Source organism: Aphis gossypii, chromosome X, assembly GCF_020184175.1.
Source record: "Aphis gossypii isolate Hap1 chromosome X, ASM2018417v2, whole genome shotgun sequence".
Taxonomy (NCBI): Eukaryota; Metazoa; Arthropoda; class Insecta; order Hemiptera; family Aphididae; genus Aphis; species Aphis gossypii.
Genome location: NC_065533.1, coordinates 3,609,047 through 3,745,736, shown reverse-complemented (window position 1 = coordinate 3,745,736; position 136,690 = coordinate 3,609,047). Strand labels below are relative to the sequence as shown.

Genomic DNA, 136,690 nt, shown 5'->3' with positions numbered 1-136,690 from the left:
AATGTAATAATGATTTTTTACTGAAAAGGTACCAACTCGTTAAACAGTTTTTTAAATTTAGTTTTTAATTTTAGCTATATTTTAATCAAAAAACATAGCGTATAGTTCAGATAAATATCTAAATAATAAAAAAAACCATTAAGGTATAATTACTTAAGTAACATGTTGATCTTAAAGTAATATGAAAACTAGTCAATGTTTATGTCTACTATTTTATTAACATCAGTTAATATTTGATCTTGCATTATATATTTTTTACAATATTATCTACTATAGTAATAAAATAAAAACTAAGAATAAATAAAAAAAAATTTAAATAAACCTTAAGTTACGTTTTCCTTTATATATTTCGTGTTACGGTGGATAATGAAGGATTGAGTGGTTCTTAATTATAAGTTAATTATTCTTATAATCTAAATACTCTATTACTACAGATAAAGTTTCTACGCTTATTTCATTTCAAAATTTAAAATTATATAAATAAAGAAATATTATGTTGATACACAAAAAATATTCTTTTAAAATTGATTTATCATTGCAAATGACTTATAAATTATTTTTAAAGATTTAAATCGTAATTTTTAAATGTTTTTGCTGCATTAAAATCTACCTACCTATATATCAAAATATTTATGAATAACAATAATAATAATAATTTTATTTAAAAGAGAATCCATTACATTACAAAGGCGCAGGTATTATTCGAATTTTTAGTTCTTAATTCAATTATTATAAATTAAGTTTAATTTGTATAAGTAATATAAAACATTGCTATTAACGAGTTCTGAGATATGTATTTATTTACACAATGAAATTTAAAAAAATAATAAGTATTTACAATTTTTGTTTTTATGTGATCAAACTTCATAGCATCAATTTTCTAATTTGGCTATATGTCTGACCAAATTATCCCACATCGAGTGCGATTAACCGAAATGTCAATTTCGTTATAACTTATTGTTATAACATAGAAACGGTATAAGACGTACTATATTACGATATGTGACGTTACCATATGTATTATTGAGTGTCTTACTAACTACGAATATCGCGGTTTTAGTGGTAAATCGGTATCGCGTAATCTTACCGTTACGACGAGTCCGCTGCGGATCGAGCACTTGCGTGTGCGACGATCGCACGGAAGACACTCACTCGGGCGGACAGTGAACAACGACAGCGACGCAACCGACGGATAGAAATATTCGTCTTCAGATTATCATTAAAATTCTGCGACGACGGCAAATGACTCGACGACGTCCGCGGGACTTAGGCGACTTTCGGAAGTACCTTCAGCAGTCGCAAATGCAGTGCCGGTGCACGTTGTTCAGCGGGCGCGGTGCACGTGTAGTCGCGGTGTCCGGCCGTTCGACGGCGGCGTTGCGGATCGTCCGCTGGCTCGTCTCTCCGCAGCCGAACCGGCGAACGTGCGGACTCACGTTGTCGCGGCGGATGGTATTAGGATGTGCGACGGTAAAAATATTGTAATTATAACGATTATTATATTATTATATAGCTGGGAAAATACGACCGAAATCGGTGCTGAATGAGACGGACACGACGACGGTATTGTGCGATAATAGACCGTGGACAGACGGACAGACAGTTATTCCAAAGCGTTTATTCTGTGAACAGAATACGTGATTTCTCGTCTGTACAACAATAAATATTATCGACGCAATATGACATTACGTGATTCCGTCCACGTTCGAGCGGGCTCGCGGGAAACGCGTAAAACGAGACGTCGGGCGCAGTGTACCGAGTGCGTTTGGTTACTGGCCTCGATCTTCGCAGACTCCGTATCTGATAGCATATTTTATCCCGTCCCGCTTGCGCGCGCGCGCACTCGCACCGTTCGCACACACTCGACGTTTTGTCAGGCGCGAAAAAATAATATATAATCGCGTTCACGTACGCACACACGCAACACATACACACGATTTTTTAATAATATTACCATGAATGCTATTATTACACTAGCCCGTATTATAGTATTATAATGATATAACGTTGCACAATATTATCATACACACAATATTTGGACGACATGTAGACCGCGAGTCCGATCGCCAGTAGGTGAGGTTGTGTGTGGGAGTACGGTCCAGTAAGTGTACGATGGGAACGGGGACGACGGACGGGCGGCGAACGGTGTTGTTTAAATGCCCACCGAGAGCGGGAAACCAAAATATAATATAATAATTATATTTAAAGACGTGTACGAGTTCGGAACTAAAAGCGATGCGAATGTAATGAATAATACGAAAACAATAAAATAATAAATTATGTAGTTTGAAAATCGAACAGTATACGGAATATTATAAATTACAATACATAATACGTATATTGTGCTGATGTTTGGTTTCTTAATAGCTACGAACATTAAATGCTAGTTGACTGGATTTTAGACGGTTGAATTTTTGTTAAAACAGATCACTACAATTCTCCTATATAATACTCCTCGATAAATATAATAGATTGATTAGTATTATAATTATCATTTGAAACTTTAAGTGCCTACTGTAAATCTTTTTAGACATTGTTGGATATTCATTTTATTTATAAAATATTTATTCGAATATCTAAGTCTAGAGATATTTTCATTTTGTGATTATTATAAACTTTGTAATATAGAATATAATTTAAAATATGTAGGAAAACGGATTAGCTAGAAATAATTAGAACAATACTTTGCGCGTGAAATAATGCAATAACAATTAAAACATCGATGAATATTAGTCGATATTCAATATAGGTACCTATGTTTCCTATGTACCATTATTATAAAAAATAATGACCCAAAAGTTATTTCTTGTATATAATTGTCAAATAAAAACATATAGTGTTTAAATTCTAGTTGTTTAAAAGAAAAATTGTTGAAACTATTTTCAAAGAAATACTGCTGAATATTGTACTTCTGTTGTCATTGATTAAAAAAATTAAGATAACGCTTATAAAATGAATAATAATAAAAATAGATGCAGATGTTGGAATTAGGATGGTGGTGTGGAAATACTCGAATAACGTCAGTTGAAGTATGATGATGACAATTATAAAATGCACTTACATTCTAGTCATTCTATACATCTGTCAAACTCGTGAGATCTGTTAGTCTCCCACAGTTTCACCTACAAAATATATTAACTTCTTATTGCACTATTATAAAATAAGACATAATATTTCTTGAATTTCAATTTTTTTTTTTTTTTTTTGCCAATCTTATAGTCCTAGCAAAACGTCAACTATTAACCATGATCTGATGAGGAGGGCAATGCATTATAAAAGCGATTCTTGGTAAATTTGAACGCACTTTTTAAATTCATATACCGCACGTTAAAACAGAGACTGTAATGGAGAGCATGACGAATAGCGATATTCTGCTGAACCGTACGGATTCCGATAGATTATATACGCGAGATATCAACTTTCAAACCGCCCGCAGTCAACGTTAACAGTCCACCCAGATGTGCCATATTCTATTATGACGAGAGGGTGATGAGTAGATATTCCCTACCCCTATAAGTTGATAACCATGATTTATATACATATATATATAATATATATAATATATATATATTATTATATATACCTATATAATAATACAAAATGTCAAATTAACGTTGAATAAAATAAAAAACGAATATTCCAATAAATAAAAATATAAGAGACAAGTATGTTATTTTGATGGAAAATTTGGAGAGTGGCAAGGGTAGGGCTTCGCACATCAAAAGTTGTATTATAACATTTAATTCATCCCCTCCCTTTTGGTAGAAATCCAGATACGTGCCAGTGGCACGTACAATATGAAATGTCACATTTTTGAGTGGTATAGGTCGTTCGTTTTGCACAGACAGTATCGTCTGTATAATACATACCTGTATTGTGAATTATTATATTCCTATACCGAACTACCAAAGGTATTCGCAAAAAAAGAAAAATACAAAAAAAATACGATCGATCGATGTTTAAAAACTCGTCTTCGAGTGCGTATTACTCCGCAACTTGAAAGTTATTTGGCTCAACTTCAAGTATATTATACAGTTTCTATTCTTCCGGGACACAATAAATGTGTGGACTGCGTGCACATTATACGGAACTCATGAAATAAAATCAGGAACGTATCTGCCTAGTAGATTCGCAGAAAGCAATTTTACTAGTTTGTTATTATTAAAAGGTACTCGTGTAATGTGTATCCATGTACGACACGTATATAGGTACATACCATATGGGACGTCTAGAAAGTTTGAAAACCCTCAATTTGTACAACGGAAATTATTATACAACATCACCGTGACACGATGACGTGTGACTTATTGCGTTAAATACGTGTCAATTATTTAATTGGCGGTGCTTTGTACAAAGTGTATCTGAAATATTTGCCTACGACTTCGCATTGAAATCACATTTAAATACTTCATAATTTGTGTGTTTCGTGTTATTAACTCTGTATCGCCCTTCACCCTGTATTATGTATAATTTTAAAATCGCTTCTTATCAAGGTAACAAATACTAACAATGTAGGCACTTACTATGATTCGCTTCTAAACTGTAGGGGCTCTAAACTATCGACATATAGTTAAAGACAATGTACACAACTTGTATGATACACACAATCCCAAAGTGTATATATATGTTAAGGGTAATATTAACATATATAATCAATGTTAGATAAGTAAGCCCTACGGTGATGATTATCAGTGAAGTACTAAAGTGTACATCAAACTGGTATTGGAGTATGGATTGACCACGTAGGATGGTTTATTTACATATTTCATAAAACTAAACTAAACAATCATAACCGATGATGATTTTATTAGTATATAATTTACTTCAATATAAAAAGTAGGTACAGGGTTTAGAATGTTTAGATAGGTATATTTTACCTGATTAATTACCCTTCTTTAATAGTGTTAAAAGTAAATAACGAATACAGAGAATTTCTGAATTTGCATTTCATGCCGCCGTGTCAGTATAATGTCTTACACCCATTAAACCATCATTTATGCAACTACACAGGGATAGCTACTATTAATATGATTATAAAAATATATATGAATTTAGGTTAAAAATTTAACTATACAGTATACAAGTTATACCGTGTTTCATGTAGGCGGGAGGCCATGTGATCTGTGTTAAATTGAACAAGCTGATAAGTCGATTTTATTTGAAATAAAATTTGGTTAGTACGCTATCACAATATACTCAATAATTAAAAATATTCAACTACCACATCGTGATATAACTTTAATTGGTTAATGATAACTTGAAAAAAAAGTCAAGATTACACCAGAATAATAATGATTAACCGAAAAAAATACATAGAACGCGATAAATTGTGAAATAATACTTACTTTAAAGGTAGGCTTAGGTATAGGTATTTGAATTTTGAGGGAAGGCTTGAGTCTCGTCAAAAATTATTTTTTCATATAAACAAATTTTTAATTTTAAACTTAAGAATGTCTATTATTCATACATAGGTGATATGGTTATAGTTTTTTTTTTCTACAAAATTAATTTTCTCCCCGCTTTCCCAATAAAAGTTACGTAAATGGAACCGATGAAATGGTTTTAATATGAGAAAGGGATTATGGCACTTTCAAAGGGAATTAATACAAAGACGAAATAAGTAAATAAAATACAAAAAAGAATGCACGGATTTCAACTCTCTGTATTTTCCTCTACTTTGTCAACTAAAACTTCCATCGATAAATAAACTTGAATTGCAGGACAAGAGTAAAACAATTAGATATTTTGTTATTTAACTATTTCAAATATCCACAATATACTTAATATTGTTAAAGTCTTACAAATGAATAGAAGTCCACAAAAACAGAATTAATCTAATAATAGTTTTTAAAAACATTAAATTGATTTGTTTTTAGACTCCGGTAGTCTCAGAGGACTGAAAAAGTCGCTTTTTCAACAAAAATGTATTTATTTATTAATAATTAGGTATATATCGTCAATGTTTTGTATCCGTTTGGTTTTTTGGACGGAAGAAGACGAAATAGTATGCAAACAGTTTTGTTTATCTCCTATATTAATTGTCGACACAATTATGAAAACTTTAAAATACCGATAAATTGTTCTATAATATGATAGGTAAAAGTAGCTCCCATCTAGTGTTCGCAGTTGTATCTCATTAACCGTTTCGAATTATTATGATTATTATTTTAATTATATAGCAATGACAAGGTGCAAAATTAAATTGTATATTAAGTAATTAAAGTTAATCTATATTATTGAATACCTACTGAATATACATCATATTACGAAATATAATTAATTAAATATTTCGTCGTGACGAAGACATACACGATAAGCTTTTATTCGCATAATAATATCATTAGAATTTATGTATATTATACTATATTAAATACCAATAATTTAGGTACGATTTCATATAAGCCTCTGACTAGACTTGACTGTTTGAACAATTTTAAACAAAATCTCCACAGAACCTTTGCAACGACGGGTTAGCTTATATTTGTATTTGTTCCGGTATTACAACAATCTGTTGGTGTATTATATAATGCTGTACAAAGACGCTTTGACGTTTAAAAATTGTTCCAAAGTCGGTGTTATTCGTAATCGCCCGATAACAAACGGGCATTTTGTCACACGTGTGTACACTAAAATGCTAGTTTTCAATTTTTTTTTTTTTTATGTAAAGAATAAGTATATCATTAATTTGAATTTATTTGACACTCTCAGAATTTTTGCGGTATAAGTTTATGCGTAAATCTGAAAAAAACATTGGGGCTAAAGAAATGTTAATTTCAATATTTAAAAAAATGTCTTTTGCTGATCATTAGTATACACATTATAATGTATATAAAATGTTGGCGTGTTCTAAAATATGTCATTATGCGGTAATATATTATTTTATCCAAAATCACTCTGCATTTTTTATAATAGGTATATATAATTTATAATATATTTTTTTTAAGTTCATGTACAATCGTATGATTTCTAACATGTTAGGTAAGTTATGGATTTTATGCGACTAAATGTATTAGTTATTAACCGTTTCACACTATATATAATACCTATTCAGTTATCAACAACGATTTTTCTTTAGTCGTTTAAATGTAAGCATTTTAAAATTGTTTTAACTGTTCTTGTCAAAATGGTGCACGCGTGATTGTCGATAAGTTTATAAATAAAAGAATTATCATCGCAAGTAGTATAAATCTCAGCCTTAACTCGATAACGAAATACATATTACATTGGTAGGTACTCAGGTAGAAAACGTGTTTTTCCGTCTTATTACAGCGCCCATATTATATCACTCACGGAAACCAACAAATAGCTTTTCGTTTCACATTAGACAGGTTCTGCTTATCAAGTGTTTCTATACCTACATGATAAATTATTATAGAAATTGGTCGGAACCAAAAGAGTTCTCTGCCTACGACAGGATACGTCGTATTACCCGCCTAAGGCGGGCTTCACGTTGTATGTCACAGAACATATCTTCATCCAATGATCGCAATCAGTATTGATCTACAATAGGTAATTTATTTATTCAGAATTGTGTTTAGCTAATTTTAACTGTCACTGGTGATGGATACTTACAGGAAAAGTTTTAGTGTTATTGTTCTCCAAGTGCAAATTTTGATATACCTGGTAGTTCGTTTAAACATGAAAATAATTATAAATTAGCCATAAAATAATATGTGCATTTTTATAACCATTATATTATTTTAAGTGAATATTTAGTACTCATGATTTCATGATACTTAAATTAATAAATAATATAAAATATGGTTGGATGTAAATTCTTATACAATTTAAAACAATTTACTTTTTGTGTACATACATGTAGATTGTAGGTGTCTATAATTTTTTAATTTTCAAATTTTAAATTTACTGATTTATATACTTTTTGCATATTTATTATTTTTATTGAAGGAAATTCACAACCAAAAATAGTTTGAATAAAAAAATTAATTGTATATTAAGAATAAAAGATGTTTTTTGGAGATACAGTAATAATACATGCATACATAGACTGCACAAAAATCCGTATTCTTCTTGCGAATATTTTGGTAATAATAATAGGATATTAGTCCTACTATCAATTATTGGTATCTATAATAGTGCAATTTATTTGCAAAATGTTAATTATTACATTCTTAATTAAAGAAAATTATAAAATTATATACAAGAATCTAAGTATTCTAAAAAAAATTAATAGTAGTAATAAGAATAACAGTAAAAGCTGGTATTTTAAGTTCACTTATAACAGTATGTTTTTACATAATCGAGGTATAAAACAGTCATCTGTCGTGTATGAAATATCAAAATAGTTCAAAAATAGCAACATCGTTCAAAAATCAAAAAGAGGTCTAGTTTCATTATATAACAAATACAAAAACCGATTAAAATATTTACTTACATGATTATAGTCTATAAAATATTTATACTATTTATGTAACCTATTATGTAAGTTCTTGACGCACGTACAATAGTAATTGTTAATTTTTTTTTTAAGTCATTTGTTTCAGAAATGAGAAGTGTGAAATACGTAGGAATATCTATGTTATTTTATAACATTTAAAATGTATACAAGCATTCAATTTATAATTAATAACTATGCATATAGTTACCAATGATTAATTAATTTAATTTAAAAATAAAAAATAATTGGCAACGTTTATTATTGACATACTGATAGATATTTATTGAAACCTAGACCTTACCCTTATTTTTTATTGTTCTAAAATCAAAACTAGAACCAAAATCTTTTGAAATAACAATTGAGTACTCACTGGGCCAAAATCAGAAACAAAAATTATAATTTCAGCAAAATACAATACCCATTTTTTTTGTCTTAAACACCCAAACGATCTCCTAGAGAATTAGACTTTATAAAATGTACCGTTTTTTACGGCGTAATTACTCATAATAAAATAACAATGAAATAATGTTGTGTCAAAAACCAGCTGAGTACCTACCACTGACAGCCACTATCTACTACATTATAGGCGATAATAAAATAGAAGTTGCTCCGAAAAAGGCAATTATTGTGGTCAGTTCCAAAAATGCGAAAATCTTACAATACGTATATTGTTCGACACAGGATCAGTAAAAAGCGAAAAAAAAAAAGAAAGTGAAAAAAAGGAGATCCGTAACCGTTCACCCCAATATAATATGCAGTATACGCGGAAACAGTATAGTACACGGAAGTATACTAGCACTTGAACTTGGGACTTATTTTCAATAGGTCTTGTGAATCACTGCCGTCTGCAGAAACGTCTTCACCGTTGTCATTCCAGTTAGGCAAATAAAATTAAAAGTTAACCGAGCCCTTTTGTGTTTGGAGACTACATTCCATGTCTATAAAACGTTGTGAAATAATATGCTTCTTTGAATTTAAAGTTGTCAATGCTGTATCTCTCGAAACTTTTTCCTTATTTTTGACGTATTTTACAATAAGCACACCTATTGCTGTGAAATATTCACTATTCACCCTGGAAACATACTGATATCGCACAATACTTGTTTTTCACAACGTATTATAATATTGTCTTGATTTTTTTATACAAATGAGTAGTTACTGCTGTATATTGTATAAAATTAATGTATAGTACAAAATGTAGATATAAAAATATGTATATACAAAAACAAAATGATAAAAATCAAACACAAAATAAAAACGTGTTTACACCGTTTCATATAACAAAAAACAAACTTTAATTTTTCAAAACAACTGTACCTATAACATATTACAGAATTACTCTCTTCATTGTCTCAAACGTAAATGGCTACGTGATCTATTAAAATATAATTCATAATAACTTACTCCCCTAAGTTCATAAATAAGAAAAGATATCGATGGATGTTCCCTTCCCTCGCATTTTCAAGTTTAGCACAAATTGTGAAGTAATTTACTTATTATATTGTTTTGTGGATACACTGTACACAGTACAGTGTACAGGTTGTAAATGTCTATTATAAATCAAAAAAAAAAATGATAGAGCAAATAATAGGTACATATTATCTATTTATCATTTATTTAATATGATAAAATTATAAAAAAAGGTATACCATTATAAATATTTATAAAACATTATTTATGAACCGTGTATAATACTCTTGCCACCTATCTTTACGCGTTGTTTACATAACAATATATTAAAGTAACTATTTTAATTTAATTTGAATAGTATAATATGTGAAACACTAGACATTATGAAACACTGAATTAATGAGAATACATAATAATTCCGTTGAAGATGCAAAATATGTATTACAGTATGTAACATTTTATTTATTTATTAAATGTTTGTAATTTTATGTAATTAAAAACTTAAACCAAACAATTTGTATAAACTGCTAACAATAATTATTCAGTATAATATATACCTACTCCTTCTTTATATCTTAAAATTAATATATCAATATTCAATTATATTATACAGTAGTTATTTAAACTATTATAATTAAAATTCATATACTTTAAAGTTGGTTTAAACCATATTACAGTTCAAACATTATATGCGTTTCGGTAGTATGTTCATTACCTACATATATTAGGTACACTCTACTTTTAATTATTAAATTACTACTTTAAATTATTATTAATATGAATAATATGCAAATATATTTGGTTACCGGTATTTTTCCCAAATGGTAATTTACCCGAAAGTCCGTAAACTCGCAACAATTTTTCCGAACACTTTTTACCCGAATCAATATTAAAGTTGAAAAATTATAATGCGTTTAAGTATAAAAATTAATCAATAAAATTAACAACAACATAATAAATTATGTAGTGTAATAATTAAATATTAAAAAGACATATGTCGTTGTAACGGCTATTAAATGTTTTAAAGACAAGATATCCGTGCTTTTTTGTAAATAGATATACTATCTTTATTTAAAATACGATTATTGATAAATTAGAATGTATAGTAATAGTTGTGTTTTAATTATACATATAACATATTATATATAGAAAATATGCCACTGTAGCTCCCCGTAATAACAACAATTTTAAATTTTTTATTTTGGGAATAATAACTGTCGGGAAAAAAGGTTTCGGTCTTTCAGGCAAAATACCATTCGAAAAAAAGTTCATTAGGGAATTTCGATTCGGAGAAAACGGAGGGTACCAAATATATTATTCACTATAAAAAAGTTAGGTATTCTTTTGATGATGTTTAATTTTACAGAGGTTATATTTTTTCTTGTATGTTTGTACACCCGTATGGGATATAAAAATTATGTATATAATATACTATATCACGGGATATTTCAAATAGGGGTATAACTTTTCTAAGATATTTGTACCTCTATTGGTGATATCCTAGAAATTTGGAATTTAATACCGGGAGTAACAATATCCTAGAAAAATTAAACCTCTAGGGTATATTGTTTCTGGGTATAATTTTCCTGCTACACTGACACTTCGCCATACCATTATGAGTTAGGTATTATTAGTACTTGTAATACGACAATAAATCTGTAAATAATTAATTTTGTTATAAAGTTTACTATTTATACCGATCATGATTCATCTCACATTTTAAAATTTTGACACATATCATTCAACAAAATTTGATTTTAAAATATAAACATTTTTACACTTTTATACAGTGATTATACAAAATTTAATAAAATAGAACTATCAATCTCAAGACATAAAGTTTTTCGTGAAATTAAATATGTTTTCAGATTTCTTATCGCAAAAAAGTTTATGGTTTTAAGCTTTTTAGTGAAACGTATTATTCACCACTACTTCAGATTAGTGACGTGTATGGAAGCACACCACTATCTCTTTACTACAGCCACACTACAGATCTTTGTAACGATCACTTACTACGACACTGCACACGCGTTTACACAATACGCAAGCGTTTTAAAGTATTTTTAATATTAAACTCTTTTAAATCAGTTGATATAGAATCCTTTTATACATCCATCCAACTAATAAATAAGGCTTGATGTATTATACAAATTCAAATCAGTTAGTAAATAAGTGCAGTAACTAAATAACTAAACATAATTTATAATAATATTATATTATACAACAACAAAAAAACTTGTTTATAGTTCATTTTTATAACTACTATTTATCTCGTCTCATTGTATAATTTGAAAAATCTTTTATAACTCCATCCAATCAATTTAGACAAAATATTTATTTTAATTTTTATTACAATCATCACTTTTATTGGGCCCTTTTCGAGTTACTTATTTATATAATTTTCGACGTTTTTATGATACCTACAATGATCTTTTTTTTTTTTTTTTTTAAAAATCGCTTGTATGATGAACCTAATGGTATCGTTCTACAATACGTTGATATTTGCATAAGCTAATAAATATAGCTAGTAATATTAGATATAGGTACCTAGTTTCTATATAAAATAACCATGAATGTAAATAGAAGAAGGATTGATAGGGTTCAGTTTTACCTTAAGTTATTATAGATAATAACATTTAAGTTCTATGAAGTATATAAGTAATAGATTAAGTTAAAAATCTATTTCAGCAAATAATTATTTGCTGGTTATTATGTGTATTTTTATGTAATCAGAATTATGTCAATGGTTTAATACTGGTATTATTAGAATAATTAGGTAACAAATTTTCATTTATAAATCTCATCTCTATTAAATGATACACTCCTCAGTGACAGCTGACAACATTCAAGTATATTTTAAATTAAACCCGTCATATTTTGCGTGAATTGTTTATTACAGTTTTGAATTTTGTCTGTTAATGATGATCATGTTTCACATTTTAAGCATTAAAGATTGTATCTCAACAATGCAATATACTCAACATTTTAATGTTACACACAGAACTATTATATTCATAGTTACATATTATTTTCATTGTGTAATTATGAAATCAGCTTTTAGCATTATAGCTTTGATATAAGTGATATAGGTAACTATTAATCTGATATATTAACCTGTATTTGTTTTGAATTTTATCATAATATGTAGATAAAATTGTATGTTTACTTTACATAGAGGACAACGCATATATTTCGTTTTGATTTTGAAACTTTTTGGACTCAATCACTATGTATTTGATTATTTGAGGAACTTATACAGGTATGTCCATATTTTTAAGTCTTAATACGCACGTTAAATTATTGTTACGTAATCTTGCAGTAGTAAAATGTAGATATTGTATTTGTACTTATACAATATCCTTTGTATACGTAATATTTATTTTAAAACTATAATATGTATACAAATTTAAAAATTACCCATATAGTTTTATAGGTTTTTATTGTTGTAATTATTTAAAAAAATACAAGCATTTAAATTTATTTTCTTCTAAAGTAGGTATATAGGTGCTTAAAAATTTAAAAAAAAAAAATTAAAGTTTGATTAAATTCATAAATAAATAAAAAATAAAATTGAAGTGTGTATTTTGAACTATTTTGTACGTATAATATCATATATAAATTATAGCATTCAGGCTATACATAGATTTTCTAAATCTTAGAAACTTATTTCTATAACTTTAACGAAGAATAAATGTCTATATATGACTATTGACTATCACAAGTCCGTTTTTAATACAAAAACAAGAATAAAACAGATATTTAAAATATATTTATGTACGAAAGACGTAAATTATTAAATAATCAATATTCAATATGTATTATTATTAAATCAGTTCAGAATTCGGATTAAAACAATAAATTCAAACATTAATAATGTCTTGAAAATATTAAAGCTAAAAAAAAAAATAATCAAATATTTCATTTGAGAATCTGGAGGAGCGATAGATGTATTGATTACAATACTTTTTATATTTTTTTTAATATATAATAAAAATGCTTTGATCTTTAACCTTGAGGATTGTTTCTGGTAACAAATTGCCCACTCTTAATTTAAAAATAAGTATCTAACGCTGAATGTATTAACAAATGACATGAGAACATAAATATTAAATTTATAAATAATTTACTGGTATTTTATTAAATATAATAGTATATAAATATTAATAAGATGGTTTAAAAAAATCAAATTAGGAAGGTAAAGATACATAGCATGCTGAGCTTTTATTTAATTTGCATTATACTATTATACAATATAATTTTCAAACAAATTCATATCTAATTTGTATATAAGTAAAATCGCAGTAGATTCTTTTTTTTAAATTTAGAACGCGTATAGTATGCTGTGTGCAAGATTCAAACTACTAAATATTTGTTATTATTTTGTTATTTAGGTAATTATACTTTTTTTAAATAATATTGTGTGGCAAAAAGTAAAGTTTCAATATTATAGATAGAACGCGATCTACCTTCCAGTTTTAGTTGCAGTGTGCAGCTACCGAATATTCACAGTTAGAGCGTGCGACTTACAATACAAAACCATAGATAAATTATTAATGACCTAAATAGTTTTTATTTTAATGAAAATAAGCTATACTCGTAAATATTTTTCTTAGAAAATATAACAATTTAATTAAATATTAAGTCTTAAATGCGCGGTGGAAAAATAAATGTTTTGGTAACTACATTATTTTAAACGAGATTTTAATAGGTACAATTAAATACACATTATTAAAATATATAAGAGATAATTTATTATACATTTTATATGCTTAAAATACAATTATACACATTTTAATTTTTACTTTTTTGACTAAAAAAAAAAAAACATAACACGATTGCGCATTATTGTATTTACTTTTTTATAATTGATAAGACACGATATAATTAATCACAAAAAATAACTTATACTTTGACTTTAATTATTTCATGCTTTTGCATTTATGCAATAATTACTGTAAACACATCATCATCGTCATTGTTTTCGAAATTATTCAATGTTATAATATAGTGTTAAAGATAATTTAAAAACATTTTTAAAATTCCAATATCATATAAACTTATATGCCATAATATTTAGTATACTATTACATAATATTATACCTAGTAGTTAACAATATTATATTATCCAAAATAATTGTATCTTGAAACGTATCCTGTTCGCCGGCAGTTAGCCACTGGCCCATTCACCTCAAATAAACTCATATTTTCTTTTTTTCTTTTAGAGTTTGACTCTTTTAGTTAGATCATCAAGTTTCATATTGCAAATTTCCCATATAGATGAATACTAGACCTTAGTATTATACCCAAAACTCTCCAACATTATCCATTGCCAGACCTATTGATTTTTATTTTTGTTTGAAACATAGATAACCACACGTCTGATCTTTAAAAAATTGTAAAATTAATTCATTAAAATAACACGTTTTAATAAATAATATTATAAATTAAGAGCGTAATTCCATTTACAATTATTTTCATCAAGGTTCCGAAGTCAAATCAAAGGTATTTCACTAGCACTATATATTTTTGGTGGTTCTAGGTTACTTTATACGGTTAGGACGGTTAGGTAAAACTTAAGAATGCAGAACACTTAGAACTATTACATAATATATAAAGTATACAGGCATATAGTATAAACAAGTCTGAAGTTAATACCTACCAATTTTATTAAAAATGTAATTAAGTTTAAATATTATTTAGTAAATCTAAGTATCTTAGACATTCAAAATAGGAAGAAATTGTGGATTATTACCTATCCACAATTATTTATCAATATAATATATACTATAAATTTCCCAAAAAAGTTTTTTATTCAACATCAAATTTGCTACTATGACAATTAACTAATAGTTACCTTCCAAGATTATAAATTGTAAATGATACTTATGTGTACGTCTTCTATTATTTTATGAACAATATTAAAATCATTTTAATAGTTAAATATATTATAAAAAAAAAAAAATTAAAATTAAGAATAAAATATTTCATTTATAAATTAATATCAAAATTAATACTCGAAAAAAATGTTTAATAATTTGTTTTCATTTTGTTTACCTAATTTGTCTTTCTTTACATCGATTCTTGAATTACCTTCAACAAAAAATTGAGGATTGCTCGCAATTTTTTAAGAATTCAATTTTTAATATAATTTGAAGTAGATATTACAATTTTAATAAAATTGATTAAAAAATGGTTTAAATCGTCAATTTTTCATAGTAATTAACATCGATATTATATCAAAAACATTCGTGCTTAATAAGTTATTAGTTATTACTAATAAAATAAATAATAGACTTGCCTACTAATGATCAATAGTCTTATAAAATTATCTTTATAATAACTAATAGTTTTGCTTTATATATTTTATGTCACATGTTTTGTACACAGTAGGTATAACATATATTTTACATTAAGTAAATCTGTAAAACCACCGAAATAATTGTACATTGTAGTCAGTCTACATCTGTTTACTATGACATTTCTAAAACTCAGTTTGTGTTTGCAAACCGTTTAAGCATGATGTGAATTAATTTTATTGTGTGTGCGTCTTTATACAATTTCACAGCAGACAGTACCGTTTCTACCAAAACAATCTATAGGTACTTTTAAACACTCTAATTTAGTAAGCTTATTTAAAATACCATGTATATTACAATATTAAAAAACAATATAAAAATATTCAATATTGTATAGTATAATATTATTGTTGATAAATTACATTTTTATCGCTAATGGTATATAAACTAATGAATTATAAAGTCGGTAATAGTAAATAGTATTTTTAAATAAAAACAGATAATTATGTTTGTAAAAATTAAACTTCATTTATATTTAAATCTACGAATAAAATGTTTTTTCCACCCATTCTTCCAATGTAAATGAAGCCACATTTTCATTACCAGGATCACGTTCTTTGAAGATATCTAAAAATAAAAATTTTACAATTAAACTCTGCGTGAAAAAAGTATACAGTACAAAACAAATAAATTTAAATTAAATTTTTCAACCATAAATTAGGTAAGTAAGCACAATTAAGTATTACATTAAATCCACTTAATTAAGAATATCAACTTTACTAATGTATTAGGCACTATCATAATCTATACGATTGATGATAATAAGAAAATTAAATATTAAAGCAACAAAAAAATTATAGTGTATGGCCTATGCAATTTAACTAGTTATGTAATTAATTTTAGGTTTAAATGTATAATAAAATTTTGTACCTAATAAAATTGAGTTGATTTGAATATTTGAAATAAAATTAGTTAGAAAAATATAAAATAATATCAGTAGAATTTACGTTTAATTTCGTTTAATATTAAGGTCAAAAGTTAGCACTGGTGAAGTTAAACTGTTTTATAAAGCTAAAAAAAAATGTTAACTAAATTATCATTTGGGATAACATTCTATTGCTTAGTCAAGCCTATGAGATAATTATATTAAACACAAACAAAGATGATTTGTTGAGAGCTTCACTCATATTAGCTTTTAGAATGCAATAATTTGATAGCTTCTGGCGTATGACTAATCAACATGTAATATCAATATAATTTGCATCTAAGTAATAAATGCATCATAGTTATTAGTGTAATAGTTACTTACATTAATATTTACTAGGATTAAAATAATTTCATGAATTTATTGTACTTAGACCTAATTACCTATCAAAATTATAGGACATTGGTTTGATCAATTTTGATTAACAAATAAGTTTATAAGTGTAAGTATAAGTGTTGGAATCAAAGAGATTATTAATATTTGTGTTTTAGTAATGATATCAATGAGTACAAGAATAAAGTATTTTAATTTTAAATTTAAATTATTATTGTTCTATACCTAACCATACCCAGTTATTAGAGTATTATCATCTTTCATATTATTTTGAGAGACTTAAAAAATAAATTAATATAAAAAAACAGTATATCCATTGATATTTCTGCGTGTATTTCAAGCTAAAATTTTTGCACAGTAATTTTTTTTCTGTGTGTTTATCTTGCCATTAGAAATTAAAATCACCAAAAAGCACTCATAAATTTTCTTACATTATTACCCTTAAAACTCAAGAGTTCTCTAAGTAACACAAATTTTTGTCATGTTTATTATTATTTGTGAATCTAATTTTAACTAACCTATCGTGGTTTTAAGTCGTATTGCGCACATAATGAAATCGTCGAACATTATATAACCTTTTCTGTTCGCATACCTATGACACATTGTGTTTAGGGTACGTGTTTTAATATGGTAACCAACAGAACTTAATGCTGGTCTTAATTCATATCCTTTGATATAACCTTTGTTCTTTTTATCGTATACTTTAAAAACAACCTAAAACAATTTAGAATATATTTTAGAATAACATGAAGTACAATTTTTTCAAATACATGTTAATCCGCTTACCTTCCACTGTCTAATATACAACCATAATCTTTGAAATTCTTTAAAACCAAGTTTTCCAGATCTATCCCAATCCATCATAGCAATTAAACATCGACACACATCATTTGAAAACCGTATATTCCCGGGTTCTATAAGTATTCAAACATTTGATAACATTTTTAGTATACACAGTAAATACAGTCAAAAAAATGTTAATTATTAAGAGAACTCCTTGACGTAAAATAAATCTATAATAAATATAGAAGATAAAAGTAATCAGACTGAATAGGTAATTATTTGATAAGTTGTCATATTGATTTCAATAATATAACAAAATATCTATAATAATATATTAATATATCATGTATAATTTATAAATTATGATTAAATCAAATAGAGGTACCGAAGTTTTGAAATTCCTCATAAACATATAAATTTAAGTATGTATAATGTTGTTTAAAAATCGTTTCTTTTTTTCATTATTCTGTATTATGTTATTCGAATGAAACAATTTCTTAAATAATTACGTATCTATTGATTTTGTTAGATTAAATTTTAAGAATTCAGAATTTCAAATTCAATCAAATGCCTACTAATAAATTATTAAATACATTGCAATTATAATGGCAGGTATTTATTTTAACTTCCCATTAAAATTATCCAATAATAGCTATTTTAACGAAAATACCTATATCTGATTAAACTACTAATACCATAACAAATCTGAAAACATAATACATTTGTTTAATTACTCTCATGTAGATAAACTTCATAATGAATTTAAATATATTTTAAAATGTTTTATCACATTCATTATACTAGCTCAGTGGTTCCCAAACTTTTTCCCATCTCGGCGTATTATTATTAGTTTTTATAAGTCACGGCACACTTTGGATAAATATTATCTACTTATCGAATAATATCGTTAATAGGTAATAATATAAAAAAAGTTCAAGTTGTCGTGGTACACCTTTCAAATTTCACGGCAAACTAGTGTGCCGCGGCACACCCTTTGGGAAATACTGTAGGTACTAGCTCATAGTTTTATTGGTAATTGGACTAAAGTACTTATATGCTTTTAGTAAAATTATCATTCATTGGCTAAATTTTTGTGATTTCTTTTAAACTTCAATGATATTACAGATCGTTCAAATTATCACCGATTACGCGGGCATTTGCACGACACGCAAGCATTTAAATTATTCTATGTTAAACTCCTTAAAAAATGGTATGTACCAAATTCCCATAAATACCTATGTAGGTACCTAATAATTAGGTTGATTATGATAATAATTCAAAAAACAAAGTAAATAAAGTGGTGCCAGATGATAGTTTGTTAAAAAAGATATCTATATTATACTTAATAGTTACATATTTATCAAATACCTTGTTTCATAGCAAAATCCAATATATCTTTAAGCTCCATCCAATCGACTTCTTTGTCACTACCAGCTACTTTAAGGAAATATTTTTTTAATTTTTTATTCGACTCTTCACTTTTGTTCGTATTAACTGCCAATTCTTTGATCTAAAAAAAAATGAATAACTTATATGTATAAGACAACTTAATTTTAGATTCTGAACGAAGTGATAAATGTATTTTGATTTTACATGATGTGTTTTTATTTATTTGTGTGTGTGTGTGTGTGTGTGTGTGTCTGTGTACAGCATAATTTATTGAAATAATGCTTCAACTTCAAACTTGGGGGGTGGTTTACGATGACAAAGTGAATATCATTATAGAGGTTAAAAGTAAACATTTTCCAGTAGTTTTCAAAAAAATCAAGAAAAACAAAAAAAAAAGTGACGGAAAAACAGGAATTTTTACTCAAAATCATTTTTTGACCAAATCGATTTTTTCGTATGGTTGTAACTCAAAAACTAACCACCATAAATACTTGAAATTTTCACCAAGTATATATATTAATATATTAGTGTTGTCTATATACAGTTAAATTTTCAAAATATTTAGGCTTTTTTGAGTTTATAGGAAAAATTTTATGTGCGTTTGAATTTTAAATTTTTAGGAGATTGATTAACAATAACGATTTATCCTTAAACGATTTTAAATATTTGTTATTATTTAAAAAGTAAAAGTCGTAAATACTTGAAAATTTCACCAGTTATTTAAATTGATATTTTTTTACATGATTTAATTTTAAAAATATTTCGCTTATTTTGATGCTATTTATAGGCATTTGAAATATTCGTTTTTGTTTAGTTTTTTTTTTTATAAATATCTACAACATTTTTTTGGCTAAGTAAAAATACTTGAAAATCGAATACAAAGTTCCTCATAAGCAAGGCCGAGCAATGACGAATTAAAAGTTAAAATTAAGTTAAAATGTTAAATTATTAACTTGTTACTTATTTTTAAAATTAACTTTTAACTTAATAAGTTACTTTTTTTTAGATTAACGTGTTAAATAAAAATTATAAAAATACATAGGTATTAGGCCCAATATTTTTTATTAGCATTTGAAATTCAAATACCGATAAAAATTTGTCAAAATCGTGAATATTTGCAAATTTTTTTTTAGGTATAATTCATCAAATTTTTTGTATAAATAAGTAAAAGTTAAGAAATTAATATTAGATTTTCTAAGTTTGTCTAACAATAGTTATAAAAGAACTCAAATTTTGGGGTATTCAGGGTCATTAAAATATAAACCACCTTTTTCATCACCCATTGGAAAATATATCCTAGACTGACAGATCATATCCGTTCAGAATCGTTTTTCGTATACAATAATACCTATCAGTGGATTCAAATTTAATACATCAATTATAGTAACCTACTATACAGCAGAGCGTTACTCACTTGATCACTCTTTATTTTATTTTACATTTAATCCTATTTTTGTTATTTACCTTATCATTAATTGGACACGTTCCTACTTCATTGTCAAACTCCCTACAAAAATGTAATTTATTATAACACCAAATTATAATTTTGAAAATATATTTGAGTTCTTTAATTACTTACTTCAAATTATTTTTTATTTCAGAAAATACTCTGAGTAAAAACTCTCCTTGTTCATTCTGATTAGACGTACACGGAACAATACAATATTTACCAGGAGGAACCTTAAGTCTCTTACAAACCTCTCTTATGTTATATATAGGAGAATGGAACTTATATAAAGCATCGTTATTGTTAAAAAAATTCATGTCTAATGGTTTCGGTACAGACTTCGATTTGTTGAGCTAAACGATAAAAAAAAATAAGTATGATTAAAAATAATATAACAACCGTATGACGTGTATTATTATAAAAATATTAAAACAATATTAAAACATTTATGTTTTTTTAAATACTTACATCGAACAAAAAAAATCTAATTAATAATGAATTCGACTCCTTTTTACGATTTCGATGCATTTTCTTTTTCATTAAGGATATAATTACAGTGCACATTTTCTCATTATCATTATCGTCAGGTTTATTTAATGTTATATAGTATTGTGGGTTACACGAAAAGGATTCTAAATATTCAACATTAAATAATATTTAATAAACCGTTAAAAATTATAGTAGTTCACAATTATATTATCCAAAATAATGGTACCTTGAAATACATCACATCCACCGGCGGTCGCGCCTCGAACCCATTCACCTTCAAATAAACTCAAATCCCATTTTGTTTTAGAGCCTGTTTCATTTTGTCCAATCAGATCGTCAGGGGCCAAATTACAAATTTCCAATATAGAGAAATATTTAACAACATCTTCGAATGACATCCAAAACTCCCCATCATCATCTATTACCAGACCTAAAGATTGTTTTATTTTTTGAGTCATACATAACCACTCATTAGATCTATAAAATATTTTTAAATTAATTAATTAAGATAACATGCCTCTAATTAATAATATAAAATAAAACGTCTAGCTGTGATTTAATAATAAAAAGCATACTTATCACACCACGATCCATTCCATTCAATATGACCCCAAGGATTTCGAAGTCTAATCAAATATATTGTTGACGAATTACCATTAGTATTTTTCATAAGAAAACAAGTCACCTTGGTAATACTATATGCATGAGGTGCCTTTAATCCTTTTTCTGAGCCATCCTATAACAATAATAAATAAAATATAGATTCAAAATCAAAAAAATATATGTATGTATCTAAAATTAAAATAATAGACATCATTTTATTTTGTATAAAGTTGAATATCTAACCGATTTCAATTTGATTATTGAACAACACATAAGCGCTTGTCGTTGAATAGAATTTTGCATAGTCGTGAATAAATTAGATGGTGCATCATTTAAATCATATATTTCTGATACTCCTCCGGTGAAATCTCCCATAGCCGTCATTGAAAGACCTCCGTCCAACGCTTCATATGACCCATGGAATCTAGTATAATTTTTTTTTTTTTAATATGTCATTAAATTTTGAGTTATGCGATAAATTTATTTATTATACAATAAAATGTGTTTTTTAGTATCTTGAGTGTAGGTACGTTATAAATCAAAAGAAAAAAAAAAAAATTAATCATCAACTTTAAGGATAACATATAGCATTTGATGACAATAAATTGGATTTTATTCATATTTTGGGAAAATCAAAAGTCAAAATACTCAAGTAGATACTTTTCAAACTAATTGAGAAAAACAAAAAAAAATATGTCAATAATGTTAGTCTTAAAGTTTTACCAAATATTAATACTAACATTTATTACTTTATTAGACGAGACATAATTTTAAAAATGTTTTTTTTTTTTTTTGTATTATTTATAAATAGTTTCAATTTTTAACTTTAAAAATAAATTAATTTTATGTTTCACTAAATTTTTATTTATTGTAAAAACCTTAAAAATTTAACGTAATAAGATTTTTAATAAATTGTTCTTATAACAAAAAAAGAAATTTTTAAATACACCATTTTACATTATTATTTAAAATTCAAATTGACATACATTTGCAAAGCATATTGTAATATTAAATTTATAAAATTTAATACAATAATCCCCGTAAGTTTACGGTAAAAATACGTAATTTTGTTCAAATTTCTATAGAAAATTATTGTGTTTGTATAATTTTTTTAATGATTTGTTTAATTTCAGTATGCTTTACTTTTGGGAAATATTATATTAAATTTTTAAATCTTAACCATAAAAATTAAATATTTTATAAACTTCATATTTACTAAAAAATAGTTGTAGCTTGTAACTTTTGTAGTTTTAACAAATTTTTAAAAATTTGAACTTCGAATGGATATAAAAAAAAATTGCTACTTTATATTTTTTAACAATTTTATACAAGTATAAAAAAGCGTGGTCAAGTGAGTATCATTATGCTGTACAATAGGTGCCGTATTTAAGATCACTTTTATAGAAGATTAAATTATGAGAAACTTTGTATTAAATTTTCAAGTATTTTGACTTAGCCAAAAAAATTTTATCGATATTTATAAAAAAAAAAAGAAAACAAAAATATATAAAATGTATATTTTAAATGCCTATAAATAGCCTTAAAATAAGCGAAATATTTTTTAAATAGCTATTTAATGAAAACTTAAGAAAAACTTAGTGATTAATTTTTTAACCTTAGATATACTAAAATTTGTATCATTTTTTAACTACAAAACAACTTGCGAATTTTCGTGACTCTGACATATTTCGTAAAAATTTGAACTATAAATGCTTGTAAAAAAATGTTTACTAACAATTTTTTTTTTTTTTAACTACAATAATAACAACTCATAAGGGACCTTGTATTAAATTTTCAAGTTTTTTTGAGCACCCAAAATTTCGTCAAAAAAACGTTTAATGAAAAAAAAATACTTAGAAAAATCAAAAATTTTAGTGTTTGAAAAATGTTTACTTTTGACCTCTATAATCAAGAATATTCACTTTGCCATTGGAAACCACCCACGAAGTTTGAAATTGAATCATTATTTCGACAAGGTATGATATACATAGACATAAAAACCAAACAAAAAACACATATCATTGTAAAATCAATACATTCATCATTTCGTTCAGAATCTAATATTATATAGAAATTATTCGTTTATATAAACATCTGAAGTTAAAATTTTAACAAAATCGTTTGAATTTCAAATTATTTTGTAGTTAAAAATTCATAACAAAGATTTGAAATTTTAATTCAAGACTTAATATAAATTTTTTACAAGAATTATAAATAAAAGTTGAGTTTTATTCCAAAAATATTATGTTTATTATAATAAACATAACACTTAGAATTTGTATACAAGGTTAGGTCGCTAATGAAATTGCTATATCTATACGTATGATTTTAATGTGATCAGGTAGTTTTAGTTGTTTTAGTTTTAGTTTTAATTGATCTAATTATTACTTAGCATAAGCTTTTTCCAACAGAGCGCTCCAAAACTCATTATTCTTTGCTGACTGAAGAAATATTAACTTTCCTTCACAAGTCGGTAAACGATCGTCGACAACCACCTCAACCCATCTGCCATACTGCCAAAATCTAAAATCACAAACATTTTAAAGTAAAATTTACACATTCATTACTGTACAGTTAAAATAAAAATGTTTACCTAAAGTGAAATATACCGGCGTATTTAATATAGAACCCTTGGTCATAAGGCACTACTCGATTAAATAGTTTTTTGTTTAAAGTTAAATTCGCCATGGCGGCTAATAACCAACAGTCGCCTACATAATAAAAAAATATTTAAATTAGTTATGTGCACGATATTTATAAATATTATTGGTAAACTTTTAATTATACAATACATTGATTCAAAATATTTCGTTCATAAATAAATATCAAAAGCAATACCTACTTATAAACAGTTAAAATAATGAATATTTCCTTTTATTTACCTAATATTCTATATATCATACCTAATAATCCTTGCTTTACATCAAATCTAGAAGCTCCATCCACGAAAAATTGAGGATCATCTACGATTTCCTAATAATTACATTTTTAATATAATTTGATTAAGTAAATGTTACATTTTGTACAAAAACTAGAAAATATTACAAATATTTTCTCACTTTTGGTCTTCGCCACTCAATACGTTTATTTCGACAATTAGTTAAAGATGATAAATCTGGTATATCGAATTCTGGATCTTTGAATAGAATATTTTTTTGTATGCATTTATTTTGGAGAACTTCAAAGTTTTGAACATATTCAGCAGGTCTCTGTCGAATACTGGAACCCCGTTCGTTAATATTTGACATTTTACTAAGGAATTGAATATATTTGATGAATAATTGTACAAAAAATAAATTGATGAACCTACTTAAATTAGATTGTTTCACTAAGACAGAACTCTAACGTACATGTAACATATATAATATATAGATTCATATTATCTAAAGTACATTAAATATATTATTATTGTGTTTCTAAGAATAATTTAATTCTGTTTGTATTTAAAGGTCAATGTTTCATAAAACAATATACTATAGATCAATTATAATATCTAAACTATATAGTCAATGTACCTTACTTACTATACATAAGATAATAATATTGCCAATTCGTTAGAACCGTATATTCCTCAATTATGTTGTACGTTTTACATTGTATGCACACACTGTAGGTACTATTACATTAAAATAGCTTCATGAAATGATTAATCAATTAAAATAATTACCCGGGATTGTGTTTTTAATGGACCTAATAGTTTAACTAGGCTAATTTAAACTTAAAAACAATACAAAAATAAAATACGTGAAACATTTATTATATAAATATTTGTGTGTCTATAAATTTTACAATTATATTACAATTTTAAATCTTCAAATATCATGTAGGACTGTATTTAAATTATATGATTTACTGCCTACCGAGGTATGGTATTTTAATACTTATACGAATTACGAATATATCTATACTAATATTATATTAGTATATAATATACTATACTTATTACTTATAATGTCATATTTAAAATATCAAATTTCTTACGCATTACATGATTCTTGTATATTCACTGAAACCTAGCTTAATAATGTTATGTCATCGGAATTGGGTTTTAAATTTTTCAGAACTATGATAAATACAGAGATAATAGAACCGCTCAAACGTAATAAAACTAAAATACCTACTAATAATAATAATTTTCATTCAAAGTTCATCTAAATTAAAATTAATAGCACAGAATTATTATTTGTCCTTTTAAACACTTCTAATCTCACTATTATAGTCTTTATGTATATTGCACATAAATCAAATGAATATATGAATATGTAGGTACATAATTCTTATTTTGATAATGTTGAATCGTTGAATAAAAAATACATCCATGCTATTTTCTTATGATTCGATAATTTTGAGAATTTTCACTTGCCAACAGTCAAATTTTTCAAATGTATACTCTTATCTTTAATGAAACATAAGTTTTTATTTTGGAATCTTTATCAATTAAGTTGTATAAAAAATTAATAAAAACACTTTTCTAAATTATGACATAACAAATTCTACCACTAATCTTTATTAATATTGATTTATATATTAACCCAATTATGCTTTTTGATATATGCCACTCTCCACTTCCAACAACTGTTATTTTTACTCATCATATTTTAATTTATTTAAAGAGTCTGCATTCATTCTCACTTGAGTTATTACCTTTTTATTTAACAAATCATTATCATCCTATATTTTTTCAGTACAATGGAAATCCTCGTTTATAATCCAATAACTCCAAAAAAGGCAACAAATATTTAATAAATAGTTATCGTCCCATTTATAGATTGTCAATAATACTTAAATTATTCTCAAAACTTATCAATAATACTATCACACCTTAATGCAATAAATTATTATCAAATAACCGATCGAGTTTTAGTCAAAATAGATCAACAATAAAATATATATTTATATATAAACACACAATTCTAAATTTTCATATTAAAAAATCAACCGCAAACTGATGCCATTTATGTAGAACAAGAATCTAATAGGATCCCAATCATCAATTGTTAATTAATAAGCTTAAAATATATGGATTTACAGAACCACTTCTTTCTTAGTATTACTCTATCATTTCTGGTCATACCGAAACTGTAAAATTCAATAATTATCTCTCTAAACAAATCTTTGTTACTATTATAATTTAAACGAGCAAACCCAGTAACAAATATAGACATCATCTATGATTATAATAATATTTTGTTGTTATGCTTACACTTAATCTATAAAATATAATTCATAAAGTAGTATATAAATATAGTGTATAATAATGTAATATAATAATATAAATGGTAATTAAATAGGTTTAAGTAAATATAATATTTGGTGAATGTTTATAATTAAAATAACATAAAGAATTGATTAAAAATATGAAACAATGAAAAATTAACTTAGGTTATGACATTTATATTAAATATAAATAATTATTTAGCCAAAGACCCCCTACTTATATAATAATTAAAATCATAAACTGGAACACAAAAAAAAATAAAAAAGATCAATACTTAAATAGTTTACAAGTTATGACATCAATAATTTTATTTATCTTTTATATTATTTCATATATTTATTTTTTATAAATGATACATCTAATTTTATTTCTCATTCTAAAATTCTAGTATTATGGTGATGCAAAAATATTAGTTGCTTAAATGATACTGCGAAACTACAGTACGTATAGTCAGCGCCGGATTTAGGGTTGTGGGGCCCCAGGGCCCACATAAGATTGAAATATAAAAGTTTTTAGTTGATTTACATACTTTAAAACTTAAACTTTAAAATTATATTAGTGATGGGTTATCATCATCATGCTATAAATTTCTTATCACATCAATTTACCTTATTGAATAGGTATAGTTAATACAGATTTATAAAATGTTAATACAATCAATAAATAAATACTAGTAACGTTAATAGTCATCATTTTTTATTTTTTTATTTAGTACATCAAAACCATTGAATTTGAATAAGTTATTATAATCTAGAAAAAATGTATTATTGTACTAGGGATAAGCTTGATGAAAGTAACATTATCTAATTTATATAAATTATTGATATAGGAAAAAAACACCGAGAGTATCAAACAAAACATTATTTTTAGACACTTTAAACACTGAGTAATATTTTTGCCAGTAAATAAAAACCATACTTCGAACATAGCGTATATAAATGTACAATAATTTATAAAACCCAAACGAAGTAATACTAGTTTCGATATCCAAATAACTGAAATAACCAGTGCTGGGATTTTATAGAACTTAAAATTGCATACATTTGCTCTATAATATTACCTTAAATATTGTTAAATGCCTAAATATGCACTAAAAACATGCAAAATAAGGAAATCTTACAGTAGGAATAGACAAAAAAGTCCCAACAAAATAAGCAGATAATAAAAATTAAAACCAAATGCCTAATTCAAAATCATCGTAATATAATATTATATCTTTAATCTATATAGGTAATATTATTGATGTAATTGTACGGCGTTGTATCAACGTAATCAGCCTATTTACTTAATCTATACATTTACAATTTACTTGATAATTCGATTGAAAAAAAATCTAAAACCACAATTCGGTAAAATATTATTTCATAAAATAAGACAGATTTTGATTCAAAAAACAGGTAAAAAAGCAAAAATTTCAAAAGTTCAAAAAAGCACTACAAATTAAAAAATCACAAAATATACACAAAAAAAAAAACAAAATAAAATTTTTAATTTGAGTTCTCCGTATCATGAAACACATTTCTAGCTTACTCTGCTACTTTTGATTTACGACGCATCACTCAATACTTTAGTTGAATAATTTCGTTTATAATTAAGTATAGTAATGATAAAAAATTACCAATCTCAATCTGGTATTTCGTTTAATCACACACCACTTGTCAAACTTTTTTAAAAAAAAAATATTTTTTTTGAAAATCACTAGAAAAATTTAAAAAAAAAAAGGGTAATTGTTTTGTGGGGGCTCTTATTGATTGAATCTTGTGCCATCCCCCTAATTCGGCCCTGGGTATAGTTAGATTTCAAAAATATTTATGAATGATTCTAACAAAACGCTATGTACAATAATTTTAAAAAATGTTTCTATAGTACTTTTCCTATAAAAAAAATTTCCTATAAAATTTAATTATGCTTTGGGTAATATCAATTTATCGAGAATTTCTACTGTACACGATCTTAGGGTAAAATTTGGCTGCAAACAATCTTTCAATAACCATATACTTTTTATTAGAAATAAAGCATCTGCTAAACTAGGTTTTTTAAAAATGTACCTAGAATCAAAATTGTTGAGATGAATCTGTATTAAAAATATTATATTACCTATGATGCAAATCCGTTCATATTTTAATTATACTCCTAATCTGGCGTTATTATTTAGTAACACAGATCCAAAATTTAAACAAAATTCAAAATAGTTTTATCAGATTTTTATGCTATTAATGTTTTATTCATAGAACACTTGTTTATTCTGATATCCATTTCTTTTAATATGCAGTCGTTTAAAAAACATTCGTACAAATTAAATTGAAATTGTTGTATAAATTACTATAGGTATAATATGATTGATTATCCTGGATTACTGAAAAATATAAATTTTACAATAAATCCATTAAACCACCTATCTTTTTATTTATTTTACACAAAACATTCAGCCATAAACTATATGCAAAACCCTCCAACCAATATTTTAATGTATGTAAGTAATTCTTTAAGAAATACCTATTGATTTTTTTAGTAATTTTAAAATCTTTTTATGGTAAATTTCTTAAAAAAAACATAACAAATAACTAAAATCATAATGAATACCTCGTTTTTATTTTACTTAAGTTTATTTTTATAAATTTAAATATATTATATTATAATATTGATACCTTTTTTGTTCTTTTATTTTTAAAAATATTATCATTTTTATTAATATTATTTATTAGATTGAACCATTCGCCAAGTTACCATCGCCTAGTTTACACTGTAATAAAATTTATTAGGAATTGAAATAATTAATATGGTAGTTAAGTATTAATACAATACTATCAAGTTAAAAGATTAATAGTTAACAAATAATAAATGTAAATCTCCTAGTTTTAAAATTAATATAGAAAAAATATTAACTTTACTCAGTTAAAAAAAAAAATAAATAATTTACTTTTTAATTAATGTGCCGATCATACAAAGAGTATTTTTACCTATATATGTGCATAACTATAGCCTGGATCTAAATGTCTTTAAAACCAAACAAATATACATAAATGATATTCAAAAATGACCTTAAAAAATGCATTTTACCGCAAACAATAACTTTAAAAAATACCTTATAATTTTTTTTATGCAATTTGGTAATTTATGAATAAACTATTATTTTATTAAAAAAAAAAAAAACTTTTCCACGGTCAATAATAAAAATAAGATAAAAATTGAATCGAAATGAAACAAATGATTGACAATTTATATGAATGAAAAACCCCGATAGACCTATTAAACGAGAACAATTTAAACATCAATTTATCTTTAGATATTTTTTTCAATAGGTTAACTTATATATATAATGAATAAATACGTATTAAAACCAACAAAATTAATCATTAATGCTAAAAAAAATGTTCGAAATATACAAAAACTACAAGATAAAAGTTTCAACTCTGAAGCACTCGTTATATGAAGCGAATTATGTACATGAAAAGGATTGTCTACGATCAAATAAAAAAGGCGCACTTTGCATTGAAACCCAGGCCCTATACAGTATATATAACATTATATTACCAATAGGCAATAATCAGAACAGAAATTATAATTGGCTACTATTACTATTTTCGGTAAAAAATAATTTACCAGTAAAAAAAATGTTGATAAAATTTACCTGGTTAATTTACAACACTCGCATCTTTATAATTTACTATTTTAATGCAATTTTAAAAATGTAACTGAATATTAGTGTAAATGTATACTTGATTTTCTTCTTCAATAAAGTAATATGTGATGGGTATTATAAGCATTATACATTCATACATATACATTTTAAAAACACCTAAAAACTAAAACATACAAAATCAAGGTTGCGCATAAAGGTAAAGATTTTTTTTTTAATATTATGTCCATCAAAATTCAATAATTTCATGAATGGATAACTAAAGAGTACCTAAAAAAAATATCTACGTACAACTGTACAAGTCCGTTTTAAGTACAAAAAATAGTATTGAAATTAATATTTAAAATACAAAATTATTCTTGTCAATTTTTTTTTAGAAACTAAAACAGAATTTTACTTTTACTAATATTTAAATATTAAACAATAAATCTCACGGTAATTTACAAAGGAGTCAAAAACATTTTTAATTTTGGGCTATATTTATTTACATAAATTAATTTTGTAAGTTTTAAAAGGTTCAACTATTGTTGTCTAACTGTTGGGTTTTAGGTACATGTAAAACAATGCTTCTTATTTGTATAAAAACAGTATTAAAATATTATATTTTTATGGTATATACATTAATAATAAATTAGTAAAGTACATAATAAACGTAATTATAATATTATTTTTAATAGTCTCAATTGATTTCCTTTTTAATCATAATTCGATTCTGTGAAAATATGTTACATAATGCGTGTCTATTATTTGGCTTATACGTTATAACAAGACAATAAACAGCTATTATACATAGGAGTAAATTCGATAAACATCAATGAAATTATTTATTTCAAACCTTAGACCAAATCTTCGTATATTGTGTATTACTGTAATAGTTAGCATTATATAAATAATTTTCCTAGTTCGCATAAAGTTTAACGTAAGTATATAATACGTATGACGGATAATTTTTTCATACGATATTTTGCCGGTAATTCGTATGACAGCTAATTAAATGAATGTATCGAGTCATTTTGAAAAAAAATTTTAAGCAAACATAACTTACTGTTTATAATTATCCATATTATAGATACTTAAAACTATAATAAATATTAATCTTTTTTTTTAGAAAATCAGTCGACAATATTAGTTTTTTAAATATTTAATCTACTTGAAAAACTATTTTTCATCATTTAAACACGAGACACAAACAATTATAAAAAAATAAGCAAGTGGGTACCATTCTCCTATAGGTACATTGAGTATCGAGTGAGTCACTGTTAAGTTTGAATTCAATGATATATAATTTTATGCAAACAACCATATCTGAGCGGAAACGATCTATCAATCTATATATTACTAAGTTTATTTCATGATATATTTTTTGATATACCTATTAAAATCATTTATTTTACCTTTAGTATTACGGTAGTATGATATATTTTTTTCTGAAAAAATACAATTTTATGATAATCAATCCCTTTTGAGCGTAGATTGTATTAGAGATTTCGTAGAGTGTAGGTACATTTAAAATTTTTAAATTACATTTAATTTAATTTAATAAATTAACGAATATATAATTAAATAAAAAACAAAAAACAATATAAAATATCATCTATACATATTACATAATATTGTAAAGAAATTATTAACAAAGAAAAGAAAGTAGATAATATTAACAATTCAAATGTAAACTAATTCTAATATTAACCAATTATAAACAATTTCTTATAACTACTTTTGATGTAAATTAATTTTTTTAATATACTCATAAGGTATTAAATTAAAATGAGTAAGCCATAAACAATCAACAAATGACTGACCAAAAGATTTTTTACATATTTAATAGCGATATTATAGACTTAATTTTCTTTTTTGTTTTTTTTTTTTTTCATTAACAGGACTACTTGTTTTTTTTATTAAACCTTTAAAAACGAACATAATAACAATTTTTTTGTAAATGATCTAACTGGTAACACACCCAAATCTAAAAAGTTTAGTCTAGTCGACCTTTCTACAGTACTTTTATTATTTAGAATGTAGTTAATTACTATAATAATATAATACAGTATTATGTTATATCAACTTATAACTCAAAATGTAATGATATTTTTCTATGAACATTTATTGAACAATAAAAACAGGTTCATAGTATAAATAGATAATATCTTTAAATACTCGTAAATCAAAAATATCAATGCGTGTAATCAAATCTATAATAAAATAATACACGTAAAAGTTTTAAGTTCTCACAAATTATGTTTATGATTTATAACAAAATAATTAACATTTTTATTGATCGTAAAAATACGTAATTTTGTTCAAATTTTTGTAGAAAATAATTGCGTTTGTATAATTTTTTTATGTTTTTTTTTTTTTTTTAATTTGAGTATGATTTACTTTTAAGGAATATTGTATCATATTTCAAACCTTAAATTATAAAAATTAAATACTTTATACATTTTTACTAAAAAATAGTTGTAGTTTGTAATATTTATGATTTTAACAAATTTTGAAAAATTTGAACTTCAAAATTCAAATAGTTATAAAAAAAATTGTTACTTTATATTTTCGATAATTTTGATCCATCGAATATTTTTTAATGGCATATTATATACATAATATATAAAATCAACTTTCTTATGACTATAAATAGCTCAGAGTTCAAAACACATTTTTTAAATTATACTGGTATATAAAATGATAATAAAAACTTTTTCAAGTATCTATCTAGTTATTTGTTATTAAATTACAAAAAAAAAAAAATTGTTTCAGTAAAAAAAGTTATTAAACGGTTGAACATAATCCAATATCTTTAAAATTGTAACTTCAAACAGTCATAAAAATTGATTAGATTTAATATATATAGTACTATTTATAGTTACTAGTTTAATAGTCACTCATTGTTAATATTTATGAAGTTAATTTTAAATTTATCAACTTATTAAAGTAACAAAGTTTATTATGATGATAGAAAAATCACTTACTCAATGTTGAAAAAAAATTTATCTTTAATAAATTATTATTATAAGTAGGTACCTATGTGCACGAACAACCGGATGTAAATCACACAACAAAAAAAAATATATATAAATATAATTATATATTATAATATATTTATATAATATTTTTAATATATATTAAAAAATATTAAAAATAAACAATCTAAACTCACATTAAAAGACTGAAGCGATAAGAGGGCGTGCGTTTAGTAATGTATACTGCAGCTACGAGACTACACTACACCTCGTTATCGGTTCTTCAGTTGAATACCCGAGTACACGCGACTTGGGAGATCGGAATTTGCTGAGTCTCAGTCTCTGCAGTATATTCTACGAATCTCACCGTGACGTGTAGGCAACCATGAAGTAGTGCTGCCTGCTGACACGATGTACAACTACAAGCGTCATAATATTATAAATCGATTTTAACGACAAATCGAAAAACACTATACGACACAACAATTTGAGTATCTAGTTACAAAAACAAAAAACATCAATTTACTTTGGTTGTATTGCCATATTAATAATAATATTTTCAGTCTTTCAGATTTTCTTAAGTATAATATACCTGTAAGATTATACTATAATATTATTGTTAGTAGGTACAAAATGTAAGAAAAATAATTATTATACTGTACGTAATTATAATTAAATTTTATTGCCACGTCAACAATATGCTCTAAAATATATTCGACTTGGGAGACTTTTTTTCTACATAGTTATTTACTATACTGTTATTGGTGTGAATAATGTACCTATAATTAGTACAAATATGATAAGTTACAAAATACAACACTATAGATTATTTTAACTTTAAATGTTTTATAATCGTCGTTGTCGTGTAGATTGTAGGTACAAAGTTTAAAAAAAATTATTAAGTTACCTACATACCTATTATAAATACATTTAAAATAAAAACATGAAGGTTGTACAAACTTTCTTTAAATATAAGTAAAATAACATCATTACATGCTCGTATTTAGTATTTACTATACATAGTATATTTCTATAATAACGATAACAAAACTCCTCAGGCATCCACAGTGTCATTCCAATCATTTTCTGTGAGTAAACATGGCATCGTAGATCAGCTATAACTATATAAACAATAGCCAATAAGGCATATATATATATATATATATTTAGAATAATTTATTTCTAAAACAACAACAATGAAAATGAAAAATAATATTTAAAAAGGGTGGTTAAGTGGGTAACACTATAATAATATAATGTACAGTAAGTATCGAGTGGACTTCAGATATAGAGTAGATGACTATAATGAGTGTGTTGAATTTGAATGCAATTTGTTTACGAAAAACGATTCTGAAGAAGAAGTTTCCATAATCTTCTAGGATAAGTATATATTTTCCACTGGGTGGTGAAAATTTTGGTTTATGTTTTAATGCCTTAAATACCTCACAATTAAATCATGTACAAAAAATACAAATTTAAACAACTAATGTATGTTTCAAGTTTCTACGACTAGAAATGACTGACTATAACAAAGTTCTAAAATTATTTGATTTTAAATAATCGTTATTTTACACGTGAATATTGGATATCGTAAAAATTTCAACTTTAAAGTTTAGATAAAAAGTATTCAATAGGCCAACTTTCAAGTTCTTTTATAATTATTATGAGCCAAACTTATGGAAAATCTTGTATTAAATGTTTAACTCTTTGCTACTTGCACACAATTTTTTACACATTTTAACTACAAAATAATTTGCGAGTATTTATGATTTTGACGAATTTCGTCAATATTTTAACTTCAATAATATTTAAACAAATCATGTTTCCATTGGAATCTAAGCAAATTATTTTGACGTTTTAAATTGAAACATTATTTTAACAAGTCATGGTGTACCTAAACAGAAAAAAAATACACATGATTATAAAATCAATACATTCATCACTCCGTTTATAATCTAAAAAGTCATATCATATGTGTATTTGAAATAGCTATGTAAATAAGTAAAAATTGTTTACAAATATACATATATATATATATACATATTGTTATACGAGTTTATAAGATTAAATATTATAAAAGATAAGTAACTTAACGAGCAAAGGCCTCAAATATAATAATAGGTTTTCTCAAAAACCTTATCTTTTAATTTTATACAAGTGTCATACCTCTAAAACTATACACTTTTTATAGGAGCAATATAATAATATTATATTTAACCTAGATATTCAAAGCATATTGTTAGTTTTATGTATGTTAATATTGAAAACGGCCCAAAATGTTTAAATATGTTTACCTATTATATTAATCATTATTTTATCCTATACACATCCTAACAATTTATTCTACAAACATCTTTATCTAAAAAAATCTTTAATAACTATATAATATAATATTTGTATATTTTCTCATTTCAAAAAGAATAATTCCAAATGTTGTTATAAGTTCTTAAATAATGAATAAATGAATAAATTTTTTATTATGTTATATCTGATTGTGGCAGGCGCGGATCCAGTAATTTTTTTTTTGAGTGTTAACTGTGGTTTATTTTTAATGATTAATATTGATATTGTTTTATAATACCATGATTCATAATGCGTTCAAATTACTTGTGCTAATATTTTTAAAATAACATTTCAAGATTAAGTATTATTTTGTGTTAGGTACATCCTAAAAAAATATGCTATTTTGTTGGCCACAGTAAGCTGTAGTCCAAATAGCCTAAGCGGTAATACGGCCTTGTTTATTTAATTAATGCTCTAGGCTTAGATTTTGTATGAATATTTAAAATACTCAGATATTAGAACAATTGAAATACAAAAAACTACACCAACAATTATTAAATGTCACATTCCATTTTCGGAGAGTCTCTGCAACGAAAAAACAGCTTGCCGACATCGGCCAACATTGCTCTTATTATTACTTGTGTATATAAAATATACGCGTACCTACCTATAATTGACGAAAACATATAACACAAATAATTCCTCCACAATCAAATATATAGGTACAATATATTGAAATAAATATAAATTAATTAATTAAATAGGTAACTAATTTTTATTTCTTATAATTTACTAATAATTACACCAGGTAAAAGAAGTCAATTTTATACCTACACTCCAAAATTAAGTATTATTATTGTTAACAGTGATAAAAATAGATAATTTCAATAAGTTGATAATTTTTTTTTTTATTATTTATTTAAATATATACCCTTGCTTTTTATATCTTATAATTATTTACGAAAAAATAAAATAAGTACACATAAATCGTAATAAAGTAGTTACTCAAAACAAGAGTCGGGCGTGGAAAGTAAAATATAATATGAGTCTTCAATATTGTTATTTCCGGTTGATAATAATAACAAAAAAATCTATAGAATTTCTTTGTGAAACAATACAGCGCAGACTTAATAATAAAAATATTTTATACACACTCGTCACTTATACACAAACACACAGACCAAGCGCTGTTGATAACGCGCGGCGAGTGTAGTATTAGATATAACTCACACTAATTTCGATTTACACACTAACATACATCCACGTCTCAGCGCACCAATGCGACATGTGAATTTAATTGCCTACATTTCACTCCTTAAGACTCCGCTTCACTTGGTTTTTTCAACTCTTACTAACTAACTAACGTACAACCATAGTCTTATACTCTTATGTACTGTAATAACGCAAAAATAAGAGAAATAAAATATTAAAATAAAAGTATGTAAGAAAATAGTAGGTAAGATATGTAGTTTAGATAAATGAGATGCTAGGCAAACACAAGGGACACAAGCCTTGAATAAATGCCGGATTTATTATAAGTTATTTAAATTTACGTAATTACCTTCCTCCTGATAGTCGGAGGGTTCTCGAGGTCGTAATTAGAGAATGACCAAGTACATCGTAATAGTAAAATATTTACTATCAAATTATAAAGAATTAAATAAATAAGATATAATTCTCGTATATAAAATTATATAAATACATAAATATTGATGCTCGTGCACCTTACCTTATTGGCAGCTGTGTCTGAACGCGCAGATGACGTTATAAGATAAATAAAGGTTTTAAACAACCAGATAAAAAGAAAACAACAGTGTTAAATTTCGATTTAAAAAAAAAAAAGGAAAAAGTCCAGTTGTACGGCACTGCACTTGTGTCTTTAGCTGGTGTTCATGCACTGATCTCTTTGGTGGGTGCTCATACACTGATGAGAGAAGACGACTTGGTCAAGCCGGCCAGAGTCGCAGGCGGCCCGGTCAAAGGTTTCCGCGTTTGAAGAAATTTTCTTTATCCCCGGCGACAGAAACCCTTACTGGACCATCCATTGTCTCCGGCAGCACACGAAAAAGATTACATGTGTTGCGCCACACTGTCACAACTATGTATAATATTCTACGTGACCAAATAATGTAAACCGTTCCTTTCATCAATGATTTAAGATGTTTGGGTTATAACTTATAAGGATTATCTACGTGCGACAACTCTACCATTATTTATTTTATTGAATAAAAATAAGAAATTTACAATCATGATATATGAGCATATCATTACAGTACCGACTACTATAATTGTTTAGTCTTATACATATACTATCACCAACACATATTATACAGTATACACTATGCGTAGGTACGAGTTCCGAACAGGGACAACACGGTGCTCACGGGAGTCCGCTCGTCTTGTTGGCGCGTGTGTCTAACAATTGACTCCTACAGCTTAAGTAATTCAGTAAAATAACTAAATATATTAACAATGTGTAATTTATTAAAGTAATATTATAATAATTTAATATTTAATATACCTAAACAGTGTGAATTAATATCAAGCAGCTATTTTAATTTAATTTTAATAATTGGTTTGATTCTTTTCAACATAGGTATATATATATATAAATTGATAATTCAATAGAGGAAAATGGTAAAGATCTCAACAGACGAGTTCATAAAAAATTGGTGGCAGCGGTAGCCGTTTCATCTTCTTTCGAAGACTTCAAATAGTGAGTGATATATTATATAAAAAAAATCAAAATCATGGAAGGATTTTTATAATTAGGGTGAAGAAACAATACATATAGGTATTATATAAAAAAAACTTAGTGTATAACACAGAGTAATAATACAGCCACTCCCTGGTGTATCATCACGGAATAATTTTTAATTCGGGTTAAAGACATCGTGTTATAACTTATAATTCACACGTTTTATCACTTATATAATATGTTACTAAAAATGATGTTATAACGGAAAATAACGATATTCTCCGGTTATTAACGTTATTTATCTATGAATGTGAGGATTATCATTATTTTCTAGTGAGTAACGTTAATAATCAAGGTTGTCATTTTATAGAATTTATATGCATATTTCTTATGAGATGTTTAAAAAATAACAAAGTAAACTAAGATCGTGTTTCATGATACAGAGGACTCAAATTAAAAATTTTATTTTGTATATTTTTAATTTTTAATGCATTTTTGGACTTATTGAGAGTTTTTTGCATTCTTACCTGTTTTTAAATCAAAATCGGTCTAATTTTATGAAATTATATTTCAGCAAAACGTGTTTTTAGATTTTTGTCTATCGAATTATCAAGTAAATTTAAAATGTAGGTATAGAATTAATAAATAGACCGATTACATTGATCCAACACTGTACAATTACAGTGATAATATATAGATATAATATACTATTACGATAATTTCGTATTCGGTATTTGGTTCTAATTTTTGATTATCTGCAGATTTTGTTGGGTTTTTTTGTCGATTTCCTACAATAAGATTTCCTTTTTTTTTTGCATATTTTATTGTTTTTATTGCATATTAAGTAATTTTTAAAGTAATATTATAGCGCATATTTATGCAATTTTAAGTGCTATAAAATCCCGACCCTGTTAATAATAACCGTATATGAAATGGGAAATATTTTGGTTATAATAACTTATAAAATAGATTTTCAATGAGCAATGTTATGGTGGCTGCTGAGCTAATTACTATAGGTACTATGATCTAGGCAAACTAATAACATTTTATCTTTATCGGACACAGGTTAGACGTACCTACCTATATATTATAATATGATGGTCACCTAACATTGGTAGATGTTACATTTACAAATATCATACCTAACGAAAATTATATATTAATTGATTATACCTTGATAACTGTCGTCGTATATACCAATTTGAAATGGTTGTACAATAATTGCGGGACTGAAAAGTTGTGTAACAGTAATTACTGTTAAACAGTGCAACTTGTAAACATAAATAAATAATAATAATGCATTACCTATTTTTATTTTTCAAATTATAGAATTTGAGTTTCACGTGCATATCTGGTTTTAAACAATAATTAGGTACCTGTGTATTTGATAAATAACGTGCAGATTATCCGATTTAGAACGATAATTATCTGTGTATTTGGTTAATAACGTTAATAACCGGTGAATAATGTTAATTTCCATTTAACATCATTTACACAATAAGTGCATACCTACGTCATTTAATGAGATGATATCGCTTAAGCAACTTACGTAAAATTCGACAAGCAATACAATAACGACATTATAATTAACATTTTGCATAAAACTCTTAGTTCTCACACTACTGAATTCACTACATTATACCTACATAGACTACAGAAAAGAAAAACAAAACCCACAATATTGTAGTCTCTAAACATACCGGTTTCCTATAGCCGCAGAGCCTGATTTACCAAATATATGGCTCAGGACAAAATAAAAATACATTTTTATTTCAACAAAATAATATATTAGTAGGTATATAATATTACATAGTTAGTGATAGTCACCGGTGGGCTCCTTGGCCACGTGGGCCCAGGACAAATGTCTATTTTGTCCGTACGTAAATATGGCCCTGCCTATAGGAACCTATAAGACTATACAAAGGAGACGACAACGAGAAACATTCAATAAAGGACCAATAAAAGAAGTCAAAAAACATGCAATCAACGTTATCAGATAACACGGCGACTCAGTGAGTATTAATATTTCTATAAAATACATACAAACATTAATGATAATAATTTATACAACATAGGCAATGTATTTGGTGCAGAACAAAAAGTTATAAGTACTAGAAACAGTAAAGAAAGAAAAAATATAGATTACCTACAAAATTTACATTATTGGTATAATTATTACGATAGTGTTATTATAATCATCTGTATTAATACACCGTAATATTTTCCTTTTCATAAATTTGAAATGACATATTAACATAATATTAGGGTATCTTATTATCATGAATATTTTAACAATTTTAATACCATAATAAACTTCACTAGTTAAATAATTAAATTATAGGTATTAATACATCACAAATTACCAACTGATTATTGAATGATACCATCATTGACGGGTAATGTAGATTAATAATTAAATATGCATAAATAATGTAGTACATTTAAATACATAGTTTAGGTTAACTATGTTGTAAAATTAATTACCATTTTATTTGTTATAATAAAAAAATACACTTCTGACATCTCATGATTGCAGTTATGTTCAACAGAAATAAGTCTGATTGATTTTAAATAGATTAGGTAGGTAAATAAATGTTTGGATATTTGAATCTTAATTTTTAATAAAATATACACCAAAATTATATTAATGATTAAAATATTTCATAACAATATAGTAATAATAAAATATATATATATATTATAAGCATGCAATAATACAAATCAAATCGTGTTATTACACAATTTAAAGTAATCTATTGCTTCCAACAAAATAAATATTAAGTATATCTGAAAAAATGAATAAAAAAATTTTTATTTTATAAATTTAAAAATGTAAAAAATGTAATGTTAATTTATAAAAAGATTATTTTCTATTAATAAATAACTAGATGTTAAAAAACATTTAGATAAAATAATAATTTAGATCTAAATACTTAAAATAATATATGTTTTTATGAAACAGAAAAACAAGTTTTTTCTATCAGGATATAATTCTTAGAAGTTGAGTTAAACAATTTGAATTTAAAGAATTATTTTTAACTGTTAATTAGGTGGCTTTGACAATAAACAAAAATATTAATTGAATATATTTTCACTCACTGTTAGAAAGCTATTAAAAGTAACTACATAATAAAGACTTACAAAGCTTAATAAGCTAATAAATTTAAATTAATCAATAAATACCTAGACAAAATAATATATTAATGATATTTATAAATCTGAACTGCTTTTATTGAATTTTTTGTTTTTGCAATAAATCTTAGTAAAAATAATTAACATTGTTAAAATATGTTTGTACTTATGATAAATGGAAATACAAGTAATTTCCAGGTTAACCCTGTTAATTAATTTAAATAAACAGGTCGATAATCCTATATCTTAATAAATAAATATCATAGTTTAGGAAGCACCAATAAGAACAGACCTCAGAATATATATTTTAAATAAAGCTGCATATGGGTATATTTTGAATCTGAGGAAATTTCAAAACAGTTTTTTTTAAATAGCTCCTAATTAGTAATGGTTATATATTTATGCATATACTGTAATATATATATTATATATACAATATATATATAAAGTTAACATTTTATGCAAATTGAATAACCCATTTCCAAAATAAGTCCATTTAAAAAAAAAAAATCATAATCATTAAAAAAAATAATAATAATAATACTTTGACACTTAAAATTTACGAATACAATGTCTTTTCCACCCATTCTTCCATTGTAAATGAGGCAATATTTTTGTTATCAGGATCGCGTTCTTTGAACATATCTAAAAAAAAAAAAATCCTCAATTATATTTTTATTTTATCAAAAAGCTATCAAAAAGCAAAATATAAAAATTGTAACTTTAATAATAGAATTTTATAAATTAGTTAAAGATATCTTTTCTGAGATACATAAAATCATCAGCCAGATTAAAATATTATTTATTTGTATAAATTATAACATACATTTTACTACGGAATTACGAATACTAAAAAAAACAGGATACGCCATAAACGCATAAATAATTTTTTTCTTTATAAATTAAAAAATGTACCCAAGTAGTATGCATAATCAATAAAATATTTAAAATAATAAAGAAATATACAATAATGGTCATTATTATCAGTAATTTTTTTTTTTTAAATTTGTTCTTTCTGGGATAATATTGTATAAATATTTTCAAAGTTGCCAAACCTGATTACGGCAAGGTACATTAGAGGCATCTCATTGAACAATTTAATTTAAAATGAATGATTTGTGCAGCTTTATAATATTTAATGAAAAAAATTGAACTTACCTATCATGGTTTTTAGCCTTACAGCACACATAATAAAATCGTCGAACATTATATTTCCATCTTTGGTTGCATACCGATGACACATAATATTAAGGATGTGTGTATTTAGATGGTAACCGACTGAATTCAATGCTTGTCTTAGTTCAAATCCATTTATGTAACCCTTGCTCTCTTTATCGTACATTTTAAAGACAGTCTAAATTGAAACACATAAATTTTAAAATATTTTAATACTCAACTATTTTAGATCAAATTTCTAAAAACTGTACTGTTTAGTTAACAGTTATTACCTTCCACTGCCTGATATCAATCCACAGACTTTTGAACTCTTCAAAACCAAGTTTACCTGATCGATCCCAATCCATCATAGCAATCATGCTACGACATACATCTTTAGAAAATCCAGCTTTTTCCATTTCTGAAAATGTTAACTGTTCAGTACAATGTAATTTTATTTAAATTAGCTAGGAATTACTAACATTATCATGGACTTTATTCAAATCTCTTAGTTTAAAAAAAAATAAAATACTTACTGAATGTAGATGCTAAAGGCGATCCCTGACAGAAAGACTCACAGAATGTCTGAAGTAAGTTGATAAGGATATTATCTCCAGCATTTGTATTACTTGCCACATCTACAAATGGTATCAAATGTGCAACTATGTTAGTTGAGGTTCAAACTCATGCATACAATCAATAACTTTATTATTTAAAAATATAAAATAATACAATTAAATAATTATTTGATATAAATAATAATAATAATAATTTATTTTTTAATATTTTTTGTATATTAATTTTATCTGGATTTAAGATATAAAACTGTTTGTCTGAAACAAAATTATGTCTTAAATTTTTGAAATTTTTACTCATATTTAAAAATATTTATAAATCTGTATACTAAAATACAGAAGATAAAGACAGTTTGCAAAATTCAGTATTTAACAAATTAAATTGTCTTTAAAAATAATTGTTAAATATGATTATGAAAACAATTAATTAGTTAGATAAATTAAATAAACACATGTTTTATAAGGGGGTTCAAATCAGTTAAAAGCTAAACAAAACACGTTGTTGTATTGTTAAGGGTATGATTCAACATTAAAGAAATTAATATTCAGAAATCCAACTCTAAACTTATTATTAAGAGGTCTACCACACAATGATTCATTGTATTTTATTTTCAATGAAAATACACAGCTAACGTCATAATATGTTTCATAAAATTTAAAATTATACAAGATTATAGTACACATTTGTAAGCAAAACTTAGGAATTCAAGATTATTTATTGTATTAAATAACTAAAATTATAAATTTATAGATAAAAAGCTAATGACTCCTGATGTCAAAGCTTAATAAATATTATATCACAGCAAATAAAACCATACATTGAAAATTAAGTATAATATGTAGAAATTTTATGTGTGGCATTTTCTTGTACATGATACATTATTTAATAAGAAAACACACTAATTAAGTAATTAAGTTTAAGACTGCAGTATTAATTTACTCTAGTTCTGTTTTCATGTAATAATAACTAACATATTATAATATATATATATTATGTATATATGCAAATAAAAATGTATTGTAGAAGATACACATTTTATTTTGAATATATACATTTGTTTGTAGATTTTTAGCCTACCATTTCTCATAGCATAATCCAAAATATCTTTAAGTTCCATCCAATCGACTTCTTGGTCAACCCCAGCCAATTTAAGGAAGAATTCTTTAATTTTCTCATTAGCTTTATCAACTTTATCTGGTTCAGGTTCTTGTTCTTTAATCTAAGAAGAATTTCACAGTTGTTTTATAAAAAACCAGTTATTTCTAACACAAACAATAATACATAAAGCATATTAATACTACCTTCACATCGACTTCGCCCATTCCTACTTCATCATCAAGCTCCCTATAAAAATTGTCAATTAGAATAACAACAAATTTGAAAGTTGAATACATTAATCACTTACGCCATGTTATTTTCATGTTCTGAGAATACTCGGAGTAAAAATTCACCTTGTTCATTTGGGTCGAATGTGGAAGGCACAATACAATATGTACCAGGTGGTAAACTAAATCGACTACTAATTTCTCGTAAATTAATAAAAGTGGGACTCCTTGCTGTAGATGCGTTATACTTAAAAAAATTTGTATCAAGTGGTTTTGGCAAAGAATCTGGGTTGATGAGCTAAAACAAATGATATTTTTATTCATGTATTATTTAATAAATAAACTGCATACCTATTGTATTTCTAAAATTATAAACATTTATTTTTAGTTAAATATGTACATCTATTTTTTGATACCTGATAAACAGCAAATCCAATTGTTAAACATTCAGCACCTATCTTTCGCTGGGCACGTCTATTCTTTTGCATTAAAGCAATAATTACAGTACATTTACGCTCTTCGTCTTCATCATCAGGATCTTCTAGTGTGATACGATACTGTGGATTACTTGCAAATGTTTCTAAATACAAAACAAAATATTTAAACTATTGTTATATCACAGTAAATTTCATAATAATTTCAAAAACTATACCTAGAAAATTTCGACATCCGCCAGCAGTAGCACCTCGGACCCATTCACCTTCAAACACACTCATTTCCCATTTCAAGTTTTTGTTTTCACCAAGTTGTTCTTTGGTTAGCAGATCAGGATTTAAATTGCAAATTTCCAATCGAGAGAAATATTTGACAAAATCTTTATATGACATCCAAAATTCACCATCAGCATCAAATACTAAACCTAATGATTGTTTGTCAGACTCAGATATAAACCTCCACTCAGCTGATCTATAAAAGAAATTTAGAATTTTAATTAATAAGTATAATAACACTTTTATGCTTTACCTAGTTATTAATATTATATCACAACTATAACACTTGTAACGTCTATACTTATAATTTATATAATACTCACTTATCACTCCAAGGACCGTTCCATTCTGCTTCATTGCCCCATGGGTTTCGAAGTCTGAGTAAAGGTATTTTACCAGTTGTATTTGGTGTTGTAATATCTACGTATGTTACCCTGGTTATACTGTATGCATGACCTTTAACCAATCCTTGTGGTGTTTCCATCTCAGTAACGCTTGGGTCAGCCTTTTCAAATAACAGATAATTATATTAAAACATATTTTTTGCAAATAATTAAAAAGTAAAATTAAAATTTGTCTTTGGAAAAAAAAATAGGGCTGTTGGAATAGTTATCCAAGTACAATTGTACTAAACTGTTGATATCTCAACTATTTAAACTAATAAAAATGGTTAAGTATTTTGTCTAACTATATATCTATTTATAGTATATCTATGTAGTATGTATTTATATTGTACTATAATAAAGCGGAATAGACACTGGGACTTTTGGAGAGTAAACATAGGCTCTACTAGTTGTATTACCTCTCCATGCCATAGAACCAGTAGTAAGAACAATAACCCTGTATGGAGTAAAATTATATATAATGTACAAAAATTATTTTTTAAACTTATTAAATCCAATAAATTTAATTTTGTTTATTTTACCTCAATAGAGCATCCCATAAGCGATTGTCGTTGAAAAGCTTTCAGCATGATCATGAACAAATTGGGTGGAACTTCATTTAATTCATACATTTCTGATACACCACCAGTGAAATCCTCCATTGCCTCACACGTGCTACCTCCTTTTAATGCTTCGTATGATCCGTGAATTCTAGTAGATAACATATATTTATTATCCATAATATATTGTATAAATAGTATAAACAAAAATAAGATAAAGAGACAACGATTGACAATTTTGATACCTACTCAATATTATGATTCATCAATAAAATATAATATATTATTATAACATTTGACTGACGAAATAAAATTAATCATCATAAAACATCGAAACGACAAATATGAGTGTGATATTTATAAATAGTTTAAATAGTTGTATTAAATTAACAGCAAGTGGTGTATTTAAGAAGAGGGAGTTGTGGATCCCCTTTTGACCTTTTTATAACAATTGTTTATATTATCTGAAAGTATTTATTTATTAGGTATTTCATTTATTTTATTCACAGATGGATAATTTTTATAATTCAGAAAATAAATAGGTAATATAAAATTAACAACAAATATGGAACATTACGATATCAAATAACGATAATAATTTAAAGTTATTATAGTTCTCTTAATTATCAATTGATTATTTAATTTAGACCTGATTAAACAAACATGGGATATTCAAAATGTATAGAATACAGTATTATGAATAATAATTAAGAATACTTTACTTTATTAAAAACGCTATGGTTTAACTAATTAAAATATCTCAAATAGATAAAAATATAATATACAGTTTATACTTTATACAATGCCTTATTAGCATTTCAATATGTTACTAACACATACAAACTAAAGCAAATGAAATCATTTATGAGTTGAGTTTAAAATAAATAGTTAGATTTTATGTTATCTAATATGTTAATGACTGAGTTAATAAATAAACAATATAGTTAAATACTAATTAATAGTACCTATTGAAATACCATATATTATACATATTAATATATGGTATTAATGTATTTTGTAATAACATTGTTACTACATTCACAATTTTAATGCATCACGGGGTGGATGAAAGAGAAGCTCCTATCAAGTCACTATAAGCTCATAGATTAAATAAAGTATAATTAATGCTGGAAATCTATACTGAGCGAAAAAACAATACACTATTATAACAAAGCATACTCCTTTATAGATTCTGAACGGAGTGATGAATGTAGGTATTGATTTTACAATGATGTGTGTTTTTTTTTTTTTTTGTGTCTGTCGACAACATTTGGAGCAGTAAAAATGCTTCGATTTTTGACTTCAGCCCCTCTTTGAAAAGGAAATTAAATCTAGTTGGTACTTTGGAGTGTCAAAAGTTAAAAATTTTCAATATTTTTGAAATGAATCGAGAAAAACCCCAACAAAATGAGGGAAAAACGGGATTTTTTACGCAAAACCAGTTTACGTCCAAATCGAATTTTTTATTTTGCTATAACTCAAAAACTAAACGATGTAAATACTTGAAATTTTCACCAAATGTTTATATTAGAGCTCTCCGTACACAGTTAAATTTTCAAAGAATTTTGAGTTTTTTTTTAACTATTTATAGACAATTGAAATTTTCAATTTTTCTAAGTATTTTTTTTTTAAATAACGATAAAAATTTTTTGGCTGACCAGAAAATCTTGAAAATTTAATACAAAGTTTCTTATAAGTTGTTCTTAAAGTGATAAAAAAAATCCGAAATAGTTAGTCACAATTTTTTTTTATAAGTTCTTAAAGTTCGAATTTATACGAAATATGTCAAAATTGCGAAAATTTGCAAGGAATTTTGTAGTTGGAAAATCGTAAAATGTTTTTATTTTATAACTAAGTTTTGAAAATTTGGTACAAGGTTCTCCATAAATTTTTCTTCAAATATCTGTAAAAAAAACTCTACCAGATTAAGACAAAAAAATTTTATGAGTGTTTGAAATTTAAATTTTTACAAAACCGCGTTAAATAACGATTTATCATCAAACGATTTTAAATATTTGTTATTATTCAAAAAGTATAAGTCGTAGATACTTGAAAATTTTACCAGTTATTTAGATTGGCATTTTCTTTACATGATTTAATTTTCAAAATATTTTGAGTTTTTTTGAGCTATTTATAGATAACTGAAATTTTCAATTTTTCTGAAAAAATTTTTTTGAAGAGTCGATAAAATATTTTTGGCCCTATCAAAATACTTGAAAATTGTATACAAAGTTCCTCATATGTTATTCTTATAGTGATTAAAAAATTATAAGAATACATAGGCACAATTTTTTTTTACTAGCATTTGAACTTCAAATTTTAACAAAAACTCGTCAAAATCATGAATATTTGCAAATTATTTGGTAGTTCAAAATACATAAAATTGTTTATATTTATATCTAACGTTAAATATTCTAGACTGGCAAATCATCTCCGTTCAGAATCGTTTTTCGTATACAATGATACCTATCATTGCATTCAAATTTAACCTACCCGAGGTCCACCCCACCCCCTAATGTACAGCAGAGCGGTACCCACTTGCCGACTTTTTTTTATTTTTCCACGCCACAATATAATATTTTGTATTAATCATTGTACTTTGATAGGTGGAAATGGTCATTATATAAAAACATTACATTAAATTAATATTACTACAGTATACAGTAATCAGGTTGTTACAGGCATATTTTTTTAACTGCTTACTTGGCATAGGCTTTCTCCAATAAAGCACTCCAAAATTCATTTTCAGTTGCTGAATGAAGAAATATTAACTTTCCATGATAAGTTGGTAAACGATCGTCAACCACCACGTCAACCCATCTGCCATACTGCCAAAATCTAAAATAACCAAAGAATATAATACGATCCAAAAATCAAATAAAATGAATAATATTTTTACCTAAAGTGAAATATACCCGCGTATTTATTATCGAATCCTTGATCATTTGGCACTACTTGATAAAAAAGTTTTTCGTTCAAAGTCAAATTGGCTACAGCAGCTAACAACCAACAGTCACCTGTAAAAAAGAACGAGCTTACAGACTTGAATATAATTTAATTAATTTTGACCACAAACTTAAATTTGTGGATCATATTTATTCTGTTAATAACTTAGTGAGAAAATTATTTTATAAATTTAAAATACTACGTAATGTATTAGATCTGAAAACGTTAAGGGTAGTTTTCTTAGCTTTAGCACAGTCAGTTTACTTGTATGGTTCTTTGGTCTGGGGCTGTACATACTCTAGCCATTGTAATGTATTATGTACAACTATAAATTCACTAATAAAAATTATTTTAAATAAACCAAAATTTTTTTCTACTGATGTACTATATACAGATTTTAATGTGCTTAATTTTAGGCTATCATATGAACGTCAAATTTTATTATATATGTATAAAGTTAGGACCTTTATTAAGGAATATCAACCATCGCATGTTTACAACACAAGATTAAAAAATAATAACAACCTTAATGTTCCTGTGAGTAAATCTATTTTTGGCACCCAAAGCCCTATTATTAAAGGTATTTTATTACTACGTAAATATAATATAAATGTTTTTTCTTTTATTAATTTTATTCAATATAAAAAGCATGTAATTAGTGTTATATCTTAGATTATTTTTTGGTTTTATATAATTTTGCATTTTTAAATTTTTAATTTGCTAAGTTTATTGTAATGTTGTTACATTTTGTTATATTATTGTTATAATTTAAATTGAACTTAACTCATCCGCATTCAAGTTTTTACTTATAGGATGAGTTGCAACATTTTGTAATTTATACAGGTATTTTAAAATTATGTTAAAATTTATTGTTGCAATAAACTATTATTATTATTTATTATTATAATTTAGACTTAAAGTAGGTATATACCTACCTAATCTATTATTATACGAGTATAAATTAATTTTGTTTAATTTAATTAAATATCAAAATTAATACCCATAAACTGATTAAATAATTAAGTTTTCATTCTATTTACCCAATTCTCCTTGCTGTACATCGAATCTTGAAGCCCCTTCAATAAATAATTGAGGATTACTAGCGATCTCCTAAGAATCAAATTTTTTATGTTATTTAGTTAAGTACTTAGACTGTTGCCTTTTTTAATACGATTTATTTAAATTCTATGCTCACGCTTGGTCTTCGCCACTCAAACCGTTTATCTGGCGATTTGCTATAAAATAGCGAAGAGTCGACTGTATCAAAATCTGGATCTTCGAAAAGTGCTCCTCGTTGTAAACATTGGTCTCGGAGTACTTCAAAGTCCTGGACATCACCAGCTCTTGGTCGAAAACCAGAACCTCGTTCGCCAATCTTTAACATTTAAAAGACAATAGTCAATAATCAAAGTTATTTATTGATTATTTTAATAGGTACAATTTTGAATTTTGCCAAATTATTTCACCGACCACGATGAATAAATAATAAGTATAACATTTTTACACTTTTATATATTATGTAGCAAACATTAAAAAATCCATTATTGTCTTTTTTTGGTGATTATAATATCATTTTTGTTTTATTAAAGTAAAGGTCAATATTTCCCAATGGAGTTAGGTTATAATAACTGACAAGTTAAATGTTTTGGCTCATTATTTATTGAACTAAGTTTTATAAAAATATATAACATAACACGCATTTCATATCATATCATATAAAATATCAAAGTCCTAAATGCTTTATATTATTTTACCTAATTTTAACACTTAAAAATATTTTCGAACTGTTAAAATGTCACAGTTTTTAGTTTATAATTACTCATTACCGTTTCGACGAACACTATCAAAAAAACATATATATTTTTTTTTAAGCCGTGTACCGACATTTAGCAACTTAGAGGGTTACGTATATAACGTAAACAAAATATGTTAAAATAAACATACATATACGTAATACAATGAACATATTATATTGTGTAAAAATCCTAAAATGCATTTAAAAACTACACAGATCGGAAATCTAGTTGTATTTTTCATAAATTGAGTTCATAAAAATAAAATATTAAATAATAAATAATTTTATATTATAGGTACTCTATGTTATATAACTGTTAAATATTTAATTCAAGCATTATTTTCAAATTACCTATATGATATTTTATCTTTCAATTAAATTTATTAATTTTATGTTTAAAAACTATTAACGATGAATTTTATATTCACAACAAAATATGTTTTTTGTAAATGTAATAGTGAACACCGATTACTATACTACTTTTCACACGATTAACTCTAATTTGCATATCCATTTATCTTTGGTAGCAGTCTTATTTGTGCAATTACACATGTAAGTTACCCATACAATACTCATTATAGTTTAAAAAATAACAAAATATGTATAATAAAAATTATATTCTTAATTATCTATAAAAAAAAACTTCCATTTACACTTTAAATCATCAATGTTAGAATTTCTACTAGATTAACTTTACACACCTAAACAACTACAACTTTGTATAGGTTGATAAATTAAAATACAACAACAGCAAATATTTTGTTTAATTTACGTGCACGTATTGACGCAGTGCAGTGGTTCAGCGAGGCAAACTATAAATTAAGTTCAATGAACACATAGGTACGTCATATAAAAACTTGCGATTACATAATAGAAGTCGTTGCAATGACGCAATATATATATACCTATATATACGATTTTGAAAGAGAAAAAATACGCGTTTCGACGTTTTATTGTTGTAAGTCTTAACCCTTGGATATATATATATACATACATAAGTGACACAACCTATAAGTATCATCACTGTGTGAGACTGTCGAAAACGGATTTTTTTTCAACTGTGGGAAAAAAACATAAATACATCTCAACAACCTGTTGCCGCTTGGTAAGCCAAGGGTTAAGTGGTTCACGACGGTCGTATACTCGTATTATAATATGTATTATGTATACAAAAGTAGGTATCTATTAAACAACGACAAATAAGTATAACAATTGATAAATATAATAAGTAAAACTATGATATCGCGTATTTCATACGCCTAACCAACACAGGAGTGTATATGCTCTATATTATAGTAGTAGCGAAACAAAAACGGGTGTGGTTTGAGCCGAGTGAAAAATTTAGAGAGCTTTGCACAAGTATGTTGTCTCTAAAATCCAAACATCTCGAGTGCCTCTACTTCATATACGGTGTTAGAATAATAACAAAAATTAATTAAAACTGTGCTTACGTAGTAGACCAACGTTTTCCCTTGTCTGTAAGGCATTTGCGGTGATTCACTGGTCGAATTATTATATTATTATTTCAATAACGCGCGTCGGTGTCTACGGCGGTGTTCCTAACCTACTAACAATACTGTTATTGCGCGTTCTTTGATACGTTCCACGGCCAGGGTCTAACTGCCACTGAACCCTAACCGGATAATGAAACGCGTGCTGACGATAATTATTGTTATATTTTACAGCGACGGTTTGGGGCGAAGCGAAAAAGGCGTGTCGTTGTCCTGGTCCGCCGTTGTCTACGCCGCGTGTTTCGCTTTATTGATCGCCCGGCACGGTCAGACGCAGGGATACTCAACATTCGGACGAGTGCGGCCGACTCTTCACGAACCGGCGATGGAAAGCGATTGGAGAAATTCAAAGGGACGTCGGTCACAGATCATTTGCGGATTTGTTACACATATGACATAATATTACATCGGGACAGACTTGTAAACAATAATTGGTTTTGATAAAACAATAAACAAAACTAATTAACGAATAAAATGTTTGTGAATGATAACAACTGAGGATCGGGACTTGCAAACACGTAGCCAGGATTCTATTTTGGAGGAAAGGGAAGGTGAATTTAAAAAAATACAAAACAAATGTTCTAAAAAAAATACAATTAATAATATTAAGTAATATTATAATTAATATAAATATAAGTATTATCACGTTATAGGTAATATCGTATATATGAAAAACCGTTGGTACAATAATTATAATTTTTAATAATCTTTCTTTTTTTGCTATTATTATACTCAAAACATATTTTATTAAAACTGTTATTTCCCAGTGAACAGTTATATAATTGATCATATACGAGTAGCTCTATTAAATGATCATATCAAATTATATTTCAAGTAACTACGTAGTATTTGTATTCTTACTCTTTTTAAAGTCGAAAATGATCGTTCAACTTATGCTGTTAAGAACGGTTTCATCACTCGTCAGACATATATGGTTTATACTTGGTAAAAAATTAGAATCATATACACCATTTCTATAGATAATAAAATATCTTTATTTTGAACAAACCTATTTTCCAATTTTAAAATAAAATTAATTAAAGCATTATAAGAAGCAAAAAAATGCATGTATTTTATATTTTTTTGAAGTAGAGTAATAACTAATATGACTAATATTTATCCCGTTAATTTGAAATACAAGGAATTTTAATTTCCGCTTCAATATGCAATTTATATAGTTAATAACTCTATTGTAAGATTATTGAAAATGATTACTTAGTTTGCTTTTTGTTGCATATATATTTAAAAAATGTTACAATAGCACAGTTTACAGCAGATGAATGATCACGTGATTAGGATTTTGCGAATATGACAATAGAAATTCACTCTTCCATAAACGATATTTACAGACAAGTAATGGAATTCCAAACAACTTTTTTTCTACTACTGCCAAAAGTGAAGAGAACTTCTGAAATTTTACAATCCGTTTATCGAATATATACGAGTACAACAATATAATAAACAAAAGGCCACATAAATCAATTATAAATAAATTACGCCAACCATTCCAATTTAATGAAATTAAAGTTTTTTTTATTCAATTTTCAAACAGAGAAATATAAAACTTTGTTGAAATAAGCAATGCATTTTAAATATTAGATTCATTTAAAAATTTCGTTATTAGTAATAAACAAATTACTCTGAAACTGTTCCAATATCAATAAAACTAGTACTCACGATGTTGGATGCATTAATCGTTGTACTACACGCTGATTGACTGTGTTCTTGACTCTCGTTATTTTGATTTAATGATGTATTAGTAGACGGTGTTTTTGACACTGGTGTAACAAAACTATCAAGCGTACCTTCATTCATACTTGATGATTATTAAAGTAAAATCAAATTGAAACGAAATAAAAATTATTTGTTTTTATAAAATACACCTGTGATTGTCGACTGACGACTAGGTACAGGATTTAATTTGCTTTGCATCTTATATTCTACCCGAAGTACAACGGCACGTGTAAAATAATAAAATATAATATATACGATCTATTTCTATAGATAATCGACTATAATATTATGATTGTTATATTACAATATGCACTATAATGAATATTGTGTATACTTTCTTATCTATATTCGATTTTATTATGAAGGTTTTTTTACATATTTATGTGCGTGTCAATATTTCGCAATACAACATAATATTATTTTGAATTATACATATCATTATTATTATTATTATAAGTTAGACATAAAAAAAAATGTTTATACATCGCAAAAACCATTTCAAAGGTTCGAAACTTAATACATTCTCATGTTTGTATATAACGTTCTATCGATAATATGCTGAATCAGAACAAAATACGTTCCTTAATATTGTGAATTTTAAAATACTAATTTTTTTAGCACATATTTTATTTTTATTTCAATATTATTTTAGTATATTTTACAATTTTTAAAGAATATTTTAAGATTTTTTTACCAAACATCGTATTTACTGTTTAATGGTAATACATTATAATACTATAGGTTGATATTTTATGATAGAAAACAAAATTATACCACAATTTAAGCCCTTTTCACTAAACAATATCATGATGAATAACAAAGGTAGTGAGTACAATAAAAACAAAACATCAAAACATATCTAATATTAAATATTGTTATCTTAATTTTTAAAATATGAAACTTTAAAAATTAAAATGCTTTAAGTAAAAGGTCTACCTGCACTGGTTTGTATTTAGAAACAACTATAAACGGTACAATTAGGTATGCCTAAATATATATGTATAGGTATATATATATTAAGAAAGTTTTACTCTTAACTCTGTGTTGTTAAACCTCTAATTCTAAATTCTAAAATAATATTTTATGCAATTTTACTATAATTTATTACGTTTTTGTTAGTATTGAGTATAAAGTGAGCCACCAAAAATTTAATAACCCCTCCCCACACACACACACACACACACCTATGAGAAAATTCTAAGCAAGCTGCAAAATATGCATCGTATAGTTTTGTACACAAAAATACAATCATATCTAATACAATATTACAATTAAGTACTCAAATGTTTGATGCCAGTGGTTTATACACACTATAATATATTATTATATTATATTATTCATTTATACACCTAATATATTAACATTCAACAGGATACATTTTCTGAAAATTAGAAAAATCTGATTTATACAATATCGTATTAAATATAAGATATTTTAGGCTATTTTCAGTCCTAAATCCATCTATAGTAGGATATCGACCCGCAGATAGACAAGAGGTGGACGGCTAGCTAAATTAAATGTGGTTAAAGGCGACCATATATTATGTATACCTAACGTATTTAAAAGTAGGCAAATAAATGATATGAGACTGAGTAGCAGTATGGTGGTAAACAGTTCCCGCCCGTTTCTTGTTTTTTGAATGGGGGAAAAAAATAAGATACCGATCCAGTTTTCTGATGTAAATATCTCAGACGCTTATTGAAAAAGACTATACAATTATATTTTAAGTACCTATTTTATTCAAAAACGTATTTAATACAAACTTTTAAAAGCTATTACTGCATTTATAATAATTCCAGTACTAAAAAAATTATATTATAAATATTAAATATTGTGCAAAACACTTATACGATGTTAAGCAAAAGTTATTTGAACGAAATATACGGATATCGAATTGATAAAAAAAAAACTAAAAAGAGTTACCATTACCAATATTCACATTACCGTAACATAAAATCTATAGTGTGTAAATTATATCAAATCTGTATATGCTAGAAACTAATTTAATTAAAATAAATTTATAAATTTATAGTTTATAACCTAATAGGTACCAATAAATTATTTATGAATATATTTTTTCTTGATTCGTGATAATAGTATTTATAGCTGTTATTTGTTTATTTCTTTATCGATTGCAACAATTAACACTTGATTGATGTCCTCTACTTGAATAATTAATATTTTTTTTAAACAAAGGCTGCACATTTTTGTTTTCTTACACTAATATATTATTATATAAGGTATTATAATTTATGAATTGGTATTTTTATACGATATTATTAGATAATAATTTTTAATTGTTTTATGACTTTAATGAATAAAATAAATTATGTGTATTTTGTTTTATATATTTAAACCTAGGATAAATTCCAAGAATAATTATACAATTGTAACATTTATTAAAAACAATAGAGGTTAATATCCTAAACCAATGACAATTTTTATTCATGGTCGATAAAAAATGTAATAGATTTTATTCAGTGTTCTTTAATTAAGTAGTTTATATAATGTGTTGCACTATTTAATTAAAAACCACCATTTACGTATTTATATACAGATGAGCGTCTAACTCGCTATACTCATGTATTTCATCGTCTATTATACTATAGTGTATGTATGGGTTGGGTTAGGTTAGGTTAAATGGGTAATTCATCTTCCCGTTTACAACCTAAGCATATACGTAAATATGCATAAATTACAAGCGCTTAAATGAGATTAAATAATTCGAAATATTGTAACAAAATTAACATTATAACTATATTATTTTAGCAGTATTAATTGGAACGTGCTCATTAATAAAATAATATTTTAAGAATAATTATCAGGGAAAAAAGTAAACAATATGGACATACAAGGTGAGGCACACTGTAAATATATTATGATCAATGATTAAAATACCAGTACCCAATTTATTATGTTAATGATAATACGACCTACATTATTATAGGTACCTACAATTGTATACACTGCAGTTCGGTTAATCGCTGAATATAACAATTATGAGTATAATTTAAAGTTTGAAAAAGAATGCATAATTAAATAAATATGTACGCAATTTAAATCATAAATGTACTAAAAAATAAATCATTGAAGATTTTCGTTAAATATAAATACAATTATCAAATTCGAGACTACTGTGTCATTGAAATATTGTGCTCATAAAAAACTATTTTGCTTATAGTAATATATTAAATGGGTAATGCCTAAAAACTATAAAAATAATTTAAAATGTACGTAAAAACTATTTTACGCGAATAGTATACATAAGTACTTGTATTATACCATAAAATAAGCAAGCGACCGGTTGATTCTCTATATATTTTTGATAGTTAAATTAAATTCGTAAAAATGAAGTCTAATGCTGATTGCTAAATTCATTAATAGATGAAGTAATATTGGATAGAATCAATTTTATATTTTAATTTTTGATTATTGGAATAATAGCATATAGATAATAAAGATATAAGGTACATTTTTTAATAAACTGATTACTGATTTGATTAGATTTAATAGTTGGCAGTTTTTCAAAGTATAATATTTGTCATGACATTGAAATCTTAATTGTTTGTACTATACGTCAACATTAATATCGTATTCAGGTTTAATAAATCAAGTTCAATGCCAAAAGATGAGTATATTTTATGTCGTTTGTTTACCAATATTTTAACGGTGTGTGGTCAACGGTAAGCAAATGAGTTAAGTAGGTATTTATAGTTTACTCGTGGATTAATTTGAATTTTGAATACCAGACATTTGGTTAAACGCGTTATATTTAACATAACGTTATGTTTTATTGATCATTTGCTCAAACAGAACCAACATTGTTCTTCAGTCTTGACCACGGTCACACGAATTTTCATAAACCTAACCAGTGGAAATCAAAAATATATAATCTGCATATTTAGTCATATTTACAAGTATGTTTTATACATCTGTTTGACGTTTTACACTTTCTTTCATATTAATTTTATGCAGATATAATGAATAATTATATAAGTTTTATAGCATAATTTTTATTGTCAAAACATTACTAGCAATTAATAATTAATTCAAATGCAGAAGATAATATTATCTTTTACTAACTTTTTACTATTCCATTATTTTTATATGTAACATTTATGTATTCCACATTTAACATTTCCATACTTAGAATGTGCACATACAATCTAAAACATGTTTAGATTGAGTAGGTACAAACAATTTTTTACAAATATATGTAGGACTGTTAATCAACATAAAATACAACATTTCAAATAATTATGTATAAATAGTATCAAATACTAATCTAATATAGCTATCACACAAGATGCATTGTATTGCAATCAAATTTTTTTTATTCATTGTTATAACTATTGTTAAATATTACCACGGAGTACCGCCAATCTCACAGATTTATATTTAAACTAAAACAGTTATTTCATATCTTACGCTGCACATAATATTATTACAGTTATATAAATGATGTAAATAAGGTACCTAAGATAAAAATAATAATTAACTATAAAGTACTTATTAAATATTAAATTTATTTTGAATTTATTCAGCTTGGTTTATGGTCATAATTTTGAACTATTTTTTTCATTTCTATATTGACAAATTAAAAATATCTACTATGGCAACACGTGCAGGATTCGCAACATGTCAACATAATATAATCAGTATTTAACATAATAAATTGGAATAAAAGTTAAGTAAATAGGTACCTATACGATTAACGGCATTATAATTATGTACCTATTACTTTAATACAATAATATATTTAACAAACAATAACATTTAAGTAAGTACTTATAATATTATTTACTAAACTTATTATCTATTTGTATAAAGATTGTTTCTTTAACATTAAGTACACAAAACACTAACTATGTGTTTTGTTTTACTTGTTTCATTTAACTTCTACTACCTTCCACGCTTTAGTATGGCAAAATTACTATTGGTTATATTGTAAAAGAAAAATAGATTATAAATTTGCTTTTTCCATACTATAATATGAACTTAAATATTAAATACTTTCAAATAAAGTTCAAATAAATAAAAATTATTTTCGTAAGTGTTAACTATATCAATTATACGATCCATGGATTTTATGAAGTAATTAATAAACTTAAAATGTATTATGGATACAAATTAAAAATGATATGTGGTTGTCAACACTTGTATCATATAAAATATTTAATATTTAATGGGTATAATAAACAATAATGATCGTAAATGACTATTATTTATGTTTAATTTCTTATTGAATTCCATCGTTAAACAATAATTCGCGTAGTATTTTAAAGTATGATATTTCTGGACACGATTCTTTGATGTTTTACATTGGTCGCTATATATGGTTGTCACCATAATATATACATTTTAACTTAACATGGATACTGCACGAATATAAGATACACCTATTTGCGATACAGTGGTCACGACGACTGAAAAATGGGCAACTGTTCTTTCAAAACGTATCTACGCAGTATCAAATTTCTGTATTATGCAATTGAATTCTCGACAAATATAGACATGTTCCAACTTAAAGATTACATATTACCTACTATACATAATATAGTAAATATTATACATACAAAAAGATACAAATTACCTCTGTATCTAAATAAAATGTTTTGAATCACGATGTTTCATGTTTACAGTTTGTTTGTTTTTTCTTAGCTTACATTTTAATTTATTTGTCATAAATTTGCGTTATTTATATAATAAATAATAAAATATTTTTATATTTAGGTACATTATATCACTAAAATATAATCAATACCTAATAATTACTTTATTATTTCAAAACAATAAGGAAATATTAAAATACTTGAGTTATTTATTCAATTACATAAATATTTTATACCTAATTGATATCAATTTCAATCTAAATATGTAGGTACCGGATATTTCTAACGTATAAGGGTACTTATTTAATCAATCACCGTGGTTTTCATTAATAATTAATAAACAACACTGTACATATTTTGATTACACTTAAAGTAAAACGCATTTATAAATTATTCTGTTTTATATGAATTTATAATTATTATTTATTAAACATGATTTATGAATTAACAGCGAAATTAATGTTGCGAAAAATAGTGCATACAAGTAATTTTATAAAGTACTCAATAAACAAATAATTTATATTTATATTTAAAAATAAAAATTTAAATCAATTTAATTTACACACGTAATTTGATAAAAACAAAGTTAGAAGAATTAAAACATTTTAATGTTTAATATAAGATGTATGGAGAATGAATTGCATTCTGTCTGTAAGCCTTATACATTAATAAAACTATTTTATTTATACGACTTCTTAATTTAACAATTGCATATTTGTAAATATTTCGAAAATATTTATATCTTTAATTTACATGATAAAACAATTTTAATTGATTACTTACATTTTGATTACAAATACAATTATATAAAAATAAATACAAATAAGTAAGACATAAACGTATAAATTTCAATTTTTACTAATAGGTAAGGTAGTTCACTTAAATACCTACTAACAGCTGGTATAAATTAGTAATTACTATAAAATATTCAAATTAATTTCCGATGATTCAGACATCAATTATTATAACTTATTTACTTTATTAAACTGACTCGAACTGAACAATTTTTTATATTTTAAATAACATTTACATCATCAGTAAAATGTGCCATTAATTATTAATCCCTGTTTCCTGTACCTACCACTTTGCAAAAACGTTACGCATATAAAGTAGTATTAATATATTATATAGAAATAGAAATTAAATATTGTAACTTTAGAGAACTGAGCAGTTAGTAGCTAGAGAAATATTGAAATGCATTACTTGTGTTTATATAATATAATTATTTAGGTACCACTAACGCGTAGGTAATGTATACGAAAATACTGAATAGTTAATGTACATATTTAAATAACAATCACCTATAGAAAAAAAAATCGCTGAATAATATTATATTTATCACCTATTTATAATTCATATGTATATATATATCTTATTGTTTTTTCTACATTTATGCATATTTCACTCTTTCCTACCTTTATCATAGTATTATTCATATAGAACAGATTTTATTTATCTACATAAGTTATAGGTACTAGTATCCACTTTTTATTATTCTATATAGGTACATATTATTATCATTTATCCCATATAGAGATAAATAAAATTTGATATTTTTTAGAATAATTAAAAATTGTAATTAACTATTCACAAATAAACTATAAATATTAACTGGTACTAAAAATTAAATGAGATTGCAAACATATCATTATTATACAAACCAAATTATGCATGAAAAACGGAATTAAAATTTTTTTTCATTGATACATTTGCAGTTAATATATTATCAATGAAGTTCAACTTTCGACATTATCTTTTATTATCATATTAATTCAACTCAAATATAAAAAAAATGTACAGAATAAAACATATTTGAAAATTCAAACAATTATTTTTTACTCAATTATCCTGTAAAACTATTGTAATTTTATAAGTCCTTATCTGTTATTACAGAGTATTCATCTCGCTCCGCTAACTTTAATGCATTACACAGTCGTGTTATTATTCTATGGCATGTAACTAATATAAACTATTTGAAAGTAATAATAAATCATCGAATTTAAAAAGTATTAAAGTGACGTTCGTTTTCCCGTAATATGTATTATGTGTATTTTTTCTAACTAAGTATAATATAAAAACCCATAAAAAATATATTAATGTCAAAATATTCTATATTTTTTTTTTTATTATTATGATTATTATTAGTAGAAAGCTAAAATAATATTATATAATATGATTAATCTTGTTTAATTTAACCTCATCACATTTTATCTAATAAATAATTAAATATTAATAGTAGTTTCACTATAATTAAAACTTTTAAATTTAAATGGTCTTAAACAAGTAAAATACTTAAATACTTTCCAGTTAAATTTAGAATTGTTATAATCTTCTAAGAGCAACATAATACACATAATATTTACATATATTTTACAAAAATATAAATTATCAATTATTATATATAAATCTAATCTAAACAATGGTACAAACAAAAACAAAAAAACTATAATAATTTAAAATTTAAATTAAAAAAAATAAACCTTTAGAAAAGGTTTATATTTATTAGGTATTTACATTATCACGTGCCTATAAAAATGTTTTAAAAAATATAGTTTTAGTCGTTTTAAATGTGTTACCTGGAATATTTTAAGTTATTTTCATTATAAATTTTACAACTATTATTCTCTCAAAATTATACGTTAAGGCCAACACTCCTTTTTTTAATATAGATAAATAATTGCGGAATTAGAAATATTTTTCTATGGCTGAAATAGAGAAAAAAAAAATGAGAAAGACTATATAACACAATATGATATACGAGAAAATTAAAACATAATAAACCGTGTGGGTTAAACTTCTTTTAAACTTAACATAGTAAACACATATAAATATATAATATATTATATATTATGCACCGTTTCGAAAACAATATACGATGTTTATGGATCAAAATTCACGAATAATAGAAAACGTTTCTTTCTATTATCTATGTGAAGCCTCATATTATACCGCTACGTGGACTTAATTTTCGACTGAGAAAGAGAAAGCTGACCTGAATACCTTGTGCATATGGTAGGTGGATGGTAACAATTTTAATACAATACACTCAACAAAAATATGTCTCGAAATTTATAAGGTTCAATGGTCATACAACTCGTACATAATAATATGTATTTTGTACATTTTGTTTATTCAGATAACTTTTTCTTATTTCAGTTTATATTAATTATCAATCATCGATATAATAATAAACATATATTATAAAAACAACGGGCATATTAATATTGTTTTTAATATGCACACTGCCACACAATATAAGTTATTTTGCTTTTTGGGATAAGCGCAACATGAACCAGTCGTTCGTCATAATACGAATTACGTGTATAATATAAGATAATTACTCTATTGAATATAATAATCCTTAAAAAAATTAAAAAATTAAACTGGGATGATCTGAATTTAAGAAGTAACTTATAAAAAATTGATTCGAGAATGATCATTTTAAAACATAGACGGAACACGTTTCTAGAAATTATACAACCTTAATAATAATACTCTACATATGAAAAACTAAATAAGCAGTTAAGCAGCTGAGCTCGATGCTCGAAATAATTAAATGTGTTCTGATTTCGAATATTTGAATGGTCGTGTTTTCAAATGTATAATATAGTAAAACATTTTACGCCAAGGTAAACAAAACGAAATAACAAGTCGGTACCCAACACTATCTGTTACCTTGACTAAATTTTTCTGTGTTTTTACTATGCTTATTATAATATTATATTTTTACTATTATTAGAACATAGAAAATTAACATGTTTGACAAGGTTCATTAGTTTCAAAAAATGTCAATTTATTTCGTCATTTTAAGTGACAATGATTAGTCGAAAATAAGATTATATTTATTAGGAGATATTAGTGAATATCGATAGAGTTTAAGAACACATAATTACAATTTTAAATTGACATTAAAACCATAAGCATATAGATTATAAACTCAAACGACAACGCTTTTAGACTTTTAGTGCTTGCTATTTCTAAATAATATTATAATTTAATCAAATAGTAGTAATATATTTTAAATAAATACTTACCTACCTGTAAACGTTTTTCAGTTTTTAACAATTAAATTAATACTTAAAATAATATTTTTAATTTTATTACCTAATTAAATTATATGATATATTGCCATATTGGTAGTAATAAGTTATTACTTATTACATATATGTACCTACCTACTACCTACAATTACTTATTGACTATTACCTCTGCTATAACCTATATCTTACAAAGTCAAATCGTTACTCTGAAATTATCTACACTACAGTAATTGAAAATAACTATTTTCATTCTAGCATCATAATTTTACAGTTAAAAATATTAATTGTATATAATATATGAAAACCCACACACAGTTATATTGATCACATGCTAGAAATACATTTTAGGCGATCAATTCCAAACAAACGTTTTTGAATTTTTAAAATATAGATTACAAAAACAAATTTTTATCCTGTACTTTGCGTTCAACTGAAATTGCGTTAATTTCTATACACTATGTATACAGAGTGGATTTTTAAATCATCTTTCAACCACAACGAAAACTTCCACAAAAACGGGTTTCTGGATGGGAATTAATATACATAATATATTACTTCTAAATCAAATGTTTTTTTACTATACCAATTTGTCAATGTACACAATATTTTTATTTCAATTTTACATAAGTATATTGTTTCTGAAAAACTGAATTCGTTTATTTTCCAATGACAAAATATTGTATTATACAGGCAAATATGGATGTCATATATTACGAAGTTAACACAATATTATTAAAATATTAAGTTATAAACAGAGTCAACATAACGTATTTTCATTAACTTTAGTAGGTAATATAATATAATATATTAAACCAGTTATTCGTGGGAGTAGGTATTATGTGACAATAAGATTTAATACCCAGGTCATTCATTACTAATACAGTATAGTTTGTCAGTTTTGTCTATGTAAAGATTATTCTTATATACTACTATACATTATTATTTATTTTTACATTTACTTATATTTTAGTTACGCGAAGATCAGCAAATTGCTTCTTTAGACTAGGTACAATCGTCTGTTTTAAGTATGTAAATTATGAAATGTATTATAATAATTAATATTATAAAAATGTAATAATCACACACCCGCTCTCCGAACAGTGTGACGCATCTTGTGCGGTGACCTACCCAAGAACCAAGAAAATAGCATACATTATTTTTCTTATTATTATATATTTTTTTTCATCGATGACGTATTCCATCATAAAATAAATACACACTCCAAGACGCATCAATAATATTATAATGTATGAGTGTAATCGTTCAGATTTCATGGCCGTATTAATATACCTACTATACATGCATAACCCGCAGAATCTAAAAACCAATACATAATAACAATAAGTGTTAAAAATTCTAATCACTAAAATTTAAATTTCTTACACGAATAATACGTATGTCGTATAGTCTATAATTTATTTAAGAGGATATCAGTCCATCGTTATTATTGTCGGTACATTATTACGGGCATAATATATAATACACTGCTGCACTAACAATGTTAACACAACGAATCCGCGGCTCATAGCATTTCCTCATTTTATGGCAATGTGTATAATGGACGGTATGGTACAAATTATAAGAAAACAAACACATTATTAAATATAAGATAATGTTATGTACAACAAGTACGTAGGTATGATTTAAAAAAATTTTATTTTAGTTAAAAGAATAAACTTGTATGTCGGCCGACGATTAAGAAGTGTAACCAATTTAAGATTACATTGTTGTAATTTATTTTTTATTGTTTCAATATGTTAAACTATATTTTCTATTTATAGCCTATAGCCCTATAGGAGACTATAATCTGGCGTATAGGTATTAAGTTATACTTGAGAAGTGTAGATGGATACCTAGATAATTTAAAATTTAATCGATTACACAAAAACATTGTCCATAGTAAGCTATTTGTTAGATTCTTTGGAGTTATTGTATTGGTTGTTATAAGCCATGATATAGACTTGTTGATTAAAATTTCAATAATTCTTACAGATGTAACCAACATAATTTCTCTATTTTGAGTATTTTAGATTCTGAACGAATTGATGTATGTATTGACTATATACATACTAAAAAAACTATATCAATACTATTGATATGTCTGCAGTGTACACCATAACTTGTCGAAATAATGCTTCAATTTAAAACTTCAGGGGTAGTTTCCGATGGCAAAATGAATATCCTTGGTGAATTATAGAGGAAAAAAATAACAAGCTTCCAGTAGTTTTCAAAAAATACAGGAAAAACAACAAAAAAGTGACGGGAAAACGGGAATTTTTATGCAAAACTAGTTTTCGACAAAAACGATTTTTTTTATGGTTGTAACTCAAAAACGAATCACTGTAAATATTTGAAATTTTCACCGGATATTTACATTGGTGTTATCGAAAAACAGTTGAATTTTCAAAATATTTTGCTTATTTTAAGGCTATTTATAGATATTTGAAATAATCGTTTTGGTTTAGTTTTTTTTTTATGAATATCAATAAAAAATTTTTGGCTAAGTCAAAGTACTTGAAAATTTAATACAAAATTCCTCATGAGCTAGTCTTATAGTTATAGCGATTCAAAAATTGTAAGAATACTTGGGTACAATTTTTTTTGATTAGTACCTATTTGAAGTTTAAATATTGACAAAATTCGTAACAATCATGAATATTTACAGATTATAGGTAATATTGTAGTTTAACATTTATAAAAAAAATGTTTATAAGTAGGTAAGAGTTGAATATTTAATACAAGGTTTTAAACGAATATTAGTTAAGAGTAATCCTAGTTCTCCGAAAATAAACCTCATTTTATGTAAAGTTTCTTGTACAACCAATTCATTGACACTGTAAATAAATATTTAATTAATTAAATTAATTTCTCTAAATGAACATATAAAGGAATCTTAATCAATAATAAAATAATAAACTTGTATTTGATCAGTGTCAATAAAAACATTTCAATGTCATTGTAAATTAAATATAAATCAAAATATTTATTAAATAATAAGAACAGAGATACTAAGGGAATAAAATCACCGACGTAAACTAGATAACTTTTCTTCTGAATAAACAAAAAAAGCGCTATACACTCAAATAAAACAATTTAAAAATTTAAATACATATTCTTTTACAATAGATTTTTGTACTAAGTATAAGTCTTGTATTTTTTTTTAGAAGATAAATATATGCTTATATTACAAACAACATTTCAATCAATCCATGCATCGCAGAATATACAATACAGTTCATTTATTCAATACTTACACTGCAATTGCTAATGTAATTGAATATAAGATATTTAAATAAATTCTTTAATTAATTAAATTTAAACAGAATATTAATTTATATAAACATTTTTAGTACATACAATGTATTTTAATGATAATTAGGGCGAAAATACATTCACATTTTATACGTTTTAGCACATTCTGTAATTTAAAGTTATAATAAATTTTAGTCGTGATTAAATCAGATTTTATTTTATGGACTAAAATATTCTTAATAAAGTCACATATAAAAAATGTAAAATAAAGTACAAGATTTTATACATTTTATTTTAGTTTTGAATGAAAGTATAAAACCTCATTTTTAAATAAAATTAAGTAAGTAATAAATTATTACATTTAAAATGTATGATTAGAACCATATACCTCCTAAATATGTTTAAAATATAATTTATATACCTATCTATAAATATTAAAGTATAATATAAAATGTTTTAGTTATGAGTAGAAAACTTAAATAAACGACTTAACAAAACCAGTTACTCCTTGGATTTTTATAATAAAATATAAAAATGAATTTTAAAAAGTCGTATGGTACATATTAATGTCACATAAATCTGTACATCATAACTCATAAGTTAATCATGGTATTATCATTATTATTTACAAACAATAATTTATATATATATATTATTAATTATTATATAAATATTAATTATTATATATTAATATCTTATTAGACATCATAAATAATACGATCAATTAAATCTTAGAATAAAAATCATAACACCATCACTAAATAAAATTTAAATGGGTAAGTATCAATAATCAATATTGTATATGAAATAACAAAAATTAATAAAATAGGAAAAATGAATAATCACTCGTACAGCAAAAAACCAATATTGTAATTAGGTGAAATTTTAAAGCCCGTTTCAATATTCCTAATTAATATATTCATTTTGTAAAGATTAGTAAACATTTAATAACATTGTTTTTTTTTTTTAATGAAGATGGATGAGTAAGGCTCGGTAGGTATGTTGAGCAATTCATATTACATCACTAATTATATAGTTTCGTCATAAGTACTTTGATACATATTATTACATTCAATTCAAAAGCAACCATCTCGTATTGGAAAATCAATTTTTCGTTAAGCTCAGAATATAAATATATAAAAACTATATGGTCGCTAATATTTTTGCAAATGTTCGATGGTTTTAGATACATTTTTCCTAACTCTAATCAAGAAATTTAAATTAATTTTTTTTAATTTATTAACAATCTTTAAAATTTTCCTCAGTATAAAATATTAATGTTATATTAAGTACACTTATCTACGTTTAACTATAGAGTAACTTAAGTCGATAATGTAAAATAATATATTTGATATGACAGATATTTATAAAATAAACTAATATTTATACACTTATCTTTAAAAATTATTAATACTATTCACGATCCACACCTACATAGTTATTAGTTATCAATTACCATAATATACTACATGTTTTATTATTCATTAACACATTCCTAGTCTGAAGAGTCATAACGGAAAAGGTTTATCATTGTACCAAATTTGTTTATACAATTTATTTATACCTACTTAAATTTTATGATTTAATAAACTAGCGTTATTTTACCTATTGTATTGCACGAGGTATTGCATAATATAACATTACAATAACACAGGCATATTATAGCGTGTAAGTCTAGTCAATTAGTTAATGAAAAACACGAATTACTGTAGATAACGATAATTTTAAATAAAATATTGCTAATGTAATTAATCTACATAATTTACGTATAATTTGAATACAATATAATATATCCTGTAAACTCTACGTATTTATAAGCCTACACAGATTTTATTATTTTGAATATTAATTAAAAATAAAGCAAAAATGCATTTCAATATACATTTTTAAGTCCCGATAAATAAATATAAAATTTAATTTAATTTCCTAGAGCTGGAGTACCGTTTTGAATTTGATAATTAGTGCATACATTTTTGTTAATTTCACATTTAAACCCACCTACTTACTTACGGGTTTTCGTGTATAGTGGGTTTTATAATTAAAAACAGGTGGGTAGAAAATTCGACAAAATTGAATTTTTCATTATGAACATGGTAATAATATATTTTAGCTGAATAGTTTCGTTTAAAAAAATGATGCAGCAGATTCATTAATTTTTAATGGCATCTTTATACTTTGGAAATGTTACGTTTAATAATATGAATATAATATTATATTGAAAGAAAATAATAACTGGATAAACTAAAATTCTTGTGCAGCAGAAATTTGATTAGGTACTCGTTTTTATACTAACCTTGTATAAGTTCTTATGTTAAATACTGTAAACACATATTTTTATAAGAAATTTTATTTACTAATGTACTACGTAATATTAAGCAATAATTCCTTAACTGTGATAAAAAAAAAAAAAATTTTACAGATTATTACAATTCTGAGTTGCATGAACAATTAATAAATATTTAATGTATCAATATTCAGTAGTGAGCTTATATGGTCCCATAAACATTAGTTAATGACCCATAAATAGCTCATCACTAAATAGTTTAAATAATCTTAATTAATTAAAAATATATTTTAATAATATTTTTTTTTATAAGACCCGACTAACTATTTGATTTTTTTTACCAAGGTGTAAGGGTGTAAGGGTAGATACTATAATTATAATTATTATAATCATAAGAAATGATGTAATAAATTCTACAGTTATACCTATAGTACAATCTATAGTTAAATTAAATAAGAACCAAGAACGTCATTGAAAAAACGTACCTGAGCAATACACCATTATTTTTATTATTTTATATACATATATTTATTTTTTATCAAAACAGTTAAAGCTGTGATGTTTTATTGCGGTGAAACTGCTCGCGGGCTCTGGTTTACATATCTCTTCGAATATGACGAGATAAATGTGCAAGCGCTTTGAAACGTGTTCATCCCACCCTCTCACTACAGGTTACTATACCATTATACATACTATCATTGCCATTTAATATTTACGACTAACGTAATTTTATACTTTTAAGTTTCAACAAATAGATGATACTTGATAATGTATAACCTTACAAAATAATACTAAACATTGCTTTATAATATTAGTTCACACTGTTCGCAGTAGTCAGTGGCATGTTAAAAGAGGAGGGGTAAAAGGGAGAAGTTGTCTCAAGTTTAAAATATTTAGGGGTGTTAATTTTTTTATGATAAAATGAAACAAAAGTTTAGTTGTTTTCTAATATACATATAACTTTTAGGTGAAATTACAAGTTTAAGGTATTGGAAATAATATTGCGGCGATATATACCTAATGTTTTCAACTACCGCAACGATATGCGTATCAATGTGTACCTACTTATACCTTTAACTTAAAACTTAAAAGCCATAGCGCCCAGTCCAATGCATTATTTTTCAGTATAAATTATATAAAATACACATACAGCAGTTAGTACACCTATAATACATCCTAATGTATAATCGTATTTTTGTATGTTTCCTGTGTTTTATAAATTCCATATTTAAGGTTTGAAATGTTTTATTTACAAATTACCTGCCTACATAGTAATTATTTTAATACACGTTCGTCTATAGTGAATAAAAATTAAGAAGGTTCCGATCGACTGAAAAACGGACGATTTCATTTAAATCCATTTTTTTGTTTTTATATCTATTTATTTTAAAACAATTTTTTATATATATATATATATATATATATTAGTAAATAATTATTACCGCTTCGAAAAAAATCCAAGGAAATAATCTATTAAATCGTGATGAATAGTACCGTAGCAGAGTAATAAAGGGTGAAATTTTAAAATTTGACAGTTACTTCCAATCGGCACCGACCCTATAGCTTATATCGTCGAATAAATAAAAATATTTAGTAGGTAAATCTGCGTGAAAAAAACGATAAAAAAAAATCGTAAAAAAAATTTTTTTAGAAAAATACAATTAGCGCCGGTTTCGGAACTAAAATTAAAAAGATCAGTAACTGGATCGACTATGAAATCTTTCGAGCAATTTTGTAAAAAAAAAATAATGTAGAATTTAGTTTAAAATCACGCTATCTGAACTTCTATCAACATTGCAAACCGTCGTTATCGATGTACCGTTATCGCCGTCCGAGTCATTCCTTATAATTATAAGAACAGCCGCCGCCGCAATTTAAAACATTATAAAACAATCTCGATACTTTCATATACTATATAATTAAAACTGGTATACAGTAGGAATCAATTGGTATGACCAACATATTTTACAATATTTTGTGATGACATTTACGAGCGTTTTAATCAAAAAATATACATAAACCGCAACTTTTGACGTAATTTTTGTTAAAACTGGCCCGTCGGTCCAAAAGATCTAATCACCGAAATTTAGAAAACTCAAAACATTTAATAACAGTAAAAAAATAATAATAGTAATAGTGCTGCAAGAGCCCACTATCTGTACTCGTAATGCATAAAAAAAAAATCCAAGCAAATGCCGTGCGTTAATGTTAGGTGCAATATTCCCCTCCATCACAAGACATGACGTGTAGGGTGTACGCCGAACCCGACGAATGAGCTCCTAAAGTAATAATTGTTCTTTTTATTTAAAAATACGTATTTTTTTATAGTAATGCCTTATAGTCAACACATAGTTGAGATTTATTTTTATTTATATATATTAGATAGTATATTGTATATCGTAGTAGTCACGCGGTAAAAACATGTTTTATTGTTATTGCGATCGTTGTAGACTGTTGTGTACGAATAAAAATACGACACACATTTTAGGTATGCCCGTTACAGAACTATGTAAACATGGTAAACATAGTTTTGTACTTATAATTTTAATGGGATTCGAGAAGTACTTACAGTTGTCGTCTCCGATTATTACGATCGGACATGAGATAATAAGATAACATTTTTCCTTGACATAAAAATAAATTTGAAACGAATAATGGTCATTCACATAATATCACATTGATTTTAAAATGAACCTAAACATAATATTGTTAATAAAACTATCGATGTGCTAATTGTCTGTTAAATCCGAGGTTAGATGACTAACAACTAAAAAAGTACTGCACCATTTAAAACATAAAACTCAATTATATTATATTCCTAAGGTACGCCGTCTTTATCTACATGACGCATTATACACTTAACTTAAAAGTTAAAAGGTACCCAAATTTATAAATTGAAGGAAAATCGGTTCAAATTACCATAATCTTTCAACATTTTATTTTCTCCGTGGGGTTCTATTTAATGGAAACGAGGGCCCTAAAATGCACTAAGAGGTGCAGTATACATATGACCCAGCTACACAGATAAAGCTATTAATCAACACTACAGACCACAAAAGGTAACCTAACGTAACCTTTTGCACGAACGACGGTAGATTTCTTGCTCCAAATGTTTTCCCACGTAATGAAAAACACTGTAGAATAAGAAAATATATTGACAACCAGGAAAACGTCACAAATGCCATCTAAAAAAAACGCCGTCAAATGAATTCGATACGTTGAAACAAAATTGTTATACCTAAGGCGATCCCAAACCGCCAACCGGCAGTATTGCAATGACTGCTGTTATTTGTTATTATTACTACTTACCGACTATTCACTAAACTAACCGCTCACTGTTTACTCGGAAAATATTGATGCGGTATTATTATAACAATATGTGTCAATATAACGAAACCACGTGAAAACAGCTGGCATGTTCGGGCCGTTCAGGGGACATATTAGACCTATACATAGACTTATGGCAGAGTCGCAGATCTGTTGTAGGGGAGAGGGTGCAAAATTGTCAGAAAAACTTAGCATACGACCAGGTCCGTAATTCCATTAATAGCGAGAGAAATACAGAGAGAGAGAGAGAGAGAGAGAGAGAGTGAATCTCAACATCAGAGATGACACTATATTAAGAAAGAGATAGCAAACACCAGCTGCTCTCACTGCTCTCGGGTCTCGTGAAACCGATCGTGCACGGCCGTCGACTATCTATTTTTAACAGCAATGTTGACGGCAAACAATGATATTAATAATAAACGAACGTTCGATCTGAACAACACGTGATGATAAACGAATAAAACGATACGCGCAGCCAATGTCCGCGGACGACACTCACCACTTTCAGATGTTTGAGCGACGGCAGGACGGGCTGCAGATCGCTGATGACCGACATTATCTTCTCGCCGGACAGGGCCTCGCTGCCGTTCAACAGGTTCATCACTTGGTCCTTGAACCCCTCCATCGGGGCGGCAATCGATAGCGGACAGAGCCCCCGCGGGTACAAACTGTGAGATTGACGGCAAAAATCGGACGACGGTGCGAAAATGCCGGCGGAACAGTGTTGTGCGATCGGCGCGGAAGACGACGAGGACACGAAGAGCCGACTGCCGTGCAACCGGTGGCGACTGACTGGCGAACGCGTTTCGGCGTAGGCACTAGTTGTTTGCGCCGCCGGGTCGACGGCCGAGTCCGTCGTTTCCCCCGTCCGCGACCGCGCGCCCATCGATAGCAATAATTCGAATCGGTGGGGATCCGACAGTCTAACCGATACGTTTCCATCGTCATTATTCGTTTCTGATATTATATTATTTATTATTATATTATCGTATTCGCCGGAGCATTCCGAACCGGTTGGGTTTTCGTACCGTCGAGCGTCGTCGTCCGCGGTCGCCGCCGCCGCGCCGGATGAACGAGTGGCGGCGACGGTCACTATTATACGTTTCTTATATAGTGCGCGCGCGAGACTATGCGACGGCCGTTGCCGTTGTTGTTGTTGTTGTTGTTGTTGTTGACGTCTGAGACGAGCCAGCCCTGCCGTCGCGTCGTGTTATTTGCAAGGCTGCGAAAAAAAAAAATTCGCTAAAAGACCATGGCATTTGCGTGCGTACTACACTTGTGCGCTGAAAAATATGAGATTATTTTTTTTTTTTTTAGAATTCGTTCATAATATGTCTTACCAATAAGATTGTGCGTTAAAGAAAGTATAAAATTACTTAATAAGTAATAACGTCTATTATAAAAAAAAATATTGTTTAAAGGAATGTTTGACAAAAGGTCGTTCTCATAATATAAAAAATAATCATACTATAACATCAGCTAATAAAGAACAAGCTGAAAATTGTGACTCCGATTTACATAAAATCAAACAGCAATGTTATTCATTCCATTTATTTAGAAATAATAAAAATATATCGGTTTTTAAATTGTCATAAATATTTTCTATATCCTATTACACCTACATTGTAGCTAATTATTTAACTTTAACTTATCAAATAATAATAACCAATTTTGATCATAAAATAATAAAATATAACTAATTTTATTTTATCTTATGAATTATGATGTATACTGTATAGTTTAAAAATATATAAATCTGTACAAAAAAAAATGACATAACATTTTTACCAAGTATTTATATATTAAAATTGTCTAGACATTATAAATATTTGACTCTTTTTGTACAACCTATTTATAAATATTTGAAATTTTTATGTTTGAGTAAAAAATCTTAAAAATATAATACCTCATAAAATATTCTTACTCAAATGAAAAATTATCGAAAATATATAGTTTTAGTTTTTTTTTTAATGTTCAAATGCTCTTGCAATACATTTAAATTACAAATGAAAATTCCTACAAATTAATCAAGTTCATCAAAAGCGTTTATTACTGAAGATTAAAAAAAAAGTTGTTCGTAAATTCATTTACATTTTGAGTGATTAAAATTCTAATGTTGACGATTTTGAATATTTAAAAATATAAAATAATAATGTATTTTCAGCTCAAATGATTTTTATTCTTTTGGTGTAGATAAAAACATAATATTCGTAAAACCTTGAAACTTTTCGTTACTGCGTGTAACATATGATAAATTTATGTTACCATTATTATTATTTATTACTAATGTGACAGTCACACTGTGTGTGTTCAAATGTGAAACAAGGTGGTCGACAGTCTTCAAATAATTAAGTACCTACCTATTTACAATGCAATATGTGTGTGTTTCAATGTGTAAGTGTAACCGATGGTTCTTTATATTTAATAGTTTTTAATCTCGTCAATAATATCAAATATTACATATTATATTATATTGTACGTCATATACATTTTTCAAAATATTTAAATTAATTTTAAACTATTAAATATATTCACACTATTCTACGAAATATCAGCATTGGCCTATAATTTATTATAATAACAACAAAATAGAATTTATTATAATAAGAATTTTCGTATTTATTATAATTATATTTGGAAGAAATTAGTTGAACTTAGAGAAAAAAAATATTAATATAAATATACTATACTAAATTTTATCATTCTTAGAAATAAGATTGACACCTAAATCTCCACTCAGTATTGTTTTTCATATTATGCAATAATAATTTATCATTTAATAAGAATTTAACACAATGGCCTCAACTCAATCACGAGATACATACACACGACACATCAAGTATACAGAAGATTTATTTCCTGAAGTTTTCTTTTTATTTGCAGTTCTACGCCTATTATATTTCATGAAATTAGAGCCATTTATTTTTCCCTAGCTTCAAGAAAATATTTTTAATCTTTCACCTATATTATGATCAATTATTTAATAGAAAATATATCAAACAATTCCCAATTGTTCTCAAAAACCATTAAAAATGTTACGATTGCGTCAGCTTTTAAATTGAATGAAACTTTATCCACGAAACTTTGTGAACACTTTTATCAAAATTATATTTGCAATACATTCTATAAATATATAGTATTTAACCAATTATTTGAAATCTAAAACTAATTTTTATAAAATACTGTCAATACTATAATGATTGAAGTATATTATTGTCAATTGTCATAGTTATGATCTATAACATCAATTTTATTAATTTATTGATAAAATATTATGTTTAGTATTACATCTACATGATGATTAAAATGCTGTTTAAAATCTTGTTTACTTTACCTCGACACATGTACTAGGCGGTAACATCTATACAATATATTCCAATAATAAAAAATAAACTAGACAGGTAGGTTTTACGATTTTATAAAATGTGAATAATAGAGCAACATACCGTGATATATTTTATTAATTATTAATCATAAATACTGCAGTACGAGAATGCGTCTACCGTGTGAAATACCTAGGTACTTATATACAAATTTACTGCAAGTATACATTTATAGCACACACGGCATACTCGACAATTACCCTTACATTAAAATTACTATTTTTTAAAAACAATAATATAGTGCCCGTGTAATAAATACTGATATAATAATAACATTTCTCATCAGTAATTAAGTAGTAATTGTGGACAAACTTCAGTACCTACACTAGATCCAGATGGCAAAAATTAATACATATTATACTGTTCAAGAATAATCATCACATATTTTTTAAATTAAATATAAAGGTTCTATTTGTAATTTATTTTCTTTAAACGATTTAAATTTTATCAAATGGATTTCAATGGCTAAAATTTTAAATGAAATCTTAAATAATTTTTAACTTAATTATTCAATTATAATATAATGTATCATATGTGAAAATTTAATTGAAATTAACGATTATAGTCTACCACATTAATAACGAATCGCTTAAATATTAAAAAAAAATAATAATAATAAATCTAAATAATTGACTTGATTAAATAAATAAATAAATCATTATAACCACATAAAATAATTTCGTAGAAGTTAAAAATTATTTATCAATATACCATTGAAATATACTTTTATGAGTAATTGTAATAACTTAACCTAAAACCTAAAAATTCCATAATTATTATTATGACATTATGATATTAAATTCGTTAAAAAATGTACGTGAAATTTTAATCGAAAAATTTTTGTTTTCTTTAAAATTAATTGTCGAACTATTGGAATAAATTTATGTTTTAAATTTATTATTGTTAAAAGACCATATATATTTACCATCATTATTTATTGCTTACAAACCTTAGTTAATAATTCGTCACTAACATACTTGAAGATGATGTGTTTACTATCCTACCAGAAAAAAATATTTTGTTCTCTTAAAATTATATAAACCTAAAAATACACGAAACACACAGCTTACCTTGAAAATAGATAAACTTGGATGGTATCTAGGTGTACCATTAGTGGTTCCTTCGTATCTCATTAGTCTGTCCAGGGGTTTGTATAACCCGTACGGTTTGAACATACCAAGCGAATTTGGCGAAGGATACAAACTAAAACATTCAATTACAAATTATAAAATTTAAATACATCGAATCTTTAGTATTATATAGCATATATAATATATATATCAGTTCACGTTGGTAGATATGTTAACTAATTTAGTATATTTTTTGGTTTGGTTGATTTTCTTTACATTATAATTTTGATATTCAATAATACAATATACCCCTCCCATTAGTTATGTAGATACATGCCGGATTTTGATATTTTTAATTTTATTATTTTTATGTAGGTATTTGCTTGTTATAATGTATTGCTTTTCTTTTCTTTTTTCTTTCTTTTTTTTTTTATAGGGTAGTGTTATATGAGCGTTTCTGTTACTTGTAAGCCACTATAAACATTTCAAACTTTTTAGAATTAAATGCTTATTTTTCCAATCAAGTATCGCCCTTGCTTAATTTACCTTGAAAGTCTGGCAATCCTATAGGAGTTCTATATATGGCACGCTATGCCCTATGCATGTTTGTTTATGTGTTATTTATCTTTTGCTTACATTTGCTTTTTTTTTTATAACAACGCTTATGATTGCGCACTAACCAATTAGCCACTTTCAGGTATTGGATAATTTTCTATAAAATATATACCTAGCTAGGTCATAAATACTATGTGTATTTTAAATTTTTTATAAAAATGTATATAATATTAATTACAAATATTCGAGTCGATAAGTAATTTTTTTCAATATTTTTTTATAAAAAAATACCAATACATTTTAAATTATGAGTAGAACTGATCGTATTGCAGGTTTTACAATGATGTGTGTTTTTGTTATGTATTATTTTATGTGTGTGTGAGTGTGTAATACATAAACAATTTTCAATATACATATGTGTAATTCAAAAAATATTAACCATAGAAACTTGAAATATTACGCTACATACGCTACAACTTAAATTATCATTTTTTAAATAAAAAAATTAAATAATATTTATTTATTTTAAGCTATTTATGAGCATTTGAAATTTTCGAAATGTATTGATATTAGTTACAATGATGAGTAATAAGATTTTTTTACAATAATCGACTTTTGGATCAGTTTTAAATTATTTCATATATTATTTTCAATTTTGAGGATGGTTTTTGGTAGCAAATTGAATCTAGTTGGTACTTTATTTATTATGTTGTTGTAATTTAAAAATTAATAGCTCAATTATTTTTTTTTTAGGCTTACATTAATGTGCAGTTTTACATAAAATGTGCAGAGCTTTAAATCTAAATTTAAAATACATAGTTATAAATTATATTTTATGCAGTAGGTACTAGGTAGTAGGCACATACAAATATTAAAAAATATGAATAATTTTAATGGATCATGTATTTTTCAAAATATTAGAAGTTGTGATTACAACGATTAAGTATTTGTTATTTGTCATGAATATTGATAATATTATTATTATTCTGTGGATTGTGGTGATAATGATAAATGGTGTACAACAGCGATTTAAAATATTTTAAGTCGTATTTATAGCCAAGTGCCCAGATATGACTATAATAATGGTGATAATGTTAAACTTAGTATTTTATGAATACCATGAATTTTCCTTTCAAGTCATAAAACACATTGTAACTAACATTCTGATAATTAATATTTAATTATTATCAAGATCAATTATCACGTACATTTTAGAGTTACATCAAAATTTTAGTCATAATATTTATATTTTTATTGCCTCGTTAGAATTTATGTTTGAAGTTCAATAACCCAAACTATATAATTATAAAAACAATATTAAATTAAATATAAAATATTATTCCTAGTGTTTTCATATTACTGAACTTTAAATCCGGAAAGATAATCAAGTAAAATTTGGAGAAAAAAATATTAACTGTAGATATTATAGCAAAATTTGTAGCTGTTAAATTTTAAATGTAGTAAATTAATACATATTATGTATAAAGAACGAAACAACTGTACGCATTTTTTTAGTTGCATAAAGATATGATTCACTGCAAGTTTATTAAGCTATTAACTGTTTAAAATAATTTTTGTGTTCAATTTTCTATCAGTGAACTGAATTAAGTATTTAACATATTATCAAATAGTATAATGAGTAATGACAAACTCTATAAGGAGGTATTACTCGACATATAGGTACTATACAAGATACAATAGAACAAATTGTTGGTATTTTAAATTCATAATAATATTTTTTATCTATACAAGGTATTAAAATAATATTAGTTTAATACTAATTTTAATATAAATACATACATTATATTATTATATATATTATAAATAAGCACTATAACATTTTTACAACTTTTTACCACAAAAACATCGTCCCTCCTAAATAAATAATTATTCAATAATATTTCATTTTACTTCATTTCTGCACAAATTAATTATTTAAAAGAAAAACAGTGTTATACACAATTTAAATTTTTAGTTAATGCACAAATGTGTTATTTTTCAGATACAATAAGCAAAAATGCTGCATGAAAAATTCAGGGAGTATTCCGCTCCGTGGACCATCGGAAGGGGTGATACTATTAAAATATAGGTTAGCGTTTCCTTTTGGCAAATGAACAATCCATACATTCATACATACATATTATTTAAAACATAAATTCACTCATCTCCATGTATAAACAAAACGTGACGAAAACTCTTAAAAATACTTCAGTCATCTGTCTGCCAAAAATGTTTACAAGAAACGAACCGAACCTAATATTTTTTTGTTTTTTTTTTTTTTTTACTACAAAAATAATTAATCTGAAACATTCTTTATAGTTTAAACGTTTAATTCATTCACATAATTACATATCTTGTCTATCTCGATATAAGCCAGTAAGGCAGTAACGACGTAAAAATATTTTTATTTTTCCTTTGGATGACTATAGTTATTGATTTGTGTGTAATATGCCAATTCTTATATGATTCATATCTAATGATATACTGAAGTATCTTTAATAAGTTATATTGAAAATAATGATGGAATTCTAAAACATAAATTGGTAAAAATTACAATCAGACTCATGCATACAAAGACTTGACTTGAATCTGACATTCAATAATAATAATAATATAAACCAGTGAAAAGAATAATATAATGAGATAATATATGATCATGATATTTTATTCAAAAAGAATATAATATAATATTACAATTACGGATGTGCAACCATATTTTTAAAAATAGGTCATCAAAATAATTCACTAGCATTTTAATCATTTTGGACTCGGAGCCAAAAAAACTTTGCTTTTACGATATGTTTTTTTTTTTTTATATTATTATTATTACACTATCTTTAAACATTCATTATTTAAAGTGTAGATTAAAAGCAGTGCTATTTAGTATTATTAATTCAGTCTTGTCTAGTTGTTTGGTAAAGACAATAGACAGACATTGAGACATATGAATCAGACACTTGAATTATGATCAGTATTACAAGTTTTTTTATCCTAAGGTACTTATGAAATTGTAATTAATTTCAAATAGTTACAGAGTGATACCGGATCGTCTATTGACGATATTCAAAAAGAGCAAGTGGGTACGGAGCTGCTATACATTAGATATTGATTGGGTCACTATAATGAATGTGATAATTATAATTTAAATTTAAAATCAATAATATATTATGTATACAAAATATGATTCTGAGCGAATGTCAGCATATATCACATTTTATGATGTATTTTTTTAGTATTTATATCAAAATAATTAATTTTACAGTAGATTTATTTGATTTTTTTCGGAACATTTTTATAATATGTAATATTATTGTTATTCATTTTTAAGTTAATATCAGCTAATTGATCATAATGTTGTCATAATACAAATATATAATATCATTAAATTAATTAAATCTACATATTTTACATATTTTGAAAATGTCACAGCATATAATAAAATTCATAATATACCTTAACAGTTAACATAAAAGTTTTAGCTTTTTTAAGACCCAGCAAATAATGTTTTTTTTTTAATTATAACAAAATAATTAACATTGTAATTCTCCGTTTTAAATAGGTAATAAACCTTGGTAAATAGAATTTCGTCCAAAAATAAACTTAAAATGTCAATAAAAAATAATTGTATCTATATATTTTTTAATATTATTATGTACCTAGATATAAGAACAACAGATGTGGAATCTAATATTAAATTTTAAAAATGTTGACTTTGTGAATATTTTTTACCGTCGTATTAAGAAAAAAATTTAAATCAAAATTATCAAGATTTTGATAAGTTTTATCAAAATTCTAACTTTAAACGCTTATAATAAATATTGTGAGTTGTAACGGTAAGTTTTAAATATTATTTAATTGGTATAAGAAATTTATGAGGAACCTTGAATTCGTATTCAGTATTTTTATCTTTTACTCACCAATAAATTGTTTAGGTATTTGAATTTATAGAAAAGATCTTAAATTTTAAATTCCTAAAAACCCTACTTCCAAAATTATAAATCAGGACATTATGAATGTACCAAAAGGCAATGCAATTACCGATACAAAAAGACACACATCAATACATTATTGTAAAATATTTCTGCTCAAAATCTAAAATTTGAAATATATGTATACCTATTACCTGCATATGCTGTTGGTAGATTGATAATCTATATATAATATTCTACAATATACAGTGTATGGGGGGGAGGGTGATACAAAGAAGTACCTACTACCTATTTATTAATGTTATTTAATATAATATATTACATTATAGTATTATACTCAAGTCATGTATAAGTAATTAGGTAATAAAATAATTTCAATTACAACATTTTAAACCACAAAAATAAATGACGAAACTTAAATGAACACAATTTAATTTAACTATCGAGTACAATTTAATTATTTGATTAAGATTAAAACAATTTTTGATCGTAAGTAAGTTAGATTAATTTAATTTAATTTTAGTTGTGAATTGTATACGTATTACTTAAACACTTATGTTGAGTAAATTTGTTTAATGATTTTTTATTTATACATCTGGCTTTGTAGATAATAGCTAACAAGTTACCTAAGCAAAATGCAACACAACATAATATAGTCTATAGGTACCTCATGACCCATGTCCCTATCCATTTATGAACATAATATATCCTAAAATATTTTTAATACATTTATTTATTTTAATACATAATTAAATTACTAATATTACTAACTATATCTAATAATTTTAATATTTTAAATATTGATAAAAACGAAAATCCTTAAAAATATTTTATAATTCATAACTATACGTTTTTATTTTTTAATGTATTTGAGAGTTTCTTTTAAGTCTTATACCTCACTATTTTAAAAATTATACCTGCGCCTGTGCATTGCTTTGAGATTTATCTTATGCAAATACTTATAGAAAACATTTATTAAAATATTAATTATCTTTGAAAAAAATCATCTTATCTATAAGATCAATTCATTTGTAGTGTATAATTGGCAGTTTTTTTAGAACTACTTTAATAACTACTTAAAAAAAAAATTTATATTCAAACTAATAATCACCATTCATTAATTATAAAACACTAAAACATTCACGAGAAGGATCACTGCATAAGTATGTCCAATCAAACATGACACAAGGTCGATTTACAAATTTATTAATCAATGTGAAATATCGAAAAAGATATTGCAATAAGTAGATAATAAAATAATATAAAACACATTTTCTAAAATCAACAGAATAATACAGCTTTAAAAATGTGTTTAATATTATTTCAGTATCTACATATTATTGCATTATATTTTTCTATGTTCAATATTTGTACATAATTATACTTAACTCGTAATAGTCAATACAATTTTTTTCATAATTTTTTTGAAAGGTTTTACGATAATTAATTAGTAATTACTAAAAATTCGTGTTCCGAATGATATAGTTACAATTTTTTAGCATAGCTGCATACATTCTAATCAACGTGAGTACTAAAAATTATAATATTAGTACCTTCCTTAATAAATTTAAAATTTAACTCAAAAAACTTCACATCAGATCTATATTTTGTTTAGTAGTTACCTCCTCTTTGAGAAATTAAAACACTTTTTTAGAATTGAACAATTAACACTAAAACTATATCTACTAGTGTCAATACAATTATAACTAAAATTAAACTAAAGCCATACAACGCTCGCTATGAAATACCGATTATTGAGAGACCATTAGCAGCCGCAGTAGTGCGGTATTAACCACTCAGGGGATGCTCATTATATTGCGGTTCGTCAATGATTTTACACACACGAGTGTGTATTAATTTTATTAGTTTCCATTTATTTATAAATAAATACAAATTTGTGTATTATTTATTAGTTATAAATTAAATAGAACTTTAATACATTGTGGTAAATTACCCATTACCCATACTTCGGAATCAGCATTCGCCACTGCTGAGTGCTGAGGTTACCGAGTAATGCAACTACATTCGCTCTTGAGAGGGGGTAGGTGTAAATAACTTGAATACTGATGTCACATGTGACAGTTTATAATATGTATATTATAATAATTTATTATTGTGGACTACATGTGTGAATAAAAATAATGTCGAAAGCCTGGAGGACATTTTTTTATACACCAAAAAAAAAAGTGGGTAATAATATGTTTTGTCAACTGCATATGCTCTCAAAATACCTCTGTATGCTACTAAATTCAATATTTGTTAATAATAATAATTCAAATTTTGATTATAAGATCGTAACGCCTTTTTTTCGTGGTTTTTAAATTAAATACAATAATAATAATATTGTATTGAATTGTTATTTAATCTTAAAACTTATTTATTACTATCTATTATTTTGTTAGTAAAAAGTATTATAGTTTTAGTAATATTGGGTTTGTTATATCTTTTAAAGAATAAAATGTCTATTTGCCAATTTAAATAATGTATTCCAAACTAATTAATTGTTATTAACTTTAGCTAAAAGGTGTATAAAAAAAATACCACATAACTTATTTAATCTATGTTTATTATATCATGTAGATGATATGGAAGGGAATTTATACAAAATTAGTATATTATAAAATAATATATATTATATACTAGTCTGGAAAGGGGACGTTACACCAGTGTTTAATGGCTCTGAGCTATATATGTTATTATAGCTACAACTAGTAAGCAACAGTCGTCAATAAATTTGCAAGTACAATATATAAATAATAACAACTATGAAATACATAAAAAAATATAAAAAAGATTTATTTATTCTTTAATTTATAATCTTGACATAATTAAAAAATTAATTACATGTCGTTTTATCACTCATTGTTACATTGAACAACTCGATAATTAAGTAGGTATCGAAGTCAATCCATTATTTAAAACAAATATATTATCTTAAATATTGTGGGTAGATAGTAGATATTAAATATAAATACTATACTACTATAGTATTTATACACAGTATCGATAACTTTAGAAATAATTATTAAATAATTAGGTACCTAGGTACGTATTATAAACGTTAAAATTCACCAAAGATTATTAACATTATATAGAAGGTTTAAAAGAGTATAGGTATACCATTTTTAGGAGAAAATTAAATATTTTTTATATAATTTCAGTAGCCTCATTAATTCTTTCCCAAGCAAAACCGTTTTTCCCAAAAGTTTTCGAATGACAAACCAACCAAATATGATTTGAGACCGCGTCTTGAAAATTACTTTGAATTACCTACCTAGTATTTAAACGTTTAATTTTTTTAACTAAACATCATTACAATTGCCTATATCAAACGTCTTATTAAGTAAGTGTTCGTGGATGGAGTCCACTAAATAGTACAAACACTCTAAACCGTGCATTTACTAGTCAATTTTCTCCTTTCGGGTCAAATGATGAAAAATAAAAACGTAAAAACAATTCATGACCTATCAACTAATTTAATAACATTATTTTTCTATTAGTACCTACTAGACCCTGATAATACTAACCATTATGTTAGAATTGCACCTAATTTCTTAATGCATTCCTTTTTTATATGCCATTAAGTACTTACACAATTACGTGTTAGTATCTTTTAAATTATTGATTTATTTTTATTTAAAAATGGATAGTATACAGCGAGGTTACATAAATAATATTATTTTTTTTTCAACCACAGACTTCCACAATTGTAGATGATATATTCCATTAGGTTCTATCTATGCATAATTGTTATTCATGTAACGTACGATCAACAGCTACGACAAACATCTATCATAATTAACTTGTAATCTTCCCTATAATATTATAATAGTGTACATTCTATTAGCTATAATAGAAGCTATAGTAGCTATACATAATTATCAACATTGCCTATCAGTATTAGACATTAAAGTAAGTTCGTAGTCATAGTTCTAAATGTGTTAACAAAATATTTGAATTTTACAACCTTGCCTATGTTGTCGGTTAATGTCTAGGCATTGACAATATCGACTACTAATGTTAGGAATTTATAACATTGGCTAGGCATTTACGTTATTAACTAATTTACATCATTGACGGTAACAGCTATATATAAAACAGTTATTACGCATAGTACAAATATGAATTATTTTTAAATTACCTGTCAATAAATCAATAAAATGTTTATAAAATAAAACAATATTATAATATATTTTAAAAAAGTGTTGTAGACTAAAATAGGTAAGTATAGGATAATATTATTGATTTTAAATTTTTTAACAGCACTGAAATTCTAATTTTTTTTTTTAATCTAATCGTATAATTTACAAACATTCTATATTAAATCGATAAAAATATCATTAAATTTATGCGAACTGATCTGAACCAGGCTTCAATTAAATTACCATATAATATTTGACAATTCAACCTATGCATTTTTCAAATTAACCATAAGGATTAATTTGATGTGTTATACAGTACACGGTAGATCACATACTGCTGCATTCTAAGTTTTGCGGTAGATCGTATATCGCACGAATGTCTAAATGATTTATATTATTAATGGTATCTATTTTAACGAGACAACTCGTCCGCCTATGTCTTATATATATATTTATATTGATCTTACAAGTATAACTAAGATAAGTGGTAAATTTGCGTTCAGCAGAACCAATCCTGTATGATAAGCTTTAATATTTTAAATTACAGTGACCTGTCATCAAACACAAAGGGATTATCTGTGTTTGAAAGTAAATTTTTAACGATATTAAATTTTTGAGCGAACTGTGAATACCTTTACTTAGAACCACTGTTTTCGGTGAAAATGGTGATATTTTTTTTAAAAATGCTTATAATTATGAATATATCTATAAAAAAATATTTTTTAGTAGAACAATAGCGTATTCAAAGCTGAGAGTCTGCAATAGGTCGTAATCACGTGTATTCACTATTCAAAATGTAACTTATATGAAAATCGTTGCAAAAGTTTAAAACGTTATAATATACCCCTTCTCCTATACAACAAAATCATGACTGAATATAAAACCGCTCATAACCCGCTTAAAAAATAAACAATCCAATATAGATAATATTCTTGCCTTTGCGCTTTGAGTTAGGATCGATTTACGTAAGTACCTACGTATTAACAATACAGATTGATTCTGCCAAAAGCAATTTCGCTATGTTTTAACGTTTTAAGACTGAAACAATAAAACACGGCGCATCACTCTTATCTTACATAATGTTAGATAGGTAAATTAATTTTAGAATTGACCATTTTTTTAAAAAATCAATTTTTTAACTGACGCCTTCTCGCATACACACGCACTCATACTGGTATGATGAGTTGTACGATAAAAGTATTTATATAGGTTATAATACAAACGAGATCAACGTACGCGGAATAGAGAGACGGCGGACGGAAGTCATTGTAAAACCCAGAGTTTTCGGGTCTCTTCGACTTGACGATCGGCACGTGTTGTACGGGGTAAACGGACATGGCGCGACGCCTGCAGAGTGTTTATATAACAATAATATTGTATTAATAATATTATAGTACACGTAGAAGAGGTATAATATAATATAAGAGTATGGTTCACGAGCTAAAACTCCGAAAACGGAACGATGACTCGGACACTCGGCGGTAAACGCGCCTGTTCGCACTTGTAGGTATCCTACAACAATTATGAAACTCGGAGTACTGTATATCGGATTATTCGAAATCGTATTATTATTGTCGTTGTCGTGAAGGCGGCGCGTGTTCACGGCGAACTGAACGAGATCTCTCCACGGGAGAGTATGGCAATCGTGAAGCGTTCGTATGACATAACTATATATATATATATTATAATCGAGAATCGGCGAGGGACCTAAAAATAACCGAGCCGCCCTACAGTGTTATTATTATTATTATTACTTCATGCTGTGCGCCCCGACAGCGGCGGCTCGCCGGCCCGTCGACGAAGGCGTGTACAGTGCAGCTTGGCGTCATAACAATAATATAGCCATATAGGCACTTATCGACTTGTCATTACCATTATAGTGGCGTTATTCGTCCGAATCGTCCGTGTTTTATTATAACTTCGTCCTCGGTCGCAATGGTCGCATAAATATAAATCTGATGATATGTAACGTAATAGACCGGTCAAGTCCAATGTTTTGTTCTTTGTTCAAGCAATAATAGTAAGTACTAAGGTACCGCTACCACTTGCGTGCTTAATAATTAGGTAGGTATAGTATTATCACGTTGGATATTAGTAGAGCTGGGGACTTGGAAGGAGTTAAGGACGGCAAAATACAAGTATGAAAAATATTGTAAAATAGGTATAGGTTAAAAATGTTAAGTATACGAAAAAATTATTAAAAATTAAAAAAAAACAACATATTATTACACCGATAGTTCAAAAAGTATTGCCCGATTGTCAATCATGTAGGTACAACATATTTACTAACAATTAATAGATCTACGGTAGTTGATGAATCCCTAAGTTAAATCGATAACTTAACGACGATATGATAGGTTTTCACAGGTTGTGATATTTTTGCATACCTATAGGTATATTAAATGCACGTCGCATCATTCACATCGTTGTCAGTAAATTAATAGTCGCCTGCGACGATGACAATAAATACCAACGTTATCGGTTTTATGTTCAATATTATTTAAATTATATAAGTTAAGAATGAAAAAATCAATTTTTCTTAAACTGAAGTGTTAAGTACAATTTATGCATAATAGGTATGTGTAAAATAATATGTACTTTTCCCTAATATTGGTGAAACATTCAATATTTTCATTTTAAATCTTCGAATATTAAACTTATAATATACAGCTAGCTTGAATTTCTAATGTGTTATTTGGTATGCTTAAATCTAGAGTATAAAAAACAATGTACCTACAACAATCAAGGGTTGATTATACAGTTTCCAAGCCCTATAACTATTAGTGTAAATAAGTAATAATATATTATTATAATGATTAAGAAAACGCCGTGCTAGCTATAGATGGTTCAGTATAAAATGTATGCACCTCACATTTTTTTTTCTATAGTACCTACCCCGTTTATGTTTTTTGTTGATAGAATTAGAGCAAATTTACTTATTATTGTATTCACAGGATATAAACGATGCTAGAATTTTTTTTTTTTAATGAGTTAGATAAATTAAAAACAGAATTATTTAAGTTTTAAGTACCTACCTACTTATAAATTATAACTAATTTTTAAATAAAAATATAGTGATATTTTGTTATCACAGTCGACAGTATACAATATACCAAATATGAAGTTGAAAACACTCAACAACTTCTTTATCATGGGGTTAGGCGGTTTTTATAGACTAGTGAAATTGTTTTAACTAAACAATATTAATTTATTTGGTAAATAATAAGAAATTTCTAAATACGAATCACACGGAATATGGTTATAGTATAAATGTAAAATAATACCTAGTATTTTAAAAGTTATTAGTTCCATACGGAAATGAAATACTAACTAGAAATCCTCAGATTTAATTATTATATTGTTTTGTATAAAAATATTTTTATATAATCATTATAAAGTTAACAATTTGAAAAATTGGTACTAAAGTCGACTCTCGGTAACTCGAACTTTGATAATTAGAAATTCTTAATATCTCGAATAATTAATATTCCCCTTCAAATAACAATAACACTTAACGTTTAAATAATCTTGTCAACTCGAAAATTAATTTGACAAATTTTCGATAAATCGAATTTTCTTTTACAAATTTAGTACTAAAAATAGTTTATCAAGGCGATTACTTTTCATTTAAGACTTGTTTATAGAACCTGACCATTAGAGTCAACTAAATATTTGTAACTTAAACCTTGGTAACTTTAAAAACAGATTTTAGTTTAGTTTTATGTCGTCTGTTCGTTTAATCATTTATCGTGTGTGTAACAATGTTAATACAGTGGTTATTATGACTCAAAAAAAAAATTAACAACATAATCACTTTCAGAAAAATGAACTTGCTTAAAATTATTGGAAAAAGTAAAAAGAAAAAACCTAAAATAGCTAAAGATTTTGTAATTCCAACGAGTGCATTGTCTACAAAAATAACAAAATTAAGATGTTATTTTAAAAATCTATAATTTAAAATTAATAAATTAAATTCTTAACTTTATTTAAACTCGGCAACTTGGAAAATATGAAACTAGGAGAATACACTGATATAGAATTCTGTTTATTAAAATATAAAATGGGTTCAACAATTTTTTGACAGGAAAATGAGAATCTAAGAAAACATTTTCTTTTTTTTATTTCTTTAATATAAACTCGAAATTGTTGGTAAGTCGAATTTTTTTCCCTCTTGAATTTCGAGTTATCGAGTCAACTGTAGTTTGTTTAAAAGTAGATAAATTTACTAATAAAAAAAATTAGTAAAATGAGGTACTAATTTATAGATTACAAGTAACAAGTACTAATATACATAAATATACCCACCATTTTCGTTAGTTGCGACAACACAATGAAATTTAAATGTTGAAAAAATAAGAATAATATAAGTAACTATATAATAGGCATCACTATGCATGGAATACTCAAAATACAGTACTAAAATAGTTGACAATGTACCATTCTCATTTCCCACTATGGACCATTTTAAGCCCTGTAATAAATGAAACAGGTAAATAACAAAATAACCAATATTATACATATTAACACCATATTAATCATAATGATATATCATAATACATATATTGATCATATTAACACCAAATAGATATTATTAATTTAATCAAACAATCACCAAATAATATTTCATAATGTAATCATAAAAACTATATATAATAATTAATAATATTACAAAATAATGGTACTATATGAAAATATTTTTATAATAATTAACAATCATCAAAAACTATTATAACTATGTATAAAAAAATCCCAGGTTCTAGGAATATTGTAATAATTTTGCAAATTGTCATTTATCACGACACTACACTGAGCATACACAGAGTAGATTAATAATAATATATTATATTTAAATTACAGCACCGTACCGCGTTTATACAAAATAATTTGAACATCTATAGTTAAAATGCCAATACAAACAAAAAAAAAATATATATGTTTTAAAAATATTGTTTCTACTAATTTATTTAACCCTAACAATACTTAAATTTAAGCTATGTAGCTTATAAATAATCCCCATTCTTAAAACTGATAGAGTAACTAACAATTATTAATAGTTAATAATATATTAAAATACATTAAATAAAATATATAATATATATTTAATAAAACATAACATGTTTGAATATCATTTTGATTGTTTGTTATTTTTCAAAACTAGATAATGTTTATTTTTGACTAATCTTCTATAGCCCTGAAACAAAAAAATAAAAGAATTACATAACAATAATTAAATTATGTCATAAGAGTGATGGTCTCCATCTATCACTAAGACTAAGGAATTTAATTGTATTCTATTTCTATCATATCTATATTTTATATCAAAAGACACAATAAAGATTTTTAAACATGAAAAAACCATTTAAGGTACCTACTACCATTTAGCTAGCCATAAATAAACCAAAGTGCATAATAAAAACATAAAAAAATGGATACAAAATTCTAAATTCTTATATAGTTTTATAAAGAAAAGTAATTAAAATGGGTACTACATATTAATAAATCAAACAATATATTTAATTATAAATATAGGCTGATACTAAATATTTGTAAATAGTCACTTATTTTAAATAAAATTTAAATTGAGTTTAAGTTTAAATGAGTTAAAAATAAGTAAACATAATAAGATATTAAAATATATAATATTAATTACATTAATACTTAAGATATAAATATAATTATTAAATAGATATGTGTGTAATACTATTAAACATATAAAGATGTTAAAATTGTTTATTTAATTCCCAAAACACAATTAAATGTTTGTAAAGGTATATTTTCCTTTTAATGTCTAGATATAGTGATAGTGTTTATGCTGTTACATTGTTTGTTGCACATGGATCAAAATGCATACTATTTTTTTAGCAATTCTATTATACTTACTTAGATTTTTTGGATAAAGTTGGTTGAACATCCGATTCTAAAGTACCATCATTGCAGTCAAATCTATTAACACGCATGTTTAATATATTAAATACTTAGTCAATTATTTATTCAGAATAAAATATATAGACATATTACTTCTGTTTTCTTGATGGCGTCTTACAATCATTTATTTTTTCATTCCATAATGTTTCTGTAGAAGAACATTGATTCTGAAAACTGGCTTTACCAACATCCATAAAATATCTATTATTATCCTTTTCCTAAAATATAATTCCATTTATTATAATTAATTTAATATAGTATGTATATATATTATATTATAAAAAATATTTTTTTATTTTTTTTTATTTTAATCTTTAATCTTATGAAAAGTGTTCAAGTGTTGACTTACAGCATTTATATATCTTTCTAAAACAGGAAATTATTTCAGAATAAGCAACAAATTTATTTCATATTAAAAGAGTTTTATTTTCAAATTTTAAATCATTTGATCAACTTATTTTTAATTAATAAATAATCAAAATTAAAATCATTAAGATACAAAAAAATATTTATAGTGATTTATCAAACAAGATTAGATGATGAATTTGTTCAAAAACACTATAAAATCATTCAAGTATATTAATATATATTATAAATATTAGGAAGCATATTTACTATTTCACAATTAATTATTTTTTGAAAATTTTAAAAGTAAATTGATTATAAATTTGTTTTATAGAAAATATTTTTTGATAGTTGTATATTTTAAAATAGAGGACGCAATGGTAATACCAGTTACATAAAGCTTGATAGTAATATAATAACATTATACTGAGTAATCTATATAATGTAACATTCATTATTTCAAAAACTATTATCATTGTGAAAATCTTTTTTTTATTATTTTAAAATTTAAATCTTTAATAAAACAACATTTATCTAAAAAAAATAATCCAACTATTCTTTTTTAATTTAATTGTTTACTTGTATAAGAAGATGCATAACTCCTTAATTCAAAACGGAATATTTTTTGAAGTACTTCAATACATAACAATCAAATTTTAGACAAGTAGCGCATGAGTTCTTAGGTATTTTAAGCTTAAATTAACACAGCAGAGTGGAGTGAAGTAGAGTGGTATAGAAATACTCCGTAAAATGTTTGTTAACTATTATGCTTATTTAAATACTTATAGTTAGAGACTGGTATTATAATATGCATTTGTGAATACATACACTCAGTATGCACTACATTGAGAATTAAAAATGTCTGTATTTCAAATCAAGTTAATTCCATAAACCAAATTTTATTTTGCATACATAGTAAAACCTCTCTATAACAGACCCTCTACTAGACGGAATCCTTTTATAACAGAAAAAAACTGTTAGTCCCAAGCGATTCCACTATAGAAAGGTTTTACTGTAGTTGTTTACTGGGCCATATTATGTCGTTATTAGAGCATAAAATATGTATATTTTGTACAACTTTGATAAATAATTATTAATTATTATTAAATCACTTTATCTCTTATTTTTGAAAATTGGAATTTTTAATTACATAACCTACTTCTGAAAAAAAGTTTTACTATCAATTAACTATTATTCGATAAGTAAAATTACTAAAAAAAATTTCTGGAAGTTGTTTAAAATAATTTTTTATAAAAGAGCTTTGTTTGATATACATTACAAATTTTAACTATTTTCTCATTATTTTGTTTAAATTGTTTTACTTATTCTATTGTTTTTTATTTTAAGTATTTATAATTGTAAACAAAAACCAAAATAACAATTCGTTTTATATTGAAGTATTTTGTTATAATTTACATCATACTTGGAACATTTTTAATGCATATAATTTAGTAAGGTATCAGTATGTCGGATTTAATGTAATATAAGGTGCTGATATTTTTTTATAAAAATATAATAAATGTCTTACCATTGAATAACGAATATAATAATTAGTCACTCATTACAATATGGTACTAATGGACCAAATCTAAATTAATATACAAAAATATAATATTTAATCTATGATATGCTTAACAGTAGCTAATTTAATTAAATTGATTGTTATCTGCCAATCATCATTTTATATTTTTAATTTTATCATTTTATTAATATTATATATGTTAACGAGATGAAAGCTTAAACAAACCTAATGAATTAAATAACTATCATATGGAAATTTCTTTTTCTTCAGAAGATTTTAAAACTCGTCAACTATTTAAGTTTATCCAAGCTTCCCCACTGTTTTAAATACATGCTTAAACTAAATATACTCAATGTAACTAACATTATCTTCGCGTAAATGTGGATCATCATTAAGTGATTGTTGGTTGGATAAAAGTATATCATTTTGATCACAATAATTATTGGCAATGAAGACATCAGGATTTTCAGTAGAACAAGACATTTTTTTTTTCAACAACTCAATCTTATCCAACCTATAAAATAAAATTTGAATAAATTAATATAAAATCATGTTTCAAAAAATGTATAGTTATTTGCAAATTATAAAACCAAATAGACTAAAAAATATTTCAAAATAGTATTATCATTAAATCTTAGATAATATCAACGCTGAACTATTAACAAATTTTATAACTTCAGTTACAAGTAAAAGTAAATTACACAAGTTAAATAGACAAAAAATGTTCTTAGTATATATAAGTAGCATTGTTTTTTTTTTTAATAAAAAAACTGAGTAATAACAAAATACAAAACAAAATGAAAAAAAATTTAAAAAATAATACAAAAACAAGAGATTAATTGATAGAAATAATTAAAGAAAAGAAACTCATATTATGATAGAATCCAACAAATTGAACTTATTAATTATTGAGATCAACTTTTTAGAGAGATACAATTTAATTTGAACGCTGAAATGATTACCAGCCGCTGTATTTTAATGAAATTGTAATTTCATATTAAAACGTATACAAAGTTATTCATACATATTTATTTACTCTCTATTTAAATCAATAATTTATGCATTCTATAATTAGATAGTTTACAATTTGGTACATTTAATATTATAAATAATATTTCTGATATTTTTTTATTTCTATAAAATAATTATTTATACTAAACTATACATAGGTATTAAATATATAAGATTTAAATTAGGATAAAAATGAACTTAAAATTACTTTATAAATTATGTCATAGAAAGTATACCATAAAAAAATTTAATTTTTAACTAGTCTCTAATGCCCAACCTTGGATTATAGTATGCTAAATTTTTAAAAGCCATCATACAAAACTTATAAAATTATAATTAAATAATTTGTTTTAACATAAAAGCATTAATGATTATATATAATAACTTATTACTTATCGTATATAACAGCATTCACGCCTAATTTTTTGAATTTATTAGCCACGTCTTTACAATTATTATCATCTCCCCAACAAAATAGAGCGAGTCCAGCTTGTTTGACAATATTTATTTGTAATGGATCACGCAACAAATCTTCAGAGTGAACATTTACTCCCTAAATAGATGTAAAAAATATTACTTTAAAGTTTAAAGTGAAATAATCTCATATTTACAATTTATGTTTAAACTCATACACAAGGTAATTGAAAATAATTATTATTAAATGAATAAATAAAATAACATGCACATTGTATATAATTTAAAAATTGAAAATAAAATCAAGAAATTTACCAATAAATCGTGACAAGTAGCATGATAGACAGCGTTCTGTATAGAATGACATCTAGGATCAGCATATGAAGGGTATCGCACAGTAACACCTTGAGTTAAAAACAATATAGGATACCGATTTTGCTTCATTTTAAGCCTAAACAATTATTAATCATAAATTATAAAATTTTTAAACATACATTTTATTGTATATTTAATACTTTTTTTAAATAGTAAATAAACTGACTATAGTTCCATTTACTTTATTAAACATAAAACTTTAAATACACTCTATATTAAAATTAGTAAAATACCACCAACAAAACATGTTCTGTTGCAAAAAAAAAAAATTAAATAAAAGCAAAGCTATAAATAAAAAGGTCCTTAGAATGCTATTTTAAAATTTTAGAAGAATAAAGTTATCAGTATTATTACATATTAACGGAATTGTTAATAATAACAGATAGTCTTAATTTTTACATTGGTTTTATTTTTATAGTATACAAATTGATAGAACTTTTAAATAAGCATTAATATTTTAATAAACTTATCAAAAATAATAGAAATACTGTTAATTCTAAACAATTTTAATTTAAAAATAAAGATATTATTTTTTTTTTATATAGGTTATAAGTAACATAACTTACATGGTACAGACATCAGGATGAAAACAAGAAAAGACTATACTTCGTGATCCTGCCAATTCAAATGTGGTTTTAAGTATGGTGTCAACAAATAAATTCATGTCGAATGGGTTGTCGAGTTCATATGTTCCATCCTGTAAATGTAATGGTCAATTAAATATAAAACAACTAAAAATTATCATAAAATACAATCATGATATTTATATATATATATATATATTACATAGTTATAATAAATAATAACCTGAAGTTTCATTGTCCATTTCAATTCAATATTAAATCCGACATTGGTATCAACATCTGTAAATGCTTTCTCAAGTTTTGGAAAAGGTTGATAATCATTTCTAACATCATTTAAAAAGTGAGTTTCAGAAAGTGTATAAGGTTCTTTAACATGATAAATCTGAAAATAATTATGAAATTTATTAAGGATAATTATAAATCTTGGATTTATTTTAAAAAAGGCAAAGCATTTTAGCAGGAATCAAATTGTACATGTGCATTATACATAAGTGTGCCCTAATACTCAGTTAAAACAAATACATCATACATTTTTATAATAATTTGTTTAATTCACATTGAATAATATACTTTATTCACTCTATATTCAATGTTTCTAACGCTGGAAGGCTTATAGCTGATTTAAAAATTGAATATAGACATTTTTAAGTTTTAAAATAATTGATTATTAGGTAAAATAGAACCACAAACTTTACATTTATTTATAAATTTAGCACTTCCCCAGTGTAAATCTCAAATTTATTTCTATAAATGTTATAATCTACATTTATTATTCATATATGTTACAATTTGTAAATCTTTAAAAGGGCATCATACACTCAGTGTCGATCTGGCTTATGTTTGGGCACCCAGTACAGTAATTTATAAGGGCCCTCTTATAAAAAGCAAAAAAAGGTTTCTTACATTTATAATATTTATAAACATATAACATACAGGTAATAATTACATTTTCCATGTACACTTAATATGAAATTAAAATTTTTTATCATTAAATAATTAAATAAAATATACAAATTTAAAATAATACTTTTTGATAATATTATAATATACCTAGTAAATAAATAATATATTAAATACTAGTGTTTATAATCAATGGTTCAATGTTAACAAATTAATTCTGGAATCCGAGTCCGGAATTGTGAGTTAACTTAATCTTCTTTTCCGTTTAGATATGGGCCCCTAATATATAAAATGTCCAGGGGCCCCCAGTGATCGCCGGGTAGCCGGGTGTGTCAAACCAACACTGCATATATTAATGTATATTGTTTTCATCTAAAAAGCACTTAATATATTTCAAAATATATGTTCAGCAGTTACAATTTTGTATTGTTATCTTTAATATAAGAGTGAATTGATCTATTATGCAACTTAAAAGTAAAGAGATTATTTGTGTTTTTTTATTGATTTTTTAATTTAAGATATTTTAATTTTTAAGCAAATTATGAGAAATATTAAATATTAATACTTATACCTAGATTAAAATCTTAACTTTCATAAAAATCTAATTTGAAAACACAGTTTATGTTCTTACTTTTTTAGGTTTCGTAATAAATCAATTCAGAGAAGTTTTTTGTATATAAATTAACAATACAAAATAGTAACTACTGTTGAACATATATTTTGATATATTATGTATTAGTAAGGCGAGTATGATGTTATCCTTATATCAATCATATAGTTAATTTTCAAACAGAAAAAATAATTTCCTTACCCATTGCTTTACTTAAATAGTAATTACTAATATTTATATTTTTAAATTTAAATAAAATTTAAATACATCTTATGTTACAATATTATGAGCTGCTAGACAGTATACAGTGGGATATAGTGCATGACTTATACATGAAAATATATAGGCTTTACAAATACTAGTGACTTAATTATCAGATGTATGGTTTGTTACATGATGTATGCTGCAGGCTAACAATATAGTTTATGTTTATCTTAATTAGTTAATGTATGTCTTTGAACAATGATTTAAAGTATTATGGTAGCCCAAAAAGTTATGTTCAGAAGAACTATAAGAAATTTATATTAATTATAGAATATGAAGAGATCCTATAATTATTAGTAACATTTAACAATCGAAACTTAAAAAAGGTAATTATAATGATGTGTGATTTTTACAAATGAATGTGGTTAATAACTAAATGTAATAAAATACTAAATTACAACTATATTATATCAAATTAAAATTACACAACATTTTTTAAACTTTAGGTGAGTAAAACTAATCTGCCTAGTCTTTGTTTTCTCTACTCAATAGGCAACAGTCTTGAAAACTGATTGCTAGTTTCATATTGATGATGATTTGATGAGCTACTTTACCATGGTAATTGTAAGATCAATAATTTAAATCATATTTTGGACTAAGAAATAAACCAAATTTAATCAATAATTTTTTAAGTAGGTACATGGCTGATATTTTTGTGGTATCAAAATTTGTATTCATAATTTTTGATGATTTAAGTATTCATTAAAACTTTTAAAAAACATTGATTAAATATTGTTAATTATAATACATAGTATCAAAATAATTAATTTCATTAAATTTCAATTAAGTATTTAATTTATTTTTAAAAGAGGAATTAAAATAAAGTTGATTGTATAATTAAACAATTATTGTAAATAAAAATTATTTCAAACGGATAAATAATTATTAGAATAGATAAATAAATGGTGATTTTTCATATTTCTAAAACATAAATTGTTCTCAATTCTGTGTAATTTTTTTTATAAAAAAACATTCATTATTTCAAAAGATATGAGCATTTAAAAAATACTTATTTTCAACATAATTTAAAATTGTTACATAACAGCATTCTTGAAAAAACTTAATTACTTACTATTTTTTATTAGTCATATTATTTATAGGTATATTGTATCATTTTTACTTTTTTGAATGACAAACTACATTCTTAACTTCTTATTCCAAAACAGAATATTTTTTGGAGCGCTAGAATGTATAAAAATTAAATATTTTGAGTTATAAGTATTTAAATTTTAAAGTATAGGTAAGCAAAGTGAAGTAGGGAAAACATTAATATAAAAAAAAATGTTGATCCACTACAACACTGGTTTTTAAAACTTTAAATACATATAAGTAACTACTTAAAAATAACTAATCAATTACTTGATCAAAATTTGTTTTAACACAAATAATACAAATAATATTCTGCTTCAAAATAAAAAATAAAAAATAAATATCGTCATACACAGTAACTACTAAAAAAAAAGCAATAAAAGCACAAACAATAATGTAAAAAAATATTTAAAAGAGTGTTAATAGTTTTAAATTAAAAGCAGTATGTAATAATGCATACACATTTTAAATAGTTGATTTTAAATAATTACTTTTAACTTTTGTAATTGTTCGAAAGTAAAATCTTTCAATGGAATTTGAACCATTTCAACTTCTTCAGCTAAAAGATTAGTTTTTGATTTTATTGCCATTGATACTACAAAATCATGATTAATAATTGGTACCAAATCTTTTGTCAGTTGTACATCAAACTCAACTAAATCAGCCCCTTTATTTGCTGCCTCTTTTAATGATGCTATTGTATTCTCACGAATATGAGAACAACTACAAAAATAATTAAAATTAATAATTACATTTTGTTTTTAAATTTCTGTTCATAAATAATAAATGTGTATTTAAAAATATTATGAAAATTGCTGAAAAAAAAACAATTTAAAGTAATATATAAAAGATATATTGCATAATAGTTTAAAACTTATCTATTTCTTAATTAATAACTATTATTTAAACAGTAGAATTTTGGTTTCATAAAATAGTATTAATCTTTAAAACCAGCACTTTAAATGAAGATAATTAAAGCCTAGGACTACTATCTATATTCTGTCCACCAAAAGAACGGTACTTGCTTATGCATCCAAATGAACCAGTACCACTGTCTTGTGTTAAAATTCTCCTACCATGCAGCAACTGCCAACTACTGGTGAATTCCAAATTTTTGCCGTTTAAGCAATGGCATACGATGGGTGGCATTCAAACAGGTATTATAGTAGAAATACACGGTAATAGAAATTTTTTAGTCACTGCCCAGTTGGGTTTTTTTAGTGGACTGAATAAAGTTTTTTCATATTTGTATAGAAAGATGTAGAACAATAAGAGTGATCTATGAATATGGTTTAATACACTAAGAGATATAATAAAAATAATTTAAAAAATATTTTGAGTGCATAAGATCATACATATTTTGAGATTTATAAATATTATAATATCTTAAGCCTTAGTGATTACTAATTACATACTATATATTTAACAGTATTATTAAATTAAAACTTACTCTGACAAAATTTGTTTAAATGATGAACCTGATCCTCTATGACCAATATCTAATGGAAAATGGGAACTTTTCCAATCTGTCAATCTTAGTACTTCTAAAGTGCACTTGATATCTTTTGTTGGTTTTATAATTAAATAATCAACTATAATTACAAACATAAAAACATTTTAATACTAAAATAAATTACTTTTAGGAGCATATTAATAAATATACTTTTAAGTTCTCCTATTGGCTTATGACGAACACTGGTAATGGGAGATATAATTATTCCATTGCTATATTTCATATTACTTGGTAATACGTGAGTAAAACCAATGTGATAAGGAGGTTCTTCAGAAGATTCTTTATGGAGATAAAAATCAAATAGGTATCCCTGTAAAAATTAAGCGCATAAGCTAATTGTCATTAACAAACATTAATCAAATATTAATTTTGGAAACAATGTACTTACAACACAACTGAAATTGTACATTTTTGTTTGAAATAAATGAAAAGTATTTTCTTGCATAATAGTTCCAAACTGATTTTGATGCTTAAAACTGTGACCACCAGGAATATCCTAAAATTATTTATTACATCATATTAGTACACTAATATTACAAAAATATATTTATTTAAAAACTGTGTTAATTTAATTAAAAAATAAGTATGTTGAAGACAAACATTGTTTAAAAAATAAAAATGTCTAATTATACTATTAAATATTATATAAATGTTTAGTTAATAAATTGGTAAGTACAATTCTCATACTGATTTCTTGTATGCATAATTTTTGAGAAAACATAAATCTATTAAATTAATATAGAATGTTAAATTTACAATATTAAAATATGTAAATACACATATGTAGGCATAACATTATATGTATAAACTTAAATTCTTAGCCATGTCTTTGAAGTTTTATTTAAAGTGATTTTAATATCAATTTAATAATTTCAGCAAACAGTTGAATACTTAAAAATTAAAATACAAATCGATTTGATTTTTTTTTTAAAGTGTTAAATTTTACAGTGATAAATTACCTCAAAAATCTTTAAAATCTAAATCTTAAAGTAATATATATTCTATAAGCTAATTTGTGATTAACTTTTTCAGAAACCGTAAAAAATATATATTTACCACACATTCTACATATGGCCATCCAAATTGTTTCTCAATATAATCAGTTCCTTGTGAGCTAGAATCTTCAAGTATGACATTACTTGTATTAGGAGACGAGTCCCCAGAATCAGCTGACAGTTTAGAAAGAGGTACAGGTGTCATTTTTACACTAACTAAACTCTAAAAAGTATAAATAATATTTATAGTATGCAAACTAATCTAATTCATATAATAATTTACTACCATTTTGTTTTGTAGTTTAGAGTTCCAAAATTTAATAGGAGTATCAAATAATTTAAACTGAATAGCACATTCTGTAGTCAAAAACCCTTTGCTGATTTGATTTTTATCATCCATACCATACATATCACTTTGTAGGGCACAATCACTGCTTGATATTTGAGTTTCTAAGATAAATATATTTATTATTTTAATATTTTCTATTCTTATATTTTATTATAATTTATCAATATAATTAACATACCATTTTGTACACGTCTAGGTTCCTGCTGAGACTCCCACGAATGAACAAAAATATGCCTTTGTGTAATAAATTCACCGTCAGGTTCTACAATATATGCCATGAAATAACGAAAGAATATTTCTTTTTCTGGTGGCAAATGTACAGACCCAGTCCATACGCAGTATTTTCGACTAAAATAACATTAATTAAATAGTACTAATTAAAATAATTAGATATACAATATTACTACATAGGTTGTTTAATATAAGAAAGAATCTATGGTTTAACATATACATGTTTAATAATTAATAAACATAATAATAATAATTATTATTAATAATTAATAATCAACTTAATATCAGTAATACTTTAAAAATTATTATTTTTAATGCATTTTTTCTGAATATAAAAAAAAATTTGAATGTAGAACTACAAATGTATATCATACTTCATAAAAATAAACAAAATATTATGAACAATGAAAAAAATATTCTTAGATTATTCACTGCTGTTAGAAGGCAAGTAAAAACTAATCAATGTGCTAGAAGTGGCTTGTAGATTGTAGTTTAAAGACTCCTAGATTAGAGTATCATTATATAAAATACATAAATCAAGTCTGTGCATATGTATTATATTGCCATATTGGTATATATTGAAAAAATAAGACACACATTTGTTATTCATTATAACATTTGTAGTTAAGATCATATTTTAAGTTTACAACGTTAATTTGAATGCATGCTATTTAAAGGTCCTTAACTCTAAGTCTAATAAACAATCGCTGATAATAGTCACTATTTTAATAAAATCAACTTAGAATGTTATCATCAATAAAAAAAAAAAAAAACAATTAAATTTCTAGATTGGATATACCTACACACCAATGTTCATTTACTTGTTATATATTAAATAATCATTAAAATACCATGACATAAATTTGCAGATATTTTTATTTTTAACATGGTCGAATATATTTCTACACCACAGTTTTAACTTTTTAGTACTATTAATAGTATATTCAACTATAACGAGGGAAAATTTCAATTTCAGTATATCAAATATTGGAAAATACCAGGAATAAAATTTAAATTTATCAAGTTTCTAGTTTAATTTACTATACTATTCATTATAATGAATAGTCTGAATAGCATATATTTAAATATAAATAATTTCACTAAATATAACAGATGAAATTTGACTTATGTTTAATACAAGAATTACATTTATCTATTTTCTCAAAGTTAAATTTTACTCAAAAATTGTACATATTAAAGAAAATCCAATCAAAATTATAGATACACAAGTGAAAATTTAAGTATTTCAAATGTTTGAAGATATACGTATATTAGGTAGTTAATTAAAATATTATACCTATGTTAATATGATCATTATTTAAAATCAATAATTTGGAAATTATAATCAACATACTTTTTTCTAATACGTATCACATTTGTGTTATTTAGAACGAAAGCCTTGTTCACTTCCCAATCGCCTAGGGTTGAGCAATTACCAGATACACAAATATATTGTCCAGTTATTGTTTCAGCTTCAACAGTAAATGTTTTGAGTATTGACTTATCCATTTCTTTAGATGATCTTGGTACAGAATGAAGCTTTGTATCTGATAAATGTTTGGCGTTTGGTTGGTCTTGTTCAAACCATTGTTGCATATTATCTAATAAGTAAATATTCATCAAAATTGTAAAGGATAAAATACATTTAATACTGATATCTAATGATTATTTTAAATAATATACCTAATAGGAAAATTAAAAAAATATATATTATGATTTAAATAGTTTTGTGAAACCTATTAAGATGAATAGCTAATAAGTAATAATAATTAAGTATTTAAGTAAACAACATTTAAAGCTTATAATACCAAGATAATTGATAGTAAAATACTTAATATAAATCATAATTATCATATCATATAAAAATTATTTTATTATTTATTCACTTGCCAAATACCTAGTTAGATTATATTTTCTTTTGTATGAGAAGATGACATTAAAAATAAAAAAACAAATGCTATTTTTTTTAATTTCAACTTCTTATACTTAGGTACTATTTATACACCATAAGTATAAATCATAATTAATGCTATGTCCAGCAAGTGTGTTGAAAAACATAACGATTTGTATTTTGATGCGTTAAACATACCACACTGTGTTAAAACAACATGGTTAGAATAGAAATCGCACACTCACTGTATTCACGTAGGATATAGTAAAATACTTATTAAATATAAAGGGAAATAAATTATTTACACATGTGCTTGTCATAAAAACAAACGTTTGTAAGAACTTAATACTTTTTGAAAACCTATAACCATGTGAATCAATCAGTTTCAATAATTTATCTTGAGGTGTTTTATGCTAAGTATCATTGGCATTTTTAAATTTAAAAATCACTAAACAAGACAATACCTATCTAAATAATAAATAACTTTATAATATTAATTGTCCATGAAAGATGTTCACGACAAACCAAATAAATACACAGTACCTAACATACCTATACCTAATTTCAAAATATTAAAATGACGATCCACGATTATCTCCCCCTTCTAACCGTAGTGGACTAAGGAAGTTTAAAACATTTGAAAATTCGATAAAAGGAAATACGATAAATGTTAAATACAGTAGCGTTTACTGTTACCTCGAAACAATGTCCAAGTCCAAATAAATAACGATCGAATGAAATCGTGATACTACCGAGTTGGTAGATTTTCAAAAATGAATAAGATGACGGACCTCAACACGTCTTATGCCGTATGGCAAGTATTTAATATTTAAACGGAATATATTACCTCCGGGCACCGTCTTCACAAAGTCAAAGTCTTCAGTCTCGTTCGTCTTTCCGTCACGATTTACCGATGAGTTGGAAAAGGAGGGAATGGGCGACACCCGCGCTCGACCAAATGATATGCACGTCGTCGTCGTTCAAGGTTTATAGATTATAATCTATAAACCTTGGTCGTCGTTGTTGTCGTTGCCCGTTAGCCTTATCGCTGGAGCATCGAGATTCGGTTGTACAACCAGAAGAACGGGGCGACACTTGGGTAAAACTCCGTCTCCAGTGCGAAATACTTGAAAAAAATCCAAAAGACTGCGTAATTATATTATAGTCGCAGAATAGCGTAGAATATTAATGGGACAAATTAAGACGATTACGAATCTACTAATTGCGGTTTCACGAAGCATGTCTTGGCACTTCACTACTTCGGCGGCAATGTGTACGATCGCTATCATCCACAGATTTCTAAATAGAAGTCTGTGTTATCATCACTTTCGTTATCGTGGTTGCGGACCGCGATTATTTCTCATCGATTACACCACTCCGCGAGTAATCCTACCGACTGATTGGTCCCCGTCACAATCACGCAACGAGCTGCCATATTATAATAATATAATATCAAACCAGATTCTTTGGACTCATTTTTATTATTTTTCCCTAGTTATTTCTCTAAATTATTTTCTATTTAATGAAAATTAAAGATATGAAATATACTTGTAATCTAGTCATTATTAAACACTTTTAAAAATTTAAAAAATCTACTTGTTTATATTAGGTTGTACAGATAAAATGAGGTATGAAAGATGAACAATTAATAATTAATGCTTTATGGAAAAGTAAAAATTGTATTATTATTCATTTTTTAAAACAAATATTTAATATTTAACAACATTTTTTTTTTAAATCAATGGCGCTCTAATGGGGTGGGGGGGGGACATTGGCATGCTCTGGGCCTCGCACTTACACTTGCATTTTTTTTAAAAACTATACCTAATGCAGGAATGATTTATATTATTATGCATTATACAATATCATTATCATTATGATTAATGACATTTTCCTCATCGACTATCAACATTATTTAATTTTCAACGACTAATAGACTATAGACTGGCATAAAATAAGATAAATAACTGGCATAGACCTTTTGCAGAAGGACAAACTTTTAATAATCATATTGTTGGTATCATAAAATGACTGTCGTGTTTGAAAACAATGTATGAATTTACAGTTATTACTGACAGATACTAATAGCCAAGACATACATGGTATTGATTTGTTTAATGAGATAAAAATATTTTGTCATTTCTTAAATTTAAAAAAAAAAGTTCATTGGACTGTTTTGATATTTTAAATATGACTTGTAATTCTTTTTCAAATATTTCTATAGCTTTGAGAATCATGCTTACAATACCAATAACTAGAGCTAGTGCCAAAAGAAATTTTTCAAAACTAAAAATTATTAAAAATACTCTGGTTAAAGAAATACTTTCTGACCTTGCCATCATTTTGATTGAAAATGAAATTTGTGAAAATCTGGATTATGATAATTTAATCACAACATTTTAGTAGCAAAAACTAGAAAATTAATTTTATTTAAATTTTTGTATCTGTAAATCCAATTTTTTTTTTTATTTTTATATGATATAATAATAAATTGAATGACTAATAATATAATAATTCAAATTAATATTTAATAAAAAGTTTTTTTTTGGGGTAAAATAAAAAATTATTATTATAACACTTTTTATTTATATAAATATATAATATAGGTATTTAGGTTGTTGGTGAGAACTAGGATGGTCTTGCAAGTTTCATGAACTGCCATGTTTAAAAGTTAAGATAAGCAGTCTTATTAAAAGTACAATCTAATATAATAAAACTTGGTAAAATCATTTTTATAATTTGTCAGCTGGAGTTGAAATCATACTTGGTTACAATAGTTACATTTGAATTCACCCATAAACACTCAGAAAAATCCTGTTGAATTTGACATTTATCTTAACAAGTAGGTATAATTTAATTTAATTTATTATTCTGAGTGAAAAATACCTATGTTAACTATTATGTATTGTTTTCTATAGGTTGTTGATATTGATAATGGTCAAATAATATCAAGAGTGCGTAATATAGTGCATGGCTTAAGATGAACAGGTTACGAAACACAGCTGTGATTATTGAGGCTCTAGTCTGACAACCTAGCGCTCCATGCGGTACTATTTAACTTTATTTATATTTTTCCTTGGACCATGATACTTTTTGAATTTTGCGGCAATTTCTGAATTCTGACATGTATTTTAGTTTCAACTAACCTGGTAAAGAACACAATATTTTAAGATTTTTATGAGATTTGTTTTGATTTTTTACATAAATAAACAATTATAATACATAAATATAACACGGATAATATAAAACATTTATTAACACATTTTTTAAACATTTATTAACCTAACTATATACAAGTTTAGAAAGTTTCTTTTTGGCTCTATTAATTTAATTTAATTTTTGATTTTCAATATATGTAAATTGCCTCATGCGCATTGTTATATACATGGTGAAAATATCTGTAATCATTTCACTTTTGTGAATAGAACATGAAAATGTCAGGCTTGTCACATGATGAAAAAATTCATTATAAGTATTTTCAAAAACATCACCAGCACTTGCATGTTTACAAAAGCAAGTTTCCAATACTTTTAATATTTTGTAAAAGTTACCACTAGGATGAGTTAAAAATCCTTTACTTTTTAAATTTACCAACTCTGATTCCATACCTAAGTTACCATCATTCTTTAAATTTTTTAAACATACTTCACACTTAGATTTTTTGCACAGTCATCTAGCTAAGTACCTGCAGATTTAATTAAAAATTTATTAGAAATTTATGTAAGAAATAATATTAAATCATCTTTACTCTCCTAAATAGTAAACCACACATTCAAAAACTGAACTTTTTGTATAATCGTCAGGGCTGCTACCGTTACTAAAATTTAAAAAAGTGAGAAAAGTGACATTTTTTGGGAAAAAAGTGACTAATTTTTCTATAAAAAGTGACTAGATTTTTTTCACAAAATATCATATTATCACTTAATTGGATACCAGATTTAAAATTGAACGATTAAAATAAATTAAAATGGTATGTTCAACTTCAATATATTACTTTGATTACAAGTTTCTGATAGGTACCTACCTAGTTTTTTTCTACCTAGCTAAGTCCCTGCTTTTAATGAATCAAGTTACATTATGTTGTCATTAATTAATATTATATTATTTAATCAGTCTTCCTTGACCTTATAACTTAGTTATTTTATTGACTTACAATTAATAATAAAAGAAACATTATTTATATTTTAACAAAACATTTTAATGTTTATTCAAATTTATTACAAATGTTTACAATTATTATCAATTCATCTTGGACTTTTTGTTCAACTTCGTTATTATGTTATTCTTCCTTTTTTCAATTTTTTTTTGAATATACACTGTTTCTGTCTCTTTTTCACGTTCTTCATTCCTTAATTTAGTAGCAGTTTCGACCATACTCTGAGCTATTTTCATTTCAACTACATCATTTTTTTCAATCGCTTTTTTTAATCTAACATTAGCATCATGTAGCAATTTATCAGCTGCTTTTTTATGATGATCCTGATGTTTTTGTGCAGACTTAAGCTGGTCTTCCAATTTAATGATATTTTTTTCACAATTATTTATCTCTTCAAGATTTTTTTTCCATTTATTTTCTTCTTCTTCTTCTTTCAATTTCTGCCTGTTAGATTCTTCAAATTCTTTTTTTTTGCTTTTCTAGCATTGACATATACTTTTGCTTAGCTAACTGTGCAGCAATTAAAAGCTTCTTGTCAATAAGCACTAAATCAGGTCGATTGTGAAAATTTTTTATGCCTTGTTTTATATTGAGTCGAGCATTTAACATGCGACAAGACATAGCAGTTTTATCTTCAGTCAAAACATTACCAGACACAGAAAATTGACGTTCTATATCAGCGCTGCCATGAGATAATGTTAATGCTGCCTTTACAACTTTTGTAATAAAAGGATATTTTTGATCACCAAAATTATTTTTTATATCAAATATATTATTCCAGTAGTGATCAATGCGATTATTAAGCGGAATAGTTGTTTTTTCTAATCTCAACAATCTCCATTCATCAATTAATAAACTAGAGTCAAATTTAAAAGGCATAAATTCAGAAATTTTGACTATGTATCTTATACTTCTATCCACCTTCAGTTCATTTGGTTGTAAACAAGAAAAATATTTTATTTTAGTTGCATGATTGAAAGAACTTTTTTCTAAAATGTGACAACCAGCTGCTTTGTAATGAGTCTGCACATTCTTCAAAAACATTATTTTTTTTTTTTCATCAAAAGTTGCTAATATTTCTGAAACATTATCAGGCAATTCAATTGAGTTTAGTGGTTTTAGATTTTCATTTATAAATAGTGAATCGTTATTATTCCATGTACTTAATGCTGTTTCTTTGCAAACTTTTCCTCCAATAGTAATTAAAAGTTTCCAAAGTTCATCGTACATTACATGTATCAAAGGTTCTTGACGCTGAAATGTCAATGTGAACTGTTGTAACATTTTTGCGCTATTTACAACAAAAATAATTTCCGGTTTTAATTCGACTAGTTTTATAAATGAAGATATTTTTAAAAATTTTGGAGTTCTTAAGATTTCATTTCTATGTTTGGGTACAAATATTTTAAAGTAATGCATTAATGCTTCCCATTGTTCTAATATTCTTTCAGCTGCTGCACCTAATGTAAGCCAACGCGAAGAACAGTGTTTTATAAATCGGTGGGCTGGAATTCCTTTTTCAGTCTGAATGACTGAATAATCTTCCCATCGCTTGGGCCACCCTTTAAAAAAATAATAAACAAGTATAACAAATTCTGATACATCGGATCCATAACTGTCAAGACCTTTAAGAAAAGCATTGTGTACTATATGGATATTGCATGAACCAATATCAATTAGTTCATGACCTCTAATAGATTTTATTCCTTCATTTACAAGTCGAAACACTTTTTTATTAACGTTTGGTCCATCTGAGCCTAACATTAGTAACTTTTCTTTGGGAAGGTCTGCATTGTCTAATGCCAACATCAAATATTCTTCAATCTTTACCGCTGTGGCAGAAGCAATAAAAAAAGTTTCTAAATGGCTTACAACAATCTCTTTCTTTGTGTTACACCAATAATGTACTGCAACTTGTAACTCTTTTTTACTTTCAGAGTTGGTGGTTTCATCGTACATAAGCGTATAGTATGTTGAATGGTTTTGAATTCCATCTAAAACAATCTGTCTGAAATGAGGACCTAAAGCATCAGTAATTAGGTAAGACATCTTTGAGCGACTTAGACTAAATTTATCAGGAACTGCATTTGGAAACATAGCTTTAAATAATTCTACTAGTCCATCACATGAACTGCCTGACATATTGCACAATACACTCTTCATGGTCCACATAAGTTCAGCTTTAGAAGCATCTGCTTGCTTACAGTATACACTAAGTTCCAGATTACCAGAACTAGAAGGCATGACAGTTGTTGACTCATTAAATTCTGTCGTTGTAGCGCTTGATGATTTTGACACTAGACTAAGGTGTAACTGTTTTAAATTCAACTTACTTTTACAATTATCTTTGTGTTTGTCAGTTATAGAGTGCTGCAAGAGGGCTTGATATCCTTTTTTTTCACATTGGATATTGTTCGAACAAACAATACAAAATATTTGTGTTTTGTCGACTTCCTTAGCAATAGCCCATTCTGATATCTTGTAACCAAGACTATCAGTTTTTTCAAACCACACTTTATTCACAGTACACTTTCCCATTTTACTGGAGATTTTAGTTTTATAACCTTTGAGTTCAAATTACAACTTACAAGTGAAAGTTAAACACTGAACCAGTAAACCGTAATAAAATAAAACGTATGTTATGCTAGGCTAACTATACAAAAAATAGTGATAATAGATAATAACAAATATGACTATTATATTAATTAATAATATTACAATCATATTCATAGTATATTAATTTAATATTCTATTATTAGTTTTGTTCTGCTATCTATGGTTCATGCACAATCTTATTTCCAGTGCTAACAACATACAAATAAAATTTAGGCATGTTAACAGAATATATGATATGATATTTTCAAAACAATTTTTATGATTTTTTTGTATTCAACTTTGTTAATTTGAATATCTAGATTAAAAAAAAATATATCTCCTATTGTTACACAAAATAGTGACAATAAGTGACTATTTTTATGAAAAAGCAAAAAAAGTGACAAAAGGTGACAGTATTTCAAAAAAGTGATAAAAGTGACAAAAAGTGACTTGGTAGCAGCCCTGAATCGTGCTCTAAAAATATGTCTTCACAGTCCCAGTTCTTATCTTCAATTATCAAGTCTAATTTACTCTTCATGTTTTTAATTTTTTCTTCACGCAATGATTCATTTGAAATAAGATCTTTAAAGTCGCAAATTTCAAGTACTGGTTTTTGGACTGTAAAGTATGTATGTAAATATTATATAAAGCACTTATTAAGTATAGGTTATAATATATACCTATTTAAATGATTTACCTTCATCAATTGTACAGTTACCACTTTTAGGTGGTTTTATTAGAGAAGATACAGTCAACATTCTATATAATTGTAAAAATGTTGGCGTAGACAGGTGGTCGTTAGGACCAGAAACTTAACGTATTATACCAAAAAATCTCTTTAGACAATTATATGTTAGTAGATGGTCAATCTTTAAAATTAAATATTTCATACTTCCAGTTTATTCTGATTCATTTTAGCAGTTAATACAAATGAAAAATTACAATTGTCCAACAGATTTTTGAAAGTTCGATGCTAGATTTAATTGTTACTCTCAATCTATCAGTTGTTTGCTGAGCTAAAAATTCATTTGAAGATATGAGTTCATCTATAACTTTTGACTCCCAAGAATCTAACCATTTCATTGCATTTTCAACAATCTAAGTACATTATTTCAAAATTGGGCATGAATTAATTAATGAAGTAGTATTCTTAACATTTAGGTAAAAATATTTCCACAAAGTTTTGTTAACACAATATATAAAAACATTACTTTAACATTACCCTATTTTTATATTATTATAGTTTTGAACGATAAACCACAAAAGCATCATGCAACATAAATATTTGAACATAAGACACAAAACAGCTATATCTAATGTCAAGTACCAACAAACAAATATTTGTTAAACATAAAGAAAAACCTCAAAATCATAAGAATTTTTTCTAATTCCTTCTGCAGGAAATTTACGATTTAACGCATCAAATAAATTATTTATAAACAAGGTAAATTGTTCTGTTTTTTCAAAATGTATAAGATTTTTTTCATTTCTATTCCTATAAAATTGCATACCTACAGCCATTGAATTACTGAAAAGCTAACATCATAAGTATTGAAATTAGTTGATGATTTTTAATATCACTGTTATTTAAAACATTTCTAAATTATATATCAGATTTATCTGAGTTGCAAACTTAACTTTCATTTTTGATAAATTAGTTAAGTATATATGATTCCTAGTAATTTTTGGACATACTTTCCCTAGTTTATTTTCATCAAGCCCGAACACTTCAGAAAAATGTTCCCATTTTACTAATGATTTGGAAGGATCCAACTTCATTTATAACACATAATGTAAGTATATAAAAAACATTTTTATGTATTTATATTACCTTTAAAAATTTTTTTTCGTATCAGCGATTACATATCATCTTAATGAGGTGAGGTGTATCACTAAAAACAAAAACTTTTCTAGTTTCATCAAATGGATTACAAAAAAAATTATTTGTGTTCCCTATCTTTCTTGAAATGCCTAAGTTATTCCACATGGTCCTATTTGTACTGGCCCCGTCAGTAGTTAGTCCCAAAAACTGTGCTCCTGCATCCTCTAATAACATTATTGCTTTCACTACTAATTTGGTCAAATCCATTCCTTAAAATTGTTTAAATTTTTGTATATTAAATCTGCATTTTTCTAATCAATTATAATTTATATACCTTTTACTGGACCTTTGGAGGCAAACACTGCAATAGGTTGTGTAAAATTATTTGCAAGACTAGACCACATAAAGACCAAACCATGATCTGCTTTTTGAGTGTCTCTACTTGGAAGTTCTCCCCCAAAATCTTCCAATCCTGTATAACTCAATGTACGACTGTTGACTGATATACTTGATCTCAGATATACCTCATTTAATAGCAAAATTCCTTTTCTTTGATTGTCACTTTTACTTGACATTTTTTTCAGAAGCTTAAAGAAATTAAGGTCAAATCCACATTCATTATTAATTGCCAAAAGATACTTTCTAACAGTTTTTATACAGGGAAGTGGAAGTATGTTTTGGTTTCTTAGAAATCTATATCCACTCGGGCTTCTAAAAATTATTAATTTGTTTGATTATTTATTCATATTATATTTTGTAATAACTTACCTAATCTGTAAAATTAAGCATAATAGAATCCAGTTATCGCTATATCTTCTCTGATTCTTACATGTAACTTTAGCAGCATTAAAAATTTCATTGACTAAATTAGATTGACAGCCAGGTAAATTAGATTTCTGAAGTAATTCATTTATAATGTCGTTGATGAGACTTGGGATATTTTAGCTTTGATATTATTCAACTGCAATTTCAAATTTTTAATTGTTTTATGTGCTCTTGAGAACTTCTGGCTTACAATTTTTTTGGACTTAAGAATTTTTTTGAATTTGCTTTTTTTGCTTGATGTTAAAGGTACTCTTAAAGACTTTCCAGCTGACAATATTTTGAACTTTTTATTTATTGTGTATTTCAATCTATTACACCATACACATAATTGGTTATTTAAAACACAATGAAATTAGAAATGTTATTATTTTAAAATTAATTTATTAATGAAAATTTTAAGTGTTTCAGAATTTAATACCTGGCACGATCTTCTATCATATTTAAGTAATTTTCATGTCTCCAGTGACCATTGAATTCTATAAATTGAGAGCCAAAAGAAGTTTTTACTTTTTTGTCAGTTTTCACACCTCAACAAACTTTAAATTTTACAAGTATATTAGCATGTATTCGACATTCAATATTTCATCATAATTATTTATTTCAACCTGTGATAACTTAATTTGTTTCTCATTAAGGTAAAATATTGGCTCAGAATCTATAAATATATTTTTTATGGAAAAAGTTAAGTTAGTATCAGAAGTACACATATTTTTTTTTAACTGAAAAATTATTATGTACAATACTAGTCAATATGACAAACATTTAAATGTAGATGTAACTATTGTCTATTATTTACTTATATTAATACCTTTTAATATAACTAATCGTTTTTCCACAATTCTATTATTGTATACTTGAAATGGACTGAGAGTAAAATAAATTTGTGCTATAACAGATACATTATTAGTAGTAACATCGCAAAACCAATTCATGGGTAGTGAAATTGAACTTTCATCATTTATCAATGTATTATCTTGAATTACTACCTCAGATATTGATTTAATTACACTGTCCGATAACTGGGCATTTAAAATAAATTTATTTTTAATTTAATTTTGTTAATGTTATTAAAAATATAATTTATTCAAACCTCAATACATGCTCGTTTAGCAAGTGGTGGTTCAAACTCATTATTTAAATTAACTTTAAAATAATTATGTTCGTTCAGCATTTTAATTGTTTCATTCACCTAATAATATGTTTAAATTTGTAAAAATAAAATATTTGAATTATTAATATAATATTTATATATCTACTATTTCCTAAACTAACCTGGTTTATATCATTTACTTTGTCACTTATATTATTAATTGGTATAACTCCAGATTTTAATCGTGGCTTTTTTAAAGAAATCTAAAAAAAAGTACCTATTATCTATTCATTTTTAATTATATGTATATATATATTCATATATTTAATTATTATAAAAATGTAATTTCACATTAATTCTAATTGTATTATGTGATCATATATGATTTCAATAGGTCATACTGAGATTTGACTACTACCATTACCAGACTCCCATGTTGATGTAATATCACTAGGTTTAAAGTGGTTTGCACAAACTCTTGAATTCCTGTTTAAAGGACACCCAATAATATTTTCCCAAACACTCATCATATTTTGAGGAACACCAAATTTAGATGCAGCACTATTAGTACACCCGGTAACACAACACTTGTTGGAAACCATGTCGGAATAAAGAAAAATATATTTGCAAAGTGTACAAAATAAACTACTACTATAAATTAAAACAATGAAAATTAATGCAACACTACAAAATCAAATTATTGAGGATTGTGTTGTATTGTAATATTTATTCCAAATCCAAAATATGACAAATAATATATAATAATAATATATATTAAATTTTCATACCAAATATCCAATAATGAAAATTCACGGGTAAATGTTTAAAGATAACATTGATAATAAATAAAATTGTTTTTGGCCGCAAGAGCGCTAGCTTCTGTTCTCACACAAATCATCAACTGTTTATATTCGAGAATCTTTGGGCATCATTTCTGTTGTATAGTTTTAATGTGTAGTTTCGTAACCTGTTTATCTTAAGCCATGATGTAGTGTTAGGTAGCATTATCATATTAAAGATTCATATACTGTAAGTATTAAAAATTAAAAATGTATTGTTTAACTATAAATATTTAATATTAAATTTAAATTATTTTATTATAGCTTATTAAAAACTATCCAAAATTAAATAGGGCTCCACAGGTACATCTAAATTAAGTTCAAATATTATTATTCATTAAATCGTTACAAGTTACATTTATATTGTATTAAGTTTGTATATAAGCAATTTATTGATCCATCATTTTTTATGAGTTGTAAAATTAGTATTTTCACCGTGTTAAATATTAAAGTAATTGTAGTTTACACTAAACCTCATATATTTTTTCTTATTAATTCTTATTTTTTTTCAATAAAATATACGGAATAAAATATAATTCTTTTAAAAAATACAAAAGCTATATTAATAATTTAGGATTAAATCTACCAATTATATAATGAGTTAAAGATAAGCTAAGGAAAGAAAAAATTATAACAGTCTTATAATTTTACTCTAATAGCAACAATTTGATCTTTTAATTTTCATGTAATAAATAACAATAATACTACAACATTTTTAAAAATTTATAATATGCAATTTATAACTTAATAAGGTTGTTGGAAGTAAAACTTATCAATTGAACTATATTTTTGTTTTGATCAATAAAAATGAATATCGTATTATTTAAGTATATGTTTATACATTTATCTTGGTAGAATATAAATTAAACATTATTGAATTTTGTTTCATACAGTAATTATAAAAAATATCATAAATACATAACTACAATAGTTAATTTAAGCTTATTTTGTTTTTCCAGATATAAGGTTTATCACTTGAAGGAGATTATTATAATATCGCAAATCTTACACGTTACACACATTGTTTATACACTATGAATGAATAATTTAGGAAAATATATGAAGATTAGAATTACATACCAGAGTTTTTATTTCAATAATTGTCATATATTATTAAATAAAAATGTTATTCTATGAAGTTTTTGATAATAAATTATTTAAAATCAATAAAAATCTGAAAAAAATATAACTGAACATTCTAAATTTATAATTTAATACTTTTCTACTTAACTAAAGTATAATCAATACACTATGATCATAGTATAAACAGTAAACTACAATTAAGATAGTTATCTAAACATATTTTTTTAGTTATAAATAAATAAATTCAAAGTTGTTAAGTTTAAAACCACTTAATAACACAATATAAAAATTAATATTTAAAATAAATAGTGTATTTCAAGTCTTAAATTTGTTCTTTTTTTTTTTTCATTAACTTGCAAATTGTTATCTTTCTCTACCCAGCAACCCCATATATTTATACTTCATATAAACTAATGCGATCAGAGAAAGTAACTGAGAATTTATACTCATAAAATATTTATGAAAAGAATATAATGTTTAAAGTAATTTCATTAAATATGTATTAACAATTGTATTATCCTAAACTCTTTAACTCTACATACAATACATACGTACATTCGATTTCAAAAATTAATGAGTTTATTACTATACAGTATACATAGTATTTGTTATAATTTTATAAACAGTAATTGGATGGACTTGCATATCCTAATACAGAAGTCAACTGGTTGATGGTTGTTGTAGTTTTTAAATTTTTTTTAGAAAATGATAAATAAAAACATTTGTTTTCTACCATAAGAAGTTTGGTAAATTTCAAAACTGACCCCATAGAAATTATTTGATGACTCTGTCCTAATTTAAAATAAGCTGAGATTAAATAATACTAGTTAACTAATCAACTGGTATTATAATTTATAATAAATCATGTAAATGTTTAAGTAATAATCAATGATGGAAAACAATATAATTTACAAAAGCCAATGTTAAATATAGTAAATTAAATTATATTTTAAATTTATATTAAATTATTTATTAATATTATTAACTTTATTTAAAAATTATTTGTATTATTAATACATATAATGTACATTGTATGTATATTATTTAAATATAATATTACAATTACAAGAATAATTAATACAATTGGCATAAGGTTAGGATTTGGTGGAAAACACATCAAGGTTTAAATCTCCATAACTAAATACATTTAAATAGAAAATACTTTTGTTAACATAAGTATTTTTAATTTATTTGTTTCAATAACACCGCCATTGTATTTTTAATCTAACTTTTTGATCACCAAATTTTTAAATGGATATAAATTTCAAATGTTTGATATTAACTGTTAATCTTAATCAATTAAGCGTTTCTAATAGAATTAAGTTAAATACAAATAAATTGAATCATTTTTAACTTCATGAATGCAAAATTCTGATAACAAATTAAATTTTAAAAATGTTATCGAATGGTAATTTCCTTCCGAGCAGCATCTTGTAACAATTGTGAATCAACAGAATTAACTGGAAGTTGTACATATCGAACAACTGAACCTCTGATGAAAGATTCTGATATATAATTCTAAAAAATATGAATAAAATTGTTTATTTTAATTTTTATCGTTTAATTACAAATAATTACCATGTATGGGTATTTTTCTGGATCACTTACACAGACTTCTATAAGTTTGATATTTAAAAATTGATCAACAGAATGCAATCTTCCAGTGACACTAATAAAAACATTTAAAATTATGAATAACTTTATTTTATACTTTTTAAAATCTTTGGTTAGAAAAAAAAGCTATTACTTACCAGATGTCATTCTTAAGTTCAACTATAATTTCATGCCCCACAAGTGTTTTAAAAAATGAGTAGAATAGCTGTGAACAAAAAAAAAACATAATTTCTTAATTTCTAACAAATATTATATTTTATAACAATCCCAACCCACAAAAGCGTAGTTATTTTACTGTGGTAATAAAAAATATTTTTAACATATCATTTAATTTTATTATACTACAGTAACATTCAAAAACTTCGATCCACTTTAGAAATCTAGAGTATGAGCATACAGTAGAAAACTATAATAAGCAAATGTACATTAATTATTCATTTAACGGAAAATCATGGTGAAAACTTTGTAGATTAAACTATTGGTATTCAACAATACACATTATCATTTTGGACATGTTGATATGTTAGCAGAATTATAATACACAAACTTATAGAAGTTCTTCATACTTAGAAATTTGGTCGGAAGAACTGAAAGTAGTAGCTCTCATGTTATTTCTCAAGTACAAAAATGTATAAAAATTTTATATTGGATTAAAGACGTTGTTAATGTTGTAATGTTAATATGTAAAACTAAAACAATCAAATTTCTAGTTTAGTAAAGAAATTGAAAGATACAACACATTTTAATGTAATATTAAATTTATTTATTTATGATACATTTAACTAATATTTCTATGGATTCAGTGACGCATCTACACACTAAAGTGCCCTGAGGGGAAAAAAATGTTTTGTCCTTAAACTAATACAAATCATACTCTTTGATATCAAAATATTACTGTGAATCTCCAAAAATATCCCAAGTCAACTGCCTCTATTGCCCATGTGAAAGTTACGCCATTGTGTTGATCACATTTTTACCAATACTGTTCCAAAATTACAGGTAAGTAATTTGTTATTGTAACAAAAATATTTTTTCTAACATATTAAATACACTAAACATAAAATATTATATCAGATAACTAATTTATATTATTAAATAATAATGTATCAAAGATGGGTAGGTATTAGGTAGGAATTGTATTTCTTTGATCGACTTAACACTGAAAAAAAATCCATACTTGAAAATATACAACTAATTATTGTTAAATACCCACCTAAATCTTCATATTAATTCAGTACTTAAAGCAAAATAAAAATTATAATTTGTAAGAAAACCTTATGCATAGGATACCCATCTATTTTCACATGTTTACAATATCTGATTGAATGCCTCTCAACAAATTCAACAACTTAATTATGAATAATGGGTAAAAAGAAAAAGTAAATATTCGGTTGCTCAATAGTAACATACATTTAAGATCCCCTTTCAGTATTTGAAACTTAATCAAAAATTGATATACACATCAAATGAACAAAAAAATTACTTACCATTTTCGAAGTCAAACGGACAATTTTATTGAAAATAACAAACTTGCAGTAGGTAGGTACCTATTTGACACAGAAATATACTTATCAAAAATAATTAGGTTTATTGAATAATATATTCTACGAACCATACAGCGAATAACGATCGAAATGAAAATCTAAGTGGATTTCGTCTGTTTGTAGTTAGTTGTTTGCATAAAGCTGAACCATCTAATGTAATTAATAAATTATAAATACCTAAATATTTATATTATATTATAATATAAATAGATAAACAGTCAATAGAAATCTGTTATCTAATATTCTAATGTAAAATATTATGCTATACCTATTACTGTTAACGTGGCCGGGTGGGAGGATGGAAAAATCTACAGTGATGTAGTTTTTTCACTTGTCATAATATATTATTAATTATTATCAGTTTCTCTCATACGACTGGGCAACTTACTGGCGTAGGTACCTATTTATTTGGCTTGCAACGGCTACAACATTAATCTCTAGTGATATTATATTAATATATATTTTGAACAAGGCTGTGAATCTAATGTATTTGCATGTTTTTTTTTTTTGCTACACTGTATAATAAAATAGATTTGGCCAAAATTTGTTTTAACTTTTATTTACCTACTTTAATCTAATATTATTAGAAAAATTAAGAAAACAAAATATTTTCATTATCGGTTAGGTAATTTACTATCTGACCGATACACCGATAAAACTGAAATGCGTATAACCATTGATTATACATAGTATAATACTATAATGTATAATAGTACTATGTATAATCAATGGTATAACTGTATAAGAAGTGTCGAAACCTATCGAAGTGAACTTCAGTTGTCCCGTGTCCGTCATATTTTAGTGCGTACTCGTTTTATCACTGCGTGGAATATTTTCGTGTGTAATAATTTCGTCTATTTCATACTTTTTTTGAATAATAATTTTTTTTCATTACAAAATATGCCAAAGGAAAAACAGTATGAAGATAAAATTATAACCTGTTTGGAATATTTGGAGTTAATAGAAAAGTTTGATTTTTGTTTGAATTTTTTTTTTTAATTCAATTGAATATTTTTGACTTGTCTATTTTCGGCATTGCATTAACAATTTTTGATTAAATTTTTGAACTATTTTTTTTTTAGTGTGATTTTTTAACTTAAGGCTTTAATTTATTGTATGAAGATAAAATGTTAACCCGTTTGAACTGTTTATAGAGTTCATAGAAATGTTTGATTTTGATTTTTTTTTTTTTTTTTTAATTGAACTCAACATTTTTGACTTGTTTATTTTTAGCATTGCATTAACAATTTTTGATTAATTTTTAAAACTGTTTTTATTATTATTATTATTGTGATTTTTAAACTTAAGGATTTAATTGTCGATCTTAACTTTATATTTTACTGTTATTTATTGAATTAATACTGTATTTTTGATCCCTTCTCCATCATAAGCATAATTTAGTTTTATATTAGTATATAATTAATTTATTACTCAGTTAGTAATAAGCTTGATTTTTAAAATAAATGATTATTTCATTTCAGTATGTTACTCATGTACTTCTGTAGCAACATTAATATTCTTTCTATGCATAGGGCACACATAGTAATTTATTGCTAGAATTTTATATTTTTCTAAATAGAGCAAAAAAAAAAAAAAATCCAAAAGAAGCCTATACCACACGTAAGTATTCAAATTTAAAATTTGTTGATTTATTTTTTAAACAATTTGAATTAGTCCATATTTAATATTATAAAAAAATTTTAAAAATTGATATAAATATAAATAAATAAATATAAAATGATGTGGGGGGCGGGCGTACGCAATTCGGCTCGGTCGCGAAAAAACTACGCACGCAACTCAACCTAGATAATGATTTTCGCATGTAATTCGGAAACACCGATATAATAATATGACCTTTTTCTTTTTTTTTTTACATTTATTTTGGCTCTTCCATATTTATTAATACATTTGGTGGCTCGCGAGTCTCTTCTCGCTGGCCACCCCTAGTATAGCCACACTATTGTCTATTGTAAATACCTGCAATTATAAATAACTCTGAACATTCCTTATATTAATTAGTATCATAAGAAAAAAAATGTAATGGTTAATAAAGTTGTTATTACTGAATACATAATATTATGTTTAATGTTTATATGAGATTTTCAAAAATTAAAAAACCTTATTTCAATTCAAAATTATGTTAGAATATATTATATTTGTATTATTAATTTGCTAATAAAATACTCAATTTGGACTAATAATGGATTTTGTAAAAACAAATTATTCATTACATTTAACAAAAGAAATGGCTGTAAGAATTATAATAAATTGTAATGCCTTGGATTTTTTATTAAATTGAATATTCTGTTGCAACTTAGGTAACAAAAAGAACAGGATTAGATAACGCTATAGCTATATTTCTGAAATGATTAGGAGATTTTTAAGGAGCATTTGATTTACTGTTTAATAAGCCACAAGAAGCCATTTCAAGGGTTTTGTACTTATATATATTACATACATAGTTAGTGCAATTTTATAATGTTCTATCTTAGGAAAATTCTGTTGAAGAATCCTTTTAAGTTTTAGTGGCATTAGCTCGAAGAGGATCTGCTGTACTTAATCCCAAAATTACATGGCTACCAATTTTACAGTGTCTCTTGAATCTTCAATCACATATTCACATGGTATTATTGTTATGTTTTATACCTTATTAATTTTTATTTTTTTTTCAACAGGGGTTTTTTACTATTCAGATCATTTACAAAAAGTTTTGGATAATAGTGATCTTTATTTAGCCACTGAAATGCATTTGCTTTTGAATAGTTCAACAATAGCTCAGGATATTGTTGAACATTTCAGAAATTTTATAATGAGTGAGAGCGTATTATATTTTAAAATATGTTTTCCTTTTTAATAATACTGTTGTCTTAAATTATATCGAATCTCATGTACTAATTATAGATTTTGTAAATAATTTAATTTAAGTTTAATTGTTAAATGTCAGTATAAACAAGAGATATTTAAGTTCTTTGAAACTTTACATCATAGTGATTTACTTAGCTAGTTAGCTGTTACATTACTTATATAATTTAAAAATAAATAATGGATGAAGTAGTTCAGTAAATTACCAGGTGATTGAAGTTTAACATGAGTACAATCGATGGCACTTATAATTCTTGGAAATCGTGCTATATTGTAAAATTTCAATCTAGTTTCTTGAATACTACAATGATGGTCTAGTATTTTAATATACAACGGTCTTAAAGAAGCTATAGCTTCAGTAACTGTTCGAACAATATTATAAGCTGAAGTTTTACTAACGCCTACAAAGTCCCCAGCAGCAAGCAAAATTGTCCCTAATGCATAAAACCTAAGTTTCAATAATAATTTTGTTATAGGCAATATGGCACAGTTTCTGAAAAGTAAATTAAAACAAAATTTTAATTTATATTTTTTAATATAGAAACATAGTATGAATACCCCCCTCCAACGTTTATCCACTCTAGGGCTTTAACCACCCTAACATGTTGACGGACACTTGGAAGTACTATTTTGTTCAATAGGCATGCTTTAAAGTTTAAATTGACACATAGAATTACCATGTGATTATGTGAACCTATAAATAAAACGGAAATAATTATCAATAATAATCAATTATAATGATTTAATTAAATGCGCAATAATATACTTAATATGGGAAACTCAACTTCTTTTTTCATAAGAAACCATTGGAAATATTACTGACATAACAGTAATGCCACTTTTTGGAAGGTATTTAGAATTCTGCTATAGCAGTAATAATATTTTAAATTGTCAATATAGATACGAATAGACAATTACTACTTATGCAGTAAAATTAATCGATTGTCCGTCAACGTGTTAAGTGCTAACTAAATGTGAACAATTCCCAATTTTATAATTATAATTCTGCCTAATCTGCTCTTGCTGATGGTTAATTTACTTTAGAAATAGTTAGGTATATATATATACGAGTATATACCTTTAACAATAACTTCATATAAATATATACAATAAATTACTTACCTGTTCGTTTTTGACTTTAAATGAAATTCAATTTTAGATAAATGTTCAATAACTGTGATTTTTTAGTCTAAATCTCATAAAAAATTCATCATCATCCCACATTTCTAAACCGTCCATTCGATTTCGAAATACTTTTTTTTCGTGGTTTCGGCAAATCTTCAATATTGTATTCATCTTCATCAGATATGATATCAAAATTACAGAACATTTTTTAGTTAAAAATGATTATAAGCTTATATAACACTCGAATTTAAACTAAATCAATTTTACAGTAAAACTCTATAGGTATTAGGTACAGTTTTTAGAACATCTCTTCACAATATGATAATAATCCGATATAACCATAGATTATCCTCCAGATAAAATACTTATTCAGTAGTAAAACTGTTTGACAAGTTACCAATTACTTAACCAACAGCTTCAGGAATAACTAGACTTTGTAGAGCGGTATAAGTCAAATTATCCGATGGATAAGTTTAACTATGAGTTATCTAAAGGTAGAAAAGGTAGAACCAGCCCTTACTTGAAGATATATTTTAGTACCTATGATGTTTGAAAGATGTTTTTACGAAAACAAGGGCATTAAAATAAATATAACTTTAGTAGTACTAAGTACAAATAGGCATAAATTTACACTTATGGATTTTAATTTAAAAAGTAATTATACTATAGGACATTTTTGAACTATTGTTAATTGTTTGACAAAACTCAGGTGGTTTCACACTATCACACGGAACACTTAGGTGTATTGCTATAGCTATACTAATATAAATGCATTATTTTTAATTTATGTTTCACTTTAAATGTATATGCCACAAAGGCACAAACGCTTTTATGTGTGTCGGTCCCAGCTAAAAATCGCGCTAAAATTAGTGAAATATTGAAATTTGCACTCAAATTGCCTGCGGCTCGTGCCGCACACAACGCCCGCAACTGAAATGGCTCACTTCCCGCCCTTGCCACACAATATACTATTGGCACTGTTGTTCACATATACTAGCGTCAAAGTTATTCGATATCTCGTAGAAGTACGGTTGACATGGATAGCACTGGAGATCATGGATCTGACACAATTAATATAAAAAAAGGTTTTGTTTATTAAAAAATATTGAAACTGACGTAGAGACAATTTGAACTTATAGGAGGCCACGAATGGCCTACCGAATATAACAGGCCTGAGCGAGTCAACGATCGATGTACAATGTAAACGCGAGTTGATACCTAAACGCTCTGGCCGATGATCTGTTTGAAGGGGCGTTTTATGCTATTTTCGGAGGTCAAATCGTCGAAAAAAAATACTTCAGTAGTATTGTTTTAGTGTAAATATTACATTGATGTGATATATATTTTATCTTGATACTTTCTACCTTAGTTATTTACACATTCAGTGATCATATTTCTAATGTTAGGTACCTACCTATAATTTAATATTTAGAAAATTAGACTATTTAATTAAAATATGTCAATAAAAATATATAATTTATTCGTAAAGGGCAGTTCACATCCTTACATAATTATTTTAATGTAAACAATGTAACCGTGAGAATAAAATATATTACAAAAATAGTCATATTACAAAATCAGTAATTGCCAAATTAAATATTTTACTTCGTTATACTTTAACTTGATTAAATTTAAAATTAAAACTTTAAATTTAATTATTTTTTTGAACCATATATATTTTTATACAGATATAAATAACTTTCTATCAATTTTTAGAAACTGGAAAGAGTTTACACTTAATTTAGAATAGATTAAAAATATTTTTGTTACATTTAAAAGAATATTTTAGAACATAAAAAAAATATACATCTTTGAAATTCAACTAAACTTTTCAAATTATTCTTTCATTTAAATTAACTTTTAGTTACAATTGCATTTATTTAATATGCATTTAAACTTTTCCAAACTAAAATCTTCTTTTTTACAGTTATTATCTATTCCTATAGATTGCAACTCTAATAACCACTCATTATATGTTTTATTTAACCACGTAAAATAATTAGAATAACGATTCCACTTTTCTGTATTATTTAAATTTTTATAAATTTCCATCAATTCTAATATAGTTAACTGAAGTTCTAGGTGAGGGCCATCGAGGGAATTTTGATCTAAGTAAAAATAGTTATGTAATTTAATATTTTAAAATATAATAATAATAGAATTAACTTATTATAACTTACATATTTTTATCACTTGCAAATAAAGTACTTCAGCTTCTTGAAATTTGTTTGATGTTACGTGCAAACGAGCTAACACACTTAAAGTTTGGGCAAATGATATGTGGTTTTCACCTAATAATAATTTTTTGATTTCAAGCGCTCTAAAAAGCAATTCTTTAGATCGCTACAAACATAAATAATAGTTGCCATAAGTATAACAAAGTCAGTAATCTGAAGAGAAAAATAATTTAAACATTACCGAATAATTTTTCTGAAAAATATAAAAACGTCCTAGATAAGTATGTAAATGTGCTGTAACCAGGGTGTTCCTTATAGCTGATTTTAAATTTTTCTCTAAGAAATTTAAGTGAAATATCTCAGCTTTTCTTAACATTTCCCGCGATTCCCGTTTTATATTTTGTCTTTCAATTCTTTCAGTAAAATCTGAAACAATGTATTTTATAAAACCACAACAATATAATTAACATTTTAAAATATTCAAATAATACTACGAGTATAGTAATTAAATTATATAATAAGATTTACATAAAAAAATGTGCATATTTTCTTCCAAAATGCTAGATTATACATAAACAATTCTTTAACTGACCATTATTATACATAAATAAATCTCTCTATCTTAATCTATCAAATATACATTTTATCAAAAGATTAATCTAAAATCTAAATATAAATTTGTGTTATTACGTTAACTGCTTAATCAGTAGTCGGTTATAGAGTTAAAAGATTTTTGCTAATACTCAAAACTATACATGCAAAATTGATATAATTAATAACTATCAACACATAAATTACATAATTGATATAAATACTTTTTAAGTCTATAATCTCATTTGAATAGTATAATTATTAAATAATAAATTTTTATAATCTTTTTAATAAAACTATGACTTGTATGAACCTTGCTAGCCAGAAAACAACTGAATAAACCATTAATTTTGGTTTGAAAAATAAAATTTAAAATTATGAATTTGTTTTAATATTTTGAACAAGGGAACTTATATTATAATTATTAAGAGTTATTTCTAAAAAATTACAAATGTGTACATAAATCTAAAAGAAGCTACTAAAATGCTTAATGCTCTAAGATAGAAAATGTAATTATTAATTGTAATTATTAATAAGTTAATTAATCAATATAGTTCTAACCACTAAGTCAATATGTACATAATATCATTTACATTTAATAGATTTGATATTTCAGTTATTATTTTAAATTTATTTATCTGCAAAGGATATTACATTAATAAATAAAATATAAGCATTAAGTAAATATATAGCTTAGTAATAAAGGTACAAACCATTTAAACCAATACTATATGGATATTCATTCTCTAAACCCACCACTAGATCTTGGACCACTAATGTTTTCATCTGATAGGCTTTCACTAACAACATATTGTCATCCGGTAAGCCAATTTTGTGCATGATATTTATGGCTTGTAGTAAACACCGCCTAAAATTGTCATGGTTGTCAAAAAATTTTTTTTATTTATTGGCTCCTGTTTGTTATTACTGTGCCATATAAATATTGTATTATTCTACCCCAGGTGACCGTCCATGTACAATGACATTTTTATATATATTGTATATTTCAATATAAAGTTTCAAAAAAAAATTGTAAACGGTTTTGTGACAAAGCAATAACAAACAAGTATTAATTTTATCATTAAAAATAATGTTTTTTCTTACATAGTATCATCAATAATAAATTTTAATAGAAAACCATTTCGAACTGCATGGCGAAGAGTTACATACTCAACCATAATCATTGCAGTGTGTAAATTATAATAACCAAATAAATTGCGTGAATAGTCTAATAAAATCTAAAATATAACACATGTTGGTTATTATTATCTATTATTGTTATATTACCATGAATTTATCACAGACAATTCTTACATAGTGGTTACGAAATAACCATGGTAATATATGTTGTTGTTGATATATAGTATAAAAATAGTGTGATTCATTCAATAACACATGATAAAGAGTGTAATCACTAATTTCTTCTTTGAATGCATTCATTTGAGTCTTCAACATACGTGCTATGTTAAGTTTGTTCAATACAGTACAAACTTTAACGCCATGACTTAGGACAATAACTTTCAAGTGTCCACTGTTCTTGTGAAGTTCAAGGATAGCTTTAGCTCCCCAAGACCAAGCCTAAATAGTTATATTCAAAATAAAAATATAAAATTAAATATCCTCAAAGAAATAACTAACCTCATCAAATTGCTGTAATTTAAAATAGTATTCGGACACAGCTACACATGCATACGCTATGCACAGTGTTTTTTCTTCAATTTGTTTAATTATGTGAATAGTGTGAAGCATATGTCTTAAAACTATTTTAGCATCTTTGAAATTATGGTAATATGATAAAACTATTAACCACCTAGAAAAAATTTGTTATTGTTAAATTTATTATAATTTCAAAGTAAATTATTTATAATAAATTCAAGCTATTCTATAACTTTGTCAGGCATTGAAGGGTTTTGAGAAGTTGTAATTTTTGGTCGTGACACATCCATTTTGTGGTAATTATTTTGTATGTGTGTGATAAGACTAGTGCACTTTCATTAAGCCAGCCAGAATCACCGAGAAAAACTCCTAAAAATCAAACAGAATTTAAACAAAATTTCAAAAAATAAAAATAAAAATAATTTACAAACCTAATTTAAGACCTCTTTCTACCTTTTCATTTATATCTAGTATTTCTGATGCTATCCAATCTTGAGCAAAATTTAATGGGAAATTAAAACCCTTAATTTGTACACAAATCTAAAAAAAAAAAATTTAAATTAATTCATAATCATACAATTGAAGTTGTATAAATGGCTAATATCAATTGTTTCAATTTGGTAATATTAAAATAATACCTGAAATAAAGTAAATAGTTGATCTCGTAAGTTGGTGACTTCCACCAACTTAAAAAATAACTCTTGATTAAAAAAACTAGAAAAATTGACATTATCAATAAATTCAGTCTGAAACAAAATAGGAAATATATTAACAAGAAGTATTACATTTTGGTTCTCAAATTATATTTAATATATCATTAAAATCTATACATTAAAATAAAAATGTTCAATATTCAATTCCAAAATAAATCATATTGTTTGTTTAATTTTTCTCGTTTCACAATTACAATTATTTAGTATTTTATTTTGTTAAAATTTATTAAAAAATCTTAGTTTTATTAAAAAAAAAAAAAAAAAAAAATAATGATAATAATACAATTTGAAGAAATATATTTTAATTTTCTTAAAGGGTTAATAATACATTAGTTATAATTTAATAATTATAATATTTTATTTGTATTTACATGAGAAAAAAATGTTTTTTAACACAAAATGAACCTTATACAAGTAGTTAATTCAAATTTCTTTAACCCAAAATCGCCAATACTTCAAACTTTTACCCCAGTTCTTAGAATTTCCAATTGATATAAAGCAAAAATGCAAAAAATCTTGTTTAACTCAAATGTTTTTGTGAATAACCCAAGCTATTTTTTTTTATAAAATTATACAATTATAATTTATCCCTAACTTAAGTACATTTACTATTGAAAATAAGGCCATTAGTATTATTATTACAAATTAATTTAGATAAATAGTACAAATAAATAAATAGATGTATACAGTTTTCTGATAATTTATGGAATTTAGTACATTCAAATAAAAATTATAAAGAACTTAGCGTACTACTTCTATGTCAATTATAAAAAAAATTACAGTTTCTTTTATTTAAAAAAAAACTTATATCAGAGTACAATATACTTAATAAATAATAAACTTTAGCATATGATCTAAAAATAAATTACTCAACAAAAAATGTATTGGCCAGAAGTTCATGAATTATTTAGAACTTAAAACGCTTAATTCACTAAATCTTATAGAATAAAATATATATCTAAGAACTGATTCTACAACTAATATAAATAGATATTCAAATAAATTATTATTATATAGACAATGAGTTGTCTATATTTAAATTATACACCACTTATATTATTATTTATATTGTTTTAATGTGATCACTATGATGTACAAGCTACTTAGCTACAGATATATTATAAAGAATTGAGGTAGTTTATGTGTTTTTATTTATGTATAAATAGTACATACTACATACATACATTTTATAATAAATACATTCTAATTAATATATTTTACTGTTTTAGATAAAATACATATTTTTAAATTTTATCTTTGGTTTTGTAATATTTGAATTCTTGGATAACTGAGAACTACTTTGCCAGTCCCTTCAACTATGACTTGACCAAGTTTGATTTTATTTTAAGTCTATTCAACATATTTATTAAAAATTAGAGTACCTATTTTTTTTTTTTAATTATAAGAACTAAATAATTGATGATATTGTATATTAACTATTATACCTATTTAAGTTTTTTTTGCAATTTTTTATATGTTTAAACCATAGATAATAAAGAATGGATAAGCCATACCTATGCTTATAACATTAGGTGCCTCGTTCCTAGAGAGCAGATATCTTCTGTCTCATTAAGGTGCCTGTTTTCTCCTTTTTTATCACTTATTATAAATCAGTTATTGAACACAGACATAATACATAATAATTAGATAGCCGACTCTATATAGAACAATATTGTTGAGTTCTGATGACCGACATCATTTGTCACTTGGTGAATGTTTACAAATTTTTATCATTTTTTAATTGTTTTGACATCATGAATCCTATATTATAATATAATATTTCATATACAAATATTATTCAATATTCATATAATAATATAATTATTTTTTCATAAACTTAAATTATTAAAATTACAAGATATGGTATACTTGTACATTATTATACTATGATTTGTTGACGGTCATAACATAAAACATAAAACATCAGTGTTCTATGGTCATAACCAGCTAAGTTCAATTCAATTTTAGTTAACTTTGCCCAAGTTGTAAATGGCTGCCAGTATCATTGATAAGAAGACAGTCAGCTATCTAGTTATTATATAATAATATGTCTGTGTTATTGAAATACAAAATATCATGAAATAAATTCACGGATTAGATTTAAGCACTTACATTAATAAATTATTTGAGAACGTATGATAATAGTGAATGGCTTATCCATTCTTTATTATCTATGGTAACACAAGAATACTTGGCAATATTCATCATGAAAATATTATCTACTATCTACATAATATTTATCCAATTGACAATATATCTTAGGAATGTCATTAATTTAATACACTATTTAAATTTTCAAATGAATACAAAATAAAATATACAAGGATAAAAACAATTTTGACCTAACTTAGCCCTATGATAAATTTATAGGTTATATATTATAAATTGTAAAAAATTTATAAACCACAGTAAAAAAATAATATTAAACGATTCAACTACAATGATATTTTATCGATGTATAATATTTTCTTGACTATCTAACTATACTATATATTGATACTGCAACATCTCTACTTACATAAACATCCAAATATAAAACATTTTAACGATCCCACCAAATAAAATGTATTTAATAACTTTTTAAAACATACATTTATATTTAAATAATATACAAGCATACTCATCATTCATCACCAACTATAATTAGTTAGTATAGTGCAATTTATATACCTAATAAATATTTATTGTCAACTGATATATATATATATATATTATATTAGTCAATATTCCTATCTTAAATTCATATAACTTGTACCATTATATCATTATATACATATAAAGTATCATGTTTACCTAAATTATGTGTTACAATATAATGCTATACTATAAATTATAATAATTAGGTACTATAAAGAAATATGATTACTTGTTGTGAGGCGCCATGGTGTTCAATTTTGTCAATTGTTAATTGACTGTATGACAAAAAAGGGGTCGGGTTTGACATAATCAAAGCCATTTCATGACCCGATGAAACTTTATCAACCTTTATCTTCGATCTAAAATCATCCACACATAGAGTCTATAAAAATAAATCATTTTTTATACATTTGATAAAACATAATTTCATGTCCAAAATCTTTTCTAACCTTCCATAAGATTTCTAAACAAAGTGATGGTTGTAACTGTTCTAAAAGTGATCGTAGTGTAGTTTCGTCCATTGTAATGCATAATTGATTTAATGATAGAGTGTAAAGTGATTTAACATCAGGATCAAAGAGAAAATCCATAATAACCTACAAAATTAAAACTATTATAACAAAATTGAGATGAAAAATAATAATATCTAAATATCTAAATCTAACATTAACTAAATCAGTTTATTGTGAACTAATTGAATTATCGATAGGTAAAAATTAATATTATTTCATCACCATCATACTTACCTATCCAATTTATCTAATTTGACAGTTGTAATTAATAAAGAAATGATTTAGGGAGTACAGACTCAAGAAACGTTATAATCCTTATATATAAACATCTTTTGTAATTGTTTTATAGTTTATAGCAGGGGTGGTCAAACTTTTTTTAGTCACGATCTACTAAAATATACTTCACCTTTGAGGATCGACTTCCATAGAAAACTTTTTTTATCATTAAAGTACTATAATTATTAAGAATCATATAGGGCGCGTGGCCCTAAAAATAAATTCTAACACGATCGACTTTGAAATTGTCCACGAAACTGCGATCGCGATCGCGATCGACTGTTTGACCACCCCTAGTTTATAGTATATACATGCCGATTGGCGCCCGGAAGGGGGAGCAAGAAGAGACATCCTCACTCAGACTTCAAACATAATTTTGAAATTTGTAATCTTTATTATTGTTTATTTAAACATTTCATTGATATTTTGACGTTGGTATGAATTTATTACTATTATTTTGAAAAAATTTAGGCGATTAAAATAAAAATAGATAAACTATATGAATAAGTAAATCGTAAAAATTATACATCATTCATTTATGAATACATAATATTGTATGCGCGACTACCCGACTTTTGATGACACCACTCGGTGTATGCCGGATATACTCACAGATTTAAAATGCGCCAAATACGTAAAGTAATATACTATTATAGCAAACGAATTGGGGGGAAATTACGATGTATTAAAGCAAACGGTAACCGATGATAAAAAAGTGAACTGTATTAAATTAATAAAATATATTGCCGAAACTTACGTATATAACAGTATATAAATCCTTACATACTAATGTTAGTAAGTTAAAAAAATATAACAATATATAAAATATAATAATATAAATATTATATAAACAAAAAAATATAACAGATGATATAGGACTGACCTGGATCCACCTGATATGTGGGATGGACTACCTACTATAGTTGAGTTCGCTCCCGGATAGACAATGTTCCTCAACCTCCTTTGATTCCAATTCTGGACGAAACTCGGCGGCCAATATTTAACACTCGTAAGGGCGTGTGATGCAATTTACGGTCACAGCCTTATGATAACACGACACGAAACGTTGATGGTATATGCCGCGAAATGGTGGATATCGCTGCTCGGAACTCGTTGTCGATTAAATGTCCAAGGTGTGTGTTGCAATATAGGACGATCACACACCTTAATGGACGAAATCTCGAACTTCACTAATACCACCGATGTATATGTTGCAATAAAGAGCGAATTCAAACTTTTGTAAGAAAAAAACAATACAAAATAATGGCACGGAGACGGCACCGTATTAGCACACACAGCACGACGCGGCAGTCTCATCAACACACTCACACTCGCGACCGATAGTCGGCACCAATGTCAGGCGTAATACCATATGTCTTCCAGTGCTGACAACATAGAGGAACGAACTAAGGACGTCGTAAAAACAAACGTCTCTCATGATTACACACGCATGGTGGTACATTTGTGCCGGCCATATATGTAAAGACTGCGTTCGCAGGAAGAACAATAGATAAGTATCCAACAATATAATATGCAAAAAATAATAAAAAATTATGCAGGTGGCCAAAACTCTGCAGTACGTCCATTTAATTATCCATTTATACATTTTATAATATCGAAAACAAAAGAGATGTAAGTGGCAGGCGTCAACTAAACTTGAGTGGCGGGGGTAAACTAGATGACCAGTAGGTACCATTTTTTTTTTTTTTAATGCACTTTTTGGTGGTTTTTTTTATTATAACCTCCTGCTAAATTTCCCGAGGGCGCTTTACCGTAGCATTTGTACAAATGTTTCATGGTGCATACAGTGCTTTATTAGCTCGAATTAAGATGACATACTTATACTTATAATATATCTTAATTCAAATTAATTACTTATTTGATCTTATCTCTCTTCATGTCTAGAAAAAAAATTCTAGATATGCCATTGAGTTAGTACTGAATATGAACGACTCCAACATGCGTAGACATTTAATTATGTCAATTTTATGATGACATATCTTATACTTGGATGGCTAAGACAACAGATAGCAAATAATAGGGTCTCTGCATAACCGTGCAGGAGTGGTAAAATGGAACGGATAAGAGAGATATATATCCATATAAAATAATAATATTTAATTATAATATATTCTAGAATGACAAATCATCTCCGTTCAGAATCGTTTTTCGTATATACTGATACCTATCATTGGATTCAAATTTAATCTACCCTAGTCCGAGGTCCACCCCTCCCCCTAATGTACAGCAGAGCGGTACCAACTTGCCGACTTTTTTTTTTTTTTGATTTAGTATTATCATTTAATTCACTAAGAATTATATTCTATTTTCTCTAAATTTAAAAAAAATGTAATGGTAATTGGCTCTTTTTTGAGCAATAAAATCTAAGGTTTTAAATTAGCAAATAATTATTGAAGTGGTAATCTTTACAAACATATTAAAAAATAGGCTGTTGAGATAGGACTGTTTTCAAGGGGTTGGAGATAGGCAATATTTTTTTTATTTTTAAATTTATGTGTGCAATAGTTCCTCGAACACACATTAACAATTAAATATTGAAAATAACAATTCATTTTTTTTTATATTTAGTATTATAATTTCATTTAATGAATTATATTATACTTTTTCTAAATTTAAAAATACATGTTATGAGTGTAGCTTCATGTGTGCAAATGAAATCTTATGTCTTACATTAGCAAATGATTAAAAAATAAAGTATCTTTACACACATATAAAAATTAAAAAATTAGTTTTATTTTTTTATAAATTTAATATTTTCATTTTATCCAATGAATTAAATTCTATTTACTCAAAATTTAAAAATAAATGTACTGGTAACTGGCTCTTGTTAGAGCAATAAAATCTAAGGTTTTAAATTGGTAAATAATTATTAAAGTTGGAATATTTACAAACATATTAAAAAATTAGGCTGTTGAGATAGGACTGTTTTCAAGGGGTTGGAGATAAGCAATATTTTTTTTTTTTTAAATTTATGTGTGCAATAGTTCCTCAAACACACATTAACAATTAAATATTGAAAATAAGAATTCATTTTTTTTTATATTTAGTATTATAATTTATTTAATGAATTATATTATTATTTCTCTAAATTTAAAAATACAGGTAATGAGTATAGTTTCATGTGTGCAAATGAAATATTATGTTATCATTAGCAAATGATAAAAAATTATGTATCTTTACACGAATATAAAAAATTAAAAAATTAGTTTTATTTTTTTAAAAATGTAATATTTTCATTTAATTCAAATAGCAATAATAAACTTTCTCTAAATTTAAAAATACATGTAATGAGTATAGTTTCATGTGTCCAAATGAAATATTATGTCTTATATTAGTAAATGATTAAAAATTATGTATCTTTACACACACATGAAAAATTAAAAATTAATTTTAATTTTTTAAAAATTTAATTTTTTCATTTCATTCAAATAGTTTTATTAAACTTTCTCTAAATTTAAAAATAAATGTAGTGGTAGTTGGTTCTTTTTTGAGCAATGAGATCTTATGTTTTAAATTAGCAATACTTATTAAAGTTGGAATCTTTACACAAATATTAATAATTGAATATTGAAAATAACAATTCATTTTTTTTTATATTTAGTATTATAATTTTATTCAATGAATTATATTATTCTTTTTCTAAATTTAAAAATACATGTAATGAGTATAGTTTCATGTGTCCAAATGAAATATTTTATCTTATATTAGCAAATGATTAAAAAAAAAGTATCTTTACACACATATAAAAAATAAAAAAATAATTTTATTTTTTTAAAAATTAATTTTATTTTTTTAAAAATTAATTTTATTTTTTTAAAAATTAATTTTTTCATTTCATTCAAATAGTTTTATTAAACTTTCTCTAAATTTAAAAATAAATGTAGTGGTAGTTGGTTCTTTTTTGAGAAATGAAATCTAATGTTTTAAATTAGCAAATAATTATTAAAGTTGGAATCTTTACATACATATTAAAAAATTAGGCTGTTGAGATAGGACTCTTTTCAAGGGGTTGCAGATAGGCAATATTTTTTTTTTTTAATTTATGTGTGCAATAGTTCCTCGAACACACATTAACAATTAAATATTGAAAATAAGAATTCATTTTTTTTTATATTTAGTATTATAATTTCATTTAATGAATTATATTATACTTTTTCTAAATTTAAAAATACATGTTATGAGTG

The 136,690-nt window shown here is 25.4% G+C and overlaps 6 protein-coding genes and 1 long non-coding RNA gene across 19 annotated transcripts in view; 1 reads left to right on the top strand and 6 right to left on the bottom strand.

The window, feature by feature from the left end:
* The window catches only part of LOC114126210 (tyrosine-protein kinase receptor-like), a 339,695-nt gene extending 337,921 nt beyond the window's left edge, over nucleotides 1-1,774 (bottom strand). The window contains exon 1 of the mRNA XM_050208083.1: nucleotides 1,088-1,774. The gene's annotated coding sequence lies outside the window, so the exon portion shown is untranslated. The remainder of the gene's footprint in view (nucleotides 1-1,087) is intronic.
* A 14,833-nt stretch (nucleotides 1,775-16,607) lies between these two features.
* Nucleotides 16,608-38,804, bottom strand: LOC114126218 (calpain-A-like). Of its 5 annotated transcripts, none has more exons than XM_050205716.1 (15): nucleotides 37,961-38,804; nucleotides 25,193-25,385; nucleotides 25,037-25,106; nucleotides 24,727-24,844; nucleotides 24,522-24,656; nucleotides 22,377-22,557; nucleotides 22,106-22,266; nucleotides 21,757-22,007; nucleotides 21,510-21,673; nucleotides 21,174-21,394; nucleotides 21,059-21,101; nucleotides 19,574-19,715; nucleotides 18,209-18,336; nucleotides 17,941-18,136; nucleotides 16,608-16,731 (listed from the first exon to the last, which is right to left on the bottom strand). In XM_050205716.1, exons 2-15 carry the CDS (start codon nucleotides 25,379-25,381, stop codon nucleotides 16,646-16,648), a joined length of 2,085 nt encoding a protein of 694 aa, XP_050061673.1. In that variant the 5' UTR covers nucleotides 25,382-25,385; nucleotides 37,961-38,804; the 3' UTR covers nucleotides 16,608-16,645. The 5 variants fall into 5 exon arrangements, with proteins under 5 accessions (XP_050061673.1, XP_027845915.2, XP_050061671.1 ...); XM_027990114.2 differs by lacking the exon at nucleotides 37,961-38,804 and adding an exon at nucleotides 34,146-34,390; XM_050205714.1 differs by lacking the exon at nucleotides 37,961-38,804 and adding an exon at nucleotides 34,010-34,090.
* Nucleotides 38,805-41,604: 2,800 nt separating this feature from the next.
* LOC114126202 (calpain-A) lies at nucleotides 41,605-87,949 on the bottom strand. 4 transcript variants are annotated; one of them, XM_050205709.1, is made up of 17 exons: nucleotides 87,587-87,949; nucleotides 77,725-77,857; nucleotides 50,912-51,091; nucleotides 50,757-50,826; nucleotides 49,670-49,787; nucleotides 49,474-49,608; nucleotides 46,753-46,921; nucleotides 46,151-46,332; nucleotides 45,770-46,023; nucleotides 45,534-45,697; nucleotides 45,198-45,415; nucleotides 45,094-45,136; nucleotides 44,870-45,011; nucleotides 43,753-43,854; nucleotides 43,510-43,637; nucleotides 43,220-43,415; nucleotides 41,605-42,706 (listed from the first exon to the last, which is right to left on the bottom strand). In XM_050205709.1, the coding sequence occupies exons 1-17, from the start codon at nucleotides 87,685-87,687 to the stop codon at nucleotides 42,621-42,623; spliced, it is 2,421 nt and encodes an 806-aa protein (XP_050061666.1). In that variant the 5' UTR covers nucleotides 87,688-87,949; the 3' UTR covers nucleotides 41,605-42,620. The 4 variants fall into 4 exon arrangements, with proteins under 4 accessions (XP_050061666.1, XP_050061668.1, XP_050061667.1 ...); XM_050205711.1 differs by lacking the exons at nucleotides 77,725-77,857; nucleotides 87,587-87,949 and adding an exon at nucleotides 73,771-74,453; XM_050205710.1 differs by lacking the exons at nucleotides 77,725-77,857; nucleotides 87,587-87,949 and adding an exon at nucleotides 54,700-54,890.
* A 2,932-nt stretch (nucleotides 87,950-90,881) lies between these two features.
* LOC114126205 (glycerophosphocholine phosphodiesterase GPCPD1-like) lies at nucleotides 90,882-105,506 on the bottom strand. Of its 3 annotated transcripts, none has more exons than XM_027990096.2 (17): nucleotides 105,216-105,506; nucleotides 103,832-104,078; nucleotides 102,425-102,594; nucleotides 102,184-102,347; nucleotides 101,959-102,120; nucleotides 101,291-101,398; nucleotides 101,053-101,212; nucleotides 100,840-100,981; nucleotides 99,881-100,112; nucleotides 96,750-96,908; nucleotides 96,509-96,639; nucleotides 95,883-96,018; nucleotides 95,546-95,706; nucleotides 94,506-94,656; nucleotides 92,369-92,493; nucleotides 92,231-92,293; nucleotides 90,882-91,541 (listed from the first exon to the last, which is right to left on the bottom strand). In XM_027990096.2, the coding sequence occupies exons 2-17, from the start codon at nucleotides 104,071-104,073 to the stop codon at nucleotides 91,526-91,528; spliced, it is 2,322 nt and encodes a 773-aa protein (XP_027845897.1). In that variant the 5' UTR covers nucleotides 104,074-104,078; nucleotides 105,216-105,506; the 3' UTR covers nucleotides 90,882-91,525. The 3 variants fall into 3 exon arrangements, with proteins under 3 accessions (XP_027845897.1, XP_050062209.1, XP_027845898.1); XM_050206252.1 differs by lacking the exon at nucleotides 105,216-105,506 and adding an exon at nucleotides 105,065-105,209; XM_027990097.2 differs by lacking the exon at nucleotides 103,832-104,078.
* A 228-nt stretch (nucleotides 105,507-105,734) lies between these two features.
* LOC114126219 (uncharacterized) lies at nucleotides 105,735-108,424 on the top strand. Its single transcript, XR_003592568.2, has 3 exons — nucleotides 105,735-105,996; nucleotides 106,975-107,210; nucleotides 107,287-108,424. It is a non-coding gene; the product is annotated as an uncharacterized LOC114126219 (long non-coding RNA).
* Nucleotides 108,425-117,867: 9,443 nt separating this feature from the next.
* LOC114126209 (U6 snRNA-associated Sm-like protein LSm2) lies at nucleotides 117,868-121,055 on the bottom strand. 3 transcript variants are annotated; one of them, XM_027990100.2, is made up of 6 exons: nucleotides 120,205-121,055; nucleotides 120,005-120,086; nucleotides 119,880-119,939; nucleotides 118,530-118,597; nucleotides 118,357-118,447; nucleotides 117,868-118,296 (listed from the first exon to the last, which is right to left on the bottom strand). In XM_027990100.2, the coding sequence occupies exons 2-6, from the start codon at nucleotides 120,005-120,007 to the stop codon at nucleotides 118,177-118,179; spliced, it is 342 nt and encodes a 113-aa protein (XP_027845901.1). In that variant the 5' UTR covers nucleotides 120,008-120,086; nucleotides 120,205-121,055; the 3' UTR covers nucleotides 117,868-118,176. The 3 variants fall into 3 exon arrangements, with proteins under 3 accessions (XP_027845901.1, XP_050062012.1, XP_050062013.1); XM_050206055.1 differs by lacking the exon at nucleotides 120,205-121,055 and having other exon boundaries at nucleotides 118,387-118,447; nucleotides 120,005-120,168; XM_050206056.1 differs by lacking the exon at nucleotides 120,205-121,055 and having other exon boundaries at nucleotides 120,010-120,155.
* A 4,691-nt stretch (nucleotides 121,056-125,746) lies between these two features.
* LOC114132041 (uncharacterized) lies at nucleotides 125,747-133,824 on the bottom strand. 2 transcript variants are annotated; one of them, XM_027997417.2, is made up of 13 exons: nucleotides 133,369-133,824; nucleotides 132,147-132,293; nucleotides 131,927-132,079; nucleotides 128,986-129,093; nucleotides 128,779-128,887; nucleotides 128,581-128,716; nucleotides 128,330-128,501; nucleotides 128,006-128,269; nucleotides 127,796-127,929; nucleotides 127,405-127,559; nucleotides 126,342-126,526; nucleotides 126,104-126,266; nucleotides 125,747-126,031 (listed from the first exon to the last, which is right to left on the bottom strand). In XM_027997417.2, the coding sequence occupies exons 2-13, from the start codon at nucleotides 132,285-132,287 to the stop codon at nucleotides 125,784-125,786; spliced, it is 1,968 nt and encodes a 655-aa protein (XP_027853218.2). In that variant the 5' UTR covers nucleotides 132,288-132,293; nucleotides 133,369-133,824; the 3' UTR covers nucleotides 125,747-125,783. The 2 variants fall into 2 exon arrangements, with proteins under 2 accessions (XP_027853218.2, XP_050061859.1); XM_050205902.1 differs by having other exon boundaries at nucleotides 133,404-133,824.
* Between the last annotated feature and the right edge of the window lie 2,866 nt (nucleotides 133,825-136,690).

Coding starts and splice junctions, on each gene's coding strand:
- LOC114126218 (XM_050205716.1), bottom strand. CDS start 25,381: ATGTCAAATATTAACGAACGGGGTTCCAGTATTCGACAGAGACCTGCT. Junction 18,137..18,208: donor TGTATATTAGACAGTGGAAG/GTAAGCGGATTA, acceptor AAATTGTTTTAG/GTTGTTTTTAAAGTATACGA. Junction 16,732..17,940: donor ACGACTTAAAACCACGATAG/GTTAGTTAAAAT, acceptor TTTTATTTTTAG/ATATCTTCAAAGAACGTGAT.
- LOC114126202 (XM_050205711.1), bottom strand. CDS start 74,157: ATGGGCGCGCGGTCGCGGACGGGGGAAACGACGGACTCGGCCGTCGAC. Junction 50,827..50,911: donor TTGAGTGGCGAAGACCAAGC/GTGAGCATAGAA, acceptor TTTGATTCTTAG/GAGATCGCTAGTAATCCTCA. Junction 45,698..45,769: donor CGGATGTCGAAATTTTCTAG/GTATAGTTTTTG, acceptor TTTTGTATTTAG/AAACATTTGCAAGTAATCCA.
- LOC114126205 (XM_027990096.2), bottom strand. CDS start 104,073: ATGCAACAATGGTTTGAACAAGACCAACCAAACGCCAAACATTTATCA. Junction 102,348..102,424: donor ACCTAGACGTGTACAAAATG/GTATGTTAATTA, acceptor TATTTATCTTAG/AAACTCAAATATCAAGCAGT. Junction 101,213..101,290: donor TGTACAATTTCAGTTGTGTT/GTAAGTACATTG, acceptor TAATTTTTACAG/GGATACCTATTTGATTTTTA.
- LOC114126209 (XM_027990100.2), bottom strand. Junction 118,448..118,529: donor GAACTTAAGAATGACATCTG/GTAAGTAATAGC, acceptor TGTTTTTATTAG/TGTCACTGGAAGATTGCATT. Junction 118,297..118,356: donor CAGAAAAATACCCATACATG/GTAATTATTTGT, acceptor CATATTTTTTAG/AATTATATATCAGAATCTTT.
- LOC114132041 (XM_027997417.2), bottom strand. CDS start 132,287: ATGGATTTTCTCTTTGATCCTGATGTTAAATCACTTTACACTCTATCA. Junction 128,502..128,580: donor ACCCTTCAATGCCTGACAAA/GTTATAGAATAG, acceptor AATTTTTTCTAG/GTGGTTAATAGTTTTATCAT. Junction 126,032..126,103: donor TTTGCAAGTGATAAAAATAT/GTAAGTTATAAT, acceptor ATTTTTACTTAG/ATCAAAATTCCCTCGATGGC.